At 32.7% G+C, this 129492-nt stretch overlaps 7 protein-coding genes across 13 annotated transcripts; 2 read left to right on the forward strand and 5 right to left on the reverse strand.

Moving 5' to 3' along the window:
- Positions 1-17690: 17690 nt before the first annotated feature.
- LOC105776974 (conserved oligomeric Golgi complex subunit 5) lies at positions 17691-22010 on the reverse strand. 2 transcript variants are annotated; one of them, XR_001128155.2, is made up of 4 exons: positions 20705-22010; positions 19978-20451; positions 18016-19093; positions 17691-17928 (listed from the first exon to the last, which is right to left on the reverse strand). XR_001128155.2 is itself a non-coding variant. In XM_012599965.2 (3 exons), the coding sequence occupies exons 1-3, from the start codon at positions 21815-21817 to the stop codon at positions 18155-18157; spliced, it is 2526 nt and encodes an 841-aa protein (XP_012455419.1). In that variant the 5' UTR covers positions 21818-22010; the 3' UTR covers positions 17691-18154. The 2 variants fall into 2 exon arrangements, 1 of the variants encoding a protein (XP_012455419.1); XM_012599965.2 differs by having other exon boundaries at positions 17691-19093.
- A 2577-nt stretch (positions 22011-24587) lies between these two features.
- On the reverse strand, positions 24588-33974 carry LOC105777027 (flowering time control protein FPA). Its single transcript, XM_012600071.2, has 6 exons — positions 33471-33974; positions 30988-31233; positions 30487-30576; positions 29480-30372; positions 27342-28624; positions 24588-24849 (listed from the first exon to the last, which is right to left on the reverse strand). Exons 1-5 carry the CDS (start codon positions 33750-33752, stop codon positions 27364-27366), a joined length of 2772 nt encoding a protein of 923 aa, XP_012455525.1. The 5' UTR covers positions 33753-33974; the 3' UTR covers positions 24588-24849; positions 27342-27363.
- A 14093-nt stretch (positions 33975-48067) lies between these two features.
- LOC105778202 (3beta-hydroxysteroid-dehydrogenase/decarboxylase) lies at positions 48068-55949 on the reverse strand. The gene is made up of 12 exons (XM_012601861.2): positions 55480-55949; positions 54223-54312; positions 53973-54106; positions 53703-53873; positions 53217-53333; positions 53044-53123; positions 52494-52680; positions 51426-51543; positions 50723-50897; positions 49754-49910; positions 48752-48818; positions 48068-48656 (listed from the first exon to the last, which is right to left on the reverse strand). Exons 1-12 carry the CDS (start codon positions 55739-55741, stop codon positions 48451-48453), a joined length of 1764 nt encoding a protein of 587 aa, XP_012457315.1. The 5' UTR covers positions 55742-55949; the 3' UTR covers positions 48068-48450.
- A 20977-nt stretch (positions 55950-76926) lies between these two features.
- On the forward strand, positions 76927-81599 carry LOC105777624 (cysteine--tRNA ligase, chloroplastic/mitochondrial). 4 transcript variants are annotated; one of them, XM_012600975.2, is made up of 9 exons: positions 76927-77376; positions 77503-77566; positions 78159-78320; positions 78872-79042; positions 79663-79944; positions 80047-80172; positions 80580-80780; positions 81010-81111; positions 81242-81599. In XM_012600975.2, the coding sequence occupies exons 1-9, from the start codon at positions 76994-76996 to the stop codon at positions 81476-81478; spliced, it is 1728 nt and encodes a 575-aa protein (XP_012456429.1). In that variant the 5' UTR covers positions 76927-76993; the 3' UTR covers positions 81479-81599. The 4 variants fall into 4 exon arrangements, with proteins under 4 accessions (XP_012456429.1, XP_012456430.1, XP_052478698.1 ...); XM_012600976.2 differs by having other exon boundaries at positions 77227-77376; positions 77499-77566; XM_052622738.1 differs by having other exon boundaries at positions 77291-77376; positions 78125-78320.
- Positions 81600-91191: 9592 nt separating this feature from the next.
- LOC105776589 (protein GAMETE EXPRESSED 3) lies at positions 91192-95192 on the forward strand. The gene is made up of 9 exons (XM_012599319.2): positions 91192-91476; positions 91574-91900; positions 92109-92355; positions 92438-92722; positions 92811-92897; positions 93496-93528; positions 93612-93671; positions 93925-94067; positions 94593-95192. Exons 1-9 carry the CDS (start codon positions 91192-91194, stop codon positions 95190-95192), a joined length of 2067 nt encoding a protein of 688 aa, XP_012454773.2.
- Positions 95193-95516: 324 nt separating this feature from the next.
- LOC105776591 (probable hydroxyacylglutathione hydrolase 2, chloroplastic) lies at positions 95517-99049 on the reverse strand. Of its 3 annotated transcripts, none has more exons than XM_012599322.2 (8): positions 98872-99049; positions 97861-98043; positions 97488-97691; positions 97211-97334; positions 96894-96994; positions 96159-96233; positions 95972-96070; positions 95517-95775 (listed from the first exon to the last, which is right to left on the reverse strand). In XM_012599322.2, exons 1-8 carry the CDS (start codon positions 98917-98919, stop codon positions 95629-95631), a joined length of 981 nt encoding a protein of 326 aa, XP_012454776.1. In that variant the 5' UTR covers positions 98920-99049; the 3' UTR covers positions 95517-95628. The 3 variants fall into 3 exon arrangements, with proteins under 3 accessions (XP_012454776.1, XP_012454774.1, XP_052478681.1); XM_012599320.2 differs by having other exon boundaries at positions 98753-98876; XM_052622721.1 differs by having other exon boundaries at positions 95683-95775; positions 95972-96042; positions 98753-98877.
- A 1008-nt stretch (positions 99050-100057) lies between these two features.
- LOC105776588 (uncharacterized) lies at positions 100058-104681 on the reverse strand. Its single transcript, XM_012599318.2, has 5 exons — positions 104535-104681; positions 102700-103754; positions 102115-102423; positions 101788-101879; positions 100058-101098 (listed from the first exon to the last, which is right to left on the reverse strand). Exons 2-5 carry the CDS (start codon positions 103648-103650, stop codon positions 100213-100215), a joined length of 2238 nt encoding a protein of 745 aa, XP_012454772.1. The 5' UTR covers positions 103651-103754; positions 104535-104681; the 3' UTR covers positions 100058-100212.
- Positions 104682-129492: the final 24811 nt, after the last annotated feature.

Here is a 129492-nt window from a genome sequence, read left to right on the forward strand (position 1 = left end):
GAAACATTGTTTCAAATGTGATGGAAGATGATCATAACTCAACTTCAAAATTGGTAGAATACCACTCTCTGTTCGAGCAATACATTTATCTACATTGTCCTTCACCTTAACCTATTCTACTTCTGCTTTTTTATATAATACCCTTCCTATTTCCCTTAAAGTAAGAGGAACCCCTCCACACTTGTTTGCAATCTCTATCCTGATTGATTTTAAGCGTGAATCATTAGATTCCAAGCTTTCTTCTTTACATGCCATTTGATTCAATAGAGACCAAGATTCACTTCTTGACAAACCTCGAAGAAAATGTGACGAAATGGTGCCAGTGATTCGTGCAATCGCTTCACTATGTGTAGTGACAACAATCCAACTTCCGTTGGCACCATCTAAGAGCAAAGTTTTCAAGCTAAATCACTTTTCAAGGTCGTCATTGCATACATCATCAAGAACTAGCAAGTACTTCTTTCCATCAATGTTGCCTCGAAGATGATTTTGCAGTGTTTGCATCTGAAGTTCCTTATCAGGTTTGTTAGAACAAATCTCCAATGAGGAAAATCTCGAACACACGAACGAAACTTGAACAGAAAAAGAAGAAATAGGACAAGGCACCAAGGCGTGTATCCAGCCAATATCTTTAAGGTTATATTCACCCCCACCTATCTTCGGTGTGCAAATGAGTTCCAAGCAAATTAACCTCGAGGATACAATGAAGCCAATGACTATTTGCATTTTGCAGTGACGAGAATAGTCCACTACGCACTGAGCAATGTATAACAAGAAACTCAATTTCTAGAAAGAATTTCTGCTGTAATACTTTATAGAATAATCTAATAATATTAGAAAATGAAGGAAGGAAAGAAAGAATATTAGAATTTGTTGGTGTGATTTCCAAATGAAATTTTATTCCTATTTATAGGAATTTTCATGTCTCTTCATAGAGACATCTTTCAATAGGTGTCTTTCTGAATAATGTCTTTAAAATAAAACATAATTATTCATTTAATATTATAACTATTCAAATAATATTATTTAAATAGTTATAATTTTTTTCAAAATCAAATAATATAACTTTTGATTAATTATACCCATTCATTTATAGTTTTAAAACACTATAAATATTTGAAAATGTTCCAACAATCTCCCCTCCATTTTCAAAATATTTTAGATTTTGATATTCTTAGAAATCAATTTGCATAAATGAAGGTATCTTACGATTGAACCTTCACTTAGTGAAAACATGTTAAAGTTAATCGAAATAGCATGGTAGACTAAACTTTGAACCAACTATTCCATTTGATTAACTGAACACATCTCACACAATGATTTCAACATCGGTCAATGCATAGTATCTAGGTACACTATTATGGCCATGTGTCTGTGTTCTCTTTTCATGAGTGCTGTCAGAGCCAAACCCTTGAGCTCCTAGAAACGGTCGCACTTCCACTCATATAGGTAGATCCCATCAAGAGTGTACTCGTAATAATAACACTCTAACATATTTATGTTATGGGTTTATTTAGAGTACATTACTCATCCTTTCCTTATCATTACAGGTATCTAGCACTTTAATCTTAGGATGGATTAATTTATAATGCTAATAGTCACATACTAATTATGTACTTTGTCTCATTGAACTCAAGACTTGACGTTATACCAAACACTGAGTCGAGTTTCCATCATGGGTGACTCTAATTAATGAGCTTGAGTCTCATCCCTTTTGAGGTCCTTTTTACTACATCTCTAGCAAGAATTTTTGTCAAAGAATCCGCCAAATTTTCACTTGACCTCATATAATTAATAGTGATCACTCCATCGAGATTAATTGTCAGAAATAACTATGTCTTAATCCAATGTGTCTAAACTTTCCATTATATACTTGGCTATATGCCTTTGCTAGAGTAGTCTCACTATCACAACGAATAAAAATAGGTGAAATTGGCTTAGGCCATAAAGGTACATCATAAAGCAAATTTATTAATCATTCTACTTATTTAGATGCAACGGCTAAAGCAATAAATTCTGTTGCTATGGTGGAATCAGTAATACATGTTTTTTTTCTTGGAACCCCAAGAAATGACTACTCCACCAAGAATGAAGATCCATCCACTAGTAGATGCATGATCTTCCAAACTTGTAATCCAACTAGCACCCGAATACCCTTCTAAAATTGGAGGATATCCATTATAACACAATCCATAGTTTATAGTTTTCTTTAAGTACCTAAGTACTCTAGTCAAAGCTTGCCAATGCAAACTACTTGGATTACTTGTGTACCTACTCAATTTCCCAACAGCATATGCAATATCTGGTATTTTACAAGTCATTATGTACATAAGGCAACCAATTAGACTTGCATATTTCAATTGATCAATTTTCCTACCAGCATTAGATACTAATTTTATTTGAAGATCCGTGGGTGTAGATGCTGGTATACAGTTGAAAAGATCAAACTTTTTAAGCACATTTTCAATGTAATGTGATTGTGATAAAGCTATAGTGCTTTCATCTCGAGTTATTTTAATCCCAAGAATAACATCTGCTTCACCCATATCCTTCATAGCAAAGTTGTTTGACAAGAATTTCTTTGTATTTTCTATTTGTTCCAAATCAGTGCCAAAAATGAGCATGTCATCTACATATAAGCAAATTTGAAAATGGAAAGCAAATTATGACACCTTTTCCATTTTCAAATTTGCTATATATGCACTTATCAAATTCATTTATTTTATAATCATTAGCTAAAACAACCATGTCAAACTTTTGGTGCCATTGTTTGGTGTTTGTTTAAGTCCATATAAAGATTTAACAAGCTTACATACCTTATGCTTTAACATCTATTTGGTGAACAACCAAATTATATAGAAAATGTCAAGCACTGCATTTGGTGAACAACTGCATTTTTACATACCTTATGCTTTAACATCCATGTACACTTCCTATTCCAATTCACCATTTAAAAATGCAGTTTTAACATCCATTTGGTGAACAACCAAATTATATAGAGAGGTAAGTGATATTAAGAGTCTAATTGTAGCAATTCTTGCTACTGGAGTATAGGTATCAAAGTAATCAATACATTGTTTTTGTGTAAAACCTTTGGCTACCAACCTTACTTTAAATTTATCAATGGTTCCATCGACCTTCATTTTCTTTTTGAAGATCCATTTACAACCTATTGGTTTGGAACATGGTGAAAGATAAACTAAGATCCAAGTTTGATTTCCCATTATTGAATCCATCTCATCATTTATTACTTCTTTCCAGAAAGCAAAGTCTTGAGATTTCATTGCCTCTTCAAATGTAATAGGATCAGATTTCGTATTATAACAATAAGGTATCTTATTGCATATACTTTCACCCTTTCCTTCTACAAGAAACATAATGAAATCTGGTCCAAAATCTTTGACTTTTTTAATCCTTGTACTTCTTTTTAATTCTTGAAAAGATTCATCATTATTATCAATTTGTTCTAATGGAATCTCATTCTCATTTGAAGAATGAATCAATTGTTGTGGCTGTAATTACCTTGATATAGAATTAAATCTATTTTCATCAAAAAATAGCATCTCTTGATTCAATAATAGTATTAATTGAAATTGAATCATATGGTTCAATTACCATGAACCTATATGCCTTGCTATTCTGTGCATATCCTATAAATATGCATTCAATTCCTCTTTCACCCAACTTTTTAAGTTTAGGTGTTGGAAATTTAACAATAGCTGTACAACCCCAAACCTTCAAATAATTAAGGTTTGGTTTCCTTTTCTTCTATTATTCATAGGGGTTATTTTAGTTTCCTTATTAGGAACTCTATTCAATATATGACAAGCTGTTAGAACAGCTTCTCCCCAAAAACCTTGTCTAAGACCTAAATATGATAACGTTGAATTTACCATTTCAGTCAAAACTCTATTTTTCCTTTCAGCTACATCATTTTGTTGTGGTGTGTAAGGGGCTGAAACTTGGTGAACAATTTCAATGGATTCAAAATAACTTGGATTATAGTATTCTCCACCTTTATCTGATCTTAAGCACTTGATAAATGATTCACACTAAATTTCAACTTTAGATTTATAAACTTTAAATTTATCAAGCGTTTCATCTTTTGAATGCAATAAATATACATAACAATATCTAGAAAAATCATCAATAAAAGTAACAAAATATTTCTTTCCACCTAATGTAGGAGTATTATGTATGTCACGTAAATCATTATGTATCAAATCAAGCAATTTTGTTTTCCTTTTAACGTTAGGGAAAAGGGTTTCTTGTAATTTTAGTCAACATACATGTATTTCATTTTCAATATTATTATTAAAAGCAGAATTAAATCTAACTTATACTTGTCATTCAATTTTCTATAATTCAAATGACCTAATCTATAATGTGACAAACAAAAGATTCAACCATATAAGCGAAATAGTATTTTTATTCTTATTAATAATATTGAGTTTGAACATATTCTCATACATATACCATTTCCTACAAAATTCCTCCCTTAGACAAAATAAACTTATCTGCCTCAAAAACAAGTTTGAAACTAAACTTCTTCAACAGACTTCCATACACTAAATTCTTCCTAACTTTTGGTACATAATATACATAATTTAAGGTTAAAACCTTTCCAGAAGTGAATTGTAGTTCAACAGACCATTTGCTTTTGATTGCTGAGTTGGAAGAATTTCCCATGTACAAGACATTGTCATTTTCACATTGTGTGAACTTTGTGAACATTCTCTTGTCTTTGCACACATGTTTGGTTGCTCCGGTATCAATCCACCATGTATTATCATTTAGTGTCATATTAATTTCAGATATCATTGCAATGAACTTTTCGTTATTATCAGCCTTAGAAGATGATTTCTTCTTTAAAAATCGACATTCATTCTTGAAATGTCCCGGCTTACCACAATGATAGCATGAGCCTTTTTGTTTCTTTTTGAAATTAGGTGTTCTATCAGTCTGTTTGAACTTTCTCTTGAATGGTTTAGTAGTTTCTACTTCCTCCATAACATGCACTTTGGCATTTTTAGAATTTAGGTTCTGATCTTGTTTTCGATATTCTTCTTCAATAAGAAGATGATTTGCCAAAGCCTCAAGAGATATTTCCTCTTTCTTATGTTTTAGACTTCTTTTAAAGTCTTTCCAAGATGGAGGAAGTTTGTCTATTATGGAGGATACAAGAATCATTTCATACATTTTCATATCATATTGCTTGAATTGATTCAGCATCTTTTCAATATCACGGAATTATTCCATAATAGAAAGACCATCAACCATTTGATAATTATTAAAACGATTGACAAGAAATTTCTTACTTGTAACATCTTCGGTCATGTATCTTGTCTCCAATTTGTCCCATAATTCTTTAGTGGTGACCTTATTTTGGTAGGTGTTGAACAAACCATCAAATAAACCATTCAATATGTGGCCCATGCACATGTAATCAGCATTGTGCCATTTTTGTCTTTCACGGGTTGCAGCAACAGATTCGTTATCATTCTCTTCAGGTCTTGGAGTATCCAAAACATAAGCAATCTTCAATGTTGATAATAAGAAGTTTGACAAATCATTAGTACAAATCTTCGGTGAGGAAAATCTCGAACACACGAACAGAACAACAGAAAAAGAAGAAATAGGATAAGGCTCCAAGGTGTGTATCAAGCCACTATCTTTAAGGTTATATTCGTCCCTACCTATCTTCAGTGTGCAAATGAGTTCCTAGCAAATTAACCTCGAGGATACAATGAAGCCAATGACTATTTACATTTTGCACTGACGAGAATAGTCTACTACGCACTGAGCAATGTATAACAAGAAACTCAATTTCTACAAATGATTTCTGCTGTAATACTTTATAGAATAATCTAATAATATTAGAAAATGAATGAAGGAAAGAAAGAATATTAGAATTTATTGGTGTGATTTCTAAATGAAATTCCATTCAGTATTTATAGGAATTTTCATGTCTCTTCATAGAGACATCTTTCAATAGGTGTCTTTCTAAATAACTATGTCTTTAAAATAAACACATAATTGTTCATTTAATATTATAACTATTCAAATAATATTATTTAACTATTTATAATTCTTTTTCAAAAAATCAAATAATATAACTTTTGATTAATTACACCCATTCATTTATAATTATTGGAACACTATAAATATTTAAAAATGTTCCAACAAGATTTGCTTTCAGTTGCAGCCTCGATGATGTTTTGCACAATGACTTTTAACTCAAACTTCTCCGAGACACAGACCCACATTTTTAGTTCAAAATTCTTCGCCATGTTTTCATCATTGAACAACATTTTAGCTAATGTGGTATTTCCTAACCCTCCGATCCCAACAATAGGAACAATTGAAACATTTTCTTTTTATCATAATCTCTTCCAATTATTTATTGTGCACGCACAAAGGAATGTGTTTGGTCCCTCTCCCTAACTTCAATTGGTGGCTCTAGGGGGTGGTTAGTGAGGTAAAAATTGGCTCTATCAGCTACAATGGCATCTAGTCTCTCTCTAAGGGCTTTAACTTTATAACCCATCTTAAGAACTACAATGGAGAAGAGAATGCATACCTCTTTCACCGTGTCATTGCTTGCTACTAATTTCCGCCGAAGAGCTCCAGTAGAGAAATCATCCAACAAATCTTCCACATCGTAAAGCACATCCTTGAGCTCCTTGAGCCACAGGGTTAGTTGATGATTGTTATGGTTGCGATGATCTTCCGCATCACGTAGCACTGCTCTGATAACCGAAGCAATTTTGGAGAGCTTATTGATTTCGTCCTTGAAACCCCATGCCACTCCATGCTCTTGTGCTGCTAACGATGCCAGGCCCTCCACCACATCTCTGGCAAGTTTGAACAGAATGCCCTCTTCCATTTCTAATATTACTTCCTTCACTGCAGGAAATACTAAAGAAAGGTTTGGTGCAAGAAATTTGATGAGAAGATAGTAAAGTCAACTCGTATTATACCACGTTGTTTTATATAAACTATGGAAATTCGTCCCAGCATGGATTGGGATTGCAGTTTGGAAAAGAACAAGGGAGAATTTCATTTTGAAGTATAGGGATTGATGTAACTAGTGTTGGCGTTAGATGGTATGATAACAATGTGATTTCTATGATTAACGAACAAACTCTTAATCAATTAAATTGTTAAGAAATGCTGATTTGATTAGCCCACCTATTCATTTTCTCAGACAATAGAAATTCTCCACGTGGATTCTCATGAGGAGTGATACAAGTTAAGGATTCGATCCAGTTAAAAGAGGGGGTTTTTTTTTTAATCGTGGTTTAGAATTTTGATCGAAGGTGTAAAGTAAAATATACTTTGTATTTACACTCTTGATTTGATTCAGTTTTCATATATAATTATTATAGTTGTCGGTTTAAAATTATTTTACATTTATTTATTATAGACATAATGATAAATTTAGCAATTAATATTTACATGTTTTTATTGACTTTGTCATTATTCTTTAATTTTTTTAACTAAATTTGTCTATGAACTTTTCAAAAGAGTAAAATAGCATTTTCGTTGAGTAAAACATTAAATTTTTTAGCAATGTTGGCATGATAACATAATGTTGGCATGCCATTATTTATCTTATATGTCACATCAATAATTAATTTTAAATTTATAAAATATTCAAAAATCAAAATTCAAAAGGAATTATAAAAAATCATAAAAATACACATGGGTCATAGTTTGTGCTCTCATAGTTTGATTTCAATTTATATTTTAATAGACAATTACTTATAATTGATTAATAATGATTCCATATATAAATCGAGGTTCAATTTTGAGTGATACATGTTGAAATGTATGTAAAATTGTAAATGTGCTACCGTTTTATGATAATGTCATATTATCATACCTAAAATGTGTTTGATGATTCATTGATAATGTTTCATCGTGTTGGCTCATTTGAATCAAGAGAAATGGCATGTTATTGAATAGGTAGATAAATATAAACAAAGGGTATTGATGATGGATATGATTTGAGATATGTTTAAAATATAGATACGGGATTATATTGTGATATCACCTATATTAGAAATGAATTTATATATGTTCAGTACGTGTATATATGAATTGATGTTGATGTTGTAATGTTATATATATTATGATGTGATTTAATAATGATTAATAAAGAATAATGCCTTATTAATAGTGTCGGATAGAGTTATGGATATAGTTGGCATGTCATAGGGTTCGTTTGATAGGTGGGAGTTTCAGCACTTTATACTTGTTATATTCAACTTTTTATGCATGTTATATTTGATTCAACACTTTATGTGTGTTATACTGGTGTGTTGGTGGATTGATTCGTGTATCCGTACTCAAATCCGAGTTAATTAATAAGGGCTAAAATGATAATTGATGTGATTAAAATGTGAAATAATATACTAAGTATTATTGAAATGTGAATATAACGACAATATGATATATGACTTTGACATGATAAACAAATGCAAATACCCTGGTGGTGCATCACAACTTTGTATGTGTAAGCAAATATTACATTGATACGATATGGTTACGTGATAAATGACCATAGAATATCTTGGGGTTTTAATGGCTCACATGAATATATGTTTATATGAATATTGATGATAAAATGGTTTTCATTAATATGTATATTCATATTATTTAGCTTATTAAATTGATTTCTAATATATTATAATTGAATTCGAGTTACGTTAGCATCACTGAGTATTCGATACTCAACGTATGGTTATGTTTGTTTTCATGCATATGTATTTCAGTAAATCGAAGTTATAAAGCATCCAAGGCTAGTAGCTCAACTCAACTCATACCTAAGGTGATCTTATGGTTTAATTGTTGTATCTAGTGCCCCTGAGTGTAATATATTCATTTGTAAACTTGTAATTTTTTTCGAACAGATTGGTTAATAAAACAAATTCATTGATTACATTAATATACTATGTATGATTGTCCTCTTAAGGTTTTTGCACACAAAGCAAAATGAAAGCAAATGTTGCTATTTGGTTGTCTAATGTTTAAACTAATATTAAGCGGTATTACGTGGTCGTATCGTAATACAGAAAGATAACTTATATTAGTAGATGAACCTAAACATGTTCTTAGTCTAATCGAAAATGAACAAACCAATTAAAAGACTAATATGTAGTCTATCAAGATCAATTGGGGATATACTTTGTCTTGGGAATCAGAGCGGATGACTCCCAGAAGATAGAGACATAGATGTGAAAGTAACAACCCGATTTTAGCTAAATTAGAACAGTGGTTTCGAAACCACAAATTCAAAATCGTAAAATTATTTTAATATTATTTCCAGTATTTACAGCATGTTATTTGATATATGTGAAAAAATTTGAGCTAATTTTATGGTTTAATTGCTCAATTTAAAAAAAAGGACTTAATCGTGTATGTCGAAACCATTTTTTTTATTTGAAAAAAATGAGGATCGACTTAAAAATGGAAATGGGAGTCACCACCGATCCTTTATTGGGGTGTGATCGGCTCACCTTAAAATGATTTTGGTTTACGAGATTTGAGAAAACAGGTTCGGGAGTCGGTTACGCACGAGGAAGGATTAGCACCCTCGTAACGCCCAAAATTGGTACTGAATCGATTGTTTAATGTCTTAATGTTGAAATTTTGAAAAGATTTAAAATACGATCCTTTGAAAAGAAAATTTGAATAAAATGGATTGGAAGATGAGACTCACTTATAAATTGTCACACTCAGTAAGTTAGAGTGCAACATTTTAAATCCTCAAAATTAGGTTTATCTTTTGACATTTAAAACCTATGCATTTTGAGAAGGATATCTGATTATTTGGGTCAAATGAGAAAATCAAAACCCAGTAAGTTAGGGTTCGATTCCACAGAATTCCTAAATATCGAATATTGCCTTTATTTGTTTTTTGTCAAAAGAATCCTCGTCTCGAGGAAAGACTATGTCATATCGAATAAGTTAGGACACAACATATCAACTTCCCAAGAATGAGTTTATTATTTATGTGTTAATTAAAATGGACATTTGATTTCTTAGATCCTGAGGAAGATTAGAATCTAGAAAGTTAGGGCACAATCTTTTCGAGGATCACAAATTCCGAGTGTCGCATTGTTTTGAAAGACTTTTGTATAAAATGGTTTTGATATTTGAATAATATGAAACGTAACCTTTTAAGCAAATAAAATGTGATAGAATGATGATGTACAACGTGAAATGATAGTTCGTAAGCCAAAACGTACACTAATGTATGAAGAATAATCAAGTAAATAAGCAATACAATACATAGGAGTAATAATTTCGTATCTCACATTGTGCAAATACTAACATCCATGTTTGAAAATCTAATTAAAAATAATCAAGGAAATACTAAACAACTTAACACAAAAAAATGCGCCAAAAAGGTAATATGAGAAAAGAGATTTGAATGCATATTCACAAAAATTACATGAATGAAATTTTAAAAGGAAATAATTAATGCAAAAACTTGATAACATTTAAGAATAGGATTAAAATGAATATTACATGAAATAATACTACCTAAATGAACTTTAAAGTAAGTATTATAAAAAGAAATCAAAATAAGTAAAACTTAAAATAACATACTTGTATTAGTCAAAATAGGCAATATATATGAAATGAAAACTCAAAATAGATAATAATATAATATATATGAAAAGTTGAGATAGCAAAATAAAAATAGAATATTAAAAGAAATGAAGTGTATACATGCATATAATAGGTAAAAAATGATTCGAAACCAATAATATAATATACGTCTATGTATAAATTAGTACTATATTATATAAAATATTTTCCTAAAAAGTGGCAGATCAAAAGTGAACAAGAAAAATTTATATTATAGAATAAATAAATAAAATAAATCAAGCAAGCATATAAACTTATCAAGTTTACATAAAGATAAAATAAAATAGATTCAAACAATATCTATGATAGTATATTATAAAAAGGTAATAACATATAAAACTTTAAAAGAAACTTAAAACAATAATACCTATAGAACAAAATAATGTATATATATATATAATATACAAACGAATAATATAATAGTAATAGTAAAAATATTGATAATAATGATAATAATAATTAAAATATTAAACTAATTAATAAAAATTAAAAAAAACACATAAAGGATTAAATCGCAATCAAAATCTAATTAATAGGGAAGAAATAAAATTAAACTAAAGAGGAGGCCTGTTCTGCAACACGCGAATTACATGGGGGGCCGATTGGAAAATATCTCGCTTCCCCAAAACGCACAGTCTCAACGGGACCAGATTAAAAATCGAATGAAATCTAAGGTATTAATCAAATAAGATAAAAAAATTAAAATAATTAAAAAAGTATAGGGTCCAAATACACAAATAAACCATTGAGATGAAACGCGCGGATCCTTCCCTCAGGTCGGGTCACCGCGCGGGTCAAAGGCCACTAAACAGCGCCGTATAATACTATTACTAAAGTAACAGTTCAAATAAAAAAAATCAGTTGTTGCCTATTTTTTAAATGTTTTGTGCTCTGCTAGGGTTTAGCCCTAGTTTCTGTCGCCGTTCGCAACACAGGCCATTCAAGGGCCACTATATCCTCGTCCTACTCCGATTGCGACAGAGAAAATGAAGAACCGGCCACCAGGTAACCTCTGCACCCTCTACTATCTTTATATTTTTAAATATCGTCCTCGAATGATGAACCAGAGAGTAAAGAAATGGAATCAGAGAAGGGAAAGAAAAAGAAAACGCAGAAAAGCAAAACAAAATTCCTATTCACCTTTAGATTTTTCTGAATATTTTTCTATTTCTTGTATTCAATCTCTCCGTAAAAAAAATTCGTTTACAGATTTCGTTGGCTCTTTTTATAGCCGAATAATAAAAAATGCAAACTGAAATAATAGAAATACAATGTTTTTCTCTTTGTCTCTGCTGCGTTTGTTTGCTTGCGCACAGGTACGGTCGTATGGGGCCAGCTGGGGTGCATAGAGGTGCGTGACGTGGCTCGGTGTGTACGAAGGCAGAGGCTGGGTCCTGGTTGCTGCGGCGCTGGGATCTACTAGGGTTCCCTGCTTCTGATTTTCTTGTTTTGGGCTGTATGATAGTTGGGCTAGGTGTAATTGGGTCTGTAATTTGGGTTTGTAATTTTTGCTATTGGGTTGGGTTAATCTGTATTGGGCCTAGAGTCTATAAATGGACATTTAAAATGGACTATTTTTTATTTGTTTTTTATTATATTTTTGTTTATTTATTTCTGATTTGGGCCGGGCAATATTGGGTCATTACAGTGTAAAATGCAAAAGTTGCATTCTACTTGTTAAATGTATTAAATAGCTACGAAATATTAAATTAGAGGTCCTTATGTTGTAATTAGACCATAATTAAATTGAGTGGACATTAATGAGCATAATATCATGAAATTTGATGGTTTTTCATTAAGGTTAATTTAGTAAAATGATAAATAACATAAGTTAAATAAAACAAAAGCTAAAATTTGGTGTTCATCTTCTTCCTTAACTGAAAATAAGCGAGGAATACACCATTTTTGAGCTTTAAAAAGTTTGGCCATAGTTCCTTATGCATGGTATGTATTTTTTGCTCGGTTTTTGATGATTTCTATGGTTTTGTAATCGTTGCAGCTAAATCTAGCTAGTCCGTACCTTTAATTTCAAAATTTTTAAAGATTTTGAGAGTTTCCATTGTTGAATATATGTGTTCTTTGATGTTTAATGTTGAAATATGAAAGCTTGATGATAGTTTTACATGTTTTGTAAAGTAATTTTTGACAAAAATGTCAAATAGGGATAAAATTGAGAAATGTGTAAATTAAGTGGTTGAAATGTGAAATAAATGCAAATTTTGGGCTTCTAAGGACCTCTAATAAATTCAGCTAAGCATGGGTGTATTGAAATTTTGTGTAATTTGTGATTTTGTGAAATAGAGACTAAATTGAATAAATGTGAAACTTTAGGGGCTAAAGTGAAAAATGCCCAAATATATATTTTTGAATGAAATTGAATGAATAGGTGATTAAATGAGCTAAATTTGAATTCATATAGATCAAGAAAGAAAGAAATCGAATTTAGATCGGGGGAAATTGAAAGTTGATGAGTAGTCGATCCGATCTATTAATCGTATATACGAGGTAAGTTCATATCCAAATAAATACCTTTAAATGATTTATATATGTTTATTTGTTATTGAATTGCTTTGGATGCTGAATATTTGAATACGAGAAAGTATCAAACAAATTACGATGTCCGAAATCCCCGTACGAACCATATGAATAGTATAGGATACGTATGTCATGACATTAGGATTTCAAGGTGTGATTTCGTGTAAGAGCCTGTCTGGGACAGTGGCATCGATATATTATAATATGTAAGATTATATCTGGGATATGGCATTGTACGAGCTTTATGTACTATCCGAGTATCTTTATCAATTTCGAACAGTTCAACGGGCAATGTTGAGAAGTGGATGAATATGAGAATGAGTAATCAATTCAGGTATGTATGATGTTATATGAAAATTTAAAAGGTTAAGGTAAGTGATGCTTATGAATCATTAACAAGTGAGTTAGATGAGGAATGTGATATTTATACATGTGATTAGCCATGATTTGTCATTGATAAGTTGGTTATATTTACTTCATGTATTATAAGTTTATTTTTATATGGCTTACTAAGCTTTTAAAGCTTACTATGTTTATTTTTCACTATTTTATAGATTATTGAAGCTAGTTCAGACTCGGGGATCATCGGGAACCGTTATCACACTATCGATCATCTTGTTGGTACTTTTGAAGCTTTGTATATATGGTATATGGCATGTATAGGCTAATGAACTTTTGGTATGTTTTGAATTGTAATTCTAGCCATGTGAGTTCCCTTGGAAATGGTATATCTTGTGTGATGGATGGGGGCAATTTCAGTTTGTGTGATGATAAGATGCTATCCAAATTGGTGCTTAATTGCTGTCCATTTTTTAGCATATTAATTCTGTCCAAATTAGTGCTTAAATGCTGTCCATTTTTTGGCATATTAATGCTGTCCAAATTAGTGCTTAAATGCTGTCCATTTTTTTACAAATCAATGCTGTCCAAATGTTGTTACTGTTGTCCAAATATTTGTGAATTAATGATGTATGAATGTTGCAAATCAAAGCTGTCCAAAACTGGACATGTTTCCTATGATTACCTAGTGTAAATGCTTGTTTAATTGGAGTATAAATGTTGTCCAAAACAGGGTAGGTTACCTATGTTTTGTATTATTTTACATGCTTATTGTCCAAATGTGTTGTCATTTATGTGGTTTTATTTAACTAACTAAGCTGTTCAAATGTGTTGATTTTCACTGACCAGTTGTGATGTTGTTATGCTGCTATATTGTGTAATTTAGTTGCTATCCAAATGGAGGAAAATTTATTGAATTAAATGCTATATGTTGCTGTTGTTTATTGAATTAACTGCAAAATGTTAAGTGCTGCTCGAAAAAAAAATAAGGATTGTCCGAATGCTGAAATTTTGACATTTATCTTTTGATTATAATGTGTCTCGCTGGGTTAGTATGGCTTGGTATGCGAAGGTGTATAGGTTTATAAAATAGAAGGATTAGTAATTTGTTAATGAAATAAATGTATGCAAATGGATGGTTTGGCATATGCTCAGTATATGAAATGTAATGATATATGCTTGAATATATTTTAAGTATTCGAATGACATGAATTTGATGGTAATGAAATGGTTGAATTTCGAAGCATGATTTAAAAATGTGATTTAATTAGTAAAACATGTTTGTTTAAATTAGCTATGTGTTTTAATTATGTGTTTTATTGATATGGTTAAATATTGAAATAAAGTTCGATTATGTGAAATGATTAGTAAGGCATGATTGATTTCCGGTTGGTTATAAGAATCTAATATGCGAATTTGGTTTATGTGAATAGGAGAATTGAGGCTAATTGAGTTTAGAAAATTTTGTAAAGAAGTGTACATAAATTTGTGCATGAAATGTAATAACTGATTGTGCTTAACTATGTTTTGTTCGGTAATGCCTTGTAACCCTAATTTGGCGACGGATACGGGTTATGGGTGTTACAGTGAATGACTGGACTAACAGTACATCAGACTGGACCCAAAAAAATTGATCCTGAATCCGTTTATGAGTTTATTCACTTGTGACGTTCATAGTGTGGGGTACCTAAATCCTGAGTGGATGAAGGACTATGTATGTGTGACTCGTATACTTTGATGTAAGTAAAAGCCTGAGTTCGAATAGATAAGGAACCAAAAGCTAATGCGTTAGCTGTACGATTTCTACAGTATGTAGCTTCATTTACAACAGTGGAATTCATAGCCCGGGACATGGGCAAATGGTATCCTCTCATTGGCATTACATGGTTGATGAAAAGTAAATGTGGCCACGGGTTGTTCGTCTTTGTGATGGATAACTTGATTATTATTTGATAGTAATTGACTTTTCATGAAGGAAGATGTAATGGTTACTATGAGATAAAATATGATCATATTGGAGAACGGATATTATCCTGAAAGATTAAAATATCCTATGAGGTAACACATTTATGACAAGGTCATTGGATGAGCACTGATCGAGTTGCTTTCGTAATGGTATGTCGTTGAGGAGAGCTTAGTCACGATACTATAATGGTTACTTTGTCACTAAATGAGTTTATAATTAATAGGCGAAAAGCTAGAACCTAATTATAAATCATTTGAGCCTCAATTGCGTACGTCCAATTGGTTCCTCATCTAACTCGTTGAAACTAGAAATAAATTGAATGTTGAATCAAATGAACAGAAATGAATAGAAATGGTGAAATAAAGAAATAGGAACATTTGGAAATGGTTATGGTTTTCTCCAAATGAAAATGGAGAAATTGAATTATTTAGAAATGAATGTGGTTTTCTTCAAAATGAAAATGACACGGAAAATAAATTTATGTTTTTCAAAATAAATGAAGTTCAAAAATGAAAATAAATCATTTGGTCATGGTGAACCGTTGCGGAAATATTAAATATATTTTCCAACAAATTTTTTTACGGTAAAGTCGACATGATTTTAACGAAATTAGAATTGGGTTGAGAAAATTATTTAATTAGAAATATATTGAAGTTTATTTTTGAGAAATGAAAAACAAATATTGGGTTGGACCAAATTATGAAATATTGGGTTAAAAGCACGGAAAGTACTTATAATTGGACCCAATATGGAATAGGCTCAAAAGCCCTTATGTTATAAGGTAGGACGGCAAACCCTAGTATTATTAACTAGGGTTGTCGCCCCCAACATCCTAGTTAGACTAGAAGTTCATTTTTCTAGTTAAAATAAACTTTTACAATTCAACAAGGGTTTTACCTTCTCTCCCTATAAATAGATGGCACCGGTAGGGCCTTTTACACAACTTTCAGATACTGTTATTCTGCTCGAAAATAGAGAGACTTTTATTATCTAAGAATTAAATATATTTTCCGGAATAATGATTATGTCGTTTTCACCCCAAAAGGAAAGAAAATTATTTCTAGTTATGTGTTTAATTTGAATTGTTCAAACCTACACTCGAAGCAATTCATGGTACGAGAATAGCGGAGAAGTTCGTTTGGTTGAAAGCTAGGAATTCAATGATCCGTTTATCCGAAAACACATGTGCGAATTCAGTGTAGGTTTTATTGCTATAAATATCACAAATCGGGTCGGTTTTTAAAATTTTTATTTTCCGCTGTGCAATAAAACCTTTTTAGAACCGAATTTTTCCAACAATTGGTATCAGAACGTCAGGTTGTGCTATGTTTATAGTGTAAATCGAGACCAAAATTCTCTCTTCTTCATGTATGATTATATTTAATAAGATGTGACATTTTTTTAATTGTATGCATGCTCAGGGAAATGTATGCGAATGAATGCATAATATTATTTTTTATTATAGATGATAAAGTAAATTTACCAAAATTTTGTAATAAAAAATACTCATTTGATAGTAATATAACTAAAAAAATTGACATTGTAATATACATGAATTTAGCAAAATAAATTTAACACAATTAATAGTTGAACTTAAATTTTGAAATATAAAAAGTAAAAAATAAACTTTAAAAAATAATAAAAGACTAAATTTCAAAATTTTCGAGAAATACTTAAACATAGAGGCATATTCTAACCTTTTATACGAAAACTAAAAAATATTACACTTTCCAAATATTTACATTTTCCTATTTTTCTCAAGTTTCTTTTTTCTTTTTCTCTAATACTGATTTTAGTCCTAATAAATTGCTATACGAAAAATAATTAACATACGGTATAGAATATGATGTGATAATACAAATATTTTAAAATCTATTTATGTATGCATGTAACCCTTATAATTAACACAAATACATTGCAAACATTTTAATGGTGACTTCTTTAGAAAAGTCTGGAGTTTGTTTTAATAGCTTTTACATTGTTGTGGTTTTGAATTTTCACATTCACTCCATCCATTATGAAATTTATTCATCAAGTCAAGACCTTAATATCATATTTATCATCCACAACGTTCATGTCACCCGCCAAAACAACTCAACCAAAAAGAAAGGGTGGGGGGAGGAGAGAATCCAAACAACATAACTTTCAGAACTAGTCTGATAGATTTTCATCTGATTTCAGTATCCACTAATTTTGCACAAAAACAAAGAATAGATATTATTCATATAATAAGTTTGTCAAAATGTGGTCTAAAAGTAATGAGAAAAACCTGGGAGGGAACTGTACCATATGACAAAATGATGTATAAATTGAAACCACTAATGAACATTGCGACAACAAAATTTAAAAAACTTGAAAAGGTCGAGTTGAGGGCATTCAACTACAACCAGCTCCGTAATCTGCCAAAAGCTCAATGTAGCCATCGATCCCTTTATTTCCAAGTGAGAAGATAAGCAAATTGTCAGTTCATCACAACTACAAAAAAATCCTAGTTATGTTGATGAAACCATGCTTACCTAAAGGTTTGAAGTAGATCTAGCAACACTTTTGAAGCTTTTTTCCATAGATGCTCATTGTGCAATATTTTGATTTAAGGCAAAAACATGGCCACTGCTCGTTGATTTATAGTTTACACGAAGCATTGAAGACGATTGGTCATTTTTGAGATGCAGCTGCAGTTTCACTCAACGATGAGCCTAATCGAAGCATAAGAGGATACACAGGACTGAACTCCTTGTCTCCCCTAACCCTAACCTTTGTAGCATAATCATCTAGAGTTGCCTTGATTCCTTTCCAGATCTGATCTTCCCCTTGAGAATCCAGCCACAATGAATATTGCAAATGAGTAAGCTTGTTCCTCTGGAGTGGTGATTGCAAGTCATCAGGGCCTCGGGAATAAAGATGATGAAGTATAACACTTGGAGGTAAATCTTGGAGAAGAGGAGATGCTCCCAGTTGAGACGTTTCCAAGAAGATAAGCGGTCGGAATGCTCTAAGAGCTCGGTATGGTGCACCTAGTTGTTCTACAGGGAACAAATTCTGGCCCACAGCTAATTCTAGCTCAGCCATGTCTCTGGCCATTCTCAGCTTGCCTGATTCTGAAAGGGGTCTGACAAGAGAAGCATGCCTGATAAAGAGTATCAAAACCCTTGAAGCCATGCTCCTAACAAGCCTAGTGCATATGGTTTCTGTTCCTGCAGTTGTAGCGTTGGCTGAAGATGGCAACAGCCTTGATAGGAACTCACGACGAAAGTGAAGAATGCACTTTTGCAACTCCTCCATGTAAGGCGAAGCATTGTTGTCCATAGCAGCATCCATGCCAAGGGCAGAAAAGTTCTGGTCATGGATTTGCAAGATGCAAGACTCCAGACGATCAATCATTGCCTGGAACAAGGATGTTATAGAATCACAAGCAACGCCATATATTGCACCAAGTGAAGGTGACAATACATCTGCAGCTATAGTTGGAAGCCCCATAATCATAGAAGTTACGCGAGTATGAATTTCTTGTAGATGCTGACATAATGCAAAATTCTTGACCTGAGCTGCCGTAGCAGGACCAGATACTTGGCGTGCTTCAGGACCAGTGGATATCTGCCAGTATAAAACGTAACATACACATTATTTATATGTGTGTTTTCATAGTGAAATTTATGTACTATGTAACACAGGCACACAGTTCTACTAGTTGATATACTCCTATAAGATTTGTAAAGGCTTGGGTTTTGAGGAAAGAAAACCTTGAGAAATTAAAAAATGGGATTAAACCTATCACTAACAATCAAATCAAGTCCTTGATTACATCAAATAGTGTTCCAGAAAATGCTAAAGGCTTATTATGCATTACTATCACTTCATGCCTATGATATATGCCTAAACAAATTACCACACAAAACAGAGAATTTTGTACTTGTAAGACACAGAAGACATGACATACAGTCAGAAAAGCTGAAAAAAAGAAAGGGAAATGTTTTAACCAGTTAGCTTCAGTAGATAGATCACCGTAGTATTGCATAAAACATTATTGGCAGAAACACATTGTATGCTATATATATATCTCAAGTTCAGACTTTAGAAGTAATAATATCAAATAGCATTGTAACTTTTAGTGATTTTTGTTTATTTGATGATATGAAATTTAAACATTGCCCCATTTAGTTAGGTCATGAATTGCAAAATAAGATGCAATAAAATCACATTGGGACTGTATTTCCCAAATATAACAAACTACTTCCTATGACACTGCAGGGATGAAATACTAACAATAAGTTCTTAGGCATAAACTTGTTGTATATATAAACCATAGCAGATTTAGGTAAGGCAATGAGGCAGTAACCTCCTTCATCCTCCTCTGTCCTGGTACCAATTCCAAAGCAAGGCTATAATGTATTTAGTATATGCTAATGAATAATTTCTCACATAACAGATATTCTATTCAGTAAAGACAAAAAGATTTTGCACACAGAGAAATGGGATACCAGATATTCAGCTCGTTCTGCAATCAGCAGCAAAACTTTACTAATTTCACGCAGCACAAGAAGCGTTAATCGAGCATCCAACTGCACAGCTTCGATCTCTTCCTGAATGCGAGAAAGAATTCTAGAGATCTGTTCCTTGGAGGGAACACTACCACGGCTGGAGACTGGAAAAACAGAATTAACAATATCTGACAGCCGGCTTAAGCAGCTACCTAAGAAAGCCATCTGGAATGTTTCAATAGCTGCAACCATTTGGGCTTTTCCTTCTAAAGTTATAGCTGGTAACACCCCCTTGACATCAGTGTCATGTGAAATTCCATCAAGAAGGTTTTCCATCATAGAGTAGAGCTTCGGATAACCATTTGTGAATATCTCTTTGACAAAACTTGATGCAGTAAAAGCAGACTTCATTTGAGTAGCAAAAGCCTTAACAAGAGCTTCCCAAACTCGATCAGTTGGCATGGGATCACCCTCCTACACGGAACAGCATAAATAATTACAGTCAGGCAGGGAACAGCAGTTTCATGATGTGCCAATTCCTGTGTTGTTATGACTCTTCTTTTTCATGAACGTAGAGATATACACATAGAAAGACTTGGAAAAAAAAAACAGAACATACCCATGTAGGACTCATAATAGTATCTAACTCTAAAGTAGTCTAATTCAATTATGAATAGAATTACCAAGACAGAGAATAAAAATGAAATGAAATGGGGGGGGGGGTTACCTTAATGACTTCATCAAGCAGCAAGACATGTGTAAAAGGGTCTCTCTTCTTAGACAAAACCCTCTGCAAATGCCAAATTGCGACCACTATCGAATGCAACTGATCCATACAACTTCCCATCCTCTGCCACAACGCCTCTCTTGCCTTCCCACTGCCCCCAATCTGTGGTGTTCCACTCCCTCTAATACCTCCAGGACCAAATCCGCCACCTCCACCACCAGCTGAAATGGCCTTCATATCCAACGCCACACTCACACTCTTCACACCCATTCCCTTATATTTACTCACCAATTGCTCCACCGTCGCTCTCAACTCCCCAAGATTGTAAAACACTTGCAACCCAGTTCCCACTTCAGCCTGATTCAACCCTTCCATCCCCTTTTCCAAAACTTTCATAGCTTCACTTCTTAACTTAGTCCCTATCTCTTTGACCGCGTTGATTTCCTCGTCGATCATATCAATACCGCCAAGATCATATTCCTCGTACAAGGTCAAGATATCAGTATGCAACTGAGCAGCCTTAGCAAGATCCAACTTATCAGGCTCAGCTTCAGCAGAAGCCATAAGGTCCCGTAGCTTTTTGGAAAGGCGAATAGCACGTATGGAGTGGGAGAGAAGCTCGGAAGTCCTATGCAAATTGGAGAGCTGGACAGTTTTGGAGAGGATTGAATTATGGGGTTCAGAGAGCTCAGATCGGACACGACGAACCGAAGATTGAAGAGAAGAGATGGAGGATCTAAGAGTGGAGAGGGAAATCTCAGCGTTGTTAAGAGAAGATAACTGTGTGAGGAGGAGAGGGTGGTTGGAAAGGACGTGGGAACGGATTTGGGAATCGAGTTGGCGGATGGCTTGGAGGAGGTGTTCGGCGGTGGAAGCAGGGGATCCTGAGGACAGTGCGGCAGAGGAGAAGGAGGTGGAAGAAAAAGAAGGGGAAAGGAAGGGGGAAAGGATTGGATCTTTGGCGAAAGAGTCAAGAACGGAAGATGGGGGAGGAGGAGGATGAGGAGAAGCGGCGGTGGAAGAAGCAGGAGGGGGTTTGAAAGTGGAGAGACGGTGGAGAGGGGAGGAGGATGTGGTGGTGGGGGATCTTTGGATTGCGGCTGGAGAAACCATTTTCTTTTTTCTGGGGGGGTGGATCTATCAAATGAGAAAGGAAATTTAGGAATGGATGGCAGGAAAATGCAGAATCAGAGTGAAAAACAACGGCCGTCGAAACGTATCTCCGTTGGCAGTGGCCAAGACACCACTTTCATGTAAAACGAGTCGTTTATTTCTTAAGTAGGCTTACATAACCACCTCACTCCTCACTTCTGCCTTCATATTTACCTATTTATTCAATTTTATTTTACTCAAAATAAATTCAATCTTATAAATTAAATTAAATCAATATATATATATATAATAAAACTATTGAGCCTTATTGTTATTACAATATAATTACAACTTTCCTACTTTTTTTTAAGTTATTTTCAATAAATTATTATTTTTTCACCCAAGAGTATGGATTCTAATATTTATTTATTGGTATCATTTTCGTAATAATTTTTGTATTTTGAGTGATATTCCATTTCAACAGTGTTATTATTTTTATACAAAATTAGAAGTAGAGAATGGGGTCACACGATTTAAACCCAGATCAAGTAAGTATTTGACAAAAGTTTTAACTATCACCCCATATAAGTTGGGGTTAGGTAATATTATTTTTAAAATGAAATTACAATTATAATTACAAATAATACATATCCAAATTAATTATAATCAAAATTAAATATTACAGTGATAAAATCAATTATGTCGTATGTGTTTTAGCTTATGTCTATATATCACTCTAAAATAAATCCTATTTTGCTCACTCTAATTAAGATAATTGTTTAAACCAATTACCGTTGTTAAAAATTCTATTAATCCACTAACAGATTGCTGACGTGGCACATGAGCCAATTGAATAACATGTGACACTTCTGACTAAAATTTAGGGATCTCGTTGTCTAACCAGGCCACTCACTCTTTGTCACCCCATCTGACTGCTTGATTTTAGTTTTCAGTTTTTTGAACATTTGTAGGTTGGGTTATATGTATTAAACATGTAGCTTAACTTCAATCACCTTGAAATTGGTGATCTCACCATCTTAATTTCAATCACTCAAACAACCTCATTTGTAATAGTATATATGTTGGGTTCATTATTGTAGTATGCTAATTCTCACTACATCAAAGGATTGATTCTTATACTGCTCTACAGTGTTTTTGGAGCTTGCTTTTTATATCCAAAACTCCTCTAACCAAGAATAAATTAGCATATCACTTCAAACTTTCATTTTAACTTTACATCACAAAATTAACAATTAACTTCAAAGTCTAGAAAGTAGGTAAATTTTTTAGATTTTTTTTCTTCTTTCACAACTAGATTCCAATATTACGGAACTAAAAAGTTAATGAATACATGATTTACTAGAATATGATAAATTATTGTTTGAAACTTTCAATAGGGATGTCATCATTTACATTTTATTTTGTATGAGGTGTTTGCTTCTTGATATGAATAAAGAAGGGAGTCAGATAAGGTATTGGAGAGTGATGATAAGCTCTGAGATAATCTAAATAGAGAGTGGCAAGACAAAGAAAGAAAGAAAAAACTTAGAACAATCACTGAAAGGATCTTAAGCTTTAGTCAAAAGTTTAAAAAAAAAAAAAGGGTCACGAGTCATCACTCAATTGCCTAATGTGTCACATTAGCAATCCATTAGTGGATTAATGAAAATTTTAATGATAGTGACTAGTTCAAACAATTATCTTAATTAAAGTGACTAAATTGAAAAAAAATAAAGTGACCAATTTTTAAATGCCAAAAAAAATAAAATATTTACAGGACTAGACCAATTGAATGAAAAATGACAGGAATGGGCCAATTTTTAAAAAACATTTCTAGCTGCAAGTTTTTTCAGGTGATACGCAAAAAAAGTGCTTCCAGCAGGAAGTTATTTCTGCCAAGTCAGCAAAAGCACTTCCAACAGGGAGCTATTTTCCCCTGATTCCTCCAATGTCATTTTTTATACGGTTAGGGTTTTGTTTATTTAGAGTAGGGTTTAGCGGATTTTTTGAGATTTTTAATTAATTATTTAGTAATAATTTTTGAGATGTTACGTAATAATTTAATTTAAAATTAAAAAACATCGTACTTTTACACCAATCGTATATTCGATTCCCGGAAAATTAAATTGGATTCATAATCGAAACTCCATCTATTTTGTATTAGAAAAAAATATTTTAGGAAAATGTTAAGATAATTTAAATAAAATTGAAAGAGAAAAAAAATTAGAGAATTTAAGTGGATTTTGAGAGGAATTTGAGAGAATTAATAATATTAGAGAGAGTTGAGATTGAATTGAAAAAAAAATGGAATGGGGAATGTAGAATATTAATTAAATAGCCGTTGAAAGTAGGTGACCTAGGAGAAAAGAGCTTCCTGTTGAAAGCGCTTTTGCTAACTTGACAGTTTGTTAACTTGGCAGAAAGAGACTCCTGGAAAAGCACTAACTTGACGGTCTGTTAACTTGGCAAAAAGAGACTCCTGCTGGAAGCGCTTTTGCTAAAAAATGGCGAAGAAAACTTCCAGCTATAAGTACTTTCCTACGTATCTCTTGAAAAAACTCTTAGCTGGAAGCGTTTTTCAAAAATTAATTCCTGTCATTTTTCATTCAATCGACCTAGTCCCATAAATATTTTATTTTTTTGACATTTAATAAAAAAAAATAGTCTTGTTTTAGAGTGAATTTGAATGTAGTTTAATCATTTCACATTTTCTCAAGTCATGTATATTTTTAATTTAAGACTATTATTCTTTGTATTTTTATCGAGTTAAGGAAACCAAAGAAAAACGAGATAACCGAAAATGATATAAATTCAAACCGAAGATTCGATAACAAAAAGACAATTTGTACATCTCATGAAAGATGAAACAGCTAACGCTAACAATGGATGATTGAGGGGGAAAACCAATTTACAGAGCAACGAAGCGAAGCCATTATCATCGATGCAAAATGGCAAGAATCAACTTCACTTTCTCAAATACAAAACTCTAGTCGGTAAAAACGAACGTCGACGACGTTGAGTAAGCGCGGTCATTTCGGACACAACAAATTTACCTACACAATCCAAACAAGCCTTTTGTCACGTTGCAGATTTAAGAAACAAATTGAAATTAATTTGGATTTTATGAAGCATCAGTGACCCAACCAGATAACAATGTAAGGCTAAGATGCCTTGTATTGTTAAGGGTTCGAATTATCAGATTGTAGAGCAGCCAACGCTCGAATTTGAAGGAAACAACAAAAGTAAATGGGTCGATAACGATATTTTATTTGTTTTGTTTTGACTATGAATATGGGAATTTTCAATCAACAATCACCAAGTCGCTTTGGGTGTTCAAAAGTTGAGATGTCCGCGCATACCAAGAAGAGATTTAGGCACTTGCAAGCTTTGGATTCGGATATTGATATGTGCCTTCGTTCACATGTTTGGATATATATGTGAAGCACTAGCGTAGAATAAGGTACTTTGAAAAGTTGGATTAACATACTCGATGAGAAAGAATCAATCAGAAGGGAAGGAAACGTGTGTATGTATATAATGTACTTCATACATACATAAACACAACATAAACCCCTTTTCTCTTTTAAACATTCAACCCTTTCCCATCAAACCAAAGCTCAACACTGTTTTCCATTTTTATATATTTTCAATCCATCATTCTGACCATCAATATTTGACATCCTTGAAACCAAAAGTCTCCATGATCTTGGAGAAGCTATTTATCTAAACCCGATCGAATGAGTTGCAACCGTATAGAATGGAATCAATTCGCGTTTACGAAACGTCGGATTTCCAATGTTTTTAAGATTAAAACACAACAATAAACAACTTCCTTCTAACCTCACTTATCTAACCCTTTATACACTTATATCACCAACAGAGTTTCATGCCGGTTAATCTATCAAGTAGGTTAAGTTTTGGAAGAATCTATGTTACCTGGACTCTAATTACCGGGTATCATATCCCGTACCTATATTGGAATATGTGTTGGACATGGATAAGGATGAGTCAAGGTAAAATAATATTTACATTTTTACCATTTCAACATAGTCTTTCAAATTTAGTAAATACAAAGTAAAATTACAAATTTAAATCCCATAATATTTACAGTTCAAGAATTCTAAGTTTTATCCTATTGTCTAGTGATAAGTGCAGAAACTTCAAAATCAATGCAACAGTAAGATTATAATATTACATGAAATGCACATGTAAACACCTTGGTAAGGCTTGCAAACAAAAGAATAACTCAACTAATATATATATACCGATTTGCAGATACATACATATGTAAAGAAAATAAAACAGAGGGAGAAAAAAAAAGGGCTAAAAACAACCGAATAAAGGTCAATTTCATGCAACCAAAACAGTTGAGAAAAAGCAATTTAACATCAAACACGTAGAGCAGAATAGCACTGAGCAAGAAAAACTGAGAAACCAAACCGGATTTTTTTTATTTAATTTTACATTTTATGATCTAAAAATAAATATTTTATATTTAAAATAGTGAAAATAACTTGAAGTTTTAATATAAAAAATTATTTTTCAAAAAATACTATATAAGAGTTATTGATTATTTTATTTACTTGAACTTTTTTTTCCTGGAAATATTTATGGAAAAGATTTGAAAACTTTATCAAATAATGTCCAAAAGTTATAAAACAAAGCTCATTTTGTTAAAATAAGTCCAAAAACCCAGTTCCGAAAACTAGTATAAAAAACCAAGAATCGAGCTGAATTGTCAAACCTTGATTTAGCTATAAAATAATCACTGTTGTACCTATTCTAAGTACTAAAACTACAGAAACCATCTGCAATAATAAGGCATCAATAATAGGTTCATGGCTGACATGGGAAAGGCTAAGAAGAATGTGATGCATATGTATGATACTGTGTAGTAAGGTGCCAAATACAGTTCAAACAAAAGCAAAGAATCAATTTAACATTCTGCGAGAGCATTGAAAGTAAAGAAACTTCAACCTGAAACCTAAAAGACTAGAAGTTTTCGACTTTAGATTACATGATTCCTTAGCACTAGCTACAAAGGAATCAGCTTCAAACACCTTATGATGATGTCTATAGGATACAATGGCTGATGTAAATAAGCCACCATGGAAATAACCTCTTCAAATGCAGAAATCAGATTAATTAAACTCACATATCATTTTTGTCACAAACAAGACTATAACATACTTAAATACCTTGGAACACTTCAACAAACAAACAAAAACTTCCAAGCACCTCATTACATCACATAACATTAAAAAATTTCAGTATTTATGCCCCTTTTGCTATTCTCCAAATAGTAAAAGGTCTGACAAACCCCACACATACTTGCCATATGCACTACCACTAATATTTCTAAGTTCTAAACCCACAAGGTTTTACTTATATGAAATTTTAAAATGCATATGCAGTGATCTAAAAGGATAGCAATGGTCAACTAAACAACTAGCATCACACAAACAAACAAAAATCAAGACCATTCCCTAAATTAACTACTAAAGCACGTAACAATTCAAGAAAAAGTCATGGCAAGAAAACTTACCTAGACTGAAGGAGCTTCAGAGTTAACTCCCAGTCCCTTGTCCATCAGGAGTATTTGTCTGCTGCTGCTGCTGCTGTTGCTGTTGCTGTTGCTGCTGCTGAATCTGGAGGAGCAAGCTAGCAGCAAATTGCAAAGTTGACTGGTATCGCTGATTCTTATCAACCTCCAAATCTGATGTGCCCTGACCAGATCCAGAAAACACGGATTGCAGTGGCTGAGCTTGACTAGGAAGCTCCGGATTTTTTCTGTCAGCTTGCATCACATTTTGAGGGTGGGAAACATTAGCACCATGAACCTGATTAGACAAAACATTAGGATTGCTTGGCTGCTGAAGAGCTGGTGCACCGTACAACCCAGAAGTATCAGTTGCATGCATCATTCCATAGACTTTCTGTATACTGGGAGGAACTTCAGGCTGATACTGCTGACTAATAGGGAAATTATTCAATGGCATTGATGACGCAGCACCTTGCTGTGGCAAGCTAATGACAGACTCCTGAAACTGAGTGTTGCCAAGGGCCTTTTGGGCAGAAGAATGGATAGAATAACGCTGAACTGGTGACAATGGTACTGAAGGATTAAAGTGTTGGAAAGATGGGGCTGCAGGCTCAGAAGCTTGCTGGTCCTGGTTCCAAATTTGTGCAGAAGCTCCTTTAGGTGCTACTGAATGAGCGGATGAAGACTGTGTAGTTGACGTCATTAATGGAGGCTGAACACCTCCTACAGCAGCAGACTGCGAGGTTGTCGGGAGAAAGGAGGCTAGCGAAGCAATCAGATCAGGTGTTAAAGCAACACCAGTTTGTGACAGTGCTGCCGAACTATTGGGTGGTTGACTTGGCATGGTAGCTTGCCCAAGTGGTCTTACAGGAGGTTTGGAGTCCTCGTGCAAAACCCTTCTATATTCCATCTGCAGAGGCAGTTCTTCTTTCAAGTGACTATAATCGCGCTGAGAAAGAACAGGTGGATTCGGTTGCGGTGGTGCAGCATTCGGAACCTGTGGAGCCAACTTTAAAACAACACCATAGAGCCGTTCAGGTCCTAAAACATTTAGAACCTTTGTTAAGAATTCAGATGGAGGCACCAAAAATAAAGTAGTCCCATCATCGAACTTAGCAACACCAGCTCTGTTTTTTGAACCAAGGTAGCGAAGGAATTCAGTGTACGAAGCAAAATCGTCTTCACTGTCTGGTAAGAAGAAAACAATATCGAAACCAATAGCCTCACGATAGTGTTTTGCAAGCATATCCAATCCTGTTCTGGCTGAACAGTTAACAACTTCAGGACTGAAGAAAACAGGAAATTCAGTAAGTGACAACTTATCTTATACCAGACTACAACGAAATCAAACAAATACAAAAAGGAAACACTCAAATCTAACACACTTTGAGGAAGCCAGCCTTCAAAATAGAGGACTGTATTAGGCAATGCCTCAACTACAGAAACAGAGAAAAATCCTTAGCAAATATGAAACTTCACTCAAACCCTGAGATACTAAAGGTGTTGGTGACCAGTAAATGTCAAAATTGCACCTAAGATGTAAAATGGCCTTCAAAAAATCCAAGAGGAATTAAGTTATCCAATAAATTACAAGTGGCACAAAATAATTCCAAAAAGGCAATCCAACTTTAAGCTACTTTATCTTTTTTCAGTTGATGTGTATCTGATGTGTCTGAATATCTACTAAATTCCCCCTTTTTCAAATTTTAATAGAATTTTACTCAGACTCGGGTGTGAGTAGTTAGATATGGATGCATATATGACACAGGTATGTTCACTTTTTAAGTAAGTTATTCCATGTGTGTAGAGGGTCCTTGGAAGGTCATGTCACCATAAAGTCAGTATATGAATCAGACACGAGTATCAGACACAGCTACTTCAAGTAAAATGGACAGTCTGACTAACATAGAATAGGATACTAACAATAGGTATAAAGTAAAATAAATAAATGCGCATGTCCAACAAACATTCTATAAAAAGATCCATCGGGTAAAAACCACCATATGCTATGTTGAAACATTCAAAACTGAAAGCAAATCACATTTGATATCTACACGGACCAAACAAGGAATCGAGCCTTTTCTTTACACAATGGAAAATCCACAAAGCTGGTGAAGTACCAAGGAAAAAATAACACTTACATTTCTGTCTCCAACCCCTTTCCGATGGGAACACATCGAGCATGACAAACAGGCGTTCCACCCTTAGCAATAATGCCTCTCCATATGTAATCACTATCAGGAGGGGACAGTCCAGGTCCACCAGCAGTGGCCATTCCAGGAGTTGGACTTACACGACCCTTCCCCTGGACATTCACAAATGGACCTGAAGCACCCCCACCAATTACTGGTGCAAGATCATCTACAGGCATGGCAGCCTCTATCCTCGAACGTTTTGCATCTCTCTGAAATTGGTTCACGTCATAAACATCCCATGAACCAGATGCTTGTCTCGGTGAAGGCCTAAAACCTTGAGCAGAAGGAACAGGAGATAGCCTTCTCCGATTATGCTGTGCAGACAAATCATTGTATTCTTGACCTGAAAGCAAAGAATCATAGCTACCTTGATGACTAAAAGACCTGATCGGCACATTTGATCCAAAAATGCCACTAGATGGTAATGATCCAGAGACCGTATTTGGTAGTAATGGATTATTTTGACCAAGAATGTCCATTTGTGAAGGCCTAAATAGATGGTCACCAAACAGCATGCCAGGCCTTGGCCCCTTTATGCCTGAATCAAAGCCATATTCTTTCCCAGGTGCAAGTTCACTACTTGAGAACATAATAGTGATCCTCGGATCATTAAATAAGCGACCCTGTAAACCCTCCTTCGCACGGCGAGCTTCCTCCACACTCCTAAACTCCACAAAGGCATAGTGTCTTGAAGGGAAGCTTTTCATTTTCTCGATCTCACCAAAGAGTATCATGGCATTATGAAGCATTTGTTCATCAATTTGCACAGAGGGAGGATAACCTACCCACAAAACTTTGCTAGGCTGACCATCAACTTTTCGGCCACCTAATTGAGAATACTGCAAAAATTATTCAACATATTAGAATGCAAAAATATTAAAGTCAGGTGGCATAGGAAAAATGAAGAACATTATGCAAAATCTAGACCAAAAGCTTTTTGGTTTAGAACTCACTGGTCTTTTTGCAATGGAATGGACATCAGAAGACGCCATCCTACCAGAAAAAGTCCCATCTCTAAGGTCATGAGAATTAGGCCATTGTTCCTGTCAAAAGGATCGATGAGAATATTCATTCAGCATAACAACTAGCAGCACATTAAAGCATTCAAAATGAGTGTTTCAAGATACATGGAAGGAACAGGAAACTGGTTCGAGATGCATTAAGCACAGGAAAAAGTCCAGGAATATATATGCCAATTCTAACCAATAGGTAATTCCTATGTTGTTTTGACTCCTCATTTTTCTTGATGTAAACCGTGTTAGAAACATATCAAAACATAGTTATAGGAATATGGCCTTCCAAGGCCCTCAAAATACATGAAAAAAACTTAGAAAAAATTGAACACGCCCGTAATAGGCACATACTTACATCTAACACTCTCACACAACTCCAAGCAACATAAGGTAGCTCCAAAAGTTAATAGCAGACGTAAAATTCCAAATTCAGGTACTTACTCTTCTTGAAGGGTGGGATCTCAAAAAATCAACACGTATCTGTTCACCACCTATTCGCTTCCCTTTCAAGCTTATCATGGCCTGGGAAGCATCTTCCATTCTAAAATATTCAACAAATGCGGTATTACGATCTCTAAGGAACTTGAAATCTTCAATTTTACCAAACTTTCGAAACTCTTCTTCCAATTCTTCCCTCGAAATAGTTTGGCTAATTCCACCAACCCATAGATTCTTACAAGGTTTTGCCTGACGAATTTCACAACAAACCCCAAAAAAATACAGAGGTTAGACATGGTTTCTTACATAAGGCAGGACAATGTGGGAGGGGAAAACGCATTAAAGTATTGGAGGAATATAAATCATAAAATTGCAGAGATAAATTACAATCTATTCATCTCTAATGCTAACATCCAATTGCTTAAATTTTATATAATTGCAAATTTGATCAACTATTCATTCTACTGCAAATTATGGCATCCTACCATCCTTCAAGTTAAGAGAAAAAAGCAAGGAAGAAAAAGAGACTACTTTCTACATGAAATAATTCTAATCTCTTACAAGTCAGCCGTATTTAACAAACAAAGAAGAAAGAAAGAGGCAGGCTCTAGGACCGTGTTGCAGCGAGTTGTAATTTATATAGAATGTACTCTCTTTCAAGTCAGCCATAATTGAAGTGGTCTCTTTCCACATGAACAAAAGAGACCACTTTCTACATGAACAATTTCTACTCTTTTTCAAGTCAGCCATATTTAACAAACCCAAACCAGCTTGGGACCAAGGCTTAGTTGAGGTGAGTTTAACTTACTGTCTTCTTCAACCCTAAAATGATATTTTGATCAAAATGCATCAATAGATATTTTTCTCAACCTCCAGAATGAAAAAGGGATATATGGTTGTAAAGTTCACAAATCATTTCAATTAATAACCTAGGCAGTAATTTTGTTAAATTCCTTTTAATCACCTAGTTTGTTTAATTTCCACCGAACTAAGATCAATTAGCATCCATCATACAAGAAAATTGCAAAAGCAGTGGTGGAGGCACAATAGCTCATGAAACCAATTTGATCAAACTCCATATTATACAAATATGACTACCAACCTTAAAGCTTCATTCTTTGATCAAAATGTTTTGCATGGAACGGTAACGAAAATCAATTAAAAAAATCAAATCAGTTTTAAAGGAAAATTATAAATTGTTAAATGCCTTGACCCTATATTGCTCTGGATTTTCATTTTCTTTTTAAGTGCCATATATAACATCCTTGTTTACATATTCGAACATGAGTACAAAGATAAAATCTGCCTAAGGAGATTAAAAAATTTAACAGAACAAATTGAATATACCGGTATCAAACATACAACTCACACTCACGCATAACCGACATTGTGTATCAAGAAAAGAACTTTGTTCAATTGAATTAGGTTAGCTGATAATTTTATTTCTCAGAGGTTCCTTGTTATTGATACAAAAGGCTTCCTTTATTGATAAGTCATCAATTGGTAGTTTTGCCTCTCATGATTGGACCAAGACATTACTGGTACCAACGTTGTCAAAAAAAAAGTAGGAAGGAACCCTGATTATATTTTCTAATCATTGGTCCACATCGTCTGCCAATTAACCCATCAACGGTGGGATTGATTTGACGGGAAGATTTTATTTTAAGTTCAAAGTTGGAATTCCATTATTTTCAAACATTTTCCTAATTCTACCTCTAAAAAAACAAAATTTTGCTTGATCAAAACTCAGACTTCGAATCCGAGAGCGAAAACGAAAAACCTGAACATTTTTCAAGTATAATTCCAAGGTACAAACTTGTTTAGAGTGAGGAAATTATAAAACCTACAGCAGCAATGGCATCCATTGTGTCTATATTGAGAGATTGATAGCAGGAAATATAATTCATCCATCGTGTAAGATTTTTTGCTGTTTGCTATAAAGTAACAAAGTTCGATGTTTTGGTCTTCTAATTGTACATTTTTTTCTTTTCACTTTAGACGAAAATCAAGTCATATTACAACAACCAAATTTGTGTTGCAAATCTTCATGAGTACTCCACTTTCAACCCTTATAACCGTAGATTTTGAAAGCCTTTAGCCGTTGCGAAGATATCCCAGTTTCATGATAGATAAAATTATCAAAATCTCACGATCTCTAGACCTAATTTGGCTTCCATCATCTATGACCAAATTAACTCTTGATTCATTTTTAATTGGTAAAAAAATTATAACAGATTGAGCTCGCATTAGTTTCATGTTTTTGGCTGCATTTAAGTTCCAGAATATATTTCGAGTTTTCATGAGAAATGGGCGAATAGTTTGTGAAAAAATTTGTGCAAAAAAAAGTAAATATACGAATTTGGAAGACCAAAAACATCGATTTGCCCTCTGTTTCCTTCAAAATATAAACAGGAATAATTATACAAAAATTGCGAACAGGATGAAAAACCTAACGAGACGGAAAAGAAAAGAACAACGAAACGAACCGGTCGAGCGAACTCAATCTTGATTTGGTTTCCGTGCAAGGTGGCTCCTTGGAGAGCGTCCTTCGCCGCCTTCGCATCCTCCACGCGCTTAAAGTAGACAAAAGCGTAGCTTCTAGAAGAGTATGAGGTGACGCTATCGAGTGCGCCGAATTTGTTGAACAACTCCATCAGATCCGAATCAACCGTCTCGCCCGACAGATTTCCGACCCACAAATGGTTCGACGGCGTTGCGGATTCCTCCGATTCTTTCCCTAGCTTATGTAGATTCATCGGCGGCCCCATTGTAGCTTTAAGAATTTGTTAGAAAGAGGCAGAGAGAGGGAGATATGAAACCCTAAAGTGTTAGAAAATCGACTAAATATTAATTTGAAAAAGAACCATGGAAACAAGGAGAGATTTGGGGAAGTATATTTAACGACAGGCAAGGATAAAGGATAGGGCAACCTGGGACGCTGTCGTTTGGAAACAGAGAGCCGCCCCACGTCGTTTTGTTTTTATAGGATTGTTAATCCCTCCCCTTATTGTTGTTTTGTTATGTTACGGGTGTAAGCCAAGTTGGAGCTCCAGTTCAATTTATCATTTTACTTCAGCTGAGTTATCCGAGTTGAATTAAATTTGTTTATCAATTTTTATACTCGATTCAATAATTAAGCTTAAGATTAATAATAAATATTAAGGGTATTAATGTATTTTAATAATATAAAAATATGAAATGTTCGATAATGGTCAATCGAGTACTTTGAGCTCAGCTTGATAATTATCGAGTCGAAGTCAAATTTCTTTCAAGTCGAACGCAAATAGCCCTAGGCAGAGACAAATCTGAAGGTGGAGGCAAAGCCTTGGCCCTCCCAAAAAATGAAAATCTTCAATTTAGTCCTCTTATAAATAAAAAAATTATAAATTAATATAAATCGAAACTACACTTCACTCCTCAAAATGAAAATTTTTCAATTCAATTCTCTTGTAAATAAAGAAATTATAAATAAATATATAATAAAATTACACTTTAACCCCCTAAAATAAAAAAATCTATTTAGTCCATTCAAAAATGATAAAATTATAAATTAATACATAATAAACTTATATTTTGATCTATGAAAAAATTATAAATGAATTTTGACCCTTGCTAAAAAAATTTGGATTCGCCTCTACCCTTAGGGTAAACTACATTAGTAGTCACCCAGCTATAAAAGTTTCTTTTTAGAAGTAACCTAAATTTTTTGATTAATTACAAAAATGACCCAACTTAAAAATCATGTACGTAAATAACTTGATTACTGTAGTGCTTGTCGGTGCTGTCAGACATATCAGCGACATCTGCCCCCATCATCTGCCAATGATTGCATTTAAAAATAACAATTTTTAGTGGTGCCGCCAAATAAATTGGTAGCACTTTGGTGACACCGGACTGAAGTGTGATTATATAAAACGTTCAGGGTCCTAATGAAACAATTACCCTTTAGATTGGCTGAAAAAAAAGGGTGTCGAGGCACTAAATTAAATGCTTTTCAACTTTTGTTCTATTTGCATGTTAGGTCTGTCCATTTTCAAAATTAAATTTAAATAGCCCTTAAAAAATATAAGAATAACAAAAATAAACATTTCTCATTTTTTATTTTTAAAAATATAATAAACTTAAAAATAATATAAAATTCTTATTTAAATTACCCAAATACATCCCTTAAAATTTTCCTCAAGTTTATCTAAATGTAAACATTTTCAATTTATTCCTAGCCTATTTGAATTTAGATAAACTTGAGCAAATTTTTGTAGGGATATATTTGGGTAATTTAAATAAGAACTTTTATAGTTTTTAAGTTTATTATTTAAAAAATGAGAAGGGTTTATTTTGTTATTCTTATATTTTTAAGGGTTATTTAAATTTAATTTCAAAAGGGGCAGACCTAAAATGCAAATATATCAAATTTGGAAAGTATTTATTTTGATGGCACCTTTTTTTCAGTCAATCTGAAAAGGATAATTGCTTCATCAAGTCCCTAAACGTTTTATATAATCACACTTCAGTCTGATGCCGCCAATTTATCTGGTGGCACCCAACATTTTAAAAAAAAAGCTGATGGTTGCTCAATGATGACGGCACCGGTGTGTACTGTAGGAAACGGATAATTTTCATACAATATTTTGCACATGGTCATTTTCATAATTAATCAAGTCTTTTGGGTCAATTTCGAAAAAAGCCAACTATAAAATTTTTTTGGTCATCTAAATATGAAAAGTTAGGAAATATCACCCAACTATTAGTAAATATCTTTTTGGTCACCAAACTACGAAAAGTTACAAAATAGTCACCAAACTATTCAATTTGTCTTTTTTGATCACCAACTGGCTAATGGTGATAGCTTTTAAATTTTATAAAATAGCAACTTTAACCCTCAACATTGTTACATTATGTAATTGGTCTTCTTTGTAGTGTTGCTTTTCTTTGTGACCCTTTCACATAATTTATCAACTAAATTTTATTGAAATATACAAAAAAAAAAAATAGAAACACCCAAAAATCCAAAATAATAATTTTCTTATTTTCTTATTCTTTTAAAATTAACCCTCAAAGTACAATTACAAAAAAAATTTCACGATGTGCAAATGTTGAGGATTAAACTTTTTTAGAATCAAGACTAAATTGACATAATTTATAAATGTTGAAGGTTAAAGTTGTTATTCCAATTTTAAAAAGTTATCATCGTTAGTCAGTTTGTGACAAAATAAAATAAAATTGAATAGTTGAGTGACCATTTTGTAACTTTTCAAGTAGTTGGGTGACAAAAAAAAAGAAATTTATTAATAATTAGGTGACTTGTGGAGCCCCAAACCTGGCCGAAACGAACCGACCCGAATCTGAAATGTCAATTTAGTCACTTACATGACCTCCTTACCAATCAACAATTACACCCAGACACCACCAGAATCATCGATCACACCACATAAATGCATGCATAATCATCAATTATTAAGTAACATAAGCATAAAAAGGAAACCTAAAACATGCTTTTCTAGTAAAAATCATCAAATAACATCCAGCGGTAAAATTGTCATTTAACACATGTCGTACAAAACAATTATAGAACATTAGTTAAGCATACATACAGTTATAATGTTTTACTCGAGAAATTTTTTGAAGAATCAGCTAAAATCGACAAGTAAAACTCATTTGAATTTAAAGACAAAATTTAAGGACCAAATCGTAAATTTAGAAAAATATCCGGAAAACCTTTTTACAAATTTAAGATAAAATTTTTAAATTAAACATATGATACTTAATCATGCAAAATTTTAAGACATTTCATAATATTTAAGGACTCCAATTTGATTGTATAAAAGTTAGGACTAAATTGCAAACATAATAAAACAAACCCAAAACCATAGCCTGCCACGTCATGATGACACGATTATCACATCAAAACGCCATCTGGAAGTAGGCTATCGTCCCTACAATGCAATAAACGGCGTCCCAACAATGATCCATCGTCGCAACGTCGATTATGGGTTGTCGCGACATCGTCTGCAATTTTTGCAAAAAAAAATAAACGCAGCAACTTGCATATGACAATTTGACACCAAACTAGACATGCCATTTGTAACACCCCTAACCTGTGTCCGTCGCCGAATTAGGATTACGAGGCATTACCGATCAAAATACAACTCAGATCAAACATTCATTCATATAAATCTATTCATTAACTACTTTCCAAAATTACTATTTATAAATATGCACTCTTCACATTTTACTAAGTCAAGCCAAACCACATAATTTATTAAACATTAATATATATACATGACATTAACAACATCACATAATGGTCAAGTATAAAATTTAGTTTTACCAAATTATGCACACTTTGACAAAATAATAACTACCAATTTTATACGTAAGAGCCGACTCAAATCATACCAAAATTATAACACCACTTGACTAATGAAATATCCAAAACACCTATCTATCATTTACCAAATTCATAAATCACATATATGGCACATTTTAAACTCAAGCATTTAACTTAACAATTTAACCATTAATTACCAAAATCACAACCAAAACATATCATAGACATGTATAAGTATATTTTACCTATCGTTAGCCAAATATAAATACACATCCTTTCACCACTTCCAGAATACATATGTACTGTCAATCTTTAACTATATATTCAGTCATAAAATTTATCCTCTGATAAACCACCAATTTCACAATCTCGTATCAACGCTAATTGTACCATTTATAACCATACCTAAATGGCCATCTAAACAATTACAAAAACATGTTCATATTTTACCATCATAAGTTGTCTTTTAACAACCAATATGCAAGCTATCACACATATATAACTTAACTTATGTGAGCATAAGTATTATATCAAAAACACATTATTTACCACTTTCAAACCTTTACACAAGACAAATTATGCATCCAAAATATATTTACTTCACTTAAGCGAATTATATAATCAATCATCACACAAATACGCTTATAAATTATACTTCCAAAATGAGCTATTTTCATGACTGATTATACATTATCATAGCATCATTAACAAAACACAACCAAAACAAATCCATCATCTTTATATCAAGCTTACCAACATGAACAAATCATAAACCATATATACATATATAGCTTTTCATCATACTGAATTCATATACCAAGCATATTACACATATATACCATGTCCCAAGAAATACTTAAACATTAGCATATCATCATTAAATCAAGCCATTTTTGCATGGCTAAATATCTATAATTTTCAAGACCAACCAAAACAAATGCTAGCCTATGCATGCCATAAGTTCAAAATTTCTAGCTTTCAAAATACCGAGATAGAGTTTGATAGTGTGACGGACTTCCTTGACGATCCCCGAGCTCGTAACTAGCTTTCAAAATTTATACAACAATGAATGAATAAACACACCGTAAGCTTAATAGCTTAGTAAATTATAAGCAAATAGTTTTCAAAGAATACATATAAGTTATACTAATAGGCCGAATTCAACTAATCTTGAACACATATCTATATATACATACTCATATTTAAGTGATTAATTCATCTTTTCATGTTATGCAAAGTACTTACCTTTATCTCCAAACTTCGTATAACTTAAACATACCTGAATTGTTTAATTCAACTCACATTTGATTTTGCCATATAATTTCCTATTATACCTTTCGGAATCAAAAATGATATTCAGACGGCTCTAAATAGCTCGTACAATGCCAATGTTCCAGACGTGGTTTTACATGTATTCAAATAACGATGCCACTGTCCCGGACAGGGTCTTACACGAAAACATATACGATGCCTATGTCCCAGACATGGTCTTACACGTAAATCTCAATTCATTTCCAACGTCCCAGACGTGGTCTTACACGATATCACATATCAGAATTTATGTAGCTCGTACTGTTTTTGAATGTCGTAAATCAATTGAATTAATCTCTAGATTAATCATATTAAGCTAAATTCAATTCGACATTGAAGATATACATATAAACAATTTAATTCGATTACGTATAAAATAAATACATTCAATTTAGCATCAATTATTCACTTACGAACTTACTCGAACGAAGACGAACAGATGAAATCGACTACTCGACCACTTTTGACTTCCCCCGATTTAATTTTGTTTTCTTTTGTTCTTGATCTAAATAAATTCAAATGTAACTATTTAATAACACATTTTATTCAATTTAAACCATAGACAAATAATTAGGGCAATTTACACTTTAGCCCCTAAAATTTACATTTTTCACAATTTAGTCCCTGTTTCACAAAACACAAAATACACAAAATTCATCAACATCATGCCTTAGCCGAATCTTCCTATGGTCCTTAGCAATCCACATATTTCTTTTATTTCACATTTAAGTCCCTAAATTTTCAAATTTCACAAGTAAATCCCTAATTTGGATTTTTATCAAAAATCACTTAATTAAACATGATAATCAAACATCAAAGATTTATTTTTCATCATCAAGCAACAATTTCATTACATTAACAACAATGGTAAATCTCAAATTCATCATCAATTCCAAAAATTAAAGTATGGCCTACGTAATATTCGAAGCAACGATCTCAAAAACGTAAAAATTATCGAAAACCAAACAAAGAACATACCTAATTTTAATCTTCAAAGTGTCGAAAATACAAAAGCTCAAGATTCTCTTTTCTTTCTCAAGTTTCGGCAGAATAAAGCTAATTGCATGGCCATTTTATGTTTTATTTTATTTAATAACATGTTATTTACTTTTTACTATATTAACCTTATTAAAAACATAATATAAGTCATTTGAATCATGGACATAAATGTCCACTAACCTTATAATGGTATAATAACCCTTTAAAGGACTTCTCATAAATCAAATCATAACAAATTAGCACTTTAACAATGAGAATGCCACTTTTACTTTTTATGCGATTTAGCCCTTTTTTTTCAATTTAAGCACACAAACGGATAAATTAAATCACGAAAATTTCACACATATCAATTCACATACTACAAATACGGAAAATAATATTAAAATATTTTTCTGACTCAAATTTGTGGTCCCAAAACTACTGTCCGACTAGGGTCTAAACCGGGTTGTTACACCATTTCGTGATTTTATGCCACATTCTTTATTCTAATCTATCATATAGCATACATAAATCATACAAAACATGCTTAATTACATTAAATCATTTAGAAACCTAACTTAACAACCTAGGTAAATAACTATGCTAGCATGAAATCCTTAAGTAACAATTCAATTACTTAGCATACCAAAATTAGTATTTCATGCATTTCTAGTAGAGCAATGATGGTTCACTTCATACCAATTGATCATTTTAAACATGTCTAATTCTACAGCATATCAGTCTAATCATCATATCAATTATTCAACCATTCTCATGCATTTTAAACACACAGGCTTAAACATCACATAAAATGCATTCCAAACATAATTTCCAATCATCCAAACAATCACAAACCAGTTATAAAGTCCTTTTACACCATCAACAAAAATAAAGTCTAAATGCCTTACAAAACAATCTCACATTGCCATCTTTTTGCTAGTTGAAAAACTAAATCACATACTCGAATAGAATGCCTTAGATGGATCAGTTGCTTGCACACTTCCCTTCCTTAAAAAGCTACTTCTTTGCAAAAATGTTCATAAAAGGAGTGTGAGCTTAACTAGCTCAGTGAGTGTTTAAAGATGCCACAACAAGCCACAATATCAAGGTTAAGGGTAAGCATACTATCACATTATTACATGGCATTGCACAAGCATCATCCCTAGCATTTTTTAATGATATATTGGCATTTAGTGTCCATGAAACATGTATAAAACATAAAGCATTGGATACACAAATCTCCAAACACAACCAAGGACTCAGAGTCTAGCATATCCTATGAAGCACATGGCTAACACTCTCCAAACACACCAAACATATCTCAATAAATTGAGCTATGCTCGATATTCCCTTATCCCTCCAACATATCCAGAGGTCTTATCACCCAAACATAAACATATAATCATGAGTACTCACAACCTTATGACATGTCAACCATATCCAATGGTTTCAAGAGATCACAATGCCAACATATTCATTTTAAACACATACACTTACTATTTTATGCACACTTTCACATATCATTTAACTCATGTTCATATCACATTATCAAATCTCATATAATGTACTTTCAAGTGCTCTCAAAATGCTCAAAATGCTCAAAAAGCCAAATCATATAGATCTCATATAATGTGCATAAAATTAGCAAGACTCATATCATATTTAGTCAAAATACATAACATTTTCATTGACATTTCATGATAAACCAGATAGCATAACTCATCTGATAAACATGATTTTGCATAACGATAATAAATTGAATAGAGATACTTACGCTCGGAACTTAGGATAGGTGTTTAGGCTAACATAAGCTTCCTAATAACTCATTGAATTGTGCCTAGAAGTGCCAATTATGATCACTTATCGTATTGCTTTCGCCCGAACGTCAAAGGCTAGGGAAACTTCTCTTTGCCCTTTGCCTTGCTCATAGAAGCTCCCGATTGATCCGACTCTTTGCATACATAATAAATACATTACACACTCATTATTTGCAGCCTTAATCACATTCAAACCATAGCAAAATCGCAGATCTACAGTCTCTTTTCTCAATACCGAAATCTAACTCGTTTTTATCGAAATAAAAGGTTTTATCACTTAATTTTCATTTTTAATCATCGAATTTGTTTCTAAACATCCTAAATATCATGTAATTACAGATCTAAGACATCAGTTTCATCTAATTATTTGAATTCAACTTTTCCGAAAACTTAGCTTTCAAGAACATATTATAATAAGGAAAACATTCGATTCACAAAATTTCTTTAACAATCTATAAAATTAACTTTACAAAGCTTTTAATTAGTTCAAAATAAGTCTAAAATTAATCTAAAACAACAAGTTTACTTGATATTTTAGATTTCACCATTTTAAACCATGTTTTGATTAGAAAGTATTAGGCCTATCAAAATCTCATTATAATAAATTAAAATTGATTTGAAATAACAACATGCTTAACTTTAACAATAGAAATAAAAATTACCTCAATTTTAAAAAACTATGACTTGTAGATTCTAATTCAATGATGAACATGAGAAGAGATTGAAGAAATTGATGAAGGAAACATGGATTTTCTTTAAAATTGGGAGTTGATTAGGTGTTTGAGAGGTTAGAAAATCTAAGTTGTTTGACTAATTGGAGAGAAAAGCTTAGATTGGGGAATTTAAAAAAAAAATCAAATGGAAAAGATGATGGAGGGAAGTGACGGGTTGTTGCTTAAATAGCCAACTAATTTTTAAAAATTGGGCAATTGCCCTTTTAATCACTTTGGATTTTCACTCTTTTTCAAATTAGTCCTAATTTAATTAAAAACTAATTTCTTTAATTATTTTCAAATCTGGTTTCGTATTTAAAATTTGTTTTAGATTAATTAATAATCAAATGTTTAATTTTAATTTCCTTATCTAAATTTTAGCTTCGTTTATTATTTTAGTATTTTTACCTAATTATTACTACAAACCTAATTCGACATCCGGTCCACAAACCGATTCTACTAACCCAATTTTTAGGATATGTCATGACTACTAGTGTAGTTTACCCTTGTTTGCCAAGGCTTGCCCGAAAATGGACATTGTTTTAGATGAAGATGGACACAAACAGGATTTCTTGCTCAAAATGTAGAAGAATATGCGAGATGCGATCTGAAAATCGTGAAAATGCCCGAGTCCGAAAGACTCAAGATAGCTACTGACAAGGAGAAGAGCTAGCGATTTTGAGCAAAGATTTTACGATGATCTCAAAGCATAATCCGACCAATTATATGCGGTTCTTCCTAGTTATAGGATTGCATTAGAAGATCACAGTGACATAGAAAACAATAGTTATACTTGTTCTTGTTTATTGGGGTTCTTCACCCTTCGATCCAAATCATTAGAAAAAGCTTAGTTTAGATTTGTCAACAAAATAGATATACTTAATACACTAAACCAAATCCTCATTCTTTATTTTATTTGTTTTAAACTTAGGTTACCTTAATTAAACTAATTTTATATGTAATAATTAAATTATATGTAATAATTATTATTTTAAATTATACAAATTCATAAAATATAATTTATTAGTTATAATTATTTTAAATTTTATTAAATCATATATTTTAATTAAAATATATTTAATATTAATTATTTCAAATTTTCTTTTATAGTATCATATATTATGATTTGAGTAAATTCATATAAGAATATTAATTATTAAGAATTTTATTAAATTATATATTTTAATTATAATATATTTAATCATAATTATTTTAATTTATATTTTACAGTATCATATATTATGATTTGAGTAAATTCATATAAGAATATTAATTATTAAGAATTTTATTAAATTATATATTTTAATTATAATATATTTAATAATAATTATGTTTAAATATGATTAAATTGTTTATTATTGATATTAATAATCTTATTAAAATTTAAATAACAATAACAATAATAATTTACCAAAACAAATTTCTGCTAATTATTAAGAATTTTATTAAATTATATATTTTAATTAAAATATATTTAATAATAATTATGTTTAAATATGATTAAATTTGTAACACCCTTTACCCGTATCCGTCGCTGGAATAGGGTGCGAGGCATTACCAGAACACATACACTTGTAAACGTATTTAATCGTATTATAAAATTTCAACTAAATTAGAGCTTTCAAATTTTTTATTTAACATGCTTTTATAATTTTTAACAATATATCCTCTAAATATTATATCATAATAAATAGGGCCTACGAGACTCGATCTATATTCATGCAATTCACAAAGTCTTAACAATTCAATGCTTCATTTCCTTTTCATTCAATTCATAATTTCTCATGTTCACAATTCAAATCAATTTCTCAGTCCAATATACATTTCAATATCACCATAATTCTTTTAATTCAAGTCATATCACTAGCAATAGAAATTTCCATTTACTTCTCATACAATTCAATATCATTAAGTTTAATACTAACACGTATTTACCATTTAACTCAACGTTTATCAATTATGATTGAATATAAGACCGATTTATACACAAGTCAATCATATATTTTCCAATTTTCCTCCTCCTCCTCTCCATTCCACATCCGTAATGTATATAACACGCTTAAATAACATTAACTATATTTTCACAATTTACTTGTAAGTAAATTCAAATCTGTCTATCCGAGTCAGAGTCGCTAAATTATTTATATCTTGAGTTACGAAACTCAAAATTAAGATCCGTAAATTTTAATTTAAGCTAGACTCACATATCTTCTTACCATAAATTTTTCATAATTTTTGGTTCAGCCAATAAGTACAATTTATTCTTTAAAGTTTCCCCTGTTTCACTGTTCGACAGTTCCGACCCTTCTTCACTAAAAATTAATTATCTCATTGTACATAATTTGGATGATGTTTCCGTTTATTTATTATGAAAATAGACTCATTAAGGATTCTAAGCATATAAATTATAATTCATAATTATTTTTTTACAAATTTTAATGATTTTCCAAAGTCAGAACAGGGGAACCCGAATTCATTCTGACCTTGTCTCACAAAACCTATTATATCTCATGAATTAAAATTCTATCGCTTACACCGTGTCTTCTATGAGAAACTAGACTCAATAAGCTTTAATTTCATATTTTATTCATCCTCTAATTCAATTTCTACAATTTATGGTGATTTTTCAAAGCTATCCTACTGCAGCTGTCCAAACTGTTTTAGTGCATAATGTTAATTACCATTTTTCCCTAAGCTTTCAATAAATGATAATTTCATCCCTGCTCAATTAACCTCTCAATTGAGCTGATTTTTCTCAATTAACACACTATTCCATCACTTTAAACTATTTTACAACCTTTCAAAATCAGAATTTTAGCACTAGACTTTAATTCTAAACTTTTTCACAATTAGGTCCTACAAATTAATTTCTATCGAAATTACCTAATAAAATCATCTCACAAACAAATTAAAGCTTCCATTTCATGCTATTTCATCATAAACTTACAACACATATTCATAGCAACTTTCAATTTCGTTCATAAAATCAAAAATTAATGAATTCAACAAATGGACCTAGTTGTAAAAGTCACATAAACACAAAAATTTCAAGAAATAATCAAGAATTGAACTTACATTATCCAAATATATGAAAAACCAGCTTGGAGGGACCCTTCAATGGCGTTTTTTTTGCTGAGAAATATGAAGAATGGCCTAGAAACTCTTTTAGTTAAGATTTTTATTTGTTAACTTTTGCAAAATTTCCAATTTTGCCCTTATTACATCACTTTTCCAGATTTTTCGTCCCTTATGCCGTCTCAACTATTCCATATTGGCACATTTATTCCTTAAGTCCCTCCTTATTTACCACTTAAGCTATTTAATCACTTTTAACAAATTTTACATTATTTTCAGTTTAGTCCTTTTTAATTAATTGACCACCCAAACGTTAGAATTTTCTAACGAAACTTTAATACCAACTCAATGACACTCTATAAATATTTCTAAAAATATTTATGGCTCGATTTATGAGTTTGAAGTTTCAATACCTCATTTTCGATTCTAATTATTTTAATATTTATTCCTAGTACACTATTCACTATTTCAAAAATTTTCCTATCTTCACATTTAATTTAACTTATACTCACTAAATTAATAATATTTTCTACTCATTTGTCAGATTTAGTGATCTCGAATCACCATTCCGACACCACTGAAAATTGAGGCCATTACAATTTCATTTTTCCTCGTTGGATTTGTGGTCCCGAAACCACTGTTCCGACTAGACCCAAAATCGGGCTGTTACAAAATTATTTATTATTGATAATAATAATCTTATTAAAATTTAAATAACAATAACAATAATCATTTACCAAAACAAATTTATGCTAAGGGTATTCTAGTCATTTTAGTTTTTTCCATTATGCTATTACACCTCTATTCCATTCAACCAAACACAAGATTACTATTACGCCTCTATTCCATTACATTCAACCAAACAGTTGATTTGCTATTACACCTCTATTCCATTACACCTCTAATCCAATACACCTTTAATCCAATACAGCGAACCAAACGTGGTGTTAGAGAATAGGTTAGAGCATTGGTTGGGTATCTAGATGACATGAGTTCAAATTCCGTCATCTCTTTTCTCTTCCTCAATATTATAATGATAAGAGATCAACAATCATGCTAACTAATTTAAGATAGGGGTGAGCAAAATTCGATTTGATTCGAAAAACTCGATAAAAATTTCAAATTTTGAATAAAATAGTTCGAGTTATTAAAGTTAATCGAGTTTTTCGGATCAACTCGAATAAAAAATTAAAATTTTCGGTTTAAATCGAATATGAACTACACAATTCAAGGTATCAGAAAATTCTTATGAGAAAAGGCAAAACTATGTCGTTTTGATAAATGTTTACATTTTCTAAAGTTAAAAGTCAAAACCATTAAGTTAAAAGGCAAAATTACGTCGTTTTGATAAATGTTTACCCATAAAGTTAAAAGGCAAAACTATTATATTTATGTAATTAAATAATATTGTATTTCGTCTACTAGTTAAATAATCGGTTCATGTAAACGCAACAAAGTATAAATAATAGGGATTTATTAACTCGACTCGAAATTTTTTGACCCGATTTGATTTGAATAATTTCAAATTGATTTCGGTTGCTAAAATAAGATTCGTCAACTCGACTAACTTTAAAATATTTTGACTCGATTCGACTTGACTCGATCAAATGCTCACTCCTAGGTTGAGCCATACCATCTCTTTAATTAAGGCCATTGTGTATTAATATGTTTATTATATTGAAATTTAAGATTTAATCTTTTTTATATTTTTAAAGTTATAATCATAATTAATACACATCTCAATCAACCATGATATGAAATATATCCTAAATTATATTAGAATAGCTTTAGAAAAAAACCTACACATAATGAAATTGCACATCCAAATCAACCATAATTCAAAAATACCTAGAATCAAATTAGAATAATTTTGGTGAAAACCCCCACAGCGTGGATTTAGGAGCTCATACATTATTTGCACATAATGGAACTTGAATTGATGCGCTTAATGTCTCAGGGCTTCAGCCTTTATCAACAATGTCAAAGATTTGTAGGTAATCTTTTTTATTTTAATTTGCCATCATTTGATCCTCTACTCTTATAATATTTTTAATATGTAAAATTAGTAGTGTCATTGGGATGAATTAGGCTGAGTTTGGGCTAACTTATGTATCGCGTTCATAATATATATTGTTGTTCAAGTCTGATTTTGTCCAAAAATATTAATCTCAAAGTTTACCCATATTTGTAAATTGTTAATTAAAGTCCATTTAAACTTGATTGAGTCTCCATTTAAACTTGATTGAATCTTAATTCGGTTGGCATTGATATTATTGTCAGTGCACAAGGATATATGTTTGAGTACGCTGAAACTCATTTATAATCCTATTTATATGAGGGCATCTTCTTCACTAGAAGAAACGTTGGCCTTTACACTATTGTTTGCCTTGATATTCGACATTCCCTTTCCCTCTTTAAGGCTCCTAGCGGCAGGGTTCTTATGACTTTCAACGAGGTTATCCTTTGTGCCCATAGTAAGGTTTGGATATGAAATAAGGCAAGATTCCCGTCTGTGCCCTATTCTCCCACAAGAGAAGCAAACCTTGTCAATACCTTCATATTGTAGCATTTGTTTCCTTCCTTGGATCACTATGAACTATCTAAGGGGATCCTCAATATTGACTTGAATACAAAACCTAGAATCTTTCCCCTACTCACGAAACTAGTTGCATTATCGACTCAAAGAAAAGATGACCCATGCTCTGGGCAATTTTAGCTTGTATCTCCTATTCATAGTATTCTATGGGAAGCTCTGGCAGCCTTACCCAAACAACCACCGAATTAAAAGAGGCCTCCAAGGCTCTAAAGTTGGGTTTCCATTTCCTCATGGTGAAGAAGCTATAAAGCTGAAATATTTGAGATAACTTTAAGCTTTTAATATGAAATATCGAAAAACAAATGTTTTAAGTATCTTTCTACCTTAAAAAAAGGTATTTTTTCTAGTACACTCAGTATGTGTTACCGATGCAGATACGTATGTGCATGTATCCCTGACTCGCTTTAAAATGAACCATTACTTAGAAGTGACAGACTTTACGTGCACCTATGACTACTTCTCTAGGAAAATAATTTCTATGACCCGATACTACATATGATCCTTCAAGAACCTTCCAAATACATGAATAAATTTAGAAAAAAATTAAACATACCCACGCCGGGCGCATACACTCATGCCTATATCTGAGCAATATAGGTTTGATGCAAGTCAGTGATGGAACTAAAAAACTACCAGAGCATGATCCGGCTATTTCCACTCCTTTACTCGAGCGGGAACTTTTTCTTGATGTAATACATTGTCGTGTTGAGAAAATGACGAGATGGAAGCTGGTAGTTTCCTTAATAACAATCCTTTTAACTCCACCATACCACAAAAGATAAGAATCCTTAATGCATCAATCTCTGCTTCATATTGATCATAAACAAAAAATGCAGTGAAGGCAAAAACCAGTACTGCATTACGGATTATTTTTAATGTCAATACCCACAATTAAACCAAAGGAAATGCTCATTTATTAGTGGAAGTAATTTGTTAGTTTTTTCCTCACCGCTGCCAAACAGCACAGCCACGGAATAAGCCTGAATCGACTTGAAGAGATAAATGGAAATCACAACCTGAACAAGTTACATGCATAAGTGAGAAATTCAATGAAAATGAAGAAAAGCTTGGATAGGTAAACCAAAATTCACCATAGAACTTAGTATTATGCCCATAATTGTTCATTGTATGGACTCATGAATAGTTTGTACAGATTAATCAATCAAAAAAGTTGTGTATTTTCCTATTTGGCAAGTTTGATACGAGTCAAAATGTGCAGCAAATCCACATTGAATATTGGGCAAAGTTTATGCATGTAAGCTAGGTTGCTACTCTTCATTATTATTTTTTAGGTATTTGTATCTGATACATTATCTAAACATGAGAAGAAGATATGATTCTCTGAGGGCCTCTAAATACATGAAAGAACTTCAAAAAAATTGAATATACCCATGTTAGATATATACTCATACTCGACACTCACACACACCCAAATAGCATAGCATGTAAGGCTAATAAAAGAATCTAATCCTGCAAAAGAATCTAATCCTGGATTTAAAGGTCCAACAAAAGCAAAACCTTATATGAGGCGTCCTGGATTTGAACCTGGGGAAGTGCAACTTCAGATGCCAAAATCTTGAGAAATTATGAGTATCCAAAGAGTACAATACCGATTATAAGCATGACATGGTGCTACGTAGAAAATGAGACTATCTAGTCAATCGGTCATGACAACATTCATACCTTTCATGTGTATGGGAGGTCTTAGGTCGTGATTTAAAATTTTAGAACATATAAATACAACCCAATAACTTTGGAAACATAAGTTTACCAGAATGCACCAGGAAACAAGATCTAACCCGAACAAGGAGGATTTCAAGAGGACAAGTATAATAAAAAGTTCTAGATTGGAGATTTCATATTCTGCATGTTCTAGAATAAAAGCCCTTAAAACAAATAAACACTAAAAAATGCATGAAACCGCTGAAAGAATTGCCATAAAAGTACATACCCTGAAAAACTTGCTCCAATCCTCTCCCTTCGCCAACGATTTGATTCTACGTACTCCTTTATTCCATGTATGTGCTATGGATGTCATTGCCTGTTGAGCTTCTGATTCTGTGACTTTGAAACGAGACGAAGGTATCTCTTGAACAGCAAAACCACATCTGTTTCAAAGGCAGTTATAACTGAGAGACATTTATATATGCATATTTGTGAGTGCGCATTTGATTGAAAAACATATTTAATAAAGAAATTACAAAATTCAAATTCAACAGGTTACCGAAGGAAAAGTAAAACTTGCAGTTTATAAGTTGATAATGGGAGTGTAAATACTTTAGAGAGAAAAATGTTCTGGTATGTCAAGTGCTCTATACCATGTACACAACTAAACCACATTCTTTAATTGGAAAATCACGGCATCTAATATTCTGGTTTTATTGTATGGGAAGAAAGCCTGATTTAGTTATATTGACAGAAATGGTAAAAGTGCACAAAGGGAAACATGAAAAGTACTGCATAGCATCTATTTAACTATAAAAACTCGAGAAAACAACAGCAAATCTCCCTTCTCATCCCCTTAACTCTGATGGCCCATGCGAAATTGGAGCATAAGGAAATTTCTACATTACTCAGATTCGGGTGTGAGCATCACAGATGAGTCGGACCCCAGTACCCTCAAGAAAAATGAAAAGCCAGAGCAATTTAGCCAAAACAGTGGAATGGAAAGAAAGATATGTCCGAGAAAAAGATAATATTAATAGAAGAGTTTGGCATAAAACATGGACAGTGGAAAAGAAAAAGGATGAAATGGGAAAACCAAAACGGGAATGAGGACTGAGCTACTGCTTAAAGTTCCAGATAAACTCAGTCAATGTGTAAAAATGGGGATCAGCTGAACTTCAGCAAATTGAGGGTGCAGTTAAAAGGCCCAATGAAATGCCATCAGACAACCTAGCATATTATTACCAATACTCACATCTTTGATGATAAAATGCCATGTCCATAAAGAGCGACTATAACTAGAAGCAGAAGGTCGGCAAAAGATGATGCAAAAGTTCTTCCACAGAGAAAGAACCAGCAATATACCAAAACCAGAGTAAAGAAGCATGCAAATGTTCTCCTTTCATCTCTCCACAGCAAGATGTCTGCAACTGAAACAAAGTAATTTAAGGTCATTATATAGTTGCATTATCAAGCCTCGATTATTTACAGTAGCATATTTGGATGCATCCAAGGAAAAGATGCTGAGTCAAGCGTAATGTCTTAAGTTTTTAATTTGATTGTACAGTTTGCCACGAAATGTTGGCCTAGGCTTCAGACTAAAGTCAACATGGACTGTATAGCAGCCTGTTGGTTACAATTACAAACCCAAAAACCTTCATCAACATTTGAAGGAAGAAAGAATTGAATTTCAACTATTCGTCCCATAGTACAATCTTATTACATAGCATGCATCAGAAAGCACCTGGACTTTGAAAGTTAGGTATAATACTGGTGACCTAAATAGTAATCAGAAGAAATAAATAGTTCCAACATTAAAAATATACTAACAAATTGAACATGTGCTCAATCATTGAAAGAAAACCACTTGAAATTCTTTGGCCAAACATAAACTTCAAAGAAAATGCCTATTGAATGCTATTATGAAGTTCTGCATAAAAAATCAAATAATAGACTACCTATCCCGCTGCCCAGCATCTTCTCTGCTTTGGATTGTTCATTAAAATTTCCGTATTTCGTGTAAAATGAGTCATTGGCTAAATGAGAGAATGATTGAATCGTTAACTTGATACCATCCTGTATTATCAGCAACAAGAAACAAAAAAGACGTCAAACTTTCAGATAGAAAAAAAGCTAGCAGTCTCTGTGCAGGATCTTGAAAAACTATTTCCAGGTAATCAGAAAACGAGAAGTAACAGTCTTCGAATCAAACACTTCTATGTGCTAAATTCAATCAGCTAGAGTTTGAACCTAACATTAATTATCTCTTAAGGTGGGACGGAATGTAAGAAGAGTGGAAACCGCATAACAGAGAATGAAAATGGTCTTCTGCTTCTCAACTAGGAAGAACGAGGATAACTGCATAAGGACAAAAGATTTTACTGGATTCCGCTAGAAAACTTACTCTGAAAGGCTATATTTTGCTTTTTTTAATTTCACGAAGCGACAAGGATACCCAATTCTACAAAATTCCATTCTTCCTATCAGTTCTGTTCCAGGAAATAGGCGAAATTAACCCCACTCCATTTACCTTGCCATCAAAGACAAATCCATCTGTCCCTCTCAAGGGATATAGTAAGGAACTAGAACAAGAAAGCACTACCATTATTGCCTATCTGCATTACAGCTTATCAGAAAAATAAATGGAAGCCAAGAAGGTTTAATTTACTGTAGAAATCAACTGATGAGTTATAATCTGGTCAATGTTTCAGAAGTGGAAACAAGGAGTAATGCTTCAAGTCTATAAAGAAGTACATTATGGAAATAAAATACCGAGAGACGAAAAGAAAATACAAAATCAGAAAAAGAAATTGAATGCAATATATACGTACATTGGCCAATCAACTGATAATAAGAATTCTAGTTTTGTAGAACTCTCAGCATAAATTATGAAAAAAATAGGCTAACAGAATATCAATAAAATATTCTATATAATATAGGAGTGCTAAAAGAATGGACAGATGATGGGTACATTATTTAGTAGAAAAGAATGCATTTACATTAAAAGAAAGATGGCAGAAACATACCTTCATGGAGACAACAGGTGAGTATCCAAGATGATTTTGAGCTGCAGAGCAGTCAAAAGTTCTGGTGCGTGAAGCTAGTTGAAGCATGTAGTGAGGTGATACGCTGTAATTGTACAATTTGTCATTTCTACATTGATGAAGTGAGACAATACATGAAACCATCCAAGTAGGAACCTTTATGTAAGGTCTGCAATACAATTGACAACTTCAGTTAGGCAAAAAATCATTAAAAGACTCGCACAATCAAAACAAAGGGAAAGACTATTTTTATTGCTTCAGCAACCAATGCAGCAGAAAGACAAAATCACACAAATTTTTACTAAAGCAACTAGAATTCAGAGAAGGAAATCAAACAGGATGGTAAAACATATAACAACAGATTCTGTATACCATAACGGTAGATATCATCTGCAATCCACTACTAAACAAGAAAGAAGATTATTCCTATGTAAAGATCCTTGCTGCTAATGGTATGGCAAAATTCAGCGGCACCTTGTGCTGGTGAATGATATATCATGCTTCACTTATTATGAAAATCAGGAGGCTTTACCTTTGATACCCTAAGCCTCCAAGTATGAGAGACACAAATTCCCAGAACATTATCGGCTCGAGATTTGTGATGAAAAAAGCCTGCATATTGGGAACATCTCCCTTAAACAAAGATTCAATATAAATTAAAATATGAGAGAATTTTGCATATCTAATGACACTTTTAAGGAGAACCTTTCCAGCCACAGATACCACCCGAGAATCTAGAGTTTCTGCAGCACAGATATGAGCATGAGCAACATTCTCCGTATAGGTAAAGTCAGACATATTTTCACCGCATCCTGTAATAAACTGAAATAAGAAACCCAGTCAATGTAAAGAGAATTAAATAGAAATATTCCACGTTGCATCATAACATAAAATAGACATTTTTTTTCTTTTTTTGAAAAGAGCAAGAGAAATAATAGAATTTTACAAACAGATATCCTCCTGCACCAAAAGCATAAAAAAAACCTAAAAGGCATAACAACTAAGGTTCTTATGTGAGATAAATCCAAAATTGAAAAGTTAGGATAAAAATGAGAGGTTTTTACAGGTTGGCTGTTGTATTTCTGTTTCAGCTACTATTGATAATAATCAGGAAGTTTCCAGATAAATAAGATAGTAGTAAAACTATAGCTCTATACAGATAAAGTTATATTGTTGAGACAGTTCACAAACCTTTGCCAAACCAGCTTTGGCTAGATTCACTAGCAAAGGCACAAACCGTGTATCACCTGGTCCAAAGACATTGCTAGGCCGAAGTACACATGTTAGAAGACCATCAATATTGTTTGCTAACCTGATTAGTCCTTCCGCTTGAAACTTAAGGTCAATCAGCATATCCTTAAACTGTATTGGTACGTTGATAAAATAAAGGACAGTTAGCAAACGACAAATAGTAACCAAATTCCAAAGTGTTTCATCAGATTGCAGCAATAGAAAACATACTTTCCCCGGGCAAATGAAAGACAAATCACCATCAATTATATCCCGTGATCCATCAAAAACAATATCTGCAGAACTGTTGTATACAAGTCGTCTAACTTTACATTCCCGGCATGCATTAATGACATTTTTTGCACCTGAATATATGATCTCCACAAGGGTATCAATTAGAAATATAATATATAATTACAAAGCTAGAATATCAAATGAGGGGGGAAAAAACCACCAAAAGAGGGGGGAAAAGATCCATTACCTTGAACTATGATCATGTAACAATTATAGAAATCACGTATGTCTAAATCAGTTGGTTCCATGTAAAATACAACATCTGCACCTTTAGTTACTGCAAGTGGTGCATTGTCAACACGGAGTCAATTTCTCAAACATTCTCAATGTTGTAAGGAAATTTTAAAACTGAAAATAAGACTAAAGATACTATATTATGAATTCAATGTATTTCCTCATCATATCAGTATCTTTCAGTTTCCTAACACAGAGAATTCAGAAACTACTATATTTTAGCTAATCTTCTTGCAACCAAACAATACCAATTCCATAAGTCCATCGTTGGTAAGTTTGTAAAGGAAAAATAAATAAAAAGGATTGATTAAACTCTAACATTTTTTTCAACTTTTCAATTATCAAAATATGTATTTCTCAGGAACAAAATATCGGTACCATAGACCTTAATTTTCCATTCATTCCAGCTAACTAAATCATCCGGTAAGACATCTTTGTTACCATTTTCCATTTTATTTTTAATTTCTAATAAAAAGAAAGTTAAAACAAAAGGTTCTTCATTTCAATTAAGAAAGGACAATGTAAAACTGGTAAATCTGGAAAATTTGTTTTTCCAAAAAAAAAAGGCGTTTGAATTTAAAAGCAAACAACATTTTTGCAAATGTAGCAAAAGAAAAGCTATTTCAGTTACTAAAACACAGGACTTCACCTCTTTAAACTAAAGGTCAGTTTAGCATTACTTCTCTCACAAGTACTTTGGAGACAAAAAAACACTTTTAAGATAAAAGCATTGTTAAACAAAATATTTTTAAGGTTTTTAAAAGTACTTCAAAAAAACACTTTGAAAAACACTTTTTTGGCTAAATGTAAAAGCAGAAAATTTTAACTTTTTTCAAAAGTATTTTTTAACTAAAAGCACTTTTAAAAATAAAATAATGTTAAACTAGCGGATATAATTAGTGTTACTTTTACTTTATCGCAACGTCATTAGAAAGCAAAAGGGATCAGCTAAACCTTTAAAAAAATAAAATAATTAACTCTTGCAAACATAATGATTAGCGCAGACTGGTTTCTCAGCTAAAATAAACTTAAAATCACCCTAAATTTGAAAATATATAATAAAAAAATAGATAACTGATCAAGTATGAAATGGTTATACATAAAGAGGTCTATATTCGCATATTGAACGTATATTTCTTTACATACATACATACATATAATATATAAATCATTTTATTTTCAAAAAATATATGAATCATTTTGCTTTTACCTATAATGATTTGAGATGTGTCGCGAACGTCGACATGGCAAAAGGAGGCTTGACCTGAGCAAAGAGCATTGGAGAGGAGAGAGTCGGAAACGGAAGGATCGGTGAGCAGCGAGTGAGAAGATGAATCGGCGACTCGGACGATCCAACCTCCGAGTTGCAGCAGCCTGGCAACGAGCGATCTCCCTAAGAATCCTCGGCCTCCGAGAACGACGCACGTCCTCTTCTCGGTGGCCACGTCATTCGCCGTCGTCTTCACCACCATTGTAGGGATCGCCAATGTGTTCGATTGGTATGCGGTGGATTACAATTATGGGCGTCGTTAACTAACGCGGTGTTTGGCGGGGAACCGTTGCATTAATTTCTTTTTCCTTGGCCTTCCTTGTTTCAGAGAAAAAAAAAGTAAAAGAATAAAAAAATAAAGCATATATATCTAGGAGAAGAGGGGGGGAAATAAAAGATAGTAGATAAAATGGATCGTGGGGGTTGGGGTCCAGCAATCGGTGGCGCCTTCAGGTGAAAACTACAACTCCAACTAAATGTTATTTTGTCTTTTTATTTATTTGCCGCATTTTTTAAGGAACAATTTTCTTATTTTTTTTTTAAAATTTTTTATTTTGATTTAATATATAACATGATTTAGATTTGGTGAAATCAAACCCTGAAGTTGTTTTCTCTCTTAAAAATGTGTTGAATTTAAATTATTTTCAAGTAAATATAACTGTATCAAAATAAAATTTAATTAATATATTAAATTATAATTTATATACAAGTATTTATTCTAAAATATAATAAAATATAAAACATATTATCACTTAGTATTAATATCAATTGATTAAGTCTTACCTTAGTAGATAATATTATTGTTATAATAATTAATAAGGTGTGAATTTGAACGTGTTTAAACATATTTGATCCTCCGATTTAAAAATAAAATATACGAATAATTTTAAACTTGTACGAGTAACTTGTGTTGCGCGTCTAAATGCTCCCTAAAAAATGTTAGCTTGATTGAAGCTCATGTTGGAAGGCTTGTTGGACATTCTAGTGGAGAAAAGACTTAGGGTTTTTTACAAAAATAATATAAAAAAATAAAAAATTACCAAAATTTTATACATTTTTTTATTTACCAAAATATATATAATTTTTTTTATTTACCAAAATATATAAAAAACAAAAAAACAAAAAAAAAAGAAAAAAAACCTGGACTAATTTGACAGTTCCCTGGGTGAAGGGAACACTGTTGGCGGCACCAAACAAGGGAACCTTGTTGGCGGCACCAAACAAGGATTCCCTATTGGCGGCACCACTCGTGTTATAAACTCGAACTCTGTCCAGCTGAAACAAGAAAAATCAAAAAAGAAAAAGAAAAGAAAGAAGAGGTGCTGCGGAAAAAAAGAGAAAAAGAGAGAAAGAGAAGAGAAAAATCAGGTATTTTTTTAAAAATATTTGATTATGTTATTGTTATTTTTTTGTATGATTTGTATTTTTTTTTTGTTTTAGTTTAGTTATTAAGATTAAAATCAATAAAACTCAAATTAATAGTTTTAGTTAGGGTTTTATTATCAAAATATTACGAAAAAATAAAAATTTTATAGTATTATTATTATTATTATTATTATTATTATTATTATTATTATTATTATTATTATTGTTAGTAAAAATTAGTATTATTTTTGTAGTTAGTTATTAATAATTTTAGTTAGTATTATTTTGTATATAAAATTATTAATATTATTATTGTGTTAGTTATTAGGATTAGTGGTTAAATGGCTTTCATGTACAAAATTGAATATTGAAACATTAGTTTTTTTTTATTTAAGTTATTTATTATCCGTGCAAGATGTTTTACGATATTTTGTTTATTTTTTGACAGATTAAATATTGAAGATGGATGCTAAGTTTTTTGTATGCGTTTATTTCGACGGAGTCATCTTGACAACAAGTGTTGGATGTGTATTTGAATGTCAGCAACAAACAGCAATGAGATTTAATAGAAATGTCTCGTTTGATGAAATGAAGGCAAGGATTAATGCAAAAATTTTAAGACGTTGTGGGAGAAGGATAGTAAAAATTAGAATAATTAAATTGATACAAAAAAGTACAAACGTGTTAATGTACAAACATGTGCCATACACCCCTAAAATTGATGGTTCGATGGTGTAGTCCTAGGGGTATACCTATTCGAAGGTCGACGGTCACGTTCTGGGTACCCGCGACGACCGACATTATCATTTGGCGCAGGTGGTGGTGTAGTAAAAACAGGGAGGAAATCATTTTGAGCAGGTCCCTCATTCGGCAGCGACGAACTTGATGCATCTGAGGAAGTCCCATAATGCTGCGGATATGGGCCGGGTGAGTAGGATCCGAATAGTTCAAAGTCGTATGCATATTCTGGCCATGAGAAGCGCGGCAAATTGTCAGTGCCTGACAATTCCGGATGATAGCTATCTGAACCGACAAATCCAGATTGTTCCGGATCTGGCTGGGGCTCCTGCTCGGGCTCCGGTGGTTCCAGAGAATAATATGCCATGGGATCTGCATCATGCTCGGCCGCTGTGGACGATCCCCCATGTCGCTGTATGTACTGGGGGATTACAACCGACTGGCCTCCGTATAAATATGGCTTCCCGCAACTAATGTACCATTACATATACTCTTCTGATGGTTGCGAGTCGGTAGCCATAACCATCTGAGGTCTTCGATGAGATCGATCATTCCACAGCGCCACAAATTTTCGGTGCTTAATTCCCCAATCTATCACCAATTTTCCTCTCTTATTCTTTCCGTGCACTTCTCCCACCTCACACGGCGGATCCGGGATAGGTTGGATTGCACCAAACTGCCGTAGCACTCAATCCCCGTGATACCACTCGACCATGTTGAAATTTATAATTGGTGCGTTAGTGCACCATATGTACGAATGCAAGTACGCAGACGAGGGTACCACGGCGGTAATTTCTGGCGTTCGGTACGGCGTCCATATAAACTGTATGATTAATAACATGGTTATAATTAGCCATAACGTGTGCGTAAGATATAGAAAGTAAGATGTCATGAATATGACTATAGCATGAATATTAGAATAGCATCTTACCCCGTCCCGGGCATACTGTTCAATCATGAGGTGGTATAGCGGGACATTGTACGACTGCCCAATACCCGGACGACCACTCCACCTACAAAAAATAAATATAGCGTTTAGAGTTGGTTGGTAACATTAGTCAATATATTATGACTACAAATAACGAGAAGTTATATTTTATCACCTGTTCAGCAGTGGATAAACATACGGTTGGTGTCAACCGATGCCAAAATGGCATCCGATCTGACGCCAGATCGCAATAAAGTGAGAGGCATCCGCCAATGTCGCAAACTTTCGGATCTGTCGCCCGACAAAGCTCTCGATACAAGACTGCTAGCACAGCTGAGCCCCAGCTATAGGAGCTAACACTGGACAAGTCAGCTAACAGGGGCAAGTACATCAAATGCACCTTGTCGTTGCTTGCATCAGGCATCAGTTCTCCCCCTACGATATGCATGATGTATGCTCGAGCAGCGCACATCAACTCGCATTCAGTGGCTGTCGCTGATAATTGTCCATACTTGGCTTTCAGCCATGTAAATGATACACCCGAAAAATATGACTCACCGTCCCCTGGTGAGTCTCCTAGAAGTTGATAGCAAAGTGCATTCGGATCGGTAAATGCAGATATTCCCGTTACGGGACTCCCGTCAATTGGGAGCCCAAGCTGCAACGCTACATCCTCCAAAGTCACCGTGCACTCCCCGCACGAAAAATGAAAAGTGTGGGTCTCCGGGCGCCACCGCTCCACTAGCGCAGATAATAAATCAAAGCGCAATACGGTGTACCGAATCTGTGCTACGGACCCAAATCCGGCTAGCTCTAAGTACGGCATCAACCGTGCATCCGGAGTATTCTTCAAAACACTCACACGGCCTCTTAAAACTCGGTACGAGTCCTGATAGTGTTAAATTACAGAAAAAATTTTACGATAACATTATTTCTTTGTACGTCTATCCTTTTTAAATAAATAGAACCCGTGATTAATAAATAATAACTCATCTGCGTTATTAACGTGATCGATATGTGGCTTTTTTGCTAATCAATGAAGCCATTGCGATGCTCGCAAGTTGAAAAAAAGTTAGTAAAAACTCTTACTTGACCATTTGTTCGTATTTTTCTCCTCATTTTATTACTTTAAAAATATCTTCATTTCTAATTTTTAATTTTACATAATGTTTTAAATTTATTAATTTAGTGTGTTTTAAAATTAATTTACTGTAAAAAACCATTATCCCCGCCATTTACTCGTATTATTTAGTGTATTTAGTGTAAAATTAATTTATAAATTTAGTGTGATTTTTTCCTTTTTTTATTCTTTTGTTTTTTACTTTTTTTATATATTTTGGTAAATAAAAAATTATATATATTTTGGTAAATAAAAAAGTTATAATATTTTGGTAATTTTTATTTTTATATTATTTTTATAAAACCCATAATAAAACATTACAAAAATAATAAAATATTTAAAAATACCAAAATATTATATATATATATATTTTATTTACCAAAATAAAAAATTACTAAAAACGGGTTTTTATTTGGTGTAAGAAAAAATCCTTATCCCGCCATTTGCTCGTATTTTTTCCGATTTTATTACTTTCAATAAAAATATTTTATTTTTATTTTATTACTTTATATTATTTCATGACATTTTTTTAAAATATTTGTATTAACTATTTCTCAATTTTTAAAAGTTAGTAATACACTATTATTTTGGCCATTTGTTCGTATTTTCTCTCCGCATTTTATTATTTTAAAAATATCGTCATTTTAAATTTTATAATTTTATACTTTTCAGTGCATTATGTTTAAAATTTATTAAAGATATAATTTTTTCGCATTTTCTTACTTTCGTGAATATATAATTTTCGTTTTTTCTTTTCGTATTTTATGTTTTCTTAAATATATTTCTTTATCATTTTACTTTTAATGTTATTTTCCTAACAAAACTAATTTCAACATCCTAAGTCAATTTCATAAAAAATTCCTAATCAACATATAATGTGCATACCATGAATTTTTCATGCTAAATATATCTCAAAAATTATATATCTTAAATAAATTAATAAAATACGTAAAATGTACTTAACATTATTTTTAACACACAAATATTACAAAATCTTAAATTAATAATAAAAATACCTTATTTTCTTTTTTTTCCTTCCTTCCTCTTCTTCTTCTTTCTCTTTTTTCTCTTCCCTTTCCTTTTCTTTCCTTATTTTTCTTTCTTTCCTCCCTTTCCTTTTCTTTCCTTCTTTTCTTTCTTTCCTCTCCTTTCCTTTTCCTTCTTTTCTTGCTTCCTTTCTTTCTTCTTCTTCCCCTCTCCTTCTTCCCCCCACCAACCGACCACCCTTAATATTTAAGGTGGTGCCGCCAACAGGGAATCCTTGTTTGGTGTCGCCAACAAGGTTCCTTTGTTTGGTGCCGCCAACAGTGTTCCCTTCACCCAGGGAACTGTCAAATTAGTCCAGGTTTTTTTTCTGTTTTTTTATATATTTTGGTAAATAGAAAAATTATATATATTTTGGTAAATAAAAAAATGTATAACATTTTGGTAATTTTTTATTTTTTATATTATTTTTGTAAAAAACCCAAAGACTTATGATTTGGTGAAAGATAATTTTTATTGGCCAAAAATTGTGGAAACATGTTGTTAGAGTTGTGGAGAAATGCAACACATGTCAACAAGCCAAGATGAAAGCTCAAAATACAGGTTTGTAGACACTTCTTCCTACTCTCAACTTACTTTGGGAAGATGTGAGTGTGGACGTTCTCTTGGGACTTCCTAGAACAAAAAGGAGTTATGATTAGCGAATCGATTTTTAAAGATGAATTTTCTTTCATGTCACAAAGCTATGGATGCTACTCACATTGATTATTTGTATTTTAAAAAAAGTGTTTCTTGTGTCAGCTAAAGATGTGAAGTTTCATAATTTTTTGAGAACTCTGTTGAGGAAGTTGGCTAGCGCTTTAAAATTCAGCACTTCATACCACCTGATCAATGATAAAGCTGAAGTGGTGAATTATAACTTGGGATAGTGGGTGAGTAAAACTTGATTTGATTTGATTTTTTTTTAAAATTTTGAGTTAATCAAATCAATATTTGAGTTATTCGATTTTTTTAGTTAACTTGAATAAGTAATTCGATTAATAGATTGATATTGATATCCCTTTGATCCTTGTCAATTTCGAAAAATAGTAAATTGATATCTTTTAACAAAAAATATAAAATAATTCAAAATAAGACTAATTTACCTATAAAGGCCCATTTCCAAGAATATTTACGGAAATGGGCCAATTTCTGCATTATTTACAGGAAATGGCCGATTTTGGAAAAACGCGTCCACGTAAGAGCGTTTTAGGGTGAAATTTTAGCAAAACGCGCCCCTGGGGGAGCGATTTTGCCATGTCAGCACAAAACGCGCTGATGTGGACTCGCTCTGTTGACGTGGCAAAATCGCTCCCCTAGGGGTGCATTTTGCTCCGTGTTTTTTCTAAGTTAAGGCTTTTTGCATGTTTAGTCCCTATGGTTTTTTGGTTTAGGGTTTTAGAGTTTTAAAATTAGGGTTTTGTTAAAATAATTTAGGGTTAGGTTTGTAGGGTTTAGAGTTTTGTTAAAATAATTTAGGGTTTTGGGTTTTAAGAATTTTAAAAAATAAATTAGGATTTAGTGTTCTTTTTAAAAATTAATTAAATCGAGGTTTAAGGGTTTTAAATAAATAAATAAAATTAGGGTTTAGTGTTTTTAAGAAAATTAATTAAATTAGGGTTTAGTTTTTTAAAAATAATATTGTGTTTAGGTTTAGGGTTTAGGGAAAATTATATTGACAATAAGGATTTTGTTTTTTTTTTACAGTAGTTCCTAAAATATAATTTTGAGAATACGATTCTGAACAAATAGTGTGAAAAACACTTCAAGCAGGATGCACTGTCACCAAAATTATTGAAAAAAGCTCCCACATGGACTCTCTTTTTCTACAGTTGTTCCTGAAAAAATAATTTTGAGAAGACGTTTCCGAACAAATAGTGTCAAAAATGCTTCAAGCAGGATGCACTATCAGCAAAATTGATGAAAAAAGCTCCCACGTCGACGCTCTTTTTCTATAGTAGTTCATGTTTGGCCTTAGGCTATAAATGAGCCAAATTTCATTCTCAGGTTGCATAAGTTACAGTAAGAAAAATTAGACAGGCTAAGCAGAATAGAAATTGAAGATGAATGAACGTATTAGTGTTGTTATTTACTATGATGGTGAGGTCCATGACACCGAGAACGGCGTTATTTTTTTTATCGGAGAACACAACGCGACTAGTTTTTAACTAGACTATAGATTTAACAGAATTTCGTAAAAGAATTAGGCGTAAAATTTTCGGAACGACGCCAATGAGGGTTTCTTGTATTAAGTATCGATTTTGTGCTTCGATTGATCCTGTGACATATGACTCATTTGATATCAATGTGGTCGTAGCTTTGAGGCGATGGTGCAGATTCATCTCACTAGTGGATCATCCCATCTTGAGTTATATGTACAATTTTCATCGCCAAATGAAACATTTGCGACTTCAACATGTACTTCTGTTCGAGAGGAATACACGACCCCTTACCTGACACTTCGTTAGTGGGAGGCAGAACACAAAAGCACCCGTGTTTGGTGGTAGTATGAAATACACAACTCCTGCACTACACTCGATTAGTGGATAGGGCATGCACATCGGTGGGTCGATGTTCGATGCTGGAAATACATATTGGGGAATGACATCAACTTCTAATGGTTGGCAATCCACATCTAATTGGGGACGTTATGAAACGTCCATAAGAAGGGATGATGTACTTCCTACGACGTCCACTGGCGAGGGGACCTCGTACGTTGCAGATGATGATGGGTTGAATGATGAGTCCAATATGGATCCACCTTAAGAGCCCGACTCCGATAGTACAGGAGTTGCATTATTTTCTGAACCGGAGCCTGTTCCATCGAACCTAAAGACGTTGAAGGGAGTTCAGATGAAGAAGGAGATCCGTGATTCAGGGCGTACTCGCCTCCAACCCACATGCATAATGTCGATATATCGACAGATGATGCGTTGGAGTTTCCAGATCTACCACACAGAAGGCGTGACTGTACAAGTTTGTCATTGGATTCGAGTGAATTGGAAGTTGGTAAGGAGTTTTCCAGTAAGGATAGTTTTCTTGGTGCATTGAAACAACATAGCATCAATCACGTGGTTAACTACAACATGGTTAAATCTAAATCTGAAAAGTTCGAGGCCAAGTGTGCAGTACAAGACGGTACTTGTTCATGGAAAATCATGGCTTCTTTTAAAAAAATGACAGGCTTGCGAAAGATAAAAATGTACAAAGGTCCACATACTTGTGTTGCCGGTACAGTATCACTGGGTGTTTAGGGTTTTTAAATAATAATGTTATTACTTAATGTTGCATTATTTAACGTACTTCGTTGACAGATGTTTTACAAGATCATCCCAAGATCGATTCAAGTATGATAGCTAGCTTAATACTATCCATGTTGAAGGCAGATCCCAGGACTTCTGTGTCAGTTTTAATTGTCAATATTTGTAGTCAATTGAGGTACACGCCCTCTTACCGCAAGGCTTGGATAGCTAAGCAAAAGACGTTGGAAAAGATACAGAGTGGGTGGGATGCTTCATATAATGAGGTGTGGTAGTGGTGTCAAGTGCTTGAGAGGTACGATCCCTGCGTACTACAACGACCAATTGCTCCGTGGATGCTAAGTGTTCAAGCGTCTATTATGGAGCTTTAAGCAATGTCGGGACGCATTTGTGTACTGTAAACCATTGGTACAAATTGACAGTATGTTTATGTATGGTAGATATACCCATTACTAGCTGTGGCACAAGATGGCAGTGGTAGAATCATTCCAATTGCGTTTGCAATAACACCGAGGGAGTCAGGTGATAACTATGATTTCTTTCTTTCTAGGTTAAGATGGCATGTATGCCCCCAACTTGATATTTGCTTTATATAGGATCAAGGCACTGCAATACCAGCCGCAATTGAGCGACAGAGAAGCCTATGGATAGCACACACCATCGGCATTGTCTAAGGCACATTGCATCTAACTACTACGGATAATATCAGTTTACCATTGAACGACGGCAAGTGACCAACATGGGTATTTAATCTCTATTAATATAATTTTGTTTGTAATATTCAATTTATTCTGAATGGAATAATGGGATGTAATTTTCGCTATCAACTTATATTAGCAGGGTACGAGATCAATAAGGACTGTTTTCATGAGATGTTAGGAATTTTGGGTTCAGTTAACGATCAAGGCGCAGACTACCTCTGTAACATACCTTTCGAACAGTGGATACAAGTATACGACGGTAGCCTACGATATTGTCATATGACCATAAACCTAGCTGAATACATAAATACTGTTCTAAAATGAACGTGTCATTTATCGATAACCTCGGTTGTGCGAGAGATATATATTTTTTTGGCAGCACTATTTTCAAAGCGGATAGCGAGTTATAAAGGCCAAATACAAGGAGGCCATGTATGGTTTCGGAAGGTATTGCAAGAAATTAACAAGGCAAAGGCGCGAGCCAACACAATGCACACAGTGTGTCACAATCGCGACAACCTATGGTTTTGTGTGACGGAGTTTGACAGGTGAACCAATGAATTATCGGCGAGTAATATTGTGTACACTTGAGAAATATGACTTACGACTGTGGGACGTTTGACGCACTTTATTATCCATGCGCTCATGCAATTGCAGCTTGTCAGAATCTCTGTTTAGATCCCATGAGATATGTCGACGAAGTGTACAAAATAGAATACATGTACAATGTGTGGAGACACGTATTCCCACCGGTCCCCGATGAACGTAAGTGGCCGTCTGTATCACTTACTCTGTTTAAGTTGTTATCGGATAGAGAATTGAGTTGCAAACCAAAAGGTCGACTTTACTCAAGTAGAATACGTAATAATATGGATATCCGGGAAAGAACGAACCAACAGAAGTTGTGCGGATGGTGTAGGAACTCAGGTCATACAATTCGATTATGTCCGAACCGAAATAGTTGGTAATTGTTGTAATGAAACTATGTTGCATTATTTCTATTATTTTATTCAAAAGAACTTCTATTTTATTAAAAATATAAAAATAATTTACTATTAAAATATTAAAAACAACTTTTATTTTATTAAATAAAACAATATAAAAATATTTTTTATAAATATATTAGAAAAATAGTGTATGTGCCGGTCGGAATCAGTGCCACATGGGGGTGGTTCACGATTACACGTTGGATTCCTCCTTGGTTCAGCTTCTAGCGGGGGTTGTGGTTGCTCCAGCTGTGGGTGTTGGGAGGATGACCTACCTTGATAGAATAAAGAATGTGAAGGTGTTTGCATCACCCACGGTGGAAGTGTTTGAATCCCATAAGGCAATGAGGATTGGTAATGAGATGAGCTCCTCAACGGTGCCTCGTGCGATCCCTCCAGCGACGATGGCCTATATATCGTCGGTTGAGTCAGAGTCATCAGGAAAGGAGATGCACCAGGCCATGCATTCTAACCTGGCATAGAACTGGAAAAAGGAAACATATAAGGGTTAGGATACGCACCTAGCATGATCTGAAGGGGCTGTGGTGTGGGTGTCGTCAGTTGAGGCGTTGGGCCTGGTGATTGTGTAGGCGCTGTTGATGGGCCCATGCCGTCATCTCTTCTCATTAGATTTAAAAGGCCCCGTCGTTCCATTTCGACACGGATTTGCCGACGCCTCTGCTCTTTCGACAGCAAACATGGCTTGCCATAGATTCCAAACCGTTGCATGTAACCCGGAGCACACATTAACTCTGGAACGATGACTAGTTCGTGAGTAGATATATGATCATACTGATTTCTCCAAATTTCAATATATTTCGAGAAGAATACCAGCTAATTCGTATTCATTTGTCGTAAGTCAATTTTGTGCTCTTTATCGAGCACCTCAGGTGCCTCGAGAATCAGTTGCCTGAATCCAAATTACCGCAACAGTCTATCCGTCTAGTGCATCTCGACAGTAGTATAGTTGACCAAAGGAACCTTAACATGCCAAATGTTTTGATTTGGAAAGAATTCATCCGGAATTACTGCCTGAATTGCTAGATCCTCGTATGGTGTCCATTGAAACTATATGAACGTGATAAAAGTATTAGTTATATACATAATACTAAATACTAAATACTAAATACTAAATATGAAATGACTATTTTATGTATATATATTATTTAATACTTACTTGCGCTTCTGACTGTTGGTGTAATAGAAACCGTATATCTTCAACAGCGGTAGGTATTCCAACATAACTCGCTGGATGGTTCCACCTAATTAAATACATTTTTAGCATACAATTTTATTTTAAATCTTTGTAATAATTGTAAAATCAAATAAAAATTTCACCCCGTTATGAGTGGGAATATATATGGGTGGTTCACTCGATGACGTAAAAATGGAAGGCAAAACCGAGCCCATGATTGTAGTAGTGATAGGCAACATATGATTTTGGCTTTATTTGGTGGCGTTGCCCCGTACATCTCCCGGTACAATGTTGCCAACACGGCAGACCCCCAACTAAATTCACCAGTTGCTCTAAAATCAATGAGTTTCAGTAGCCACCTCAGATGTATGAGGTTTCGTGACAAGTCCAACATTAAATAACTTCCAATCATCTCAAGGATGTATACCTGAGCATATCGTATTCTTTCTACTTCAGTCGAATCATTCCCCAGCTCCGGAAATGTGTCTCATAACTAGCCCATCTCGATCCGACCTTCGTAAATATTATCCGAAATCGCACCCAAAAGATCGTAGCATATGGCTCTCCAATCCGCAGATTGAACGGACCCCGTGAGTGCGGACCCATCCACTGGTAATCTTAATTGTAACTGCACATCCTCCAAAGTGATAGTACACTCTCCGCATGGAAGATGAAATGTGTCCGTCTCGGGTCTCCACCTCTCTATTAACGCGCTGATAAGTTTCAGATCCAACTTGCACCCCCGGCCTATAGTGGCCACATGCCAAAAACCCGCTTCCCTCAAGTAATTTTCTATTAACGGTGATAGAGGACAAGACATATTACGAATATAACATTATAACACCCGATCTACAGACTATTATAGAAAAATATAAAATACAAATTAATTAAAATTACATAAATGAAAAAAATATTAAATAATATTCAAAAATTAAAATTAACCCTTATCATTTTCATTTGTTTGACGGAGATATGTTTATGATCGAGACGAATTAATTCCCCGGTCATTGCTAACACGATCAAATATTTTTGAAATTATAAAAAATAATACTAATTTAGAAAAAAAATTAAAAGGAAATAATTAATTAAAGAGAGCTTTGAGAAATTTAAGGAGAAATTTGAGAGCTTTGAGAAAATTAAGGAGAAATTTGAGAGTTTTTTGGCAAAATTTGAAGAAATATTGTGTGAAATAATAGGAGGTGGTTTTATAGTTTTTCTTTTTGACCATTGGACCCCCAACGGTCAAAAAATAAAATAGCCGTTGGGGAAAAAAACATGGAGCAAAACACGCCCTTGGGGGAGCAATTTTGCCACGTCAGCAAAGCGCGTCCAAGTCAGCGTGTTTTGTGCTGACATGGCAAAATCGCTCCTCTAGGGGCGCGTTTTGCTGAAATTTCACCCTAAAACGCTCCTACGTGGATGCGTTTTTCCAAAATCGGCCCTTTCCGGTAAATAATGTAGAAATTGGCCCATTTCCATAAATATACTTGGAAATGGGCCTTTATAGGTAAATTAGTCTCAAAATAATTTTCAAGAAGTCAAAATTTTAACAAAATTTTATAATTTTTAAAATTATAAAAATAAAAATTCTAAAAATCAAAAGAATATATAAATTTTTTAAATCGAAAATAATAATTTGAAGACCTAAAAAGTAAATTACAAATTCAAGTTTATTGTAACGACTCAATTTTTAGTGATAACGAAAATGTGCTTTTAAAACTTCATTTCGTAAACCTAGTCCGTAAATATTAAATATGAATAATTACAAGGATAGCATAAAAATGTATTAAAGATTGATACAATAAATTTGCTAAATTAATAGTTAATTAAGGCTTAGAGACTAAAATATAAAGTTCCAATCGCCATAGATTTTTAATTAACAAAAGGATTGAGGATTAATATAGCAATTAGCCAAAGGTCCTAAATGAAAATGGGTCCATCTTTAAATAGGAAAAAGTGGATGATGATGGTAAAATCCACTAAAATTGATTAAAGTTAGATTAAGTTAATTAAATCATGATTATGTTAATTAAATTAGTTTAATTAAACTTTAATAAAACTATATAAACCAAGTTAGTGCGAAAACATCTTAAATCTATCATTTACCTTCATCTCCTTGTCATCCATAAGAAGAAAAACCTAAGGGAGCTTAAAAACCATTCGACCATGATTTGGAAGGTAAATTTAAGTTTTTTCTTATAATATTTATAAATTTGAGGTCATGAAAGCTTAATTTTGCTAGCCCAAGTATCAATTTGTGAAACGGTTAAAATTTTAGAAAGTTGCCATTGTTTAACTTGAAGAATTAGACTTGAAATTTATATATTTTAAGCTTAGAATATGAAAAGGACTAGACTATAAAGCTAATTTAGATTGTTTGTTAACTTTGTTACATTAAAGACCAAATTAAATATATGTAAAACTTGTCATGAAATTCTATTAGAAAAGAAAATATAAGGTCCCTAATGAGAATCTATGAAATTGGATTTTAATCAAAGCTAGAATCGAAAGTTATGCTTATTCCGAGTTCGTCTTGAATTGAATAAACTATAAAATATGAGGGAATCAAAAATATAATTATATGAAATCATGCATATCATGGTATAATATGAAAATGTTTGGTATTGATTGGTGATATAAAATAATTGTATAGATAAAAATTGGATCAAGTAAAATTAATCGGAAAAACTAAAATTGCGAATTAGTCTCTAAAGTATCCTCTCTTTTCACATTTTGAATAGGTAAGTTCACGTGGAACTTACTAGTTTGTTTTATGTTGTATATGCTTTTGTGTTTGATTTCATATATATACAAATGGTTAGATATAATTAGAATTCTAGCAAATTTGGCATGTAAGGCTAATTATGGATTGAATTGAAATCTCATGTGATTATTGGTTATTAAGTAATAGTACATGACACAAATTTGAAATTTGATTGATTACAGGACATGTAAATGAACTATATGATCATGTACAGGGATTGGTAATGACATACATATGGAAATGATGCCTGTGTGAACTTAGTAAAATGTTAGGATACATTTGACATGTCAATAAGGTTATATGTCGCTTGATCAGGGATTTTTCAGGTTATAATGTGATCTAAAATCGTTGCAAATTCTCGAGTTATATGTGTTTTAGGTTTAGCTCGGACGGGTAACCTAATATAAGTTAGCTTGTGTGAGCAACTTAATCACACGTATATCCAATTTCATTTTACTATAGTTCCATCGAGCGATATTGGATTAAATTGTAATGGAAAACTTGAAAGTGAATTGGAAATGAAATAGTATATGCTTATATCTTGGCATATGACAAGTGATTTCCTTAAGGTTAGTGATATTACTTATGATATGTAAACATGACTGACTTACTTGATTGGAAATGTTGATATGTGTCTAATTATGTCATTATATGCCAAGGATAGCCATGTTGAATGCCAAATGATTAGTAGATATTATACTTTTAATGATCAAGGTAAGTATGGTATTTCCATTTTGAACTTACTAAGTATTGGTATGTTTACTCTAGTTGTTTTTCCTTCTCTTATAGATCGACACCTTGTGAAACTTGCTGAATTGAATCAATAGTGGAGCTCACACTATCAAAATATGGTAGATATATGTTCATTCTGAGTCTAGACATTGTGGCATGTAAATAAGGACTTTTGTTGTGTAAATGGTCAAATTGGAGTTAATGTCTTTGTGAAAATGTGATAATGGTTGAACTTATAATATAATAGGCTTGGTATGTGATCAAATTTATGCATGTTTTGGCATGTTAAAGGTTATAAGTATGATGGTTGGATTAGCCAAGTTGATAAATTGCTTGAGAAATGGTGGATTTGAATGTTAAGTATAAGATGAGTTTGAATGTATGCTTGTGTGATTCATATTAGAGCCATTTGAATGGTAAAATTTTAAATTGTACAACTTTTAAGTTAGATTGAATTTGAAAATGGCTTCTAGTTGATTGATTGAATTGTATAAGTTTGAATGGTTTTTAGATGTTTACATACTTGGATTGGTTTAAATGGGCATGTTTAATAACATTGCTCTTGTAAATGGTTGAGAAATATCATGTGGATGTTGGTTTGAAAGCAAATGAATAGGTGATAGACACAAAACTAACTAAAAATACGACGAAGGCAAATGCACCTATCAATAAATAGTATAGCTACGATGAGTAAATATATCGTATCCACATGGACTAAAAGTATTAGTAATTACCGTTTTCCTATTATTTAGTCGACAAATTGGAGTGATTATTTTAAACTAAGATTTACTAAATTAATCTAACTAAAGAACTCAATAGGGAATGAATCAAGAAAATAATCGAATAATAACCAATGAGAGAAACAATAGCCAGGAAAGAATCCGCCTAGACTTCATCTATTATTCTGAATCTGATTTAAACGATTTATTCACTTGGTATCTTGATCCGAAGAAATCCCTAAATTATGCTAATATCTTTTTTGAAAGTAAGAGCAACTATCTCTCAGTTGATTAACTGAAATTTCTTTCTAATTAAAACTCTTATTGTCGCATTAACTCGATCTATGGATTCCCCTATTATATTTGACTCTAATCTGGTAGATTATTGTCGTCTTATTTCTAGGATTGCATGCAACTCCACTTAATTATGCTAGATCTACTATTAAACAGAGACTTTTCCTCCTCTAATTTAAGCACATTAAACATGAAATAATATCCCAAAAATATTAAAACAAGAGATAAGCACACATAACTGAGAACAAGACTCAAATATTTATTGCATAAAACAGAAATTAAATAATAGAATTCATCATAGGGTTCATCCTCCCTAGGTATTTAAGGATTTAGTTCATAATTGTGAATAAAAACATCCCAAAGTCAAAATAACCACAAGAAATAAAGAAACTCATAAAAACTTCAAGAGAAATTAAAAGGAGGTCTTCAATCTTGATGGAAATCCGCTTCAGAGTTGGCTCCAATGGCGTTCTTCGAGTTGTTTTCTTCGATATTCTCTGATGGCCTCCTTCTCTCTTCTTCTATATGATATTTATAGACTTTAGAATGCTCAGAAAGCCTAAAAATTGTGTTTTTTCGTGTGTTTGGGATGCAAGTCACGAAATTGACATAGTCTGGCACATGACGATGTGTCCAGCCTGTGTGGCTCACACGGCTATATGTCCAGCCCGTGTGGGAAGGCCCATGCTGTATGACTCTGAAATCAGCTCTATTTGTTCAATTTTCGCTCGTTTTTTGCTCTTTTTGCTCTTCTAAGTATAAACACATAAATTCAAAATATTAGGAGCATAAAATTCACTAATTTGCATAAATAATAATCCGAAAATGAATTAAGAACGTGATTAAAATATGTTACTTTTATCACTTATCAATAGGTACCGAAGTGCTAAGTTGCCAATACAGGGCAACGTCACAACCTCGATATTTCAACATCGCAACATGGGTTGACAGTGAGTGACGTCGCGACGTCGAGATGCTCAAAGCCATGACGTCAATCCGAAACTTTGAAAACTTTACAATTTGATCCTAAACTACCCCTGGGTTAGCAAAAGAGCTTTCGTAAGCTCATGTGGGGCCCAAGAATGATTAAATAGAGTAATGTGAATGTGATTTATATCTAATTGCATGTTTGAATGATCGTGTCATGATTATATGATGTTAGTTTCACCGGTAATGATTGTGACATTTCATAGCTCGGACTCGGCAATCGGGCCGAGTATGTGGTGTTGCATTTATCATACTAAAGTATTCTATTTTTTCTCTTGTTTTTCTTTGAAAGAGTTCTCAAATATACATGGCTTCAAATTTATGAAATTAATTATATTGTGACACAAATTTTTTTGGCATGTTTAGCTTTTTAAATTTAACTCGAACAATTTCATTCGATTCGACTTGAATTTCATTTTACTTGTGTCCATTCGAGAAAAAAATTAAATCAAGTTAAGATGATAAAATAAGACATGTCAACTCGACTAACTCCAAAATTTTTTCACTCAATTTGACTAAATTCGATAAAACACTCACCCCTAACATGGGAAACATCCTTAAGAGCTTGATTAAGAATAATCTCAATGAATGAAATTTACTTTTGCCACAAGTTGAATTCGCTTATAATTCTTCCAAAGTTGAACAACTCAATTCGCTTATAATTCAACGAGGAAGCTGATGAGAGGTTAAGCTTTTGAAGAAGCAACATGAGAAGGTAAGGCAAAATATTCTGAAGCATCACGAACAGCATAAAAATCAACCAAATAAGCATCAAAGGCAAGTTGCTTTTAAAGAAGAAGATTTAGGCTTCCTTTGGATACAAATAATTTCCCGTTTCAGTGCGTTTAGATCATTTTTTGAAATCAATCGCACTGATATTGGTGTTTGGATTTTACCCATTGCCACACTGGAGTCTTCTCATCATGTTATAGTATCACTGGCGCCATTGGAGGTTTTACATGCAGTGAGAATTTGCAACTCCATTTGAAAGATGGAAAGTACCTTTTCGTCCATGCTTTTTACTTTTTCTTTTATCCTTTTACATCTAATTTTTTATTTAAGAATTTCAAATAATATTATTAATTTAATATATACAATCTTAATATTAAATTTAATATGTATTTTTTATAATTAAAAATTAAAAATTATTTATTTTTTTTAACTTTTCATATCTTGATGTAAAGGTTTTCAATATTTTTATTTATTATTTATTGTATATCATTTCTAATCTGATGTCCTTAATAGTTATTTTCTATTCTCACCGCTACAATTGCGTTTGAATCCAAACACATACCTCACAATTGTTTCTAATCTCACTACTATAGTATCCAATCTCATCGCTATAGTAATTAATCTCACCGCCATCATTGTTTTTAACCTCACCAGAGTAAACATACTGCCCATCCTAACTAAGCCTTAGTGTAGATTCACTTGAGGAAAGAAAGATTTCCAAGCAAAATAAAGTCCAAGTTACAACCTAGGGCTGAAGGACCCTTTAGAATTCTTGAAAGGGATGGAGAAAATGTTTATAAAATTACTCTTCCAGAAGATTATGTTGTTTCCTCCACCTTCAACGTTTTAGATTTAACACCTTATCGTGACGTTCATCAGGAAGATGAAGATTAATTTTCCCATCTAGAAGGGAATGATGCAGGAGCATCTATCGAATTACTGGCTACTTTGGGCCAAATTGAAAAAGATGAAGTTAGAAATATTTTAGGCTTTGAAATAGGGTTGAGCAAAATTTGATTCGATTCGATTCAACAAAATTAAAAAAATTCAAATTTCGATTAATCGAATTAAGTTGTTCTAATTATTCGAGTCAATCCGAATAAGTAATTTGAGTTTCGAGTTCAAGTCAAGTTGAACTTTACAATTCTAATAACTCAAATAATTCGAATAATGGACTGGTGTAAACAATCTTTTGGTCCCTATCATTTTTGAAAATGAACAAATTTGTCTCTCTTATTAAGTTTATTATACTAAAGTATTTCTTTTTATTATTTTGCTTTGAAAAAGTTTTCAAATATATATGGTTTCAAATGTATGTGTTATAACATGTAATTAGTTATACTCTAACAAGATTTTAATTTGGTATGTTTAATTTTTTAAGTTAACTCGAACAATTTCACTCGATTCGATTCGATTTGATTCGATTCGACTCGACTCGAATTTCATTTCACTCTACTCAATTCAAAAAAAAAAAAATTTCAAATCGAGTTAGGATGATAAAATAGAACTCGCCAACTCGATTAACTCGAAAATTTTAACTTAATTCGATCGAACGTTCACCCCTATTTTAAAAACTTAATTTGGACGAAAGATTTTTAAAAGACTTTTGAACTCATTTAATAAATTCTATGCTTTCATTAAATAAGTAAGATGCATGAATTAAGAATTAATGCATGAAAGAATGTATGTGCATTAAGTACATTTCTTTAGCTAATTAAGGCATGAATTTTGAAATCATACATGAATTAAGGGTTAGATACATGTATTTGGTCATTAGTACGAGTATTAAAACAAATACTTAGCTTTTAAGTTTCTTATGTTTGGGATGTCCCAAATAACCTATATAAAGGTTAACAATTTGAATCAAAACTTGTTCTTTCGACGACTTTCATTTGTTTACTTGTTCTTGGTGGATTCCAAACAACAATTAAACACCCTTAAGCACTTTCTATTTTTGTGAGGTAATTGAGAGTGGTGATATTTTGTATTTTATAATCTTCAATCACGTGTGTTGGTGTTGAAATGGAATTTATAAAAAGTTGTCTCCAATCATACCGTGTTAATTGAGTCTATTGTTGTTGGATTCCTTTAGTACTCAAAATTGTTTCTCTATCACGCTTGTTAATGGCAAGTGAAAGAATGTTGATAACAAGAGCAAGAGACCGATGGAAACCAAGAAAAAAGAGTCACAAATGAAGAAAATGAGTGAACGACACGAGGCAGAAGAAAGAATAGTTGGGTTTTCTTTCTTTATTCTATTTTTTCCAAGCTTAAATGGGCTATTTATAGCATATCAATTTCTTGAATTGATCAAGTGAAACATAACTCAATCAATCACAAGAGTAATAATTATCCAATACTGAATTGCAACAATAAAATTGAAATCACATAATGCTATCAGCTCTACTGAGCCCACATGAAGAATGTGAATCAACATGAAACTCTATCATTAAGTTGTTGGATGGTTTTAAGTGTTTGAATCCAAGAAAAACTTCTGCGGGTTAAACGTAAAAACACCATTTTTCTCAACCCTTATAATGACACTTTAGAAGTTTAAACTACCAGGCCATTGTTTAGGGTAAGCAAGATTCTAAGGAAGGGTGTTGTTGATGATGATGAAGATGTTGATGGAGAATAATGGTTTTTAGCTTGTTAAACATTGAAGAATCAACAGGTGGAATTTTAACCAAGGAAAAAGAGGAGAAGAAGAAGAGAAAAAAAGGGAGAGAAAAGAAAAAAATAATAAAAATTATAGATAACAGCCGTACGTCACACTTCCGGGTAATGACATAGTGATTAAAATGTTATAAATTGATAACATTAGTGATTAAACGTAACAATTTAAAGTTTAGTAACCAAAATATAATTTAAATCATACATAAGAGACCATGTTTGTAGTTTACTCTTTTTATTTTATAACCATTGTTAAATCGAAAATGTAAACTATACCCAAAGTCACTAAATTATTAGTAAATATATTTTGATTACTCAACTTTAAAAAGTTACAAAATTGTTATTGAACTATTTGAAAGTTTTTATTTTAAGTTACTACACTATTAAGTTTTGTAAAAAAGTTTGGTTAGCGAGCTCTAAATGACGATTTGGTGATCAAGTGCGATGATCAATATTCATCAATGAGTAGAAAAATATACCTTAGGTCCAAATTAATCTGACGATATGTATAGAAAATCAGATAAGAAAACTGTTTAAATTTTAAATCGTAATTTCATAACATTCAAAACTATTTCATTAAAGAAAATTCAACTATAGGGGTTGGTGTAGAGGTGTCCATGGGCCGGGCCGGGCCGAGCCCAAAAAAAATTTCAGCCCACATCCTAGGCCCGGGCCCGGCCCGACTCAAAATATGGGCCTGAAATTTTGTCCAGCCCAGATCGGGAAAAATTCATAAGCCCGAGCCCGGCCCATTTTTTAATAAACACCAAAATTTTATTTTAAAAATAAAAAATAAAAAAATATTTTAAAAATATTTTAAAATTAAAAATTAAAAAAATATATATTTATTTATTATATTCGGGCCGGGCCCGGACAAAAAAGTGGTGCTTGAGGCCCGGCCCGTTTTTTAAACGGGCCTCTTTTTTGCCCAAACTCATATTTCGGGCCTATATTTTTATTCGAATCCTCCCATATTTCGGACGAACTGTCGGGCGGGGCCGGGCCGCCCCGCCCCGCCCCGGGCCGCCCCGCCCATGGACACCTCTAGGTTGGTGTTGGTGGGGAAAATAAAACTGGTGTAACCACTGGATTAATTTTCAGAAATAACGGACATTGAAACGGTGCGTTGGAGGGATGTATAATGCAAATGATTCGGTGCGAGTGTTATGTACCCTAACAGCTCTGTAGATAACAAGAAAACTCAGCCCCAGAAACCTCGAAGCAGAGCAATTAGCTAATGGGCACTCTCCTGAAGTGCAACAAACCTCTCTTCTCCATCCGATTTTCTTCGTTTCCCAACTCACTCCGCTCGGTCCAACTCAGGACTCACTCTTTCAATAACCCAAAACGTAGAAATCCAATCCGTCGTTGTTTCAGCTCGTTGAGTCCATCATCACAGCCGTTAATCAATGGCACAACATTGGACAAAATGGACGGCAATCAACAGCCTGGCAGTCCATCATCGGAGCTGTGGCTGCACAATACGATGAGTAAAAAGAAAGAATTGTTTATGCCCAAAGTTGAAGGTAAAGTGGGGATGTACGTTTGCGGTGTTACCGCTTACGATCTCAGCCACATTGGGCATGCTCGTGTCTATGTAACTTTCGATGTTCTTTACAGGTCTTCCTTCTCTGTCTTTCCAAATTGATTAAGTAAAACTTTCAAGTTTATTGTGATTGGATTGAGACCATGACTACTAATTAGAAATTTGATTTTTTAATGATTTGAAATTGTGGAATTAGGCAGATATCTTAAGCATTTGGGCTATGAAGTTTGCTATGTTCGGAATTTCACCGATGTTGATGACAAGGTCAGTTTACACACGCTACATGTATTTGTATGTATATCACACACTCACATAGCACTCTGTACTTTTTAGCTTCAAATTTTTGCCCTTTGACAAATTCTGAGGTTGGCTTGTTTTAGTGTGTGTGTATGATTGTTGAATGTAGTGTCTGTAAACCTTAAGTTTAAGTTTGTTACTTTGACTATGCCTTTATTAAAATGCTTTCGAAAGAATGAAGGTAAAGGTAAAATTGTTTTTTTTAACATAATTATTCTATATAAAGGTAAACTTTTTTGTTTTTTAAGTTTAAAATGTTGCTTGCTTTTATATTTGGATGTTTTTCAGTAAAAGTAATAAGAAAAGGGATTTTCAATTTTTGGAGGGCATTCCATTTCTTTGGTAGATATTTTTAAGTAACAAATGAGTTTAGATTTTTGTTGTTATTGCTAATTTGCATGACAAAAGTTCATGTGATTTTTCATCTTGTATTGCCAGTGCTTGCAAAAACATCTTTAAAGTTATTTTCTTTTCCTTCACCTTTATATTTGAATGCCGACTGTTTTCTTTTAATTGATATGACAGGATAGCTGAGTCTGCACTTTCTAAAATTCTGTAGATAATTGCTAGAGCAAAAGAATTGGCGGAGGATCCGATCAGTTTGAGCAGACGATACTGTGATGAGTTCATTCAAGATATGGTGCATCTTCAATGTCTGCCCCCCTCTGTTGAACCTCGTGTGTCAGATCACATGCCTCATATCATTGACATGATCAAGCAGGTAGTTTCTGGACTAATGATTGATTGATTGTAGGTTTTCTTACTCATTGGCAATTAATTTTTTTCTTTGGCATGGTATACTGGTAATGGTTGCCGAAGTTGTTATCTGTAATAATTTTACATTGCATTGTTTGCATATTGCCTTATGACGGGTGTCCTTGAAACACTCAAACGTGCTGGGAATGATGTAAATACTCAGTAATACATCTTGTTTTAAATTCATGGTGTAACATTGTTTATTATAGAAGTATCGAACATAATTCATAATTTTGTTTATCATTTCATGTTCTTTATGTTAGTTATTTGCTAATCTTTAAGAAGAAGGAAGTTTTCTAGGGAAGGAGGGGAAAAAAAATCGTGTATGTTATATTTTTGGAATGTGAATCTTACATTTGTTATAGATTAGAACCTTTGTTTGCAACATAAGTACTACAATTGACCTGTTTAACCAATGCCTCACAATCTCAATTAGACATTTTTGCTTAACTTAAAGTTCCGTTTGAGTTCTGCTTTAGCTGATTTTTCTTTTAATCTACTATTGACCTTGAACAGATTGTAGATAACGGATATGCCTACAGAGTTGAAGGTGATGTTTTCTTCTCGGTGGAAAACTTTCCAGAGTATGGCCAATTATCTGGTCGGAAATTAGAAGATAATCGAGCTGGGGAGCGTGTTGCTGTTGACTCAAGGAAGAGAAATCCAGCTGATTTTGCATTATGGAAGGCAAGCTTTATGAGAAATAATGTGATTTGTGTCATGCATTTATAATATTCTATCATCTGAAGTAGAAAATACGTTCTATCACATAACGTACCTGACTCTGCGTAGATTAAGTTGTAGTTTCACTTCATTATTTGCACCCAACCAGGTATGGATAAATTGGGAACTTTGGGTGATTGATACTCAACCTACGTTGTTAAAGAGCAGGATGGATCAAGCAGCCCATGGTATCCTAAATGGTACTTGTAAATTTTGGTGGGACTGAAGATGTTAAAATGGTTTCATGCCATGAGATGATAAATAAATATTACTTCGAAATGCAATTTTTTCTTGTTTTTATTCTAAGTTTCAGTTTTGCGAAATTGATATATCCCAAAAACATCTTCAAGGTTGGTATCTAAAAAATCTTTTGCAGTACATACTTAAGAATTATAATCAACTTGTGATTCAATCGAGCCTAATTATTATTCTTTATCTTGAATTTATGTCAACTTTGCCAATTTTATGCTTTAGATAGGAATCCCGTATGTTATATTTATGCTTACCACCAAGCTGGCTTTGTTATAATTTTCAACTTTACATAGTATTTTTTCTTTTCTTTAATATCATTTGAATTTTTGCAGTCCGCAAAAGAAGGGGAGCCTTTTTGGGAGAGTCCATGGGGGCCTGGAAGACCTGGATGGCATATTGAGTGCAGTGCCATGAGTGCCGCTTATTTGGGTTACTCTTTTGATATACATGGTGGAGGGATGGACCTTGTGTTTCCTCACCATGAAAATGAAATTGCTCAAAGTTGTGCTGCATGTAAACAGAGCAATGTAAGCTACTGGATACACAATGGCTTTGTCACTGTTGACTCTGAGAAAATGTCCAAATCGCTAGGAAACTTCTTCACAATTAGGGAGGTAGGTTTGTGGTGATCGTCTTTGACACTTTCTATTTTCCTTTAAGTAAATAATAACTTTGTTAGGATCCTTATGTTGCTAACCTTTTTCACTGTTTCTCAGGTTATGGATCTTTATCATCCATTGGCTTTGAGACTTTTCTTAATGGGAACCCACTATCGATCTCCAATCAACTACTCTGATGTGCTACTTGAAAGTGCTTCAGAACGTATTTTCTACATTTATCAGGTAGCACAGTCTCTTCTTTGCTCTCTATGCATGCATGTGTGTATTTAAGTTTGCAAAAATATAAGCTGTACAAGTTGTTGGACCAATGAATCTTGTCAATCATATTCCTTCCCTTAGTGGTTTTTTATTGCTGTCTAGTTTAATCTGCCACGGTTAATACAGCTAGTGTTACTTTGTCTTTTAGTTTATGATACAGCTTTTCCTTTTGGAGATGCATAAATTTCGGAGCTGATACAGGCAGCAACTTCATTAAGACTGATGTTGAAGGATCTGCGACAATAGGCTTATGTACAAAATAACACTGGGAACTAGTTTAGCTTCTTTGATATGATCCATTCTGTTGATTACTATTTGATGAAAGCTTATTTCCTGCTCTGTCATTTGTAATGTAATCCCATTGTCTGCAGACACTACACGATTGTGAAAATGTTCTGAGCCAGCATGACAAAGGGCTTCAGGAGTCCATTCCGCCTGAGACTTTGAATGTCATCAACAAGTTCCATAATGACTTTTCGACTTCCATGTCTGATGATCTCCATACTCCAGTTGTTTTGGCAGCATTATCTGACCCATTGAAAACCATCAATGATCTACTACATACTCGTAAGGTATCAGGTTTTAAGATGATTAATTTAGTGCATTTTATGTTCAATTTCAAATAGCTTATCTGTAGTTTAACCATAAGCAAAGCATGGCCCCAAACACAGAATCATAAATTACTATCCACAACCTGAGCCATTCCAGGGATGAATGGAAGATGAACCCATATTGAACTGTTGAGTCCTTCTGAATTAGGGGCCAGTTATTCTTTAGAATTGATATGAGGAATCCTTTCAGGGGAAGAAGCAGGCAATGCGGATAGAATCGGTGGCTGCTTTAGAAAAGATAATTAGGAATGTTCTAAGTGTGCTGGGGCTGATGCCAACAAGTTACTCTGAGGTAAAGACTGCTTTCAATAACGTCTAATCTTCTTCTGTTAGCCAATCAGTTTACACAATTTCACATGGATGTTGTTGATGCAATTCCTTTATGTAACCATATGCTCTTGGCCTATATTTTGAATCTGCAGGCACTGCAGCAGCTGAGAGAAATGGCACTAAAGCGGGCGAAGCTAACCGAAGACAAAATTTTGCAGAAAATAGAGGAAAGAAGCGAGGCAAGAAAGAACAAAGACTACGAAAAATCAGATGCAATTAGAAAAGATTTAGCTGTTGTTGGAATTGCTCTTATGGATTCTCCAGACGGTACAAGTTGGAGGCCTGCCATTCCACTACCATTGCAGGAGCAGCAAGTGGCTGCAACGTAAAAAGAAAAACAAAATCACATTTGGTGCCAAGTTTGTCACAATTTATACCGTATTTATTTATTTATTTTTGTCAGGCAACATTCCAAGGAGATGCATTTTAATGAAACTGCAATTTTTTTAATATTGACTACATAAATAGATTTTTTAATATTATTTTTTAAAAATTTTTACTATATTTCTAAAATTTTTTCTTTTCATATGGAATTTATTTAGTACATTGTCAATGAAATTTTTAGACATCATAAATAAATAAAGCTAGAGGTTGATAATAGTAAAATATTAAAAACATATATTTATTTTAATTTTTAAGGTTGTGTGGAATAAAGTAGTGCACGAAATAAATGACATGTATTTTTTTAAATATTTATTCTTTTAATATTTTATTATACCCTTAAAAAATTATCAACCCTAAAGTTTTAAAACTCTTATGTATCAAATATTTTTTTCTAATATTATGTTTTTCTTTCACTTAAACACATGTGGAGAAAATTTATCCTTTTTATACCTGGTTACGATATAATTGTCGGTTTGATGAGATGAAAGACGTGCTTGCATAATTAAAAATAATAGGTTTTTTACATGTAGATATAAAAATTAAGGGTCATTAATCTAATTAGTCATTTCTACGGGTAATTTACCAATAAAAGCCTTTTTTTTAAAAATTACCGAAATTGGCCTATTTTTTAATTATTTACCGGAATGGTCCTTTTTTCGGGAAATCGCGTCCACGTCAGCGTGATGTCGAGTGCAGCGTCAGAAATCGCGTCCACGTCGTAGCGAGATCTTGATGTGGAAGGAAATCGCGCTCTCAAGGACGCGATTTCCTTCACGTCGACATCTCATGCCGATGGACGCGATTTCGCTAGCGTGTGAAAAGACTCCAACGGTCAAAAAATAAAATACCGGCCCATTTCGATAAATTTTAAAAATATAGGGCTTTTTGGTATTTTGAAAAATAAATTTTGAATCTTTTGTACTTGTATTTATTTTTTAATCAATAAACTCTTCAATATTACATCAATAGCAACAAGTACAAAAAGATTCAAAATTGTTACCAACAAGATTTGAACTAAGGAAAAAACAAGCATCTTAACCAACTAAGCTAAACTAATTAATTAACATATTATAGGAATACTGTTATTATCTTAATTATATTACTTACGTTCTAACGATTTATCGGACCTATTCCATACATGTGTCAAATAAAAAAAATAATACAACAATTCTGTAAAAAAAAAATCCGGTGTTTACTTCAAATAAATAAGGAAAATAATGATTTGAATGTTTCAAAATTTAATTTTAAACCGAAAAAATCAAAATTTAGGGGCAAAAAAGGATCTTTTTCGATGAAAATTTCGGCAAACCGCCTTCAGCTGTTTGTCAGCGCGTAGATCTCGAAAAGTTATTCGAAATAAAAAAAATCATCTCAATCGGACAATCGAGCCAAAAGTTATGGCCTTTCAAAGTTTTCCAAGCTAAAAAACATAAACTGTTCATCCACGTCAGCAAATCGCGTCCTCGTAGGCGCGATTTGTGTCCACATAAGTAAAGCGCGCTGACGTGGACGCGATGTTCTGACACATCCCCTGACATCGCGCTGACGTGGACGCGATTTCGGAGAAAATGGCCCATTCCGATAAATAATAAAATACTGGGCCCATTTCGGTAAATTTTAAAAAAAAAAGGGCTTTTTTTAGTAATTTGCCCCGTTTCTACGGCGTTTTTTATTAGGTCAATAAACTATAAAAATTTTTAATCCAATTAATAAACTTTTCAAATTTGTTTTTTAGTTACTTTGTTATTAAATCTGAAACCGTTGGCTGATGTGACCATTTATTTCTTAGATAACTACATAATGGTCACTCCACTATGAAAGTTTCTATTTTGGTCTACCAACAATAAAAGCTTTTCGATTTAGTCATTAAATTTTTTATATTAGATTTTGTAGCTACCTTGCCATCAAGTATAATGAAAGTTCGACATGGCCTTTATTATTAGTGTAATAATAAATGTAGCTTTTAATATTTATACCTTCTATCAATTTAGTCCTAATTTAAAAATAAATAAATTTAGCCTTCAATATTTATAAAATTTATTAATTTAATACTAGGACTTTTCCCTTTACCTATCAGCAGTAACTACTTAAACAGATTAACTACTTCCAATTAATTAGTTCTATCTTCTATTAGTTAGTTATCTTCTATTAGGTAGCTACTGCCTTGTTATTGTAATCAGTGTGTAAAAGCACACTCATTGTACCTCAAATGTCATGAATCAAATTTATTTCTTGTTTCTGTTATGGTATCAGAGTAGGTGTTTTTTTTCTCTTTTCTTGCTTCCAGCGATGGAATCTTTAGGTTCCTTCAATTCTACAACTGGGAGGTATTTTAATCCTGTTGCGTTCGCTACTCACAAGGTAGCAACTCTTGTTGATGACAACAATTTTTTGGCTTGGAAGCAACATGTGCTACTTGTCCTCAAAGCTCATCGTCTGCAGCAATACATTGATGGCTCCGCCTCGCACGGTCAATGATGCCATTGGTCATTTGGTTGAAAATTCGGCATTTGCTCAGTATGAAGAGCAAGACTCGACACTCTCCGCTTGGCTACTCTCCACTGTGAGTGCATCTCTCCACAATCAGTTGATTGGCAGTTCGTCGTCGGCATTTACTCTTTGGGAAGCGCTGACTAGAATCTTTGGCACACAATCTACCACCAAAGGTATGCGGTGTCGTTCCCTTTTACATAACTTCAAGAAAGTTTATCTTTCTATGTCTGCTTATTTGGCTGGAATTAAGCATCTTTGCGATTGTTTGGAGAGTTGCGGTCATTGTGTTTCCATGAAAGAACATCAATAGACCATTATAAATGGACTTCCACCGAAATTTAACCATGTCGTTTCTATTATCACCACTAGTCGAGTTTCGGTTGATCTCTAGGGTATCACAACGGCTCTATTGGATGCTGAGACCCGTCAACAAACTCACATTTCTTAGGTGACGATTGGCAGATCCTCAACGCCGTCTCTTCCTCTTTATACTGGTAAAACTCCTCAGTCTTCCAGATCCAACCGTGCGCCTATTTTTTCTCGCGAACGCAAGCATGCTTGTTTTGGTGGCCCGTCGAGACCACAATGCCAAATCTGTGGCAAGATCGGCCACGTGGCTCGTCGTTGTTTTTACCGTTACGATTCTTCTTATCATGATTATAACCCTGAGTTTCTCAATCCAGATCGGGCTTGGTGCATTCTACTGGATCCTCACGTCTTGTTGGTTTTGGGTTTCCTTCAGCCCATATATGTTACTTGGATCAAGGCTTTTCTATGAGTTCTAGGTTTGAGACACATGTTCCTTACTCTGGCACACATCAAATTGATTTTTCTTCTAATATATCGTCTGCTGGAGATCAACTCCTGATGTAAGCAGTTACTTGCTCCCCACATGTTACTTCTTGTATAGTTGGTGACTCGGCGTAGTATCCTAACAGCGGCACCGCTGCTCACCTTACTAGTGGTCCTACTTAGTTTGTGAGTTGTCGCCCATACAATGGTTCTTGTCAAGTAGTTGTTGGCAATTACAACTCCACCTCCATCTCTCATGTTGGTGAGTCTTCTTTCTATTTTGGTTCACATCAGTTACCTATCAAGAATTTGTTGTATGTTCCTGCCATTTACAAGAATCTTTTATCTGTGTCCAAATTTGTGAAAGATACCAAGGTTTTCTTTAAATTTCATCCTTCCTGTTGTTATGTAAAGGACCTGGTCACGCACAGGATTTTGCTTCAAGGCCTGAGGTGAATGGTCTTTTATCGACTGCTCCCATCAACTCTTGACAACTTTGCTTTTACTGCTTCCAATAATATAGCTCCTAGGTTCGTATGCAAGCTGGAGCACCAACTACAGATGATGGTTCTTCAAGTTCTATGAGTTCCATGTTCAATTTAAAACTTACCCGACGGCATCATCGCCTTGGTCATTCCTTTGTTGTTGTATTACATAATGCGTTACGTGTTGAAAAATCGGGTTTGGAAAACAAAGTGGAAAATAAATTTACAAAAAACAGAGTTCTAAAAATTTTTCTAAAATAAGATCATAGTTGTGATATTTAAAGTAATAAACACTTAATCAAAATTGTACCTTTTCGATTCATCTAGGATGAGCGCTTTGGCCGAGTAGTCCTCTCGGCTATCCTCAAGGTCACGTCTGCCGTGAACTCGCTTCAAATCAGAAATTTTCTCACAAAAATTATCATTGGGGTAATTTCGTAATTTTTCTAAATTTTTAGGTCAAGTTGTAAATTAAAAAAATATCTTTAGAAATTTTTTGAAATAATCTTTTCAGAGAATTTTCTCTTTTCAACTTTCTTTTGAATTCAAGTGTATGTAAAATAATAACCCAATGCTCTTTTTAAATAGGAGAGTTTAGAGAGTTCAACTATAATTAAATTTAATCACTTTAATATTAAATTAATATAATATTTATCAAAATAAATATTAGATTAAATTTAATATTAAATCTTATTAAAATAATAGAATATTTATCTACAAGATAAATATTGAATTAAATTTAATATTAAGAAAATTACTTTAATAATAAATTAATAAAATACTATTAAGATAAGTATTATATTAAATTTAATATTAAATTATTAAATAATATTATTTTTTGAATAGTTAATCTGAAATCAAATTCTCTGGTAGAGTCACAGTAGGAGTGTAACTCTTCCACTGCTCAACCACCGAAGACCAACCGCCGCCGGCCACCAGAATACTGCCAGCACTACCGTGTTTAGTGATGCAAGTACAACACCTTTACGGCACCCTGAGTCAATTCAGCTATTGCCGGTTTGGTCCGGCTCAGTGGCGACCCAATTGGTTCAGTCTAGCCACCAGTTGGATTGTCGGCACGATTTCACATACCGGGTTCGGTTCGACCAGTTTTTGGGTCTTGGTCTCGATTTTGGGCTCTTGGGCCCAATTTACTATCTCAGGTCTAATTTTCAAGTTCAATTACCTATTGGGTTAATTGTCTGACTTGAAAATTAATTTTCAAAAATATCATATTAATTTTAATTAATTTGATTAATTTAATTTTACTTGATCAAAATTAATTTTTCCAAAAATCACTTAGATTTTCCAAATTAATTTTTCAAGAAAATTCTTTAATCAAATTCTCTAGTTGAACAATTCTCACGACCACTTAATTTAATTCCACATCGAATAAATCGACTCAATTAAATTATTTCTAAAGTTGTAGACTTTTCTTCTGATTCAAATGCAGTCTGCCCGAGCTTTTGTTGAGCTAGCGGAGGGGCCAATCGAACATATACAATTAGGCTCTAGTAATTACAATTATGTCAAAAAGCATCATTTCGATAATTCACAATTACTTAATCATGGAGTCAGTCTATAAGAAGTACCATGATTGAAAACTCCTTATTGTATACTTTTCACGAAAGCAATTCATCTAACTGCTTTGTCCAATTACCTCGTCATGTGTGTGTTACCCTCATATGATATCCTTGATTCCTTTGAGTTAAATCCGTTCACTAAATACAATCTTATTTTATCTCATTGTCATTATTGTGTCTTCTTAATGATTAATACGATCACTGTTAACAAATGACTGTGATAAATTGCTCGTTCAAGAACAAACAACCTGTGGCCACGTTTCATATTTATCAATCCACACAATGCCAATGAGAGGATATTATTAACTCTTTAATTGAGCTATGAATTCCACTGTTGATAGTAAAACCATGACATACACAAGTCATGTATCTAACATACCGGCTATGAGCTCGATCATCTTTAGAGTATAAGTCTCCACTTATATTAAAGCACATGAGTTACATGCGCATGATTAGTGACTAAATTAGGATTTAGGTAAATCACACCATGAGTGTCACAAGTGATTTAATTCACAAACGAATTTAGAATTAATTCATCTTGGGTCCAGTCCAATGCATTATTCTACCAATGAATACATCTATGTCTCTACCCGTGAGTCAACTGCTCCAATAGCCAAGACTAGCCATCTCCCCAATTGGAATTGTAGACGACATAATAATCCTTATCAGTATTTGAATCGAATGCTCACTTTGATTCTTTTATGGGATTACAGACTCATTTAGATTATCTAATAAAGTAAGTTGTCTTTCTCGTAGTGTAAACGTTCTTACAATGCCACTTATCTTCAGTTTCAACTTAGACAATCAATGAGCTAATATTTACTTGTCACAATTTCACTATGCATGCAAAATATGAAAGGCAAAAAATACAAAAGACATAATAGTGAAATGTGAAATTAACTTTATTTATTTATTCATCCTTCAAAGAAATAGAAAATAGCTACATGTTTACTACAATATGAGCACATTTCCCAACATTACGGTCATGTAATATTAGTGTGCCTTGTACTAATGAGTTTGCTTCCATATGTAATGCGTGTGTTCTTGGAAAGAGTCACAAATTGTCATTCTCTTCAACTACATCTGCATATTCTGCTCCACTTGATCTTGTTATTACTAATCTATGGGACCCTGCTAATTGTTTTTCAACTGGTTTTCAGTATTATATCTCATTTGTCGATGCTTACTCAAGACATTCTTGGATATATTTTCTCAAAAACAAAGTTGATGCCTTGTTTGCATTTCTCTCCTTCAAACAACATGTTGAGTTACAGTTAGGGAATAAAATCAAACAACTTCACAGTGATGGTGGTGGTGAATTTCGAAGCTTTGATCTAACTCTACAAAAATTTGGCATCAGGCATTGATACTCGTATCCTCATACTTCTGAAAAAATGGTATGGTAGAGCGCTGTCATAGACAGATAGTAGAAATCAGATTGGTGTTGCTTGTTTAGATGTCATTACCACTGTCATTCTAGCAATAGTGTATCTAATGGATGCTTTGCCTACCAAGTCCCTAGATGGCATATCACCTGTGGAGAAATTATTAATCTGAAACCAAATTACAAGTTTCTCAACGTTTTTGGGTGTTTATGTTAACCTCTCATACTACCTTACAACCGTCATAAACTTCAATTAAGATCTACACCGTGTACATTTCTTGGCTATGCAGCAAATTACAAAGGCTATAAGTGTCTTGCCAAGAACGGTCATGTTTACATCTCAAGGCATGTGAAATTTGATGAATGTGTGTTTCTTTATGCCAAATACATCTCTCAAGCTACAACCAGTCAAAATCTGAAAATAACCATTTATTTTATTCACTATAAATGTTACACATTATAATTCATAGATTTTATCAAATTGATTCAAATTTATTTATTACATATGTATTGCAAATTTAAATTTAAAATTAAAAAATGAGTAATACTCTTGTAAAAAAAGCGAAAATGAGTAATAATTTGTATAGGTTGGATTAGGCTTTGCTCAAGTCAATTCACCGTAAAACATGGACATTAAATTTTGCTCAAATTTATTTATATTTACAAATGACTAACTCAAGTGGTTTAAGTCACTCATATCATTTTTATTTAATATTTAGTAATTATATAGTTTTACTACCATTACATATGTTTGTTATTAAAATTCTAAGCATAAAGAACTTAACATAGTTTTAGGTTAAATTTTTTGTTAGTCTTTGTAATTTTTAATTGGTCGTTTTAGTCATTATACTTTCAAATTTTAAAATTTTAATCTTGACTCAAAAGCAAGTAGTTAAATTTATTTGGACAAGGAAATTTCTACAATATGCTCAAAGCGTATACCAAAATTTCTAACAAAAGTATTGGTATAGTGTTAGAAATTTTGGTATAAGTTAAAAGTTTTAGTAAATATAAAAAATTTGCACATTTTTGAGTGTACTATAGAACCGTCTGTTAAATTCAATTATTAGTCTTGCATAATGTGTATAGTTGTACATTTAGTCTATATTCTCCGATTAACCATTCTAAGTCAATATAGTTTCTAAAATTTGAAATTTCATTCTTGATGCAAATGATTACCATTAATCCATTAATGATATCTTTAGTGAGTAATATATATATATATAATAAGTTGGGATGGCATTACGCATATGATAATATTATTGTATCGGATAATAAAAATAGTGAAAATGCATTCGGTATGTATTTTTCAAAATAGAAATGAAAAAATAATTAAATTAAAATGAATTGCAATAATAAAAATAAAATGTAATCAAATAAAAAATTATAAAATTATAAAATAAAAATAAAATGTTTCTAAAAGATTCGAAAGCTTAAAACATCCATTGTTTTAAACTCTTTTTTCCCATTTTTCAAAATATTTTATTAAAAACAATGAAAGCATATATATATATATATATATATATTAATTCTCTAATTTAATGTTCATATAATTTGCATGTTTTAGATTTTCATGAGTAAATACACATTGTATATTGATACTATATATAACTGACATTCATGTAATTAATTGAGTTGTAAATTTGATTTACAAAATTATTTAATGAACTAATGAATATTAATTTAATATTTTTTTACTTTTGCTATTTTTATCTAAAATGTTTTACTAACACAAAATATCTAAAGATTGAATTTGAGAATAATCATGGTTTATTTTAAATAAATACTTTATCACATTCAATTGTTGAATAATTGTTTTATAAACATGTTTCTATATTAAAATTTTCTTTCACCCAATAATATGTACCAGAATTAGCCATTGGCTTTTTGTAGAATTGATACATTAATCATCTATAAATTCATACATTTTATAACATTTTTAAACGAGTGACTTCTAGTGTTCAATTTCTCTTTTAGATTGAGAAGGAAAAACGTAAAACACTGTTAGCGACTTAATTATTAGTTTTTTTATCACTTAATTACGAAAAATTATAAAATAGTCAATCAACTATCTCTTTTTCTGTCACCAGCCAACCATGTCGCTAAATGGTTAATGAGAAGATGAGGTGACAGCTTTTAAAATCAGCATGATAATAAATTTAGCCCTCAATATTTACACATTTACTAATTTAATATTAATTTTTAAAAATTTAACCCTCAATGTTTATACATTACCTAATTTTATCTTCTTCTTTTTTTACATGGAAATATAATTCAATATACTGTGTAAATTAGAAATAAAAGCAAATATATATATATATATATATTTTTGTAAAAAAATAAATGAGTGGTGAAGCTTTTTATAAAGACGAAAATAACAAGAGCAACTCGGTTGAACTGATGTCAAACAATTCAAGTGTAAATCTTATAAGCTCAGTAAAGAGTGAATTGACGAAGACCAAATCATCTCAACAGTTAATGTTCAATCTAACGGAGGAGAACCAAAGTATTAAGAGAACATAACGAAAAAAGGTGAAATTTGTGATTTTAGATATTTCTATTTTTGGTATATTTTCGATCTAGCTGATAAATTTATTTATTTTAGTTCAAGTTACACAATGAGTTTTTTAGAATTAAAATTGATATTATATCAAAATTGAAAACCATGGTGTTATTTTTTGGTTAGCGATATAAGAGTTGGTTATAAAAAAAAAAGGACTAATTAAATGATATTTTGTAATAGTGATAACTAGAAAAAACATACTCGGTGAGGACCGGTGTAGTTTTAACTTTGGTTTCCCGCCCAAAACAGGCAGTTAAGAAACCGTTTTTTGTTGTTCAATTCTCCACGATATGAAGTCGGAACTTGATCAACCTGTCCCTCAAAATTCAAATATTTGCAGTTTCTCCAAAACCTCTCAATGCCTGCAACCTTTTTCCTTATCTTCTTCCTCTTCATGGTGGCTTCTCAGTCGACATGGTTCCCTAATTACCCACATTATCCACACTTGTTTTCCGCTCAAGAACGTTTCAGAAATCGCGGTGATAGGCTTTCCAAACCTTTAATTGGAGATAGTGGAAGAATTTATGCTTGTTCTGAGGATATGTTATTAGCATTTGAAAACAATGGCTCCATAGCTTGGTTTTTACCTTTGGGTTTCGAATGCAACGTGTCTAAAGCCCCAGTTCATGGTGGCAGAGGAAAGGTAATAATTGAGCAAAAATCTTCACTAATTTAAAACGGTTCTTTTAATTTTCTTTTGCTGGAATGCAGTGATTGTTTATCTCGTCAAATATTGGCAGATATATTTGATTGCAGAAAACAGGGTACTCCAGATCAATATAATGAAAATTGGAACTTCAGAACCTGCGGTTCAAGTTCTGTTTGATCCTGGACCAGGTCAACGAGGAGATGAAATTGTTGGGATTGCAGTAAGTACGTTGTGTTCATCTGTGATCATCAATGTCAAAAATCGGGGTTTGTTTGCCTATTTGATCCGGGGACAACTACTTTGGAGTGTTGGACCAGTGATAGATCAGTATGGTTACAGGCAAGGTTGCTGGAAAAATGTTTCGGATTGTTATTTTGCTTCAGCCCCCGTGATTGATCAATGCGAAGCTAGTGTTTATGTAAGGTCTGCTCACTATAGTCTACAAACAATAATCTCATCTTTTGATGGTAATTTCCTCTAAGCTAAAATGGTTTGAACATGCAGTATGATGTAAAAATGCATAGGCATTTTAAGACTACCAACTCTTTGATGAAATTCCGGATCTCCTAATATAAGACTATAGCTTTGCCTCCTAGGATGATGTTTTCACGTTTTGGCATATGCAGATCTCAAATACTGAAGGGGAACTTTATTCTCTGTCGATTCGAAGTCCACAGTTTAAATGGATTCAGGACTTAAGTTCATTTGATAAGCTTTACACTATTACACCAGGAAATAATGGCCTCTTATATGTTACTGTACCGGTTAAGTCTCTTATTTTGGCACTAGACGTTTCTTCAGGGAATGTTCTTTGGCAGACCAGTATTGGACAACTGAGTTCTGCAGAATCTTCACCCGTGGTTGATTCTTATGGTCAAGTTTTACGTCTTTACCTGCTAATTTATGTTATCATAGTTCCTTTTGTTGCTTCTAACTTCATAATTGAAAACAACAGGTTGGGTGACAATTGGTTCATTGGATGGATTTTTATACTCATTTTCTCCTACTGGCACTCTCAAGAAATTTCCTAAAGCAGCTGCATTAGATTCTGTGATCCAATTTAGTATTTTCCTCGACTGTTCTGGATATGCAGTATATTTCTGTCAGACAGAAATGGAGGAAAAGGTTATCCATATGAACGACCAATTCGCTCATGTCTCTGCAATGAAACCGAAAAGCTCAATCTTTACATTGATTGTTCCATCTACTGGCAAAATCTACTGGTCTGAAAGCAATCATGGTGATTTATATATTTCTTTTTATCATCATTATTTCAATTGGTTAGTGGATTTACATTCTTAGTGTCTTTTTATGGTTGATTTTTTCAGGCCCTTTTTTATCTTCATTGTCTCAGAGTGATCTGCAGAACTTTGTAGTGGATGAGGGTATGCTTCTGGCTTTTGTCACTGCTTCGAGTAAGATTCTTCGACTTGCTCTTGTAACTTGCTTCTTTCAGTTCATACATACCTTACTTCCATGGCTTTTAAAACCAATATTTTCATGTGAACATCATCTTTGTTACTGAGATGCGAGTGCCCGATATAAGTATATAAGATATGGGTATGTTAACTTTTTCTAGTTATTTTTTATGTATTTAGAGTATATCCCATACCTATGTTTAGAACTCCATGTATGTGTTAGATACATGCATTAGACATTAGACATGAATACTTTAACAAAAATAAGAGCAGTAGGATAGATAACTATTATCATTCATTTTAATATGAGAAAACTTCATTTTCTAGTTTTTCCATAAATTTAAAATATCATATCTTATACTTATGTCTGGATATGCACCAAGACACAAAATTAATTCATTTAATCAAAACCATTACCATGGCTCTAAATGTTTAGTGCTCTCATAGATGGGACTTAATCATTCAAAAAAGTGTGATGTAATGCTTCTTTAACTATATAAACACATACCTAGGATTTTATGAACTGAATAGCTTAAATTGTTTAGAATTTAATAAAGCGATGGTGTCATTAAACTTAGTATTTTGGATTTTTCAGAGATTGGTAACCAGCTATCTTGTCGCAGCAAGGGTAATTCTTCGTATTGAACACCTTGTCATGTTTTCTGTTTCTTTAATTAGTGATTTGACACAAACTTCTGAACCTGTCATCAGCTCTGAAGCTTGCATCCAGCTGCTCCCAAGGAACACGCAAGCGCCAGAGTGTCTACACCGGTAAGAATCGGCAATTTCTGACCCAATATGAAAAATACATGTATCAAAATTTATATAATAAAAACATGAATATATTACATGTTAAACTCGATTATGATATGATTGATTTAAATACATATGATATCAATTTTAACTAATAAAAACATGAATATATTATATATTAAACTCGATTATGATATGAGAGATGATATAAATACAATATCAATTTTAACTCTAGAATCTAAAAAGAGCTAAATTGTCGCTTCACTTTCAGGTAATAGAAGTTCCATGTTTCTCTTGTTGTTATTGGAGTCCATACTCCTGGTAGTTTTAGCTGTGGTCGTGCGGTTCTGTTGTGTCTTCTGGAGGAAAAAGAAGCTTCAAGATCAAGACCTTGGACGCTTTCTAGAAAAACGAGTAAGTTCTAATCTTAGTTCGTCTCAAAACTTGTTTCTTATCTATGTTATTTGGATTCGGGTTGAGTGTCATCAAGTTTTATTTTCAAGTTTTTCATGTTTGTGGACAATTCTCAATGCCCATAGTTGAAAGTGGACCGTTGGAAACATGATAGATAATTGCCAAATATTATAGATCAATATGTTACTGAGATAGAGCAGAAAGATAGTAGAGAATGCAAAGATATACAGGTTGATAAGAGTACTTATCGACTGCGCCAAAAGTAACCATCCTAAACTCAAACTCAGTTATGAACCTGGATTCTAACCTAGTAGTCGGTCGGTTTTTGCTATTATAACATTCAATAAATCCGGAGTTTGAATTTGAACATCAACATTCCATAAATCTGGAGTTTGTATTTGAACATCAACATTCCATAAATCTGGCGTTTGCATTTGAACATCTACAATCATATCCATCTTTTAATTGATAAAATAAGAAGTTAACAGTATATAAACTAAATGCTTTTCTGTTTGCTCATTTCAGAGATCTCTTCAACTTAAGAAGAAAGCATTTGATAGAACAATTACAGAGCTTGAGCATAAGGCTACTGAGGAAGCAGTAGCCACTGAAGAAACAATGGAAGAACTTGGCAAACTGGTTCGAGAAAGGCAAGGCATCGAGAGAAAGCTCCCCACAACCTACAGTTTAGGCAGAGATGAAAGAGTTTTAAATCCAAAGTCTGTTCTTCCATTATCTACAGGAAGAACAAGGAGCTATTTATTCCGTAGGGCAAAGAAAGGAAGTGTTACAGTTTTCCACACTTTAAGCAATACATCTTCTGAAGGAAGCAGCAGTGAGATAGAATATGTTTCAGATTCTGAAGTAGAAGAGGAGCCTGTTGTCAAGGGAAAGGCAAAGGCAGCCATTGAAGATGAAAGTTCAAGTAATGATGAACAGCTTGGGAGAAAACATCAAAGAAGCCCGTCAGAACCAGCTTCAAGCTCTAAAGGCTATACGGAATCTTTGTTTGTTGAGCAAGAATCTGGGGAAGAAAATTTTCAGGATGAGGGAAAGGGGGTGAAAACCGTGCCAAGTAGTAGCAGAAGCATTTGGTTAAAGAGGACCTTTTCTTCATTAAACTGAAAACTAGAGTTTAATTAATGTTAATTACACAGCTGAGCCTTGAACAAAGTTTCTATAAATTCAGACAAGTCCAACTTTATGAGTCTCCTTTTTAGGTTAAAACTTGCAAGTTTCGCTAAGAAAATCTTACTGAAAAAAACCCATAAATTTACAAGCCAGGAACACGACCTGCATTTGCTTATGATAGAATAAAAACAGGAAGCAAAATGTTGGTCAAATATTATATTACCAAAAAGCAAAAAAGTAGAGATTTGATTAACAGATTTAATTTTCAAAAAACTTGGAAAAATTAAGGGGAAAAAATGAAGCATATGGACATGGAAGTGGTAAACATTGGTGCTGTTTGATCATTTCAGAAATGGAATAGCAACCATGACTTCAGCTATACACAAACAGGAATGAAGTATCATATATGTATCTGTGTATGTAAGTAATCCTAGAAATTATCCTTTGCTCTGCGTATGATACCCAAGGCTTCTGCCTCATTCGCTGTCACCGGAATTTTTAATGCTTTCCGGATTTCTGCATTTGATGTCCGGAGGAATGGATTGCATTCCTTCTCCATCTTTAATGTACTAGGAACCTGAAACACCACGTTAATGGTCAACTTATCCTTGAATATTTCAGTTCAAGATACACCCATCTCAAACATGTATCAGACATGGATGCTTTAAGGGAAATGAAGAGTCTGGATAACATAACTGACCAGCGTAGTTTTACATTCAAACTTCAAAAGATTCTACAAATCAGTAACAAAAGAAGCAAATTTCAGAAATTACCGTGGGCAATCCCTTGTTGCGAAGGTGAGCTACATGGGTTGCATAAGCCTGAAGTGCATCATTCTTGGGATCTATAGACAAAGCAAATTTCGAATTACTCTGCCAAAATGGGTACATATAATGTTAGAGCACATCAATATCAAAGCCTAGGAAAGTTTAAGTGATTAGGGAAAAAAAATAGACTAACCAAAGTATATTCATGACCACAGTAGATATTCGTATCATCAGGTAGTGACATGATCCGCTGAAGGGAAGAAAGCATCTGCTGGGTAGAAGTCCGGTTGTTATGATAGTATCAAAAACAACTAAGGTTTGCTAGATTATAAAAGGATCATGATATATGCTACCAGAAATCTACATTTGTTTGGTTTTAATTTAACTCCATGAACCTTCAGTTAGTATAAAATGAAGCTAATGTCCCAAATCGTACAATAACCCGTGCAAGTGTAGAGGTAACAAAAAAGAAGACCCCACAATGTCAAACTATAATTTCAGCTGACATGTTCCCATGCACCCCATTTCCGGTGGAAATTATAAGGAAAAACCGTGCATAGAGATGATTGAACTACCACTTCACTGAACAATTAATCTACCATTAGTACTTCAACTTTTTCTCTGAAAAAGATGAGTAAGAAAGTCAAAGCAAAACTAAAAAGAACAAATGACAGGCAATTTTTAAAAGTTTTTTAACTTCTAAACCTCAAAAATTCATTTCACTAGTAAATAACATGAGCCAGTTTGAACTTTGTATCCTATTTTCCCTAACAATAAATTTGCATAATTTTGATAGCTGAATTCCATTTTCTCCACAAAGTAACTTATTTACCATCTGTTTGCATTTAAAACTTGCAATATACCATTCTGGGGTGTCCACTGTCAGGCTGTCAGCTACGATATGGTAAAATATAGATGTTAAAATTACCTGCTCCGGAGTGCCTTCTAAAAGCTTGCCACATGATAAGCTGAACAAAGTGTCTCCGGTAAAAATTGCTCGAGAACCCGGAAAATAGAAGCTAATATGGCCTGCATACAACAAATTAAATTTAATAATAATAATAATAATAATAATAATAATAATAATAATAATAATAATAATAATAATAATAATGGGAAATGAAAAGATACAATCTATCACAATCAGGAAGCTTCTATATTCCAAGTATTCTTTCCTTGAAGTTTGAAATAATAAAAAGTATCTGATTAATGCAATTTCCGAGAGAATTGGCTAATGAATCTAACCTCGGGTATAACCAGGGGTCTCCATGACATGCACTTCATGACCTGCAAACATCCACTTTTCCCCATCATTTAGAACAATATCAATTCCAGGAATCCTATCCTTGTCTATTCCAGAACCAATCACCTACATGAAAAAAGAACGATGACTATTATTATTATTATTATTATTATTATTATTATTACTCCATATATGAGCTGATAAGTTGAGAGGGAATTAACTTTCTGATACAAGCTGAAAGGTGACAGAAAAGTTTGCAGGAGATAAAGTTTTCCTTACCTTTGCACCATACCTTGCTTTTAACTCTGCGTTCCCACCAGTGTGGTCGTGATGGTGGTGGGTATTCAATATATAAGTCAAGTTCCAGTTTCTTCGACTTAAAGCATCAATAATTGGCACAGCTTCTGAAGGATCAACAACTCCAACTGTGCCTGTGTCCACATCATGTAAAAGATATGCATAGTTGTCTCCAAGACATGACACCTAAAAAAAAAAATGGTTAGTGGAAGCTTCATATCTAACGTACTTGAAAACCAGTTATTATAACCTTCAACCACAAGAAGTCGAAGGACTCTTTTTCATGTCAAAATAAAAAGGCCAATAAACAGTCCATCAAAAGAAAATGCAATTAGAGATATAAAGGTTTGCTCACCAATTCAATTTGTAATGAGGAAGACATATTGGAAACACTGCAAAACTCTGCAACCCTAAGAGATCGACTCGCTCCACGCAAGGTTTTGAAGGGAATTGATAGTAAGTGCATAAAGCCATACACAAGACCCTTTCTAATGCAAAGTTGCCTATTACCTGGCCAGACACAAAGCCCACTCCTCACCTAAAACATTGGAAAGCAGGCTTTCAAACTTAAATACCATAAACCAACATATACTCTAGAAAGAAGTTCCTGCAGTAACAATCAACAGATTGCAGAGAAGCCATGCGGAAAATAATAATGAAAGTTCATATTAAAGGATTTGTATTTACAGTCGAGATCCTAAACCACCAATATATTTTTTAAGAGAAACATCAATACTCACAAGGAAGTGACTTCACAGCGTGGATATCGACATACGATACAAACAAAATATAAAAACTCAAGTTCAGATTGAATTCAAGGCTTTCTTTTAAAGACTTGCAGTCTAAGTTAGTCCCTCTTCATCTTTTTTCTCCTTAAGTAGCTATGTCCGCCATATATTTGAATATGAATATGAAGGTAAAATCATTCAAAATATATGAAAAGAAAACTGAAACTAACTTCCGAATCCCAGTAACAATAGCTTGTAGCAAATGATTCATATCATGCAATTCAGAAATAAAAAAATTGTTTAACTTTCGATTGTTCTTATAAAGGTAAAACTACAGAAAAGCACATCACTGAATTTCGGAAGATAGAACTAAAAGTAAGAAAAAATCAGTAAGAATGGCACATAAATCAAATCAAGCATCACAAACAGCAAAACTCAAACTAACCATTAAGCAAAAATAGGCTAACAAAAACACTCATTTACTCAATTAGCCACAACAGGGAAAAAACAGATCTTTACCATCATATTTTCATTTCTCTTCATAAAAAGAGTCAGAAATTCAACAGAAGAAAAAACAAACATGCAAAATAAAAAGAGAAAGAAAAGAAAACCATTAAAGAAATGAGAAAGAAGCAAACCCTGGAACAAGGAAAGGAGGCCATATCAGGTGAAGTTTTAGAGAGCATTCAATTAACACTTCCTCTCTCTAAAATGGGTTTACTTTTTTTTTTTTGAGTTTTTTTAGAGAGAGGAAGTGTCTGTATTTGTGGGTTGGCACTCAATAATGTGTGTTTTCCTTTTTGTGCTTATGTGGGGGAGGGAGAGAGGAAGCGAAAACAAAAAAGAACGTTTGATTTTTTACGTAAAAATAATTAATTAATTAAAACATTGATGAGTTAATATAGAAAAAATGAGCAGTTAATTGTAAAATAAAGATATTTTTGGCCGGCACTTCTACAAGCTAGAAATATTTTAAAATAAAAATCTTCTTTTAATATAAAAATCAAGTAACATTTGAAAGGAAGAACTTTTGCTTGATAAAAAAACTGAAATAAATCATTTTATTTTGTAAAGGGAAAAAGTTATATATTTCGTTTTAAGTAAAAAAAAAGATGAAGAAGATGAAAACAAATATTTTCCATCTTGTTTTCCTTTATATTGGTAAAATCTGTGAAATTCGCCATTAATTAGTTTTAAATTATTTATAAAATATATTAATAAAAATTATAAACAAGGAGAACTTTAAATTTTAAATATATATAAAAAAAGGTTGAGTCGACCCGGTCATATACTTAGGGGAGGCGTATATTAATTTCAATTACAATTAGACGATAAGGTTACCGGGGGTGAGAATTTAAAGGTAGAAAAGCCATTGGTGGAGTCACACGTGGAAGTGAGGTTGGGCGATATTGGCGTCATGATTGCAGTTACCTTTTGTGGGACATTGTTAGCTTCACCCACCACTTTGAAATGCTCTCCCCATCTTTATTAACACTAATCTCATCATTTAATATATCAACATTAACTTAATCTATAAATTCACTTGATGTGATATTATAAAATTTCAGGAACTCTTTAATTGATATTTTTAAAAAATAAAAATAAAGTTAAAAAGCTTTATTATTTGTCTAATAATATATATATATATATATATAACAATCAGTATAATTAAATCTCTATCTCACTTGGAAGAATGAAGATGCATGAATTGATGGGGTTTTTGTAGATCTAATAAGCACTTTCTAAAGTGGTTTTTATCATTTGCCAATGGAACAGAGTTTTTTAGATTCTAACCTTTTCTGTCAAAAGATAGATACATTCAAGTTGGACAAACTGTTTTCATTTGTATAATTTAAGGCAACAAATACAACTGTAAGAAAAGCCTGCACTTTGCAGTGCATTCATACCCAAAACCCATGTTGGATTTATATACATACATGATAATTTAGTAAAAGCTCCTCCGATGTTTTGCCATGATGTCACTTTTTCGATTTTGTTTCAGCTGCTCGAATAGGTGGTAAGGGTTGTGATCCGCCACCACCTAGAGCAGCAGCAGCAGATTCGACATGTGTAAGAAGATACTCGTATATTTTCTTCCTTAGCCGATCAATTGTCTCTGATGAAACATGGGGTGTCGTCTCTTCTCCTTCTCCTTCGTCTTTGCTTGAGCTGATTTCGTCTAACCAGTCATTCACGCTCTTAAGCTGTGTCAACATCCCAGCTATTTGATCATTGTCTGATAAAGCAGATGTATCGACATCGGCATCCAAGAATTTCTCGACAAATCCTAAGAACCAATCCTGGGACTCCATTCTCAGCATTTCAGCCAAGTCAACAGCCTCATCAAGGCCATTTCCCCTTGTCCATTCTGGTGGTGGCTGGACCGGTACCTTCGGTCCGAGGCCTGAAACATCCCCTGCTTTTCGAAGAACACCCTGTGCTACAAGCTTAGAAACAATTACCGGACGAGTTTTCCCTTGGGCTTTTGCAGAAGCATTCTTAGCAGAATTTTCTAGAATTAAAATGTTTTGATTGGCAGGGATAGTCTTCTGGCTTTGCACAGATGCTGATGCATGACTCGTTATTGAATTATGTTCTTTGGTAAAAACCGAGAAGGACGATAGATTGGTAGCCAATGCGGCTTGCACCCATGAAGCTGCATATTTCCGCCTATCCAATGCAACCTTCACTGCCTCTTCTGATGGATTTCCTTCAGACTCCGGAGATGAACCGACTGGAATAGTTTTCAATAAAGAATCAGCAATCATCCGAACATTACTCAACCTCGCATGCAGAGTTAAGAACTGATCCACTGCAGGCTGAGGATTATCTTCCTTGGCAGAAGTAGTAAGATCAGAATATAAGCTGCAACACAAAAATAGTATACCAAATATATAAGAAATCAAAAAACAATCAGCTATAGATCATCCATAAAAGATTACAAAACATAACTACAATAATCTCCAGAATCTGTCAACACTCTGTTACATAATCAACATCCATACATGAATCACTTCAATATGTGAGTTTGTTATGGGTGTCTCAACATGCACCAACCTACATAGCTTTCTCCAGGTCCAACCACTTAGTCTCCATTAAGACCCACTACTACAAAGAGCATTGTATTTATGGAACAGAAAACTGATCATGACATCACCGAAGAGCCTATATAACCTTTATATAGTTCCCTCTCTCCAGCTTTGTCCTCAAGGCCATAGCTGCTGCCAACTTGTGATCATTTTTGCTTACGGAATTTAACAACACCAATGTATAAAGATGAGATATATTCCTATTATGTACTTTAAGGTCCATGGAAAAGCTAAAAGTTTCATTTTTCTTCCCTCTCAGAAAAGCAAGAAAATTTGCAACTACAACTGTGGAAGACCCTTGATTCTAAATGGCTCCCAATCCCAATCAAACCAAGGTTTAAGCTGTGCTAATGTATGGTTTCTAAACAATCAGCCTGGTTTTGAAATTAAGAAGTCTTAGCTTTTACTGCCAATTTTATATAATTTGATTTGCTAAAATTTCTTTTATTGTTAAGTAGCCCATACCTTAAACATCGAAGTAAGCTCTCTGAAGCAGCAGCCTCTTGTACAGCTTCTATTGCTGCCGTTTGTGCTGCATCTCTATGTTTCATGACCTCCTGTAACAACAAACATAAATCCGACATGAGAATCACAAAAGGAACTATGTATTTCGGAATGCCAGTATGTAATTTATATAAAAGTTAGTTTTAGTTAAATCTGAACTTGGTATTTTTCTTCAAAAGGAATTTGCTAACAGCAGATACATCCTTTTTACGACAAGATAACCCTTAAAAGAGACTTTTGTATAAAAACTATGAATATTATCAAGAGTAAAGAGTCATAGGTTCATACCTTTCCGAGCTTTGAAAGAGAAGAGGGGAGTGTACCCCATGAAACACTTCCATCAGTCAACCTTTTACTATTTATTGGAACCTTAACCAAGTTCCCCAAGCCACCATTACTACTTAGATCTCCAGATTTCTTCCCAATGTAAGTTCTCGGTTTATTTGGTATCTCTTGCTCATCCAACATTCCATTTGGCATGACTTTCTTAGTTGAAACCGGAGATTTGCTCTCCTCTTTTAGTGACCTGGTTGATGTTTGTAGTTTATTCTCCTCTTTGGGCAGCAACTTTTCGCTTGATGTGCTCTTTCTAGGAACCTGGCATCCGGATTTTAGTTATTACGGAGGGGCAACAAGTCGAACACAACCATGTCATACATGTATGCCATATCCTAAACTTAAATCAGAGTCCAAGCATCATCTTAGGTTATAGAAAAATCAATTCAAAATTTGAACAACTCAAAACAGTAAAAATGGATTTAAGAGAAAGGAACCAATTACATTCTATAATCTCATATTTTAAACTTACCAAGGCATTAGTCAATTAAAACTAACAGATCAGACAAATTAAAAGGCAAGAACAAGAAAACTTACAGAAGTGCTCCGAGATTCTTGCTTGATATCATGCTTGCTAGCCCTCGGTTTAGAATGGTCCCTACCCTTCACTTCCAGATTCCCTTCCCAGCTCTTTCTCAAAGCCTTTGCTCCTAATTCAATCCCCTGAACCAAAGTTCTGATAACCGGTACTTTTTTCCCGGTCGGACTCGTCCCATGTAAAGAACTGGGCTTCTCCATGGATCCCACCTTGGGACTTCCCTTTCTCAGAGCCTTTATTTCCGCCTGCTGCTTAATCCCAGAGGCAAACTTCTCAAAAGATGTTGGCAATGAATAACAACTAGTGGGGGAAGACGGAATCGACCGTGAGCTTAGGACCTTCAATTTTCCCAAAGGTTCCTTCTTCGTATCTGAAGTCAATGTCGGTTTAGTCGATTGAGACTTTGATCTAGTCAAAGAAGCCATTTTCTTATCCAATTGATCCTCTCTTGCACCACCATTTGATCTACTCCCAACAGATTTATCTTTCTCTCCACTGACTTGCTTTGATGGTGACTTAACTTTCTCTCCAGGTTTTGAAATACCAGAGCCATTTTTACTACCATTATTAAGGAATCCAAGAGAATGAGTTGCAACAATATCCTCAGGGCTCCCAACACAAGGGTGTCGCCCAGGGACCGGCCTAACCCCATGAAGAATGGGAACCGGTGAAGCGGATTCTAAGCGATCAACATGAATAAACTGACCTAATTGGATCTTATCACTAAGAATCAGATCATCATGTTCATCAGGCAATGATACATATGTAGCATGAGATGAATCTGAAACCTTAAGGTAAAAGCCTTGGTTAGGGAAGAGCTCACCTCCTGCTAGTGCAGGAACTATACTCACTACTTGCAATAGAGATGACCTGTGCTCACCAGCAACCTTCACATCCGTGTTCATATGCTGTAAAAGCTTCAGAAGAACCCCTGGAACAAGATTTGCCATTTTGGGTGCCTCCAAATTGCATTACTCTTTACAAACAAAAACCTCACACAAATAAACTCAAACAGGTTGTGTGAGAGAACAACTGAGACCTTGAGTCAAACAAACTGAAAATAAAACAACTTTGGGGTCAATACCCGGATTGAGAAAAACAAACCCAATCATGGATCAAAGCTTAACATTTCACAACAAATATATATATGGAAGATGATATTTGCAACAAATTGTACTAGATTCAGACTAATGGATTGCTTTACTGCAACTTTTTTGGGCTCTTTAATATTAGTTTAACAAATAAAGAAAGGGAAAACAACAGGTTAGACAACCACCCAGAAGAGATTTATTAACAAAAAAGCACATTAATCATAGACCCCCCTAAACAAAGAAAATTTTAATGGAATGAGATGTATTCAATAATTAGAAGTAACAACAACAATAATGGTGGTACAACTTGTAAAAATCCACGAAACCCAGATAAGAAAATAGACAAATTAATAAATCATAATGGACTTTGGCTGTTTGTATAGAACAATTTCTTCAAATATCAACCATTTACTGACCAAAACCCAAAATGGAAATGTAAAAGAAGAGCAAAAAAAATGAAAAAACTTTGGGTTGATTTTAACTTTAAAAAAGGTGACTTTTCAAGGACGATAAAAGATTTTTTTTTTTTTTTAAATAGAGCTTGAGAAAGGGTTGCTGAAAATTTGCAGGAAACAGGAAAAAATTGGAAAAAAAAAAGAGAATAATAGATTGGTTGGTTTAATGCATGATTGGCATAACACAAGAAAGATAGAGAAAAAGGGAGAAATGTGTGTCAGAGTCTGACACATTTACATATATACACATGCACAAACATATAATGAATACAAAACTTGGAAACTGACCCACTTTGGCTTCTGTTTGAGTTTCCAGTACTTTGGTAAACAAAGGAACTGCTCAATGGTGGAAAAATTGAAAATGAGTTTTCATGAATTCTTACAAGAACTGGGTAGGAATCTTGGTAGAGAGTAAGTTATTTCTAAATTCAGATTTCAGTTTTTCATTAAGGACAACTTTTTTAATTGCTAAACAAAACACTTGTTGCTTTCACTTTTTTCCATAAAATATATTTTCTAACACACATTCAATGAATATATTTTATTTCTTTTGAAAAGAAATACTTTTTCAGATTATAAAAATTAATCAATGAATTCTTTTCCCAGATGAAAAAGTTAATTTTTAAGTTTTAAATAGGGTTTAGTATTTTAATTGAAGAATAATGGAAACTTGGAAAATGTTATTTTATTTTGTTATGCAAATGGTGCATGTGCAGAGTAATGGGGGGTGTTAGAAACAAGGTAATGGCTTGTCGGTTACCTGAATAAAGGTTGTCACATCACCGAGATAATTGCTTTTTTTTAATATTTTTCATTTTTTACATAATAATTTATTTATTTTTTAATTTAAAAAATAATTTAATTTTTGTAACTCTTAAATTTACATTATTTATCAAATAATCTCAAAATAAAAAAATTTATTCATAAATCCTTCTCACCACATGGCATTATTGACTAAGAAATTAAAAATTGTCTAGGATATTTTGCTTTCTTCAACCTTCAACCATTGTATGCCCAGACTCTAGAAAACCATCAATTTTCTTATGAATTATCATTCCCTTTTGTATATCAATATCCTCATCTTAATTTAATCCATGGTTTTTTTTCTTTTTGGTACATTAATTCTTGTTTCTTACTTTAGAATTTATTATTTACTTGAATTAGAGAAAAAATACATTTAAATTTACTTGAATTTATATATTTTTTACTGTTATAATAGCAGCAATTAAATTAAAATTGAATCTAGTTTTCTGTTTTTATAATAATGAATATTGAATTTTTGAATTTTTAATGTTAACCACATTTTTATTGGAAATGTCACCCGTCACATATCATGAATCGAAGCTTGTGGTAGGAGGTATACTTCATAAAATATAAATATTATCAAATATGAACAAAATTTATATAACATTTTAAATACACGAATTATTATATTAAGATTAACTAAAGAGTGTGCAAAAATTGACCCCTTTGAGGTACTTCTCAAATCCCTTGAAAGGAATTGGTAGTCTCACCCATATTAAGTATTACTTTGATTAAATTATTAGCTACAATTGTACAAAATTAACTGTTGAGGAATCACCATGTCCATGTGATATGAAAATGATGGGTACAATTGTACGCAATGTATTAGGTAGAATTGTACAAACTGAGTCGACTATGGAATATAACTTGTTGGTTACTCAACTTATCTTTTAATTATAAGTTCGAGGTTGATCTTTATTCATGAGTGAAATGTATTTCATGATTAGTCGTTTTTTTTTTAGAAAGTATTCGCAGTGAAAGGATTAATCACTACTATCAATAGTGAACACCCTAATTTTAATAAAAAAAATAACTATTAAAACAAGTAAATTTTAAATCAGTGGCACTGATGCTATTATAGTAATACCGACGATATATGTTTAAATACACTTAAATATATATTATCTTCCAACTTAACTATTAAAGGGTTTATGAGTAATTTAGGAGTTACTTATATATACACACAGCACTGTTGAGGAAGCATCATGTGATATGAAATTTATATAATTTATTTTATGGATTATTATTTTGTATATCATTAATGGAGTAAACGAAAATTCTACAAACCAATTTAGAATGATGACATTTATTTTTTTATTTTGAGTATAGTAAAATAATAATAAAAGGATAATTATTTGGTATGTTAGCGGTGAAAATTTTAACTTCACAAGGGGTTGAGATTTTATTATGTATTTTAAGTTGTATTTAAAAATTTAAAAAAATAAAATAATAAGATAAATGACAAAATTTCAACCTGCAATAAAAACTTTTCACCCATATGTACTAAACAAAGGTAAACTATTAAAATGATCATTTTTGTTTATCTCATGTTACATTTTAGTCACTTATATTTGAAATGTTACGTTTTAGTCACTTACGCTAACGTGTTGTAACATTTAGTCACTGAGCCATTAATTGTCGTTAATGGTGTAACAGTAAGTTGACGTGGCACGTTAAATCATCATTTTAAATAAAAATTTTAGGTTAAATTATACAATTGATCCCTATATTTTTCGGTCTGAACAATTTAATTTTTTTTCTTTTATGTTTCTTTTAACTTTTTTTTTTTCATTCTCTTCTGTCAATAACAAAATTTTTATTACTAACTTAAGCTCATATAAAGGTAAGTTTCAACATGCCAATTTGTAAGTAATCTTATGCCATCCACTATTAGTTCTTCAAGTAATTGGCATCTGTTTTCTTTTTTGAAAAATTTTTCTTGCTTTCTTCATTTTTTCCTTGTATAATTTCATATTTTTTCAAGATTTTTAAAAACCCTGGAAAAGCCTCAATTTCCCTTTTGGCTCCTAGAATGATGACTTGAAGTTGGGTTTTCATGTGCTTAGATTCCTTTGTACTATTATGTTTCAGAAATATGGAAAAGAAAATGAGGAAAAAAGGGCTAATTTGTAATTGCTTTGTGTTGGACTGTTCGAATTAGTTGAATCAGTGGTCTTCGAAACCCTAGTTGCCTCTTGTTTCTTAGATCATGTTGGGATCTAGGAGTAATATGTAGTTCAAATTCCATTGACAGGTAAAAACCATATAATATTTGAACTAAGATTTTGATTTTGTTTCTTGTATTTTACACGATGTAAAAGTATTGACTTGGTTTTTGGGTAAACAAAAGCAAAAAAATCCTTTTTCAAAAAAGAAATCAGGCACCAATTACTTGAAGAGTTAATCATGGATGGCATAACATTACTTACAGATTGGCATGTTGAAACTTTCCTTTATATGGGCTTAAGTTAGTAATCAAATTTTTTTTATTGGAGTTGCAGTTACATCAAAGAGAGCACGAGAACTAGCATTAAAGCAATTTTTTAACAAATAGAAAACATAGAAAAATTACATTAAAAGAGATGGAGAATGGAGGAAAACAGAAGGAGAAGCATAAGAGAATAGAAAATAAAGAAAAAAAAGTTAAAAAAAACATAAAAAAAATTGCTCAAAACGAAAAAATATAGGGACCAATTATATAATTTAACTTAAATTTTTTTGTTTGAAATGATGATTTAACGTGTCACGTCAACTTACTGTTACACCTTTAATGACAATTAACGGCTTAGTGACTCAAATGTTACAACACGTTAACGTAAGTGATTAAAACGTAACATTTCAAACATAAGTGACTAAAATATAACTTGAGATAAACAAAAGTGATTATTTTGGTAGTTTACCTACTAAACAATTACCCATAATGAAATAATTAAAAATAGGATGAGTATTTGGTACACAGACAGTGTACTTTTTTTTGTTTCACAAGCGGCCTTAAAAAATTGATATATTACTATACACTTATAGAACATTTGTCAACCTTTTAATTTTGCTTGTGGAGTCTAAAAACTTATTGATAATGTACCAAATAATTTCCTTAAAAATAATATTTATTGAGGTCCGAGTAGATAGAATAATTATCTTTATTGATTTATTTTTATAATTTTGATATTTTATTTTATTTTTAAGTACATTATATTTGGTATTTTGATAGATTCATATTCTAATGTAGGTTAAGGATTGTTATTTGCAAAAAAAAAAAGAAGATTTTTATAATTAATTTTATTTATACGTACATGTATTCATTTCCGAGCTTCATCATCCTTGTAAAAATTTCAGTAGATACGTTTAGAATCAATTTTAATAAATTCAATGGCTTAGATGATTCTTATCATAAAGGAAGTGTTGGAACTTTTCACGAGAATATTTATTAGGTTTCTCAAATAGTGATCCTAAAATATTTTTCCCTGCAGGAATAAAAAATTAATTTTATAGTTATACATGAAAAAGCTAAGGCATTCATAAATATTTTAATATATATGTTACATCCATATTCATAGTTGGAAATCAAGCATGATTATGGTTACTGGACTTTTACATCATAATAAATTTAGTTCTTAACATTTATATTTTTATTAATTTAATCTTTGTTTTTAATTAAATTTATTTCTTAATTTTTAAAATAAGTTAAATTTTACCTTTAACATTTTAAAAGAATTGAATTTTTAATAAAAATATTGTAAAAAATAGAATGTCGATAATGACAATATATCACAAAGAAAATATAAAGAAAAATAAAAACACATAGATTTTACGTGGAGACTCTTTCGGAAAAAATAATGGGAAGAGGAGAAGATAATTCACTATATCAAATTCGAATGATTACAAGAGCAGTAGATTATGTCTATTTATAGGCTTGTAAAACCATATTCTAATAGAATGAGTGTAGTAAGATTAAAACATCTTATTCTAATTAATATCAAATAGATGGAGTTTAATAAGATTTAAAAAACTTTATTCTAAAATAAAATAAAAGAAGCGTAGTTCTATATGGATTTTACTTTTATTTTATTTTACCATTGTATTTTATTTAAATAAGGATTCGGGTCACTCAATTTTAACAATCTTCACCTTGACACGAATTCTCAATGAACAAGTTTTCCATCGCGAACTCTCAACGAACAAGTTCTCCACCTCTTCCATAAAACCCCTTTAAGGGTTTAACTTCAACAATGAACATCAACCAAGTCTAAGTAATGCTCAAACTTGGTTATGGGAAGTGACTTAGTCATCATATCTGCAGGATTTTCATGAGTACTAATTTTACTCACAACAATATCACCATGAACAATAATATCACGAACAAAATGATACCGAACATCAATGTGCTTGTGCTTTGTTCTTTCATGAAACATTTGATCTTTTGTAAGGAATATGACACTTTGACTGTCACAATATACTGTACTGATTTGAAGGTCTTTATTGAGTTCAATAAAGAGTCCCTTCAACCAAATGGCTTCTTTACAAGCCTCAATAATCGCCATGTACTCAGCTTCAGTGGTAAACAAAGCGACTGTAGTTTGCATAATGACTTTCCAACTGATTGCACAACCTCTAATTGTAAAGACATAACCTGTGAAAAATCTTCTTCTGTCAAGTTCTCTAGCAAAATTAACATCAACATATCCAATAACTCCATCTCTAGTTCTTCCAAACTGTAAGCAAACATCAGTAGTACCTCATAAGTATCTTAAAATCCACTGAACTGCTTTCCAGTATTCTTTACCGGGATTCACCATGTTTCTGCTAACTGCACTGACTGCATATGATAAATCTGGACATGAACAAACCATAGCATACATGAGAGATCCCACTGCACTAGAATATGGAACATATGACATGTACTCAATCTCATCATCTGATTGTGGAGACAAAGCCGATGAAAGCTTAAAATGGGTTGCTAAAGGAGTACTAACAAGCTTAGCACTCTACATATTGAACCTACAAATAACTTTCTCAATATACCCCTTCCGACTTAGGTACAATTTACTTACTTTTCTATCTCTGAGAATCTACATACCAAGTATCTTCTTTGCCGGTCCCAAATTTTTCATTTCAAATTCTTCACTTAGTTGGGCTTTAACCTTTTTTATCTTTCATTTATCTTTCGCTGCTATCAACATGTCATCAACATAAAAGAGTAGATTCACAAAAGAACCATCATTGTTTTTTTTAAAGTAAACACAACTGTTAAAGCTATTTCTTTTGAAATCATGAGAAGTCATAAAGGAATCAAACCTCTTGTACCACTGTCTTGGTGACTGTTTGAAACCGTAAAGGGACTTTTTCTGCTAGCAAACATAGTCCTCTTTTTCTAAGACTGTAAAACCCTCTAGTTGTTGCATGTAAATATCCTCTTCAAGTTCTCTATGCAAAAATGTAGATTTTACATCTAACTACTCAAGCTCTAAATTATGCATGACCACAATACCGAGCATAGCTCGAATCGAACTATGCTTTACAACTAGGGAGAACACATCTGTGAAGTCTACACCTGGAATTTGACTGTAACCCTTTGTAACAAGCCTTACTTTATATCTGGGTTCTTCAACTCCTAGAGTCCCTTCTTTCTTTTTAAACACCCATTTACAACGAACAACCTTTTTACCTTTAGGAAGTTTCACAAGATCCTATGTTCTATTTTTATGGAGTGATTCCATCTCCTCTTACATAGCAAACATCCATTTTTCTGAGTCTTTACAACTAACCGCCTCAGAATAATTAGATAGTTTTTGGTTTGCATCTATATCTTCAGCCACATTTAAAGCATAAACAACTAGATCAGCCTTGGCATACTTCTTTGGAGGTTTAATCTCTCTTATAGTTCTATTTTTGGCAATAGAGTATTATGGTGAAGAAGTAACTCTATTCTAAATTTCTGTACTAGCTTGAGGAGTCAACTCTGCTGTAAATTCTGGATTAATTTGATGCTCCACTTGCTTTTGTTGTTCTTTATTGGATGGGTCTTTAAGAGATAAGTTAGGTAGCATGGCAGTTTCATAAAAAACAACATCTCTGCTAATCACAACTTTTCTATTTTTAGGACACCATAACTTATACCCTTTTACACCAACTTTATAATTAGGAAAAACACATTTAATGGATCTCGGTTCTAATTTTCCATTATCAACATGAGCATACGCAAGACACCCAAAGATTTTTAAATTAAAATAATCAACAAGATTACCAGACCATACCTCTTGTGGAGTCTTTTTCTCAATGGCAATGGATGGAGATCGATTGATCAAAAAATACGTAGTAGAGGTTGCCTCGGCCCAAAATGACTTCGGTAAGTTAGCATTCGACAACATACATCAAACCTTCTCCATGATCGTTCTGTTCATTCGTCCTGCAATGCCGTTTTGCTGTGGAGTATGACAAACTGTCAAATGTCTCATGATCCTTTCTAACTTGCATAGTTCATTAAACTCATCAGAACAGAAGTCTAAGTCATTGTTTGTGTGGAGGTGTTTTATTTTTTATTTTTCCTGTCTGTTTTTCAATCACATTTTTCCAAGACTTAAATGCTGAAAACACATCGCTTTTCTGCTTCAGGAAGAACGCCAAAACTTTTATAGAAAAATCATTAATAAAAGTTAGCATATAATTAGCTCCACCTCTTGAAAGCACTCTAGATGACCCCCATAAATCAGAATGAATATACTTCAATGTTTCCTTCATGTTATGGATTCCTTTGGTGAATCGAACTCTCTTTTGTTTCCCAAAAACGCAGTGCTCACAGAACTTTAGTTTGCAAATTCCTTACCTATCAAGAAGTCCTCTTTTGCTCAATTTTTCCATGTCATTCTCACTCATATGCCCTAGGCACATATGCCAAAGTCTAGTAACATCATCATCTGACAAGGAAGAGGAAACGACAACTACATTACAGTAACAGTAGAACCCTACAAAACATATAACTTGACAGTCTTTCTCTACCCTTTCATCACAACGAGGGAACCTTTGGAAATCTTCAAAACCCCACTTTCAGTTGTGTATTTAGACCCTTTTGAATCAAGAGTACTCAACGAAATCAATTTTCTCTTCAATTCTGAAACATGTCGCACGTTACTAAGTGTTCTAACAACTTCATCAAACATCTCAACTTTAATTGTTCCAACACCTGCAATTTTAACGAAGTATTATTTTCCATCAAAACAACACCTTCAGACACTGTTTCATAAGTTGTAAACCAATCCCAATTGGGACTCATGTGAAAGGTGCAGCCCGAATCAATGATCCACTCCTCGCTCACTTTAGAATTGTTGACAGAAGCGACTAGAAGTTCACCATCGCTGTAGTCTTCTATAATATCAGCTTCACCAGATTTTTCTGATTGTTTTCCCTTTTGATTCGTAGCCTCCCTTTTGATATTGTTCTGTAGCTTATAGCACTCAAATTTAATGTATCATTTCTTCTTGCAAAAGTTACAAGTTTAACCTCTATTTGAAGACTTCGATCTACCCTTAGATTTACAGCAAGGATTCCATCCTTGTGTCCTTTCATGATCATCATCAATATTCCGATCTTGTCTCCCACGAACAATGAGACCCTTTCCCTAAGAGTCAGGTTTAACTACAATATGCTTCATCTTATCATACGAGGTCAAAAAATCATAAACCTCATCAATTGTGAGAGACTCACAGCTATATAAAATCGTGTCTCTAAAGGTTGAATAAGAAGGGGGCAACGAACAAGGTAGAATCAACCCTAAATCTTCCTTATTATACTAAACCTCCATAACCTCCAAGTTTGAGATAATTTCTTTAAACACTATTAAGTGTTCGTGCAGAAATGCACATTCCTCCAAACGATGAGCATAAAGATGCTACTTCATAAACAACTTGCTGGTTAGAGTTTTCGACATACATATTTGTTCTAATCTCTTCTAAAATGCAGCGGTGGTCTTCTCCTTCATCACATCCTGTAAAATTTCGTTAGATAAATGCAGATGTAACTGTGTTAACACCTTTCGATCTTAACGCCTCTTCTCTTCCTCTGTCAATGTTAAAGGCATCTTATCTATCCCTAGCAGGGCATCCTTTAAGTCTATCTAAGCAAGGAATGTCTGCATTTTTATCTGCCACAATGCAAATCTGGTTTTCTGATCCAACAGCAGAATTTCATACTTTAAAGATGTCATTACCGTAATTGAGATGAACAACCCGGAAGCCCCGATACCAATTTGTGAAAAAATAGAATGTTGATAATGATAATGTATTGCAAAGAAAAGAGAAAGAAAAAAATAAAGAACACACAAATTTTACGTGAAAACCCTTTCGGGAAAAACCATGGGTAAAAGAAGAAGATAATTCACTATGTCGAATCAAATGATTACAAAAGGAGTAGGCTATGTCTATTTATAGGCTTGTAAAATCATATTCTAATAGAAGGAGTGTAGTAAGATTAAAACACCTTATTCTAATCAATATCAAATAGATGTAGTTTAATAAGATTTAAAACCTTCTTCTAAAATAAAATAAAAGAAGTGTAGTTCTATATGGATTTTACTTTTATTTTATTTTACCTTGTATTTTATTTAAATAAGGATTTAGGTCACTCAATTCTAACAAATATTGACTAAAATATTAAAATTTTAAACATGACAATTAGCATGGTAATTAGCATGGCAATGCATGTGTAATGTATGCTCTTTTTTTTGAACTTTTACCAACTTTTAAATTTTTTATTATTTGAATATTTTTATAATTTTAATTTTTTTGTTGAGGTGGCACATAAAAAAATAGTGTAATATCAATATGAAGTACACATTAATTGTCAAAAAAAAGCCTAGCGAACTTGTTTTCAAGATCCCACTATAAATTCTATCTATATAGATTCTAATTCTCAACTCACGCATACTAGATATAGTTGCATTTTATTGGAATTGAAAGAATAACAAAGAAAATGAATTTACTTTTCCTTTTTTTGTTTCCTAATAACTCACATCAACTAGTACTATCTTAATGTGAAGTTTTAGAAGGAATCTATCAAATTGCTTAGATCTAAAATCATCCCTTTTATATGATCGTCTATACGGATTTAGTAGATAATTAAAATGTAAATGTTGAGGGCTAAATTTATCATCATGTCTTTTTTGATACAATACCTAAAACTACACATAACCCATGTTTAAACCCTTAAATAGAAAGATAAACATGTCTCAACAGGTTTAAATCCATGTTCTCTTACTTTGGAAACAATGTTTATGCCAACCGATGTAAGACTCAAATGATGAATATCTTTGACTTTGTTGAAAATATTAATATTGATTAAGTAAGTGAAATAAAAAATTGTATGCAAATTTAGTTTATTTTATTTTTAATTTACTATTAAGGGAAAATATATGGTATATTGTCACTAAAATTTTTAGACTTCATGTTAATGTATGGGGATATATCTCTTCATCAAGGTCACCATATAAGAAAGCTATCTTTACATCCATTTGATGTATTTCTAACTTGTTAATAATTGTAATGGATGTTAATGTTTGTATGGGTGTTATCCTTAATATAGGTGAGTATATATCAAACTAATCCACACATTCTTGGTGCTTTTATCCTTTAACAACAAGGCTACCTTTGTATTTATTATTGGATCCACTAGCTTTTATCTTCCTTTTGAGGATCCATTCATAACTTAATGGTTTTCTTCCAAGGCTTATGTCATCCTTGGCACCATCAAGGATAGCTTATCCCATGAACAAAGTCTCATACTTCTTTGAATGGGATAGTCATGGTAACACCAAGGCATGTCGATACCAAACCATGAATTCTTCTTTATTTATTATGTTTATGCCTTCATCAATGTCAAAACTACACCAAAATGATCATGTTGCATAGAGTTGACATTATTCTTGAATATCCTTTTCTTGCCCTTAAAGACTAGGTTATGATCTATCAAACCAGTGTAAAACATAGTGTTATCATCGATTTATGCAAAAGAAATATATATGCACTATTGCATATGCAAAGAATATATAGTTCATAATAGTATGTCTTATATTGACTTTTGAGATCAAGTAGTACTCCTTTAAACACCCTCCCCCAATTTTAGGTATTTGAAAGACGGTTTCTTTCTTTCCATGATTCATGTGAAGCTTTATCCAGTTTCTTGCACAATACTACTTCATAAACAACTTGTTTGGTTAGAGTTTTCGACATACATATTTGTTCTAATCTCTTCTAAAATGCAATGGTGGTCTTCTCCTTCATCACATCCTGTAAAATTTCGTTAGATAAATGCAGATGTAATCGTGTTAACACCTTCGATCTTAACGCCTCTTTCTTCCTCTGTCAATGTTAAAGGCATCTTATCTATCCTAGCAGGCATCCTTTAAGTCTATCTAAGCAAGGAATGTCGCATTTTTATACGCCACAATGCAAATCTGGTTTTCGATCCAATGTAGAATTTCATACTTTAAAGATGTCATTACCGTAATTGAGATGAACAACCCGAAGCCCCGATACCAATTTGTGAAAAATAGAATGTTGATAATGATAATGTATTGCAAAGAAAAGAGAAAAAAAATAAAGAACACACAAATTTTACGTGAAAACCCTTTCGGAAAAACCATGGGTAAAAGAAGAAGATAATTCACTATGTCGAATCAAATGATTACAAAAGGAGTAGGCTATGTCTATTTATAGGCTTGTAAAATCATATTCTAATAGAAGGAGTGTAGTAAGATTAAAACACCTTATTCTAATCAATATCAAATAGATGTAGTTTAATAAGATTTAAAACCTTCTTCTAAAATAAAATAAAAGAAGTGTAGTTCTATATGGATTTTACTTTTATTTTATTTTACCACTTGTATTTTATTTAAATAAGGATTTAGGTCACTCAATTCTAACAAATATTGACTAAAATATTAAAATTTTAAACATGACAATTAGCATGGTAATTAGCATGGCAATGCATGTGTAATGTATGCTCTTTTTTTTGAACTTTTACCAACTTTTTAAATTTTTTATTATTTGAATATTTTTATAATTTTAATTTTTTTGTTGAGGTGGCACATAAAAAATAGTGTAATATCAATATGAAGTACACATTAATTGTCAAAAAAAAGCCTAGCGAACTTGTTTTCAAGATCCCACTATAAATTCTATCTATATAGATTCTAATTCTCAACTCACGCATACTAGATATAGTTGCATTTTATTGAATTGAAAGAATAACAAAGAAAATGAATTTACTTTTCCCTTTTTTTGTTTCCTAATAACTCACATCAACTAGTACTATCTTAATGTGAAGTTTTAGAAGGAATCTATCAAATTGCTTAGATCTAAAATCATCCCTTTTATATGATCGTCTATACGGATTTAGTAGATAATTAAAAATGTAAATGTTGAGGGCTAAATTTATCATCATGTCTTTTTTTGATACAATACCTAAAACTACACATAACCCATGTTTAAACCCTTAAATAGAAAGATAAACATGTCTCAACAGGTTTAAATCCATGTTCTCTTGCACTGGAAACAATGTTTATGCCAACCGATGTAAGACTCAAATGATGAATATCTTTGACTTTGTTGAAAATATTAATATTGATTAAGTAAGTGAAATAAAAAAATTGTATGCAAATTTAGTTTATTTTTATTTTTAATTTACTATTAAGGAAAATATATGGTATATTGTCACTAAAATTTTTAGACTTCATGTTAATGTATGGGATATATCTCTTCATCAAGGTCACCATATAAGAAAGCTATCTTTACATCCATTTGATGTATTTCTAACTTGTTAATAATTGTAATGGATGTTAATGTTTGTATGGGTGTTATCCTTAATATAGGTGAGTATATATCAAACTAATCCACACATTCTTGGTGCTTTTATCCTTTAACAACAAGGCTACCTTTGTATTTATTATTGGATCCACTAGCTTTTATCTTCCTTTTGAGGATCCATTCATAACTTAATGGTTTTCTTCCAAGGCTTATGTCATCCTTGGCACCATCAAGGATAGCTTATCCCATGAACAAAGTCTCATACTTCTTTGAATGGGATAGTCATGGTAACACCAAGGCATGTCGATACCAAACCATGAATTCTTCTTTATTTATTATGTTTATGCCTTCATCAATGTCAAAACTACACCAAAATGATCATGTTGCATAGAGTTGACATTATTCTTGAATATCCTTTTCTTGCCCTTAAAGACTAGGTTATGATCTATCAAACCAGGCAGAAAACATAGTGTTATCATCGATTTATGCAAAAGAAATATATATGCACTATTGCATATGCAAAGAATATATAGTTCATAATAGTATGTCTTATATTGACTTTTTGAGATCAAGTAGTACTCCTTTAAACACCCTCCCCCCCCCAATTTTAGGTATTTGAAAGACGGTTTCTTTCTTTCCATGATTCATGTGAAGCTTTATCCAGTTTCTTGCACAATACTTTAAATTGGTTCCCCCACCAAGTGTTGAGGTGCTCCCAAACTTATTAATAAGATTTTATTCAAGTTCAATTTTCTCATTTAGCAATTCACTTTTTGTTGTCGTCTCTTAAACTCATTGAACTTTTTAGGTTCCTTACTATTCACCGACGAAGGTGATAGTGAAATTTTTCCTTCTGAAGAAGTTTGAATCACAACATTTTTTAGTGGAGTAAATGACATATTATTTAAAACTCAATTACTATATAATCTATATATTAATCATAACCAATATTTTTTAAATCGGGTTGGTGGTCGAATCAATCTAATCACTAATTCGATGATCCGAACGGCCTGATTAAAAAATTATTAAAAATTAAAAAATTGATCAGCCGGTTTCTTAGTCGGTTCATACTAGTTCTTGATCTAACCAATTCCAAACCATTCTTCGAACTGATACCCCAACCAATTTAGGTTGCAACTCTAAGAGGGTTACTCTAATATTTTATGAGAATATTGAAATTGTTATGATCAGTGAGCATCGAGATTACCTCTCTAATGTAATCTCTACTATTGTAGTTGAAAAGTTAGTTCAGAAAGGTTGTGAGGCATACCTGGCCCTTATGTCTTATTCTGGTTCTACAAAGCTCTCTGTTAAAGACATTCGTACTGTAAGAGACTTTTCAAATGTGTTCCCTGGGGATTTAACGGGGATACCTCTGGACAGGGAGGTCGAGTTTGATATTGAATTGTTACCAGGTACTCTTCCTGTGTCCATTGCTTTTTATCGCATGGCACCAAAGGAGCTTATGAAGCTAAAAACTCAACTTCAGGAACTTCTCAATCAAGGGTTCTTTCAACCAAGTGTGTCTCCGTGGGAGCACTGATCCTGTTTGTCAAGAAAAAGGACGGCACGATGATGATGTGTATGGATTATGTAGTTTGAATAAGTTAACAGTAAAGAACGAGTATTCACTTTCAAAGATCAATGATTTGTTCGATTAGTTTCGTGGGCATCTATTTTCTCCAAAATTGATCTTAGCTCCGGGTACCATCAATTCAAGGTTAAAGAGACTGATGTGTATAAGATCGCTTTTAGAACTCGTTACAGGCATTACGAGTTCCTAGTCTTGCCCTTCGGTTTGATGAATACCCTGATTACATTTATGAATCTGATGAACCATGTATTTTAGTCGTATCTGGATCAATTTGTCATAGTCTTCATTGGTGATATTTTGATTTATTCCAGGACTGAGAGTGAGCATGAAGATCATTTTCAAATAGTTTTACAGATATTCCGAAAGAAACAACTTTATGCTAAGTTTAGCAAGTGTGAGTTTTGGTTGGAAGTGGTTACCTTTCTAGGGCATTTCATTTCAAGTGAAGGGATTCAAGTAGATCCTAAGAAAGTTGAACCTGTGATCAAGTGGAAACAGTCGAAGAATGTGTCTTAGTTTCAGAGTTTTCTTAATTTGGTAAGCTACTACTTGAGGTTTGTTGATGGGTTTTCGCTTATCGCAGCTCCCCTAACACAGTTGTTGTGTAAAAATGCACCTTTCGTATGGTCTAATGAACAACAAGCAAATTTCAAAAAGCTAAATTCCATTCTAACTCAAGCTCCTCTTCTGGTACAGCCTGAATCTAGTAGAGAGTTTGTTGTCTATAGTGATGCTTCGCATGTAGGTTTGAGATGTGTTCTAATACAAGACGGTAAGGTTGTGGCTTACGCATCTTGACAATTTAAGTCACACGAAGGTAATTATCCCATGCACAACCTTGAGTTGGTTGTAGTCATTTTTGCTCCAAAAATCTAGAGGCACTATACCGATCACAAGAGCCTCAAGTATCTACTAACTTAGAAGGATTTGAATATTAGGCAACGTAAATAGGTTAAGTTACTTAAGGACTATGACTATATGATAGGGTATCATCTCGATAAAGCCACCATTGTGGCTGATGCTCTTAGGCATAGAGCGATGACTGATCTGAGAGTGATGTTTACTCATCTAAGTTTGTTTGAAAACGGTAGTCTTCTAACTGAGTTACAGGTTAAACCGACTTAGGTTGATCAGATTCGAGCTAAACAAATGAGTTATGAGTATCTTGTTTCTTATTTTTATCGGGTTGAGGATTGTGAGACTTCTGATTTTAGATTAAATAGAAATGAGATTTTGTGTTTCAGGTGTCGAATCTGTATGCCTAACGATGTTAAGTTGAAGCAATTGATTCTGTGGGAAACGCATGGTACCCCTTATGCTATGCATCCAGATGGGAATAAGATGTATAGGAATCTTTGAGAGTTATACTAGTGGTCCAATTTGAAATGAGAGGCAATTGCTTTGTTTCTCATTGTTTGGCATGTCAAAAGGTGAAAGTGGAGCACCAGCTACCTTCAAGCTTGTTACAACCAGTTAAGATTCCCCTTTGGAAGTGGGAGCGTGTGATTATGGGTTTCATTAGTAGGTTGCCCTTGACATCCACTAAGAAGGATTCAATTTGGGTTATCGTCGATCGATTGACTTAGCCTACACATTTCCTTACAATTAGGACCAATTATTCACTTCAGAGATTGGCTAAGTTGTATGTCTCTGAGATCGTAAGGTTATACTGAGTGCGGTTTTGATCATCTCTGACAGAGACCTATGTTTTACTTCTTGATTCTGGAAGAAGCTTCACAAGACATTAGGCATCCAATTAGATTTTAGTACTACGTATCATCTTTAGACCGATGGACAGTTTGAGCGAGTCATTCAGATTTTGGAAGATATGCCACGGAGTTGCGTAATTGACTTCCAGGGTAGTCGGGAGGATTATCTTCCATTTGCTGAATTCACGTATAATAACAGTTTTCAATCTAGTATTCAAATGGTACCTTACGAGGCTTTGTATGGTCGTAAGTGTCATACTCTTCTGTGTTGGACTGAGTTAGGTGAATATTAGGTTCTGGGTCTCAAGCTAGTATCTGAGACTGAGAATACAATTAGATTTATTCGAGACCGCCTCAAGGCAACTTCCGATCAATATAAATTTATGCGAATTTAAAAAGGCAGATATCTTGTTTTCTGTGGGTGAGCATGTATTTCTGAAAGTTTCTCAATGAAAAAGGTTCTCCGGTTCGGACATAAAGGCAAGTTAAACTCGAGGTTCATTGGGTCTTATCGTATTCTGAAACGTATTGGACCTGTTGCTTATCAGCTAGAGCTACCTCCTAAATTGGATCAAATTCATGATGTGTTCCACGCCTCTATGTTGAGATGGTATCGGTCTGACCCCTCCCATATCGTCCATGTTGAGGAAATTGAGGTGAGATCAGATTTAAATTTTAAGGAGGAACCTATTCAGATTCTGGATCGAGACATAAAGGTCTTGAGGAGAAAAATCGTTCCTCTGGTTAAGGTCTTATCGTGGAATCATGGCACCGAGGAAGCCACGTGGGAACCTGAGGATTCAATTCATCAGCAATACCCTCATTTGTTTGAGGCAGGTAAATTTCGAGGCAGAAATTTATTTTAGGGGGAGAGAGTTGTAATGCTCTGAATATTGAACTACTGTTGTTAGTTTTTGTCTATAATTACAAATCTGCTTCAGTGGGTAATTGTTCTGTTGTATGGTTGAGGTCAGGGGTTCAAGTCCTATTTTTAGAAATTTTGCTATCCTTTTGGTTCAACTCTTATCCTTGAATATTTGACTTAAGTTTTTTATTCTGCGTTAATCTAGGTTAAGAATGAGCTTGCTAGTTCGATGGTTAAGTTTTAGTATACTTTCTGGTTCTATGTTTGAGTCTATGTGCATGCAGTAAGGAAGTTTTTTTTTATGCTTTATGGTAAAACATTTTAGTTCTTTTTTCTAGTTTAGTTAAATATTTTTTCTCTTTTTTTAAGTCTCTTCCCTTCTCTCTCTCGTTTTTTTCTTTTCTATTTTTTTCTTTTTTAGTTTAATTGTTTCTATAACTTTACTATCGAGATAAATCGAGGGTACGACATTATTCATTGCTTCAATTGAAAGGTTTCTACGTAAGTTTCGTGGTTATTTTTCTTCGATTTAGTTTGATTTCATTTTTACCTTGTGAGATTGAATACCATTGTTAGCGATTCCAAACTTTTTGTTAAGTGTTTAAATTGCTTCCGTTTAGGTGAAGATCTTGATAGAAGTGTTCCTCCGGCGAGTTAGTTTCGATTAGTGGTTGTACAATCGTTGATAAGTGAATAAAACTTTTTTTACGGTTTTACGTTGAAGTTTTTGACATAGTTCAATTTGACTGCTAATTTAGCATTTTAGTTAGATTAATTCGTTAAGATGGATATTGGATGGTGGTTTTTAGATTCTAGATTTCTCTGTGTTTTTCCGGCATCGAAACTACATTAGATGTGTAACGAAAACCCGTTTTTCTATGATTTACGAACATAAAAAAACATGGCTGTCGAAGTCACATAGTCGTGTGACAGATCGTGTAACTCACTGTTTGTGTATTAAGGTCACACAGGCCAAGGACACGGGCACGTGTCCAGGCCGTGTGAGGGATATTTTGTGATTTGAGTCATATGAGCGTGCACTTGACCGTGTGTTAGTCCATGTAACTCATTGGTTTGAGTTACATGATTGTGTGCCAGGCCTTGTGTGGCAATAAAGTGGGCCACATAGGTGTTTGCTAAGCCAGTGTGGTCCATGTGAATCCACATGGGTGTGTGGGTCATAATTTTGGATTTCTTGTTAGGGTCGTAAACCTCGTTCTAGTCGAACGTAGGCTTACCATAGGCTTTGTATGATCTGATTTGGGCTATAAACCCATTAATTGATAATTTGTTTCTGTATAAACTGTTATTATATATATAATTAAATTGTAAACTAGCGAGTAATTGTATCTTGTATTAACTGAGTATAATCTGAATCTGTAACACCATATGTTCATATTTGTATCTGTAACTCTGCATCTGCATTAGGGTCAAGATTGAATAAGAAAGTTGTGGGTGGTTTAATAATCTACCAAGACTGGTGCTTAAGCCACGTATATGTATCTGATTCTGGCGACTTTCACATTTTGTTCTGCCAGCTAGTCTACGACATTTTGAATGTGACATACGGTTATTATGTGGTGTGTAGGGATGGATGGGTATTCGATACCCTTTTTGGTGTCTAGGGTTGGACGGGGATGGTGTGTAGCAGATGGGGGTAGGAAATTTGTATTCTGTATCTGTTGTAATCTGTATCTGTAACTGATATATTTTGTTTTACTTTCTTATCTGATTATTAGAACTGTTCGAACAATGAGGAACTGAAGTTCTGTTTTATTGCTGACAAGTTACATATTAAGCCTATTAAATCATTTTGAATGTTTTATTGAATTTTAGGTAACCTATCGACTTAGGCAGGTTAGCGTGGCGGAAGCTCGATCATCCTTATCTAGTTATTTTACTTTTTAATTAAATTTATATTATAGTTTGTTTTATTTGGGATTTCAGTTTTCAAGTTTGGATTTATACATTGGTTCAAGTACTTAAATGATTTCTGATAGTTAAACTTTAAATAGTTAAAAGATGAACTTTTCTGAAACAATTCAATGTAGCTTTCTAGACTTGGTCCTAACGTCTAGATCGGGGTTGGGGTGTTACAAATATCTTGTAGTAATGGCTTGTTTGCCTTTAATAGTACAAAGTGAGAGGCGTAAAAGAATTGGTCTTACTGTGATAGTATGGTTGCAAATGTATACAGTTGCGAGTTGGTTCTTAGTTGCATTTGATAGCCTACATACTTATAGACCAATGATTAGATCATATATTTTAGATTTTTATAAAAAAACGAGATTAGGTGATAAGAGTTGTATATGCTAGTGACGAGACATGTATTGAACAAGTTAGGATGAATATAATTGCTTTTTTAAAACTATGCAAGATGTTACAAACATTAGAAGGATTGAATTCGTTAAGGAACATGCTTGTTGCTGAGTAAGTGGCAATGTTTTTATATATCATTTCTCATCACCTTAAAAATTGAGTTATCAATCATCACTTTAATAGGTTTGGGAAACTGTTAGGAGATCATTTCATAATTTTTTAAATGTTGTCATACGCTTACAAGATGTGCTATTTAAAAAGGCAGAGATAATTACAACAAATTCTACAGACCCAAGGTGGAAATGGTTCAAGGTATTGTAGTGAGTTCCATATATAACTCGTACATGATTTAGTTGATTTAGATTTAAATATAGTATCCTAACCCGAGGTTTTATACATGTAATGTAGAATTGCTTATGTGTTTTAGATGAAACCCACATCAAGATTAAGTTTCTAACAGTTGATAAACCTAGATATCAAACGCGAAAAGATGACATAGCAACAAATATGTTAGGTGTTTGTAAACTTGATATGCATTTTTTTTATGTTCTTCCTGATTGAGAAGGTTCTGTTGCTGATGGACAGGTTCTTCGAGATGCCATTAGTATAAGACATGGATTAAAAGTTTCTCATGGTAAAGTGCAAAATTGGAGGATTTTGAATTAATTTTTAAGGTAATACTTTTTTGGGAAAATTAATCATGATAAATAATTTTCTTTTCCTTTTTTATAGGTTGTTATTATTTAGTTGATGCTGGTTACACAAATTGTGAGCGATTTCTTGCATCTTCTAGAGGACAAAGATATCATTTGAATAAGTGGCGTCAGGGTTACCAGCTAAGTACTCCAGGAAAATTTTTGAAAATGAAACATGCTTCAGCACGTAATGTTATTAAAAGATGCTTTGGGTTATTAGAACTTAGATAGGGAATACTTAGGTGCCTATCATTCTATCTTATGAGGGTGCACAATAGAATCATTATTACATGTTGTTTGCTCCATAATTTTATTCGAACCTATGAGTCTTGATCCTATTAAAGCGAAGTTGGGAGAAGGATTACCTAGTAATGTGATAGATGACGATGAATCGAATATCGTAAATATTCATCCATCAGATGCATGGATTACTTGGAGGATGGAACTAGCCAATCAAATGTTCTATGAATGGCAGACATCTAGACATTAGTTAGGTTTAGGGTAAAAATAGTAGAAGGTTAATTTGTTTATGTTATATCATGTATCTAGTTTATGAAACTTTGGTGGCGTTTAAATTGTCTTTTTATATTGTACTAGACTTGTTGAATTACAACTTTAATTTATTTTCTTTTGATTCATCATGTGTTATAATTTTATAAAGTGTTGACCTTTTGATTCATAATATCGAACCTAATTTTAATTTGTGTTTTTTCCTTAAGATAGTTATGTTAGGCTTTTCACGATCATGTGATTCTTCTCAAAATTCTTGAGGAACCAAAAAGAAATGAGTTCCAGAAGAAGATGCTGCATTGGTTGCCTATATGGTCAACTTGTACAATGTTGGAACTTTTAACGCAGATAGGGGATTTAAGGCCGGTTATTTAAATAAGATGGAAAGAATGTTAGAAAAAAATTTACCCCATGCTATGTTGAAGGCTGAACCTAATCTTGAATCGAGTATTAGGACATTGAAAAGGGATTGAACAATCGTTTATGACATGCTCAGTGGAAAAGACAATAGTTGCTTTGGTTGGGACGAGCATAGGCAGTTTGTAGTTGTTGAAGATGTTGTGTGGAACTCATATATAGGTGTAAGATTTATTTCCTGTTTTATTATCTTGTTTTGACCAAACTTATATCTAATATGGATTCCTCCTTTTTTATAGAGTCATAAAGAAGCCAGTCAATTCAGACATCGCAATTTCCCTTATTATGGCCAACTAATTACCATCTACGCAAAAGATTGAGCCATTGGGAAAGATGCTCAAACAGTCGCTGATATTATTGAAGAAATAGATGTTGAGGATATAGCTATTGCAAATAGTCATGAAGAAAGAAACAATTTCCATGGATGCGAAGCTGATGTTTCTTTGGATGAGATGGATCTCTCAGCTACACGACCACAACCATCTAGACACCAAGATGATTCCACATTTTCAAAAAAGAAAAGAAAAAAAGATTTCTGATGCAAGTGAACAAATTTATTCTACTTCATTTACTAATGCTACCACGTTATTGAGGGAAAACATAAGGACTGTTGGCCTTGAAATAAGTAGGAGCATTGCCTCCGAAGTACTAGTTCAACAAAAGTCTGAAATGGTCATTTAAGAAAGTGCTCTAAAATTATATCCAGCCTTATGTGAAGTAGAAGGATTAACTGAGGATGAACACTATTGCGCGTTGAGCAAAATTCCAGACCATCCAACGCAAATACTCATTTTTTTTAGTTTACCTTCTTCTATGCGATTGAAATGGGTGAAAATATTTCTTTTTGACCATTAAAAATCATGATTGTGTTGGTGATGTTTTGGTAACTTTTTGTATATGTAATATTTGGATAGTATAATGACATGATAGAATGCCATAAACCGTTGTAACTTTTTGATGTTGTAAAATTTAACATATAGATTATGACATATAAGCTAATGACATCATATAACTTTTTGTTAATGTATGAACATTATGTTTGGATGTAAAATATAATTCTCAAGCTATTTATTGCTTCTAATCTTTCTTTCTTTTTTTTAGTTTAGAAGATAATTAAACTATTTGTTTCGCTAATGATATTTTAGCACATTAAATATGTATTACAGTTTAAAAATAATAAAGTAAGTTGTATATTATTTTTATAATATTATATATTATGACTTTTATTAATTCATATTTTAATAATAATTATGTTAAGAATGTTATTAATTCATATATTATTTTATTAAATTGTATTTAATAATTATTATGTTAAAATATGATTAAATTATATATTTTATTTTTATTAAAATAATATTTAATAATAATCTTATTAAAATTTAATAACAATAACAATAATCATTTACCTAAAAAATTGCTAAGGGTACTTTGGTCATCTAAGTCTTTTTCCTTATGCTATTACAACCATACACAATAATACTATTACAACTCTATTCCATTTTACTGAATCAAACAATTGAATTACTAATTACAGCCCTATTCCATTCACACTAACCAAACGTGGTGCTAAAACTTACTGTGCACATACAAATCTACAAAATGTACTATATATTTTTTAATAATAATAATTCATCACACAATATATAAAATCATTGAATAAATAAAAGCAATGCTTTCAAAAGGGATTCGATTTTGCAACAAAATCAAATCTCTTACTAACCTTAATAAAATATACAACTAGTTGCTAACATCAATACAAAATTATCTTTGAATTTTGTCACAACATTATTAAATAACATACAAGGAACTATGGTATTAAATTGAAATAATAAAAATAGGTATTATCTCATTATCAATTAAAATAATCTTCCCTGTCTCTTCTTTCCATTGTTGTTTGAATATTATTTGATATTAGGATAAATACCAAAACTATACATGAACTATGGTTTAATGTAAAATCGTATACATGAACTTTGCTTTTGTACAATTTTATACATGAAATTATTAACAAAATTATTGATATAGTATCATTTTATGTTTATATATTGCATACATAAAAAGTATATATTTATCCAATATAAAAATAAATTGATATATTTATTTCTTTAAATGTGCATGATTAAATCAAAATTAGAGTTCCACGTGTATAATTGTGCTAAATTAAAGTTTATGTATACAATTGTACGTTAAACCAAAGCTCATGTATAATTTTGAGATTTATCCATTTATATTATTATCTAACTACTAATTCGATTTATAGAGCTAAACTTAAAATTTAATTAATATATAACTCTAATATTAATTAAGTGATAATTAATAGATAACTTATTTCTATTTTATACTTATAATTCTATTCAAATTAAAAATTAATTAAATTATAAATACAACTTGTAAGTATCACTTTTAAATGTCAATTAATAGTATGAAATTAAATTTATAATTATATTAAAATGTGTTGCTACTTTAGGTTAATCTTATAATAATATTTAAAAGTGAATACAATTTGTAATTACTATTATTTAATTAGGAGTAATAAATCTAAACTAAAACTTATCACTAATATTTAGATAAATATTTAAACTAAAACTTATCATTAATAACTTTATAATAATATTTTTATGTTTATAATTTGTAATTATTACGTATACTATAATTAGTTTTAAATGTGAATTAATAATTCTAAATTAAATTATGGTCCTGTTTGGGAATTAGTTGATTGTTGATTGTAGTGGTTAGTTTGACCAAATGATTCTATTAAATGTTTATTTAAAGATATTTGGTAAAACTTAGTTGATAGCTAAAATTGATATAATAGCATGACACATTTTATTGTTAAATATTTATTTGTTTATAATATTTTAGTCTTTATTGGTTGAAATTATTGAAATAAAACACTATTTATCAAGAATTGAAACATCCATTATGGAAATTAATTAGATAATATTGTTGAGATTGAAAGTAAAAATTGAAGAATAGAGGCTACTTATCTTTTGGAACGCTTGTTAGGTTTGAGAGCACGTGGCAAATAGAGCAATTTTTGAGCAAATATGGTCAGATATGCCATTCTATATATCTCATTCCTAATCAACTGTGAAAAAAGTTATTCATCCTAACAGTTTTTGTATTGAAGGTTTTAGCTCTATAAGCTATTATAAACTTTTATTTACCAAACACTACAATTAGAGGGTTTAACTACTCAATCCTCCATTTATGTTGATTCAATTCTTTTTTCAAATTGTACTTTTCTTATTTTTAGCAAAAGGAAAAAAAATTTTCGCTGATTTTAAAAAGTTTTATTTTTGTTTACAATAGTTATCACTATGTTACTAATTTCAAGTTTAAATTTGTATTAAATATTCTTTATTTTAGGCCAAAATATTGTAAAATACATGTAACAAATAAAATTTTCCCCATATTATTATATTAATAACCAAATGAGATAAATACTATTACATATGACTTTTGATAAAAACAACTGCAAAATAATGTCATGATTTTTTCCTCAGGTTGGATTTGGATATAAAATGCGTCATTCAAAGTAGTTTGTTTGGTTGGAATTATTAATTTGCAATAATTTTTTATTTAAATATAATCATCAATAATTCTGAATTTCAAACCCAACTTAAATTAGAAAATAAAAAAATTCCGGACCACGGCTGGTTCGTGAACAGTGTAGTGAGTAGTCAAGAAATATGTGAGAGTTTGGAAACAAAGATGAATCCAAGCAATCACTTTGCCCTCCTTTTAACAGAGGCGAATCTGGGTCCGCGGAAAATTACTATTTAAGTCCTTTAAATTTTTTTAAAATTTTAAATTAATAAAAATAAAATTACACTTTAGTCCTATCCTAAAATTATAAAGATATAAACTATAAAAAGAAATTAAAATTTCAGTCGACCCTAAAAAATTGTTCTGAATTCCCCTATAAGGCAGTACTTAAATTTTCCTGAAAAACAAATAGAAAATTATTGAACCCAAAATGACATAATTGATATCTAGATATTCTCAAGTCAACTAAAATAACGGATGAGAACAAAAAAAAAAAAGATTAGATGAAAAAGAGAGCTCAAAACCAATCAACATTAATTACTTATTTAATGATGAAACTAATCGTATAAAATTTTAATATTGAAAATCATAAACTTTAATAAGGAGATTACTATTTATATATAAAAAAACATAAATACGATCTTTTATTGAAATCTAAAACTTGTGATTTGATGGTTGAAGAATCAAGGTCGAAAAAGATTGAACTAAGAGGAGAAATTATATATTTTAAATTTAGATTAACACTTAAAATTTAGTTATGAGTATAACAATATATATTAAAGTGTTTAAAAAAATTCAATTCGAGGGGACATACCAATTTAACAAATAATTGTTTTAGTAGTGAAGATTCAAAATATAGCAACTTTATATTAAATAGTTGATAATATAGTATCAACAATTTTCTAGTCTTTATAAAATATATAATGGGAAGTTCACAAGTTGAAGTATCAATTGGCAATGGTAATATGTCACTTGGCTGTTCATATATC

Source organism: Gossypium raimondii, chromosome 10 (genome assembly GCF_025698545.1).
Source record: "Gossypium raimondii isolate GPD5lz chromosome 10, ASM2569854v1, whole genome shotgun sequence".
Taxonomy (NCBI): Eukaryota; Viridiplantae; Streptophyta; class Magnoliopsida; order Malvales; family Malvaceae; genus Gossypium; species Gossypium raimondii.

Bases quoted from the DNA above. Each gene is read 5' to 3' on its own strand.
- LOC105776974 (XM_012599965.2), bottom strand. From the start codon at position 21,817: ATGGTTTCTCCAGCCGCAATCCAAAGATCCCCCACCACCACATCCTCC. The intron at 20,452-20,704 runs GTAACCCCCCCC...TGTTCCGTGTAG, and splicing joins TGCTTGATGAAGTCATTAAG to GAGGGTGATCCCATGCCAAC. The intron at 19,094-19,977 runs GTATCCCATTTC...TTATACTGGCAG, and splicing joins CAGAACGAGCTGAATATCTG to ATATCCACTGGTCCTGAAGC.
- LOC105777027 (XM_012600071.2), bottom strand. From the start codon at position 33,752: ATGGGGCCGCCGATGAATCTACATAAGCTAGGGAAAGAATCGGAGGAA. The intron at 30,373-30,486 runs GTGAGTTCTAAA...TAATTTTTGCAG, and splicing joins ATTCCATTGCAAAAAGACCA to TATTCTCAATTAGGTGGCCG. The intron at 28,625-29,479 runs GTAAGTGTTATT...TGTTTTCTTCAG, and splicing joins AAGGGGTTGGAGACAGAAAT to TCCTGAAGTTGTTAACTGTT.
- LOC105778202 (XM_012601861.2), bottom strand. From the start codon at position 55,741: ATGGTGGTGAAGACGACGGCGAATGACGTGGCCACCGAGAAGAGGACG. The intron at 54,107-54,222 runs GTAATGGATCTT...TCATATATTCAG, and splicing joins TTACATGATCATAGTTCAAG to GTGCAAAAAATGTCATTAAT. The intron at 53,874-53,972 runs GTATGTTTTCTA...GTACCAATACAG, and splicing joins CTTTCATTTGCCCGGGGAAA to TTTAAGGATATGCTGATTGA.
- LOC105777624 (XM_012600975.2), top strand. From the start codon at position 76,994: ATGGGCACTCTCCTGAAGTGCAACAAACCTCTCTTCTCCATCCGATTT. The intron at 77,567-78,158 runs GTCAGTTTACAC...AAAATTCTGTAG, and splicing joins TCACCGATGTTGATGACAAG to ATAATTGCTAGAGCAAAAGA. The intron at 80,781-81,009 runs GTATCAGGTTTT...GAATCCTTTCAG, and splicing joins ATCTACTACATACTCGTAAG to GGGAAGAAGCAGGCAATGCG.
- LOC105776589 (XM_012599319.2), top strand. From the start codon at position 91,192: ATGCCTGCAACCTTTTTCCTTATCTTCTTCCTCTTCATGGTGGCTTCT. The intron at 92,723-92,810 runs GTGATTTATATA...TGATTTTTTCAG, and splicing joins CTGGTCTGAAAGCAATCATG to GCCCTTTTTTATCTTCATTG. The intron at 93,672-93,924 runs GTAAGAATCGGC...CTTCACTTTCAG, and splicing joins GCGCCAGAGTGTCTACACCG to GTAATAGAAGTTCCATGTTT.
- LOC105776591 (XM_012599320.2), bottom strand. From the start codon at position 98,815: ATGTTTGTTTTTTCTTCTGTTGAATTTCTGACTCTTTTTATGAAGAGA. The intron at 96,071-96,158 runs GTTAGTCTATTT...CCATTTTGGCAG, and splicing joins GTGGTCATGAATATACTTTG to AGTAATTCGAAATTTGCTTT. The intron at 95,776-95,971 runs GTAATTTCTGAA...GTGGTGTTTCAG, and splicing joins GCAACAAGGGATTGCCCACG to GTTCCTAGTACATTAAAGAT.
- LOC105776588 (XM_012599318.2), bottom strand. From the start codon at position 103,650: ATGGCAAATCTTGTTCCAGGGGTTCTTCTGAAGCTTTTACAGCATATG. The intron at 102,424-102,699 runs GTAAGTTTTCTT...TCCGGATGCCAG, and splicing joins AAGAATCTCGGAGCACTTCT to GTTCCTAGAAAGAGCACATC. The intron at 101,099-101,787 runs GTATGGGCTACT...TTTGTGTTGCAG, and splicing joins AGCTTACTTCGATGTTTAAG to CTTATATTCTGATCTTACTA.